Source organism: Elephas maximus, chromosome X (genome assembly GCF_024166365.1).
Source record: "Elephas maximus indicus isolate mEleMax1 chromosome X, mEleMax1 primary haplotype, whole genome shotgun sequence".
NCBI lineage: Eukaryota > Metazoa > Chordata > Mammalia > Proboscidea > Elephantidae > Elephas > Elephas maximus.
Genome location: NC_064846.1, coordinates 45,703,723 through 45,847,901, shown reverse-complemented (window position 1 = coordinate 45,847,901; position 144,179 = coordinate 45,703,723). Strand labels below are relative to the sequence as shown.

The 144,179-nt window shown below is 37.7% G+C and overlaps 1 protein-coding gene and 2 pseudogenes across 3 annotated transcripts; 2 read left to right on the top strand and 1 right to left on the bottom strand.

The window, feature by feature from the left end:
* Nucleotides 1–48,823: 48,823 nt before the first annotated feature.
* Nucleotides 48,824–49,718, bottom strand: LOC126069380 (ADP/ATP translocase 3-like; annotated as a pseudogene).
* A 1-nt stretch (nucleotide 49,719) lies between these two features.
* LOC126068687 (40S ribosomal protein S7-like) lies at nucleotides 49,720–59,253 on the top strand (annotated as a pseudogene).
* A 5,985-nt stretch (nucleotides 59,254–65,238) lies between these two features.
* On the top strand, nucleotides 65,239–136,414 carry ALG13 (ALG13 UDP-N-acetylglucosaminyltransferase subunit). 3 transcript variants are annotated; one of them, XM_049872016.1, is made up of 25 exons: nucleotides 71,274–72,496; nucleotides 85,739–86,098; nucleotides 86,914–86,997; nucleotides 89,038–89,088; nucleotides 89,857–89,903; nucleotides 91,654–91,726; nucleotides 97,951–98,032; nucleotides 98,208–98,370; nucleotides 100,027–100,102; nucleotides 101,361–101,469; nucleotides 102,616–102,680; nucleotides 103,018–103,118; nucleotides 104,193–104,320; nucleotides 105,093–105,339; nucleotides 105,785–105,898; nucleotides 106,090–106,246; nucleotides 106,878–106,998; nucleotides 110,561–110,593; nucleotides 110,696–110,751; nucleotides 114,540–114,611; nucleotides 115,887–116,052; nucleotides 125,039–125,224; nucleotides 129,975–130,015; nucleotides 131,827–132,007; nucleotides 135,507–136,414. In XM_049872016.1, the coding sequence occupies exons 2-25, from the start codon at nucleotides 85,958–85,960 to the stop codon at nucleotides 135,767–135,769; spliced, it is 2,757 nt and encodes a 918-aa protein (XP_049727973.1). In that variant the 5' UTR covers nucleotides 71,274–72,496; nucleotides 85,739–85,957; the 3' UTR covers nucleotides 135,770–136,414. The 3 variants fall into 3 exon arrangements, with proteins under 3 accessions (XP_049727975.1, XP_049727974.1, XP_049727973.1); XM_049872018.1 differs by lacking the exons at nucleotides 71,274–72,496; nucleotides 86,914–86,997; nucleotides 89,038–89,088; ... (19 more) ...; nucleotides 131,827–132,007; nucleotides 135,507–136,414 and adding exons at nucleotides 65,239–65,357; nucleotides 66,204–66,366; nucleotides 68,473–68,611 and having other exon boundaries at nucleotides 85,739–85,955; XM_049872017.1 differs by lacking the exons at nucleotides 85,739–86,098; nucleotides 86,914–86,997; nucleotides 89,038–89,088; ... (19 more) ...; nucleotides 131,827–132,007; nucleotides 135,507–136,414 and adding exons at nucleotides 65,239–65,357; nucleotides 66,204–66,366; nucleotides 68,473–68,611 and having other exon boundaries at nucleotides 71,158–84,374.
* Nucleotides 136,415–144,179: the final 7,765 nt, after the last annotated feature.

The window sequence follows — 144,179 nt, the reverse complement described above, 5'->3', positions numbered from 1 at the left end:
ACATTCTTTGATGGTTACAAGAGTGGGGAGGAAGGGAGAGGGGAATTCACTAACTAGATAGTAGACAAGAATTACCTTAGGTGAAGGGAAGGACAACACAGAATACAGGGGAAGTTAGCAAAACTGGACTAAACCAAAAGCTAAGAAGTTTCCTGAATATAAACAAACACGTCCAGGGACAGAAGAGCAGGGGCGGGGGTCTGGGGACCATGGTTTCAGAGGACTTCTAGGTCAATTGGCATAACAAAATTTATTAAGAAAATATTCTGCAACCCACTTCGGTGAATGGTATCTGGGGTCTTAAAAGCTAGCAAGGGGCCATCTAAGGTGCATCAATTGGTCCTAACCCACCTGGAGCAAAGGAGAATGAAGAACACCAAAGACACAAGGAAAATAAGAACCCAAGAGACAGAAACGGCACATAAACCAGAGACTTCATCAGCCTGAGAAATAGATGGTGCCCAGCTACCAAAAATGACCCCCCTGACAGGGAACACAATAGAGAATCCCTGACGGAGCAGGAGAAAAGTGGGGCACAGAACTCAAATTCTAGTAAAAAACCAGACTTAATGGTCTGACTGAGACTATAGGGACCCCAAAAGACATGGCCCCCATACTTTCTGTTAGCCGAGAACTGAAACCATTCTCGAAGCCAACTCTTCAGACAAAGATTAGACTGGCCTATAAGACATAAAATGATACTTATAAAGACTGTGCCTCTTAGCTCAAATAGATGCATGAAACTGAATGAGCAGCTCCTGTACAGAAGCAAGATGAGAAGGCAAAAAGGGATAGGAACTGGTTGAATAAAAAAAAATGGAAAATCCAGCATAGAAAGGAGGAGTATGCAGACGTATTATAGGGAGAGCAACTAGGGTAACATAACAATGTGTGTATAAATTTTTTATGAGGTTGTTTTAGGTTAACTTGAACTGTAAACTTTCACTTAAAGCACAATAGAAAAAAGAAAGGAAAATACCATGGCTTAGGTCAGGCACGCCTTAGTCTTCAAGGAGACATCTTTGCTTTTGATCACTCTAAGGAGAGATCTCTTGCAGCAGATTTTCCCAATACAATGTGTCTTTTGATTTCTTGACTGCTGCTTCCATGAATGTTGATTGTGGATCCAAGTAAAATGAAATCCTTGACAATGTCAATCTTTTCTCCATTTATCATGATCTGGATAATTGGTCCAGTTGTGAGGATTTTTGTTTACTTTATATTGAGGTGTAATCCGTACTGAAGACTGTGATCTTTGATCTTCATCAGTAAGTGCTTCAAGTTCTCTTCACTTTCAGCAAGCAAGGTTGTGTCATCTGCATAAGGCTGGTTGTTAATGAGTCTTTCTCCAATCCTTAAGCCCCGTTCTTCATAAAGTCCAGCTTCTCAGATAGGTTGCTCAGCATACAGATTGAATAGGTATGGTGAAAGGATACGACCCTGACGCACACCTTTCCTGACTTTAAGCCAATCAGTATCCCCTTGTTCTGTCCGAACAACTGCCTCTTGATCTATGTACAGGTTCCTCATGAACACAATTAAGTGTTCTGGAATTCCCATTCTTCGCAAAGTTATCCATAATTTGTTATGATCCACACAGTCGAATGCCTTTGCATAGCCAATAAAACACAGGTAAACATCCTTCTGGTATTCTCTGCTTTCAGCCAGGATCCATCTGACATCAGCAACGATATCCTTGGTCCTCTTCTGAATCCAGCCTGAATTTCTGGCAGTTCCCTGACGATATACTGCTGCACCCACTTTTGAATGATCTTCAGCAAAATTTTGCTTGCATGTGATGTTCAATAATTTCCTCATTCGGTTGGATCACCTTTCTTGGGAATAGGCATAAAAATTGATATCTTTCAGTAGGTTGGCCAGTAGCTGTCTTCCAAATTTCTTGGCATAGACAAGTGAACACCTCTAGGGCTGCATCCATTTGTTGAAATATCTCAATTGGTATTCTGTCAATTCCTTGAGCCTTGTTTTTCGCCAGTGCCTTCAATGCAGCTTGGACTTCTTTCTTCACTACCATCGATTTCTAATCATATGCTACTTCTTGAAATGGTGGAACGTCAACCAATTTTTCTGGTATAAATGACTCTGTATATTCTTTCCGTCTTCTTTTGATACTTCTTGTGTCATTTAATATTTTCCCATAGAATCCTTCACTACTGGAACTTGAGGCTTGAATTTTTTCTCCAGCTCTTTCAGTTTGAGAAGTGCCAAATGTGTTCTTCCCTTTTGGTTTTCTATCTCCAGCTCTTTGCACATGTCATTATAATATTTACTTGGTCTACTCGAGCTGCCCTTTGAAATCTTCTGTTCAGTTCTTTTACTTCATCAATTCTTCCTTTTGCTTTAGCTACTTGACGTTCAAAAGGAAGTTTCAAAGTGTCTTCTGACATCCATTTTCATCTTGTCTTTCTTTCCTGTCTTTTTCGTGACCTCTTGCTTTCTTCATGTATGATGTCTTTGATGTCATTCCACAACTTGTCTGGTCTTTGGTCATTAGTGTTCAACGGGTCAAACCTATTCTTGAGATAGTCTCTAAATTCAGGTGGGATATACTCAAGGTGATACTTTGGCTCTCATGGACTTGTTCTAATTTTATTCAACCTCAACTTGAACTTGCATATGAGCAATTGATGGTCTGTTCCACAGTCAGCACCTGGCCTTGTTCTGACTGATGAGATTAAGCTTTTCCATCGTCTCTTTTCACAGATGCAGTTGATTTGATTTCTGTGTGTTCCATTTGTGGAGGTCCATGTGTATAGTCGCTGTTTAAATTGGTGAAAAAAAGTATTCGCAATGAAGTCATTGGTCTTGCAAAATTCTATCATGCAATCTCTGGCATCATTTCTGTCACCAAGGCCATATTTTCCAACTACCGATTCTTCTTCTTTGTTTCCAACTTTTGCATTCCAATCATCAGTGATTGTCAATGCATCCGGATTACATGTTTGATCAATTTCAGACTGCAGAAGCTGGTAAACATCTTCAGTTTCTTCATCTTTGGCTTTAGTAGTAGGTGCGTAAATTTGAATAATAGTCGCATTAACTGGTTTTTCTTGTAGGCATATGGACATTATCCTGTCATTGACAGCGTTGTACTTTGGGATAAATCTTGAAATGTTCTTTTCGACAATGAATGCAACATCATTCCTCTTTAATTTGTCATCCCTGGCTCAGTAGATTATATTATTGTCTGACTCGAAATGGCCAATACCAGTCCATTTCACCTCACTAATGCCTAGGACATTGATGTTTATGCATTCCATTTCATTTTTGGCAATTTCCAATTTTCCTAGATTCATACTTCATACATTCCTTATTCAGATTATTAATGGATGTTTGCAGCTATTTCTTCTTATTTTGAGTCATGCCACATCAGCAAATGAAGATCCCGAAAGCTTTACTCCAACCATGTCACTAAGGTAGACTCTTCTTTGAGGATGCAGCTCTTCCCCAGTCATATTTTGAGTGCCTACCATCCTGGGGGGCTCATCTTCTGGCACTGTATCAGAAAATGTTCCGCTGCTATTCATAAGATTTTCACTGTCTAATCCTTTTCAGAAGTAGACTTCGGGGTCCTTTTTCCTAGTCTTGGTCTGGAAGCTCAGCTGAAATCTGTCTACCATAGGTGACCCTGCTGGTATCTGAATTCCAGTGGCATAGCTTCCAGCATCACACCAACACGCAAGCCCCCACAGTACTACAAACTGATAGACATGTAGGGGATGTCAGGTTCTTAGGAATAGGCAAAAGAATCCACTCAAGCTACTTTTAGCAGAAAGGAATTTAATAAGACTTATTAGTCCTCAGAATCATTAGGAGAGCTGAAGGAAGAAACTGTAGACTAAATTTTTAGGAACAACACCCTAAACCTCACTACAGAACTGGCTACTGCTGATGCAGGTCCCAGAACTATGCTACTTCTGCCATGATTAAGAAATAGCTGCTCCACAGCTCATCCCGGAAGAATGAAATGCCTTTGCCAGTGTATTTTTCAGTAGACCTAGTCTTTCTACATGTAGCCACCACCACACATGTTCACTTCCTTCTTCAAGGCCTTATCACATGTAGGATCCTAATTCCAAGGATGAGAAATAAAATCCTAGCAGGAAGTATGTTAGGATGTATGCTGAGTGAGCCATTCATCAGTATCTGCCATATCTAGTCTCTTCCCTCCCTCCTACCTTAGAGGAAGGGGTGCTCCTACTCCTTCTCAAAGAGAGTCTCCTACAAATTTGATCCCACACCTTTTTGACTCTTTCAGGACCTGGTTCCATCAATTATTGCTCAATCTATTTTCAATCTCTCCTTTTCCACAATCTGCTCTTCCTCAGCCTTCAGTTATACATACGTATCAAGATTCTTGTATTCTCTTTCTCCTTCTCTTCATCATTAAAGTTTTAGAAAGGATTATCTATATAAGCTCTTCAGCAGACAGCAATCTAGACAGGCCTACACAGCCAAAATTTTGTCAAAAATATGAATGAAAAGAGAGACTTGATTTTGTCCAGATCACTTCCTTAAGCCTTAGCTCATGGTTTCTGATTTAAAAAGAACAAACAAACAAACAAACTTTCCAGTATACATATTTGGGTACAAAAAAATGCATCACAAATTAAAGTATAAATTTTTAGAAATAAGAAGTACAAATAAATTCGTAAGTATGTGGTCTTATCAACTATCTTCTAATCTCATATTTTTTTTAATTTTGAACATACCCAACCCCTTGCCATCGAGCCTATTCCGACTTGTAGTGATCTTATAGGACAGAGTAGAACTGCCCAATAGAGTTTCCAAGCAGCACCTGGTAGATTCCAACTGCTGACCTTTTGGGTAGCAGCCATAGCTCTTAACCACTATCTACCAGGGTTTCCATTTTAAACATGGAGTAATTAATTTATATAACCCTCAAATATGCAGGAAAACATAAATCTAAATTCTAGACTACTTACCCCTACCCCTCCAAAGTAACATATTTCAAGGATTCCAGAGACACACTGCTCATAAATATTCCGTGCCTAAGAAATCAGAAAGGCCCCCTTTTGTAAGCTGCTGAATACTGCAAGGGCTATGTGAAAGGCTGCTTCTGCAATATAATCACTACTGGCATAGGCCAATAATTGATAGCACAATCAATAATGAATTCGGTAACCTAGTTAATTAGTCTGAATGGAATCACAGCTACAATGATAAACTTTATATTGACTTTGGTTAGAATCAGAAAGGAAGACAAAATCAAGGATAAGCAATCCCAAGGCCAACTAAATGCATATTCATTTACTGAGTAAAACATTTTTCTTGAATTATTTATTCGTTACCACAAATTTTTGCTTTGCTAGTAGAAAATCCATCTGTGGAAAAGCTTGGCTTAACCTCTGAGTAAGAAGTTATAACCCTCCCAGAAGCACACCAAGAAGGTTTTATGACTAAATGGGAAAACAGATTGGAATATGTAAAAAACAGCTTCATAAATAGGGGGAAAATCTGTATTGACATCATGTATTCTTAAAAACAACCCTGTTCTGCTTTCAGGACTAAGTATGTTTTGTTCAATTTAGCTGCATTAATACCATAACCTAAAACATGAAATATTGCAGCTTAAAATTCTTTAAGTTTAAGACCTGTAGTTTTATGTTTAAATTTCTCTAATTTACTGATTCTTCTATATGTTCAGTTATTCCAAGGAAGGGGAAAAATTCCTTTAGCTTGTAAGCAATAGATCATTTTAAAAAAAGATTTTTGTTACTGCAGATGCCGGTAAGGATAGTAAAGATAATCACACTTGTTTTCCTTTTAGCTCAGGGGTGCTTTTTTTTTTCTCAACAGCTTATTGAAGAAAAAAATTATAAAATAAGCTTCACATTGTTAAAGTACACAATTTGTTTTGATGTATGTCTTACATGTGTGAAATCATTTCCACAGTCAGGATGGTGAACATATCCATCACCCCAAAAGTTTCCTCTTGCCCCTTATTAACTCTTCCCCAGGAAACTATCAATCTGCTTTCCATCAATGTAGCTTAGCATGTATTTTTCTCAGGTTTTATATAACTGGAATCGTATAATATGCACCCAGTTTTATCGGGCTTCTTTGACTCAGCAAAATTACTTTGAGATTCATCCATGTTGCTGAGTGCATCAACAGTTCATTCCTTTTTATTGAGGACCATTCCACTGTATGGATGTACCACAGTTTGCTTACCTATTTGCTTATTGATGTACATCTGGGTTGTTACCACTTTTTGGTTACTACAAACAAAATTTCTTATACACATTCATGTACAAGTTTTTGTGTGGATATATGCTTTCTTTTTCCTCGGGTAAATACCAAGAAATGGAATGGATGTAGCATATGGTAGCTGTGTAACTTTTTAGAAACTATCAAAGTTGGTTCCTCAAAAAGTTAAACATAGAACTACCATAATACTCAGAGATTCCAATTCTAGGCATATACCCAAAGGAATTGAAAGCAGGAATGCAAACAGAAACTTTTACATCAGTGTTCATTGCAGCACCATTCGCCATAGCCAAAAGGTAGATAAACGGATAAATAAAATGCAGAGTATCCATACAATGGCATATTATTCAGCCATAGAGAGAAATAAAGTTCTGATACATGCTACAACATGGATGAATCTTGAAATCATTATGCTGAGTGAAATAAGTCAGTCACAAAAGGAAAATACTGTATGACCCACTTGTATGAAATAAGCAAATGTATGAAGACCAAAAGTCATTAGTAGGTACCACGGGTCAAGGACTATTATTCAAATTTATGCACCAACCTCTAAGGCCAAATATGAAGAAATTGAAGATTTTTTACCAACTTCTGCAGTCTGGAATTGATCAAACACTTAGTCAAGATGCATTGATAATTACTGGCGATTGGAACTCAAAAGCTAGAAACAAGAAGAAGAATTGGTAGTTGGAAAATAGGGCCTTGGTAGTAGAAACAATGCCAGAGATCACATGATAGAATTTTGCAAGACCAATGACTTATTCATTGCAAATACTTTTTTTCAACAACATAAATGGGAACTATACATGTGGGCTTCACCAGACGGAATACACAGGAATCAAATCGACTACATCTGTGCAAAAAATGATGGCAAAGCTCATTATCATCAATGAGGACAAGGCCAGGGCCAACTTCAGAACAGACCATCAATTGCTCATATGGAAGTTGAAGTTGAAGAAAATTAGAACAAGTCCATGAGAGCCAAAGTGTGACCTTGAGTATATCCCATCTGAATTTAGAGACCTTATCAAGAATAGATTTGATGCATCAAACACTAATGACTAAAGCCAAGACAAGGTGTGGAATGACATCACTGACGTCATACATGAAGAAAGCAAGAGGTCATTAAACAGACAGGAAAGAAAGAAAAGACCAAAGTGGATGTCAGAAGGGATTCTGAAACTTGTTCTTGAATGTAGAGTAGCTAAAGTGAAAGGAAAAAATAATGAAATAAAAGAGCTGAACAGAAGATTTCAAAGGGCAGCTCAAGAAGATAAAGTATTACAATGAAATGTGCAAAAACCTGGAGTTACAAAATCAAGAGGGAAAAACATGTGTGGCATTTCTCAAGCTGAAAGAACTGAAGTAAAAATTCAAGCCTCGAGTTGCAATATTGAAGAATTCTATGGGGAAAATGCTGAACAACGCAGGAAGCATCAAAAGAAGATGGAAAGAATACACAGAGTCATTGTACCAAAAAGAATTGGTCGACGTTCAACCATTTCAGTAGGTAGCATATGATCAAGAACTGATGGTACTGAAGGAAGAGTCCAAGCTGCACTGAAGGCACTCGTGAAATGCAAGGCTCCAAGAAGTCAGGGAATACCAATTGAGATGTTTCAACAAACAGATGCAGCGCTGGAGGTGCTCACTCGTCTATGCCAAGAAATATGGAAGACGGCTTCCTGGCCAACTGACTGGAAGAGATCCATATTTATGCCTATTCCCAACAAAGGCAATCCAACCGAATGGGAAAGTTATAGAACAATATCATTAATATCACACGCAAGCAAAATTTTGCTGAAGATCATTCAAAAACAGCTGCAGCAGTATATCGACAGGGAACTGCCAGAAATTCAGGTTGGTTTCAGAAGAGGGCGTGGAACAAGGGATATCATTGCTGATGTCAGATGGATCCTGGCTGAAAGCAGAGAATACCAGAAGGATGTTTACCTGTGTTTTATTGTCTATGCAAAGGCATTCAACTGGGTGGATCATAACAAATTATGGATAACATTGCACAGAATGGGAATTCCAGAACACTTAATTGTGTTCATGAGGAACCTTTCCATAGATCAAGTCAAGAGGCAGTTGTTCGGACAGAACAAGGGGATACTGATTGGTTTAAAGTCAGGAAAGGTGTGCGTCAGGGTTGTATTCTTTCACCATACCTATTCAATCTGTATGCTGAGCAACCTATCTGAGAAGTTGGACTATATGAAGAAGAGCGGGGCATTAGGATTGGAGGAAGACTCATTAACAACCTGTGTTACGCAGATGACACAGCCCTGATTGCTGGAAGTGACAAGGACTTGAAGTACTTACTGATGAAGATCAAAAATCACAGCCTTCAGTATGGATTACACCTCAACATAAAGAAAACAAAAGTCCTTACAACTGGACCGATAGGCAACATCATGATAAATAGAGAAAAGATTGACATTGTCAAGGATTTCATTTTACTTGGATCCACAATCAACATCCATGGAAGCAGCAGTCAAGAAATCAAAAGTTGTATTGCATTGGGCAAATCTGTTGTAAAAGATCTCTTTATAGTGTTAAAAAGCAAAGATGTCACTTCAAGGACTAAGGTGTACCTGACCCAAGCCATGGTGTCTTCAATTGTCTAATATGCATGTGAAAGCTGGACAATGAGTAATGAAAACTGAAAAAGAATTGATGCCTTTGAATTATGGTGTTGACGAATAATATTGAAGATACCATGGACTGCCAGAAGAATGAACAAATTCGTCTTGGAAGAAGTACAGCCAGAATGCTCCTTAGAGCAAGAATGTTGAGAGTTTGTGACATGTCATCAGGAGGGACCAGCCCCTGGAGAAAGGCATCATGCTTAGTAGAGGGTCAGCGAAAAAGAAGAAGACCCTCAACTGGATGGATTGACACTGTGGCTGCAACAATGGGCTCAAACATAACAACGATGGTGAGGATGGTGCAGGACCAGGCAGTGTTTCGTTCTGTTGTACATGGGGTCACTATGAGTCAGAACTGACTCGAGAGCACCTAACAACAACCAGGTGTGAGTTGTTAGTTGCCATTGGGTTGACTCCAACTCATGGTGACCTTATGTATTACAGAATAAAATGTGGCCTGGTCCTTTGTCATCTTCATCATGGTTGGTATGTTTACGTTCATTGTTGTAGTAGCCACTGTATCAATCCATCTCATTGAGGATTTCCCTCATTTTCTCTGACCCTCTACTTTACCAAACATGATGTCCTTTTCTAGCAACTGATCTTTGCTGATGATGTGCCCAAATTAAGTGAGTTGAAGTCTCCATTCTCACTTCTAAGGAGCATTCTGGTTATTTGCTCTAAGACTGATTCGGTCATTCTTTTGGCAGTCCACAATATATTCAGTATTCTCCGCTAACACCACAATTCGAATGCGTCAATTTCTTTTTGTGTTCTTTTCTCATTGTCCAGCTTTCAAATGCATATAAGGCAATTGAAAAGATCATGGCTTTGATCAGGAGCACCTTAGTTCTCAAAGTGGCCTCTGTTTTTGCACACTTTAAACCAAAAGGTCTTTTGCAGCAGATTTGCCCAATGCAATACGTCATTTGATTTCTTGCCTGCTACTTTTGTGGACATTAATTGTTGATCCAAGTAGAATGAAATCATTGATAATTTTAGTGGAAGGAACAGAAAGGGAAAGCTTTTGCTTAAGTGGCTATGAATTTCTGTTAGTGATGGTAGAATAATTTGGAAACATATAGTGGTGATAGTTGCACAGCATGATGAAAGTAATCAATGTCACTGAGTTGTGTACATACAAAAAATGTTGAACTGGCAAATGTTTTGTTATATACACACATACATACAAGTATATATATATATATATATATATATATATACATAAACAGAGGATAGAGATGCTTAGGTGTATTGCTATCGAATCATGCGCATATATCCTGAATGAAGGAATGAGTTAGGGACTGAGGTCGACAAAATAATTAAACCCTTTAAAAAAAAAACTGCCAAACTGATTTCCAAAGTGGCTGTATCATTTTGTATTCCCACCAGGAGGGTGTGAGAATTCTTTGCCAACACATGTCACTCTAATAGAAAAATAAATTGTATTTTTAAATACTAGCAACAAACAACTAGGATTGAAAATTTAATAGTAATGCCATTTATAACAGCATCAAAAATACTTAGGGATAAAAAGGGATAAATCTGACAAAAAAATGTGTAAGACCTATACACTGAAAACTACAAAAATACTGCTGAGATAAATAAAGAAGATCTAAATAAATGGAGAGATAAAACTTGCTCATGGGTTGGGAGACTCAATATTGTTAAGAGGTCAGTTTTCCCAAAATCGATCTACAGATTCAATGCCATCTCAATTTAAATCTCAGCTTGCTTTTCCGAAGAAATTGACAAGCTCATTCTAAAAGCCATACTGAAATGCAAAGGACAGTGTGATATATAGGCATCAAGACAGGCAAATGGATCAGTGGAACAGAATAATAGAAAGTCCAAAAATAGACTTGCACATATATGGACAACTGATTTTTGACAGTGGAGAAAGGTTCATCTTTTGAACAAATGAAGCTAAAATAAGTGGCGAGTTGGCGAGCTAAACACAAGCAGGCTATTTTTTTTTTTTTTTTAGCCTGAAAGCTGAAGTGACAAAGGAATACAGGTAATCCCCTATTTACGACGTTTTGGAGTTATGACAAACCACACTTACGACCATCTTTTTTGGGGGGTCCATCTTATTGTTAGCAATATGTACTATACACAGTGTTGCAGCAGGTATTTGTTGATGTTACCACTCTCGGATGTTCCCTCGAAGATCATCGGATTTATAAAGACACTGGCAATAAAAGGCAATAATAATGAAAAAAAAAAGATATTAGACTTACATCAGAAATAACTTAAGACAGATTCATTGGAACAGAATTCTGTCGTAAGTCAGGGACTACCTGTAAATCAAATACAGCCTTTTGAAGATTGAACTTATTATGCTAAGCTGATGTATCCTCACAGAGAAAAAGAGCAAAGCACTTGGAACTAATAGAATAGACTGAACTCTGGGATTTCTAAATGGTCTTGGACCATTTCCTGGCTGACCTCTGCCATAACATAACGTAGCAGTAAATTGGAGTGGCATCTGAGTAGCACAGACTCCCATATCCTTGTCATATACTAGTCACCATCATAACGATTTACATAGTACTTATTATGATTTTACTCAGCCTGAAATGTGCAGAACAAGCATTCACGAATGAAATTTAATATTGGAATACTTTTTCAAAATTGGTCGAGGTAGTAGAGCGTGACTACAATGTTCCCTAGCAACAATAGCAACATTGCCTAATTTATGAACACTGCCCGCAGAGTCAGACAAAGGAGCCTTGAGAAAATTTAAGCTGACGGGAATGCTGTATTGTTAAACACCACCTTATTAGGACCGAGAAAACAAAAGACTCACCCAATCATCCCCTCATCCTAGGCAGTTGTTACATGGGGCATTTTGTTTTGTTTTCCTTCTTCATTAGTACCTTGCAACCTGAAAGTGGGAACTTAATTATCTCTTAGCATTTATCAATTTTCAAAGAAGTTTAGCAATGCTTTGAAAATAGCCATTTATTCTGTTCAGCAAAAGAAATTATTAGTATTCCTATATCTTTAGTTTATCATCGTCAGGAAAAAGTGCCTGGTAAAGTCTTGGCGTGTATTTACAAAGCCAGTTTCATGTCCTGTGGATAGAGATGCTTAGGTGTATTGCTATCAAATCATGCCCATATATCTTGAATGAAGGAATGAGTTAGGGACTGAGGTCAACAAAATAATTAAACCATGATTTCTGCCCTGGAGAAGACTACAGTCTAGCACAGAAGAAAGATATATAACAAATTAATTACCATATAAACATACGATGTAGACATGGACAAAGTGCTTTAGAGAAAACAAGGAAAAGAGTAGCTATGATGAAACAAAGATTCTTAGAATTTTAAGAAAAAGGCAGGCTCACGCAATAGTAATAGATAGCATGTGGCAGTTTGCAGGGCAAGAAGTCATCTCAGAATGGAGTGTGTTCAGACATTAAAAGTAATCACAGGCATTTTGGCTCTGAAGCAGTTAGGCAAACCAGACCAGAGGTGCATACAAATAACCCGGCAAGGCACATTGTGTACTAGATACTAGTGAGAACTGAAGACAGTGTAACTTCCTGTCCCTGTATTAAAAAACTCTGAGGCATACTTTCCTGTCTCTTTGTTAAATAATACTGGGATCAGGCATAAAAAAATGTAGCTGTTTGCGCCAGGAAATAAATGCTCTTGGAAAATAAACCAACTAAAATAGCTTACTCATCAAGATTCACTTCAAGATCTTCATCTTTATTGTGCTCAAGAATCCAAGGCTATTTTGTCCTAAACCCTGTCCAATATTTATCTGGTCCCTGCCTTGTAAGATTTACCTCAAATCACACAGTCCAGGCTCTAACACCGTATAAATACCTTTCCCTGATTTCTCCATTTTGAGACACTACTGGGACAATCATGCTGTCTTCTCTTACCACAGTAAATTAATAAATTTAGCGTTGCTTGATCAACTGGCATTCTGGTGTCAGAAAAATTTGTGAAATACTAATAAATAAATAAAAAGTCAAAAGACTGCTAGGTGCCCTTTCAATGGAATGCTATATGGTATCTAGCGGACCTTTCAGAGTTATCTGGCTCTATTAAGGTCTGTGCTTTTCGTTTTCTTTGATCTCTTTTACAACTATGTAAGTTGTAGAAAACTGTACTGTACTATTAGATATGGGAATGGGAAATGGATTACAAAATGTTTCATTGGAGGATTGCATCAGAGCTGGTGGCACTTGGCAGATGAGCCAAAAATTTTCAGGAGAGGTTGGAGGGAAATAGCATTCTGGAAATAAGAAACAATATGAAGAAAGCTATTAGAGCCTAGGAATAAAGAAGATGGTCTAGAGTTTAAATCTTTAAGAATTATACTTCTGTGACTTCCATCTCACTTACCAATGTGAAATCCTTGCCTCCTTCCTTATGGTTTCTTGCTCCCCTCTTAGATAACTATCTTGTACATGCTCAGTTGTTTATTTTTTGTCTCCGGGTAGAAAAATTCCCGGATAGGTTATTTCATCCCCTTTCCCCACCACCCTTGACTGCACAGGTATACAAACAAAGGCAACTATTTTGAATTAAGAAGTTATGTTTACTTATATCTTTAATTTCTATGTTGCCTTAGGTCATGAATTTAATCTCTTTGAACCACTTTCTTCATTTATACAATAGTGATAAAATCTTCCTCAAATTATTGTCAGTATTAAATAGAATATGTAAGTGAAAATGCCTAGTATTAGTGGATCCTCAATAAATTATTTTGTTCCCCCTTAAAACTATTTATGAGTGGCAGGAATTAGCAGCTTTTGAAAAGCAGATCCTAAAAGGAAGATCTTAGACCCTTCTGAGATTGAGATTATTTAAGGATTAAAAGTATATTTCAGTTAGATTTTCCACACTCTAGCAAAATCAATTTTTTACCCTCTGGAAAAATTACTTATTTGCTTTTATAGTTAGAACTTTAGGGCTTAATTGTAAATAATAAAAAATTAAAATATATTACATGCATCTAAAAATAGTCATAAAAGTAAATGAAATTTTATGTTGTTGTATTTAACCCTTGCAATAAAGTGAGATTGGTATGAGACAGAATTGTAAAATCAACTTTAAGGAAACTGTCCAGGGCCAAAATGCCAGGGGTATATATATGGTATACCAATGTCTCAGTTTATCTGTCCAAATTAAAATTGAGGTATGACCCGGATCCAGGAGATAAGGCTGGGTTTTATAATTCAAGGAAGGCTCATAAACGAAAAAGAAGGAATCTAATAAAGACCCAGGCCCTTAAATGTTGGTCAGGATACAGGTGGGCATGTGTAATTCTCCTGGTCAGCAGCTGTTTTCCTTATGGGTAAAAATCTGGTGTCTGCCATGCATATAATAACACCAATTATTTCTCTGCATAGGCTAAACTGAAATAATTCTCTGTTCAAAGCAAGTATTAATTGTATACATTTTCCTCAAATGAAGTGATGTTTTTAGTGAAACTATGCACTACCAGTGTACAGAATTTGTGTACACTTATGTCATTTTTCATTTCGTTAGTGTTTATAAGAATTTTAAGTGGAAGTTCATAGCATATATCTTCTACAGGCTTTCAGCAATATTACATAAATGTACTTAGACTCATTCAACAATCTGCAATGTACAATTCTCAAAAGAAGCATGTATGAATATGTGGAAATGAGAAGAGTTCAACGTGAAAACAGGGTAGCTGGAATGGACTCAAAGGAAAATTAGCAATAGAGACAGATACCTTCAAAGGATGTTACAATACTATGTTGGCCCTAAGCCAGCCATGCAATTTTAATTTTGATGAGGACAATTGCTAAAAATGATATGCATGTGTCTGCTATATGGGTCAGAGTCATCTTGAAGTCTCCAGATATTTGTGAGAACCAATAAAAAAATCATAAGCAAGATTTTGATCATGGGTTTACTATCCGTTGGGTCACATTCAATACTCTTGTCCAGAATAGTTAAGATGATACCCTTGGTTAAGGAAATTCCCATTTGGGAAAACAGACCAAAGACGGAAAAGAAATGAAGGTCAACCAATGTCTAAATCAGAATATTTTTGTTGATTCTTAAGTTGTTGTTTTGTTTGTTTGTTTGCCTCCTCCAACTATTTACAATTGAGCTTTCAATCATTAAGAGAGAGGATTACATTGTACTTACCTGAAATTTTGGCAACCAGTACAGTGTTATTTTCACAACCCAAAATTGAGGAGGTTCTTTACACTAGAAGTTTCCAAAGTAGATGTGTATACCCCAGGATGTAAACAAGATGATTCATGAGGCACCAGAAGAAATACAGAATTCCTATTTAAATTTGTATTTATCTAGTTATATTTACTTAATCTTCTAAACAGCTTTATTGAGTTATAATTTATACACCATAAAATTCATCCATTTAAAGTGCGCAAGTCAGTAGTTTTTAGTACATTCACAGAGTTGCCGAACCAGCACCGTAATCTAATTTTAGAACCTTTTCATCACCCCAAAAAAAAGCTCGTACCCATTAGCAGTCACTCCCATTCCCCCTTCACCCCATTCCCAGGCAACCACTAATCTAATTTCTGTCTGTGCAGATCTACCTATACTGGACATTTCATATAAATGTAATCATACAATATGTGGCCTTTTATGATGGGTTCTTTTACTTAGCATGTTTTCAAGGTTCATCCATGTAGTAGCATGTATCAGTACTTTGTTTATTCTATTGCTGAAAAATATTTCATTGTATGGATATACCACATTTTGTTTATGCATTCATCACTTCATGAAAATTTGAGTTGTTGCAACTTTTTGGCTATTTTGAATAACGCTGCTATAAACATTCCTGTAGAAGTTTTTACAAGTACATATGTGTTCAATTCTCTTGGGTATATACCTAGAAGTAGAATTGCTGGATCAAATGGTAACTCTACGTTTAACTTTTTGAGAAACCGCCAAGCTGTTTTCCACAGGGGGCGCATCATTATACATTTCCATAAGCGATGTATGAGGGTTCAAATTTTTCAACATCCTTGCCAACACTTGTTATTTTCTCTTTATTTGATTTTAACTATCCTAGTGGGTGTGATGTGGTATCATATTGTGGTTTTGATCTGCAGTTCTCTGATGACTAACAATATTGAGAAACTTTTCAAGTTCTTATTGGCCATTTGTGTGTCTTCTTTGGAGAAATGCTTATTCAAATCCTTTACTCATTTTTTAATTGGGTTATTTATCTTTATATTATTGAGTTGTAAGAATTCTGTATATATTCTGGATACCAGTCCCTTGTATTTAGATTTATTTTCACCTTCTTATACAATTTCTAATTTTTGAATAGGTTTTGTAATGAACATATTAGTAGAATAATAAGCATACATTAAATACAACTAAATTTGGGGGCATGTAGTCAAAGTGTTGGAATCCCTGGTGGTGTAGTGGTTAACAGCTGCAGATGCTAACCAAAAGGTCGGCAGTTTGAATCCACCAGGCGCTCCTCGGAAACCCCACGGGGCAGTTCTACCTTGCCCTATAGGGTCACTATGAGTCGGAATCTACTCAACAGCAGTGGGTTTGGTTTGGTATTCAAAGTGTTTTTACTGTTAGTGGCCTTCAGTTAAAAGTCAATAGACCACTGCTTTAGACTGTCATAGCAAAGCACTAGACTTACACTCTGTTAGAAATAAAAACAAAAAGTTTTATTGCAAGGTTGAAAGAGACTCACAATCTGAGAGACATGCACTTGCATCCAGCAAGATACTGTGGTGTGCTCCAAATTGCAAGAAGAGAGGAGGTTTTTAATCAGGTGAAGCAAACAAAGGTTTTGTGTGCTCGCAGGAATGAGGGGATACATGGTAAAAGTTACAAGGGGTTTGTCAAACTACAAACTTTCTTAACATTATTCTCTAAGCTGACATTAATCTCAAACCTCCTGGGACATGTTTGACCAAGACATTCTTCTTAACACCAGCAAGTCTATTTGTTAACATCCTGGGGAATAATTGAGTCAGCTTTCTTCTTGTTTGCCTCTCCCTTTTCTCTTAAGATAACAAGCTACACTTTTACAGATTTAGAGAGTCAGCAGAAAGGGAGTGAAGATCTCAGTGAGTAAATGAAGTCTGATTTGAGAAAGTAAAATTAGAACTAAGACTTGTTTGTTTGGCATTTACCTCATCTTGAAACAATTGTAGGGCTTCATTTTACTTAATATTATTAATTCTATTTCCTAACCTCTTGGGACAATGTTAACTAAAAGTATTTCCCCTAGGGCAAGCTACGTAAACATTCTTAGCAAACAATCCCTAGAACAAGCTAAAGTTCTTGCTCCTTTCTATGTTACAAACAGCGAAACTTACAAGAGGCTGAATCGTCTTTTCAGCAAAAGCAGACGATTCTAGGTTAGGCTGCAGTTTGATTGAAAATGGAATTTAATTTAGATCCTGGCCAGCTGTTTTATTCATGCCAAGTACCTCAGGTTTTGGGGTCCACATACACCTTTGTATACACGACCAGAAATATTTTTTCTCCCACACCTGTTTGCTGATTCATATTTTTTTCCACCATTAGAAATAAGGTTTAAAAAAGCAGCAACCCCATAACTCATGGGGTAATTTCACAAGAGTTTGAGAGTACTGAGGACCTGAGAGAGGGAGAAAGAGCACCTACTATGTGCCAGGTTGTTTTACATATATTTTATCATTTGCTCGTCAAAATAGACATGTGAGAGACTGGAGGAACCCCTGAAACTATGGCCCCCAGATGCACTGTTAACCCAGAACTGAAAGCATTCCCAAATACACTCTTCAGAGAAAGATTAGGTAGGACTATAAAACAAAAAATAATACATGTGAGGAAAGTGCTTCTTAGTTCATTCAGATATACAAGACCAAATAGGCAGCTCCTGTCCAAAAGCAGGATGAGAAGGCAGGAAGGGACAGGAACTGATTGAATGGACCCAGGGAACTTGGGGTGGAAAGGAGGAGTGCGCTGTTACATGGTAGAAATTGCAACCAATGTCACAAAACAATATGTGTATAAATTTTTGAATGAGAAATTAACTTGAGCTGTAAACTTTCATCTAAAGCACAATAAAAAAAGAAAGAAAAAAGACCTGTAAAGGGGGTATTTTGATCCCCATTTTACATGTGAGGTATCTAAGTGATACACATAGTAAGTGATTATGGCACAGCCTGCTAGTTGCCCACCCTATCATCATTCTCGATTTGCTTATTAAAAACAGAAAACCCATTTCATTTGGGGTGGCGATGCACTCAGATAAAAGATTAAGTTTCCCAGCCTCTCTTTTCTGATAACTGTGGTCACATAACTAGATTCCAGTGAATTACACGTAAGGAGAAGTGCTATGTGGGAAGAAGTCCCTTTTAGTCTCTCTCCACTGATTCTTCCTTTGGCTGGCCCAGAAACTATAGATTATGGCTGAAGTTCTACTAGCCTTTTTGTATCACGAGGTGACCTCAAGGATGAAAGGTGGTGCTGAGGACAGCAGAATAGAAAGATATGACCCTAGGTCTCTGATAACACTATGTAGTATCCATAATTCTGGACAATTCTAGACAATACACCTCCACACTACCTTTTTGTGAGAAATAAAGAAAGTCCAATCTTGTTCACAGCACTGTGAGTTTAGGTTTTTATTTTATATAAGGATTAACCTAATGGTGAAGCAAGATTTTGACTCCAGATTTTTCAATTCCAAAGCTTATTTTGTTTTCGCTACACGTGGGACGGTCACACTTTTTCTGTAAAGAGTCAGATAGTTGATATTTTAGGCTTTGTGGGCTATCTCTGTCACAACTGTTCAGCTCTCCCATTGTAGCATGAAAGCAACTATAGACAATACATAAATAAATGGAACTGGCTGTCTTCCAATAAAACTTTATTCATGGACACTAAAAAATGAATTTCATATAATTTTCACATGTTATGAAACACTACTGTTAATTTGTATTTTCTCAACTGTTTAAAAATATAAACACCACTCTGAGCTCATGAACTGTACAAAAACAAGTAGTAGGCAGATTTGGCTAATGGCTGTAGTTTGCTAATCTCTGTACTACAGCATTATGCAATTTTTAGAGAAAGATGGAGTACCACTAAGAAGAAAAATGAATGCAAGAAGGGGAAGCTGAGTATGCTAAAGATAAACTTCAGCGGTCTTACACTTTTAAGCCACCAGTCCTGCTGAACTGTGCCTGACAAATACAAAGTATTTTAGGTTATCTAGATAGTTAACAAATACAGTTTTTGTTGTTGTTGCTAGGTGACATTGAGTGGACTTTAAAGTCATAGCAAGAGATGAGGAAGGGTAACTAAAATGTGTTAAGTGCTTACAATGCAAAGAACAGTGCCTAGAACATATGCACTGCCCGGTGAATGTTAACCAAGAAATCATCATTATCATCATCATCATTTCTATTCTACAGACTAGGACATGGAGACCAAAAAAAAAAAAAAAAAAACCAAGCCCATTGCTGTTGAGTTGATTCTGACCTATATCACAGAGCAGAACTGCCCCATAGGGTTTCCAAGGCTGTAAATCTTTACAAAAGCAGACTGCCACATCTTTTCTCCAGGGGAGCAACTGGTGGGTTTGAACCACTGACCTTTTGGTTAGTGGCAGCTGAGCGCTTAACCACTACACCACCACGGCTCTTAGGAGATGAAGAGCCATCTTAAATAACAAGGAGAAGGTTAAAGTTACAATTTAAGTTCAGATTTGACTCTAAAACCCATTTTTTTCTACAATGCGACACTGCCTATTAGTCAAATTAGAGGTGAGATTTCTGTATTGAGGGGAAGTTGGACTAGGCAATTTCCCTTCCAATTCTCAGATTTTATGAGGACATTTTTATGTAAAGCAGCATTCAGGATTGTGTCAGTGGTGATTATCATCACTCATAAACATCTAGGGGCAAGAACCATTTCGTTTTACTGCCTTTGAATGATACTCAGTATAGTGTCACATGTAAGTGTGATCAATAACTGTCTGATGGTGATATGCCAAACTTTGACTTAAGGCTAAAAAAAGCAGAGATATAATAATTATTTTGGGAGTTTTCATCATCATTTATATGATACCAAAACCGAAAACAAACCTGCTGCTGTTGAGTTGACTGGGACTCATAGCGACCCTATAGGGCAGAGTAGAAGTGCCCTATAAGGTTTCCAAGGAGCAGTTGGTAGATTTGAACTGCCGACTTTTGGTTAGCAGCCATAGTTCTTAACCACTATGCCATAATCAATACAAATTTTATTCATACTTATTGTATTTATTTAAACAGTTTTCATAAAATAAATGACATGCTTTTAGTCTAATGAAGAACTCATATCCCATGTCTAAGTGAATGAAATAAATGGATTATGGCATGAAGATCAATTCATTTCAGCCAACTAACTAAGTTTTATAAATCATCACACAAATAATAAGGCACTGCAATCAGTATGTATGAAATGGCCTTATTAATGTCTGGTTAAGTCATATCATGTAAGCCTTGCCAATAGTATAGGAGTGATAGATTATATGGCTTCCAAAATTATATCATGAACAATAAATCCATTTCATACAGACAGCAAACTAATGGAGCGTGAATAAGAGCCCATTATTCTCTATGAAATAAAATTCATTTAATTTTACCCAGGAGCAAAAAATAAAATTAAAACATTTCCAAATTTAATGAAGCAAAATCGAGATCATACAAAGTTGAGCCATTGTATATATTCAATGCTGTTACTTTCTTCTAATGTAGTTTATCTTTCTTGTAGCTTCTATCATTTTAATGCACTGACTGCTGCATGCCTCCTTTGGAAAAGGCATTGAAAAATGTATAATAATTGGTGTTCTACAAGTTATAAGATTTCTGTTGGGAATTACTTCTTTACAGATGACGGTTTTTTCAGATTTTAAAGTTGTTGTTTTTTAGCAGAAGGATTTAGCCCTATATCGGATGAGCCAGGGTAAAGATTTGCTAATGGCAGTGAGACTATACTTGAGCTTCTCATTTATAGGATAAAAATAATAGCATTTGCTGCCTAACCATCTCCTAACCCTCTATGAGAGGATAAAAGCATATTTCAAATTAATTCAGATGATATTTACTGAGTACAATTAGCACAACAATCTGGAAATTTTAGGGTAGTCAAGGTGGCATTCAGTTTACTTGTCCTTATAAATCATTCAAATGTCCTGGAAAAGCCAAAATGTCATCATCCAAACTATATCTTCTAGATAACATGTTACACATGAAAGTAACAACAACAACAACAACAAAACTCCTTTGTCACAGCATGTTCTCAAATTTAAAAAATTTGGGATATATTATTGCATAAACATGGTTTTCAACAATTTTGCCACTGTCGATACTGGATAGACTTTCATTGGTCAAATATGTTAATTCCTAGTAAGAAAAAGTACTGATAAAATGCAAGTTATTTATCCTGGGCCTAGGAACATTCCAAGTGGTTAGGTAACTGGCAAATACTATTAATAACAACTATTAATAACAGAAGTAGAGAAATTATCTCATAGATAAATGATTGGGTTCTTGGAGATAATAAATTTAGCAGAATAATTTATAACATTTTGCATTTATACAATTTTTGTATAGTGTTCACATTTCATATTCTACTATTGATTGAATTTGTTTCAACAAAAATTTATTGAATACTATTTGCAAGGCACTGTGCTAAGTGCTGTAGCAGATACAAAAATGAATGAGATGGTCTCAATAAGTTAAATCTAACAGGTCTATAAAGATAATTGTAATACCATAGTATAATTTAGGTAAAAATACAGGAACACAAAAGAGGGAGAAAGCATTTCCACAAAGGCAGAATCAGAACAGTACTACAAGAATTATCCAAAACTTAGCAATAATGCAAAAAGATTGTGGGCACATACTTTCACTATCATATGGGAATGAAGGCCACACAAGAATAGTCTAGGCAATGGTCAGCAAACTTTTTTCTGTAAAGAGCCAGATAGTAAATATTTTTACCTTTGTGGGCCACATGGTCTCTGTTGCAACTACTCAGGTCTGCTGTTGTGGCTTAAAAGCAGCCCTATACCAAATGAGAGTGGCCAGGTTTGGCCAGCGGGCTATAACCTGCTGACTCCTCATCTAGGGGACCCAGGATAATAACTTGTTCAACTCACTATTTACTATTTAAAGTTCTCGATTTAGTGAAGTTGCATATTAACGTGTAGATTTTTGTCTAGTGGAGATGCAAATAGCTTCTGTCTCATCAATAAAAACCCAAAAGGTTTGTGGCCCCATTTTGTATATAACCCAGAAATCTTATCTTCCTATCAGTACCTCGTGTTTTAAAATGGTCTTGGAAGCAGTCTTGACATCTTAATGGTTCCCTTATAAATTAATGAGTTAAATAAAATCTTTGACATCTGTTCATTTCATATTTGCCCAAGAGTTATGATTTTACCTGTCTGAAAATTATACTTTTACAGTTTTGCAGATTCCATGGAGAGGCCCAAATGGATTCATCTGATGGAAACAAATAAGCTACATTACCAGAGAAATGCTCTTTGAAGTCTGTTTAAGCCCAAGCACATTTTTCCTGTCTGTCAGAATGAATCACAAGCAGCAATAGAACTTTAATTTTGCTGATTCTGTTTCTCTAGGTTTTATTTTCTCCTCTCTACTGATTTTTGTGTTTTTGTTTCTTGTTTGCACATGACACAAAAACTTATACTTCCTTGGTGGCAGGAATAATTTGTATTTTATTGTCTGATGATTTGATCTCTATTGGATGGATGGTGGAGATCTATTCTCTGCTGGGAGAGAAAAAGAGAATCTGGTTTGTTTAGGTTTCTTGTTTGTCTATTTGCAAATTCAAATCAATTAAGAATTCTGAATCCATTTCGAAGGAGAACAGCTCTTTCATATCTAGATCTACGAGTTTTTCTGTTTATGTGTTTACTCTTGACCTATGGCAGAACTTGTAGAATTGAAGCTATAAGCTCTCCATATGGCTGTGTTTCTGTATCTGTGGTTCAGAAAGGTCTCTTTTTCTCACTGTATGAGTATGAAATACAGTCAATTCTCTTTATTCTTAAGGAGCCCTGGTGGTGCAGTGGTTAAATGCTCGTCCCCTAACTGAAAGGTCAGCAGTTCGAACTCACCAGCAGCTCCACAGGAAAAAAGACCTGGCAATCTGCTCCTGTAAAGATTACAGCCTTTGAAATCCTATGGGGCAGTTCTACTCTGTCCTATAGGGTCACTATGAGTCAGAATTGGCTCAATGGCACACAACAACTCTTTATTCTTGGTAGATATGTTCCTTAAACTCACTAACTAAAAAAACTAAACCCACTGCCGTCGAGTGAGTTCTGACTCATAGTGACCCTATAGGACAGAGTACAACTACCCCAAAAGGATTTCCAAGAAGTGGCTGGTGGGTTCGAACTGCCAACCTTTGGTTAGCAGCTGTAGCTCTTAGCCACTGAGATACCAGGAATCCATAAAGTCACTGCCAACACTGAATTAGCGAATAATGAGTCGTTGCTCCTAGAAGAAATATACAGGTTCTGCAAGTCTCTGGTCACAACATTTTACCTTCATTTACGTGTGTTTCTGTTTAAAGACACTAATTTAACGTGTATTTCTTACAAATAATTAATTACATCCAGTATTAAAAAGAAAGAAAGAAAGAAACATGTTCAGAAGTGTTTAACATTTTCCTGACCCTTGGTAACATGACTGTAAATTTCTTTGGCTTTCAGCTTCACAACAATGCTGTTCACTGCACCTTTTTTAAAATCAGTTGTCATCTCATGAATTCACAATTCAGCCACTTTTCCATAGTTTCGTTTTGCTCTAGAGATGCTACTTTAGCGCTTTCCAGAGCAGCCTTACATACAGATGATCGGATTTCCTATTTTTTTTTTTCTGTATGTACTACAGTGTAGATTCATTAACATTGACTCATGGCCAACAGTGCTATTACACATGCCTAAATGAAGCTTATCTAACACTTCTTATTTTCTCCGTAAGACATATCGCAGTCTTCTTGCGCTTAGGAACAATACACAACACGTCAGCACTATGCTTTTGGGCCATTTTAAACAGCAAATCACCAACAAAAAGCACACAAATGCAAAAAACATAGCACTAAGTAGACCATGAAAACAACGCTTGTTTACCGCCCAAGAATCCAAATCCGTTGCCGTCCAGTCGATTTCAACTCATAGTGACCCTATAGGACAGAGAAGAACTGCCCCACAGGATTTCCAAGGTGCAGCTGGTGGAATTGAACTGCTGACCTTTTGGTTAGCAACCATACCTCTTAACCACTGCACCACCAGGGCTCCTTTGTTTATAGTATGAGAGCTAAAAAAAAAAAAAGGAAGGCAAAGCAAGGCCATGACGGACCTAAGCTGCGAACTTGCACCTTAAAGAACTCAAATGTTTTGCTGCTTTGCATATGTCTGTAAATGACTGTGAAAGCTCCATGAGTATTGATTTTAGGATTACAAATAAATTTTAAGGAAAGTAGGCAAATTTGCAAATATGGAATCTGTGAGTAATGAGGATAAGTTCTCTTTAAGGAGGTTAGTTTTGATTTTTTTATATAATTTAGCATTTACATAAATCTGATAATGCTATAAATGACAAACTTAGAAAATGAACTTCTAATACAGGTAGTCCCTGACTTAAGACAGGGTTCCATTCTCACCACTCCATTGTAAGTAGGTTCTGACATAAGTCGAATTCCGCATATTTTTTTTCAGTTTTCGTTATTATTGCCTTTTATCATCAATATCTTTATAAATCTGATCTTTATTTGTCTTTGAGGGTCAGAAACATTACATATAAACTTGCAGATATATTTTAATACAGGCATAAAAAAATAAAGGCATACTCCATAGATATTGCAGGTTCGAATATCACAATAAAGCAAATCACGTGAATTTTTTGGTTTCCCAGTGCATATAAAAGTTACGGTTACACCATACTGTAGTCTGTTAAATATGCAATAGTATTATGCCTAAAAAAAAAAACAATGTAAATACCCTATTTAAAAAATACTTTATTGCTAAAAAATGCTAACCATCATCTGAGCCTTCAGCAAGCTATAATCTTTTTTGCTGGTGGAAGGTCTTGCCTTGATGTTGATGGCTGCTGACTGATCAGGGTGGTGGTTGCTGAAGCTTGGGGTGGCTGTGGCAATTTCTTAAAATAAGACAACAATGACGGCTGCCACTTTCACTCTTCCTTCATGAATGGTTTCTCTGTAGCATTTTATCCAGAGCAGAACTTCTTTCAAAATTGGAGTCTATCCTCTCAAACCATGTCGCTGCTTTATCAACTAAGTTTTTATAATATTCTAAATCATTTGTTGTCATTTCAACAATATTCACAGTGTCCTCACCGGGAATGGATTCCATCTCAAGAAACCACATTCTTTGCTCATCCATAAGAAGCAACTCCTCAGCTGTTAAAGTTTTATCATGAGATTGCAGCAATTCAGTCACATCTTCAGGCTCCACTTCTAGTTCTAGTTCTCTTGTTATTTCCACCACATCTACAGTTACTTCCTCCACTGAAGACTTGAACCCCTCAAAGTCATTCAGAAAGCTGGAATCAACTTCTTCCAAACTCATGTTAATGTTGATATTTTGACCTCCTCCCATGAACCACAAATGTTCTTAATGGCATCTAGAATGGTGAATCCCTTCCAGAAGATTTTCCATTTACTCTGCCCAGATCCATCAGAGGAATCACTATGGCAGCTGTAGCCTTATGAAATGTATTTCTTAAATAATAAGACTTGATCTATGGGCTGCAGAGTGGATATTGTGTTAAAAAAAAAGCATGAAAATAATATTAATCTCCTTGTACCTCTCCATCAGAGCTCTTGGGTGACCAGATGCATTGTCAATGAGCAGTAATATTTTAAAAGTAATCTTTTTTTCTGAGCAGTGGTTCTCAATAAAAATCTGTTGCCATCAAGTCAATTCCAACTCATAGTGACCCTGTCGGACAGAGTAGATCTGCCCCACAGAGTTTCCAAGGAGTGCCTGGTGGATTCGAACTGCTGACCTTTTGGTTAGCAGCAGTAGCACTTAACCACTATGCCACCACGGTTTCCAAGGTCTGAATAGTTGGCTTAAAATATTCAGTAAACCATGTTATAAACAGATGTGCTATCATCCAGGCTTTCTTGCTCCATTTATAGAGCGCAGACAGAGTAGACTTCGTAAATGACCATTGGCTTCAACTGAAAGTCACCAGCTACATTAGCCCCTAACAAGAGAGCCTGTCCTTTGAAACTTTGAAGCCAGGCATTGACTTCTCCTCTCTAACTATGAAAGTCCTAGATGGCATCTTCTTCCAACATAAGGAAGAATTTTCACTTTTCTTTGTTGAAAACCTGTTGTTCAGTGCAGCCCCTTCATCAATTATCTCAGCTAGATCTTCTGGAGAACTTGCTGCAGCTTCTACATCAGCACTTTCAGCTTCACCATGCACTTCTATGTTATGGAGACAGATTCTTTCCTTAAACCTCAGGAACCAGCCTCTGCTAGCTTCAAAGTTTTCTTCTGCAGCTTCCTCACCTCTCTCAGCCTTCATAGAATTGAAGAGAGTTAGGGCCTTGCTCTGGATTAGGCTTAAGGGAATGTCGTGACTGATTTGATCTTCTATCCATACCACTAAAACTTTCTTCATATAGCAATCAGGCTGTTTCACTTTCTTATTTATTTGTGTGTTCACTGGAGTAGCACTTTTAATTTCCTTCAAGAACTTTTCCTTTGCATTCACAACTTGGCTAACTGGAGCAAGAGGCCTAGCTTTTGGCCTATCTTGGTTTTCGACATGCCTTCTTCACTAAGCTTAATCATTTCTAGCTTTTGATTTAAAGTGAGAGACATGCGACTCTTCCTTTCACTTGAATACTTACTAGAGGCCATTGTACGGTTATGAACTGGCCTGATTTCAATATTGTTGTGTTCCAGGGAATAGGGAGGCCTGAGGAGAGGGACAGAGATGGAGGTACAGCTGGTCGATGGAGGAGTCAGAACACACACAATATTTATTGATTAAGTTAGCCATATATATGAGCACAGCTCATGGTGCCCCAAAACAATTACAATTGTAACATCAAAGATCACTGATGACAGATCACCATAACAGATAAAACAATGAAAAAGTCTGGACAACACACAATACAGGGGAAGTCAGCACAACTGGACTAAACCAAAAGCTAAGAAGTTTCCTGAATACAACCAAACACTTCGAGGACAGAGTAGCAGGAGCGGGGGTCTGGGGACCATGGTTTCAGGGGACATCTAGGTCAATTTGGCATAACAAAGTTTATTAAGAAAATATTCTGCATCCCACTTTGGTGAATGGCGTCTGGTGTCTTAAAAGCTAGCAAGTGGCTATCTAAGATGCATCATTGGTCCCAGCTCACTTGGAGCAAAGGAGAATGAAGAACACCAAAGACACAAGGAAAGTATTAGCCCAAGAGACAGAAAGGGCCCCATAAACCAGAAAGTCCATCAGCCTGAGACCAGAAGGACTAAATGGTGCCTGGCTACCACCAATGACTGCCCTGACAGGGAACACAGCAGAGAGTCCCTGATGGAGCAGGAGAAAAGTGGGATGCAAAACTCAAATTATAGTAAAAAGACCAGACTTAATGGTCTGACTGAGACTGGAGGGACTTCAGACGACATGGCCCCCAAACTCTCTGTCAGCCCAAAACCAAAACCACTCCTGAAGCCAACACTTCAGACAAAGATTAGACTGGACTAAAAGACATAAAATGGTACTGGTGAGGAGTGTGCTTTTTTGCTCAAGTAGACACATGAGACTATGTGGGCAGCTCCTGTCCGGAGGTGAGATGAGAAGGCCGAGGGGGACAGGAGTTGGTTGAAAGGTCATGGGAAATATAGCATGGAGAGGAGGAGTGTGCTGTCACATTATAGGGAGAGCAACTAGGGTTACATAACAATGTGTGTATGAGTTTTTGTATGAGAAACCGACTTGAATTGTAAACTTTCACTTAAAACACAATAAAAAAAAGTTTGAAATATTGCAAGAATTACCAAAATGTGACACAGAGACACGAAGTGAGCACAGGCTGTTGGAAAAATGGCATCAATAGACATGTTCTACGCAGGATTGCCACAAACCTTCAATTTGTAAAAAACACAATATCTGCAAAGCACAATAAAACAAGATATGCATTTTGTTAGGAGTGGTAATGACTTCACCTGTGGAAGGTTCTGTATTATCCGTATTATCCTTGAGAATAGGATGGCGTTTCTAGTTATAAAATTAGTGAGAGTTGTTCTTATGGTCCTTTGTTGTTTTTCTTTATATATTTCATGGTAACATCTCACTAAGGAGCTCTGGTTGTCAGCTGATAACTGAAAGGTTGGTGGTTCAATCCCATCAGCTGCTCTGTGGGAGAAAGATGTGACAGTCTGCTTCCGTAAAGATTTATAGCCTCGGAAACTGGCTGATGCAGAATGTTTTCTTATAGGCCATTTCTACTCTGTCGTATAGAGTTGCTATGAGTCGGAATCAACTCAAAGGCAAAGGGCTCGGTTTTTGGTTAAGATCTCACTGCTTCCCAAATCTGCCTAGCAACTTTAGCAAAGTGATCAGCACTTGGGTTCATGTTTTCAAGCAACTGAAGCCCCTGATTTAGTTTAGAAAAAAACTCTGGCTTATCCTTTCACTGTAAAATTTTTGACAACTTCTCTCTTCCTCATTATTTCTTTCTTCTTCAGCATTTCTATCCTCTTCAAAATCCATTGAGTCCTGATCTGTCAGTTCCCCTTCTTCATGATCTATGAGCTGTTCCACATCAGCGATATCAAGTTCTAACTTCAGCATTCTTTCCATATGGACCATTTTTTCTCCCATCTTTTCCCTCATATGACCCTGATCAAATGCTTGGAATGTGTTCACATAATTCAGCAATTTTTTCCATGTCCCCTGCGTGCATTTTCCTGTAACTTCCTCCCAGGAAGATGCAATGTTCTGGATACACTGACGGCCATAGGTGAGGTTCATCATAACTCAAATATATTGTAAGTCGGGGACTAACTGTACTTTACATCTATTACACATTTGTAAAATTCTACAAAAGTGGCTATCTCAGAAACATTTTAAGAATCCGTGTTTACATAATCAAGGTGGATCTTTGGACAATTTAGACTGGTTTGACAATTTGGGTTTAAGAAAGAAAAGATAACTCTAGGCCTTTTTCTCAAATGTTTACTAAATATGATAAAGCATACATTTAATTTTATATGATTGTTTTATTTTATAGAGAGACTATTAATGTAAATTTCCCAAACTTCTTATTTTAATTTACTAATCAAACAAGCAACATTACTCCTGGGTAGTCTTGAAGATTATGGAGAATGCAAATCTGTCTTCTACTAAATTGCATCATTATTTTGACAAACTTTTTATATTAAGTGTAATTATGTTTTATAGCTTGAACACAATTTCCAAGATCCTTAGCTAAATTAAACATTTGGATTAATATCAAATCAATTTAATTAATGAACAATCTGATTCCTACATAATTTCCAAGTGAAATGGGATATTGAAAAATGATTATTAAGCATAATTTCAAGCTTGCATACAATTGCTCCTTATTTTTATATGTCATAAGGTGGCTATGTCTTTAGTTATGTTAACATACAAGTTCACTTTTGACACTTTAAGGTGTAGAAGAGATGTATGAGGCTGTAGAAAGTTATGTTTTGTATATTCATAAGCTTTGCTAGTCTCCTTAAATGCCAGTGTACTACAGTTCTCAATTATTTACCTACCATTTTTGTCTGTGAAATGGAAGATAGTTTGGTTAAAGGTTATAATTAATATGAGTAATTCAGGTTGTACTAGGAACAACAATAACAGAGAAATCTCAGTGGATAAAATAATGGTTATGTTTTTGTTTATCAGGGTATAAAGAGTATACTTTTCTGAAAGTATCTGATTGTTCCAGAATGTAAGAAAGGATAGGGAAAGGCAAAGTCTGAACGGTTATAGAAAGTTGTAGAAGGTTTTAAGAATGGGAATTTTCATATGCCTTTGTTTATAGTGCTCATTCTGAAAAGAAGCAATAAAATATGTTAAAGATTTGCCAGAGTAGGTACAGTTTTGATTTTTTTTTAATAAGGAAAAAAGCTTATGAAATTTTACGCCAAATATTATACTAATGCAGAAAAAGAATTTGGTTTTCTCTCTATTAAAATACATAAACTGCAGAACTATAGACACATAGATCAATAGAACAGAATAGAGAACGCAGAAATAGATCCCCATACATATGCCCAATTAATTTTTTACCAAGAAGCAAAAGCAATTCAATGGAGGAAGGATAGCCTTTTCAATAAATGGTGCTGGGGAAACTGGATATCCATCAGCAAAAAAAGAAGAATGAACCTTGACCTAAACTTCACACCTTATATGAAAATTAATTCAAAATAGATAATGGGCATAAGCGTAAAATGTAAAACTTCTAGAAAAGAACATAGGAAAAAATCTTCAGGATCTAGGACATAGCAAAGTTCTTAGACTAGACACCAAATATCACAATCAGTAAAAGAAAACATGCATAAGTTGGACCTCATCAAAATTAAAAACTTTTGCTCTGTGAAAGATTCTGTAAAGATGGAGAAAATAATTGCAAATCACATACCTGATAAAGGCCTTTTATCTAGAATGTATAACCAAAACCCACTGCCGATTCTCATAACAAAAACCCTATAGGACTGGGTAAAACTGCCCCATGGAATTTCCAAGGCTATAAATCTTTACAGAAACGGATTACCACATCTTTCTCCCATGGAGTGGCTAGTGGGCTCAAATCGCCGACCTTTCGGTTAACAGCCAAGTGCTTTAACCACTGTGCCACCAGGGCTCCTCAGAATATATAAAGAACACTCAAATTTCAACTTTAAAAAAATCTAATTAGAAAATGGACAAATAACATGCACAGACATTTCACCCAAGAGGATCTACAGATGGCATATAAACACATGAAAAGATGTTCAACATCATTATATATTAAAGAAATGTAAATTAAAACACAGTGAGATAGTACCGCATGCCTATCAAAATGACTAAAATAAAAAAACAGTGATAACAACAAATGCTGCTGAGGATGCAGAGAAACTTTCACTCATACATTGCTGATGGGAGTCACTCTGGAAAATTGTTTGACAGTTCCGTTCAACTAAACATGGATTTACCATATGATTCAGCAATTGCTGTCTTGGGCATTTATCCCAGAGAAATGAAGACTTATTTTCATGAAGTAACTTATACATGAATGTTCATAGGAGCCTTATTTGTAATAGCAAAAAAAAAAATGAAAACTATCCATAGTTTCAGTGAGTGAATGATTAAACAAATTGTGGAACATCCATACCATGGAATACTACTCAGCAGTAAAAAATAATAAATTGCTGATACACATAGCGACTTGGATGGATCTCAAGCACATTATCTTGAGTAAAGAAAGAAAATCTCAAAAGGCAGCATACTGATGTAACATTCATGTAATAGCACAATTATAGACATGGAGAAAAGATTAGTGGTTGCCAGGTTTAGGGATGGGAGAAGAGGAGATTGGTGTGACTATAAAATTGTAATATGAGGGAGTCTTATGGTCACGGTACAGTTGAGTATTCTGAGTGTGGTGATGGTTACGTAAGACTGTTTGTGATAAAATTACATAGAGCCACACACATACACACACACACAAGTGCATGTATAACAAGTGAAATCTGAATAAACTCTATGGATTGTACCAATATCAATTTTTTTTGTTTTGATATTATACTAGAGTTGTATAAGCTGTTAACACTGGAAAAGGCTGGAAGAAGGGTGCACAGAATTTCTCAGTATATTTCTTTACAGCCTCTTGTGAATCAGTAATTATTTGAAATAAAAGATTAAAAATGAAAAGTTGGTCTTCAAGTTCTTTTCAAGGTGTAACAAAAGATGATTATTTACCTTCTGTATAATCTGCTCAGCTACCAGAAATTTCATATATCATGAGAATAATTTTATCCACATTTTATTGCCTTATCATGTCCTCGATTTAAAATAAACAACATGCATGCAAAGGCACAAAGAACTGAAGTTCCTCAGTTGTGAAAGAACTAAGTTTCTTATAATCATGTTACCTTCCTCTACAGTTATTTTAAAACATTTTATTGTAATTTTGATTAAATAGCTAACCAAGTATTGTTTATCAGGCACCCATGATTCTATCCACACAGTAGAATGCCTTTGCATAGTCAATGAAACACAGGTAAACATCCTTCTGGTATTCTCTGCTTTCAGCCAGTATCCATCTGACATCAGCAATGATATCCCTGGTTCCACGTCCTGTTCTGAAACCGGCCTGAATTTCTGGCAGTTCTCTGTCGATATACTGCTGCAGCCATTTTTGAATGATCTTCAGCAAATTTTGCTTGTGTAAAAAAAAAAAAAAAAAAACGATATTGTTCTATAATTTCTGCATTCAGTTGGATCACCTGTTTTGGGAATAGGCATAAATATGGATCTCTTCCAGTCAGTTGGCCAGGAAACTGTCTTCCATACTTCTTGGCATAGACCAGTGAGCACTTCCAGCCCTGCATCTACTTGTTGAAACATCTCAATTGGTATTCCGTCAATTCCCGGAGCCTTGTTTTTCGCCAATAACTTCAGGGTAGGTTGGACTTCTTCTTTCAGTACCATCAGTTCCTGATCATATGCTACCTCCTGAGATGGTTGAACACCAACCAGTCCTTTTTGGTGCAGTGACTCGGTGTATTCCTTCCATCTTCTTTTAATGCTTCCTGTGTCATTTAATATTTTCCCCACAGAATACTTCAATATTGCAATTCGAGGTTGGAATTTTTTCTTCAGTTCTTTCAGCTTAAGAAACGCTGAGCATGTTCTTCTCTTTTGGTTTTCTAACTCCAGCTCTTTGCATATTGTCATTATAATACTTTACTTTGTCTTCTTGAGCTGCCTTTTGAAATCTTCTGTTCAGCTCTTTTACTTTATCATTTCTCCCATTTTCTTTAGCTACTCGATATTCAAGAGCAAGTTTCAGAGTCTCTTCTGACATCCATTTTGGTCTTTTCTTTCTTTCCTGTCTTTCTAATGACCTCTTGTTTTCTTCATGTATGATGTCTCTGATGTCATTCCACAACTCGTCTGGTCTTGGGTCACTACTGTTCAATGAGTCAAATCTATTCTTGCAATGGTCTCTAAACTCAGGTGGGACATACTCAAGCTCATACTTTTGCTCTCATGGACTTGTTTTAATTTTCTTCAGTTTCAACTTGAACTTGCATATGAGCAATCGATGGTCTGTTCCACAGTCAGCCCCTGATCTTGTTCTGACTGATGATATTGAGCTTTTCCATCGTCTCTTTCTACAGATGTAGTCGATTTGATTCCTGTGTGTTCCATCTGGCGAGGTCCATGTGTATAGTCGTCCTTTATGTTGTTGAAAAAAGGTATTTGCAATGAAGAAGTCGTTGGTCTTGCAAAATTCTATCATGGGATCTCCAGCATCGTTTCTATCACCAAGGCCATATTTTCCAATTATGAATCCTTATTCTTTGTTTCCAACTTTCACGTTCCAATCACCAGTAATTATCAATGCATCCTGATTGCATGTTTGATCAATTTCAGACTGCAGAAGTTGGTAAAAATCTTCAATTTCTTCATCTTTGGCCTAATAGTCATATTAACTGGTCTTTCTTGCGGGCGTATGGATATTATCCTATCGCTGACAGCATTGTACTTTGGGACAAATCTTGAAATGTTCTTTTTGACAACGAATGCAAGGCCTTCCCCCTTCAAGTTGTCAATTTTTTTAGTGTTCATTTACTTATCATATAATTATGTTCAATACTAGGCATTCTAGATAATGTGTTATAGCAACTCTGGATTCTGATTTTGCCTCCTAAAAGTTGCTGTTTTTTGTTGGTTGGTTTACTCTCTTGCCTAGACTAAATTTATGGTGTCTGTCTCCACTGTGGAAATCCTGATGGAGTAGTGGTTAATTGCTAAGGGGGCTAACCAAAGGGTTGGCAGTTTGAATGTGCTAGGCACTCCTTGGAAACTCTACAGGGCAGTTCTCGTCTCTCCTATAGGGTCACTATGAGTCAGAATCGACTCAGTGGCACTGGGTTTGTTTTGGTTTGGTTTTGGTCTCCACTGCAATGTGCAGCTGCTGATACCTCCGTTCAGATTTTTTTCTCTTGCTTTTGTGTGTGTGTGTGTGTGTGTGTGTATGCTTTAGGTGACTGTTTACTGAGCAAATTAGTTTCTCACTAAACAACTAATGTACATATTGTTTTGTGACATTGTTTGCCAACCCCAGGACGTGTCAACACTCTCCCTTCTCGACCTTGGGTTCCCCATTTCCATTTGTCCAGGTTTCTTGTCCCCTCCTGCCTTCTAGTCCTTGCTCCTGGGCTGGTGTGCCCATTTAATCTCCTATACATTGTTGAACTACATATGTCATTGTTTGTTTTATAGGCCTGTCTAATCTTTGGCTGAAGGGTGAACCTCAGGAGTGACTTCAGTACAGAGTTAAAAGGGTGTCCAGCAGCCGTACTCTTGGGGTTTCTCCAGTCTCTGTCAGACCAGTACGTCTGGTCTTTTTTTGTGAGTTTGAATTTTGTTCTACATTTTTCTCCTGCTCTGTCCAGGACCCTCTATTGTGATCCCTGTCAGAGCATTTAGTGGTGGTAACCAGGCACCATCTAATTATGCTGGACTCTAGCAGAGGCTGTGGTAGTTATGGTCCTTGCTTTTGTTTTTTAAGGTTAGTTTCCTAGGGCTTCTCTTGTATCTACATAGCTTAGTGTTTAGGCAAAGGTTGCTCCAAGATTGTGCTCCAACATCTGCAGCCAGTATGCCTCTATTATCTGCTGATGGATCTGTGTGTGGATTGTGAGACACATTAAAACTTCTGACTGCTTTTAAATCTTCTCCAGGTTTTATTTTCTGGGCTCTCTTGAATCTCCTGTGTGCACACACACACACACTGTAGGCAAGGGATGTGTGGGTAACATGGGCCCACTTTGGTCTCCGCTATGCACTTGCATAGCCTCAGGCCAACCCGGGACATGTATTTATCAAGTCCTTTACAGCTGTCTCACTTCCTGGAATTCTGTGTTATATCCTCAGCTAGTCTGCTAGTCCATTGCCTGCCCCAAACAATTCTGCAACCCCAGGCTAGAAGACCTACGTGTTTGCTTGCTGTGGAGATTGTCACATTAACTGACAATGCTGCAAATCAAATGAGTTCCTTTCAGCAGCAGCAGCAAGTTGAGGGTTTATACAGGCCCACCTTGCCCTGGTGAAACGACTGTGCCAAAAGAGCTGCAGAGGTGGGTTGGCAGTTTGGGCAGCTCCAGGCAAGGACACACAGATTTGCTTGGTTCTTACCCACAGCTCAGAATTTCTCAGTTTATTATATCATTGGATCAATTTCCAGAGTGCTAAAATGGGTGTGTTTGACATTTTTTTTCATCTTTTTACTTAACATGCACATAGGTATAAACTCCTTCAACTACCAGACTGATATTAAATACAAGGAATCTATTCACCCAAATACAGAAAGATTTCCTTCATCAAGCTCCAAGAAACTGTTTCATCTGAGGGAGACTTCAATCCTTGACCACCATCAGCGCAAGAACCAATAGTAACACTGACCAGGAGATTTTTCTGTTTTACCATATAGCCTTTGGCCCAAACATATGCCCCTTCTTGCATCAGTTTTGATGTACACTCTGCTGATGTGATTTGAACTTGTGGCCATGGGGGGAAGCCTAGGTGGCAGAACAAGAGAACAGAAGGCAGTATGTCTGGGGAATAGAAAAGAGAACTTAGGAAAGAAATGGATAAAGGAAGATGTGAATGGAGTCTAATGACCTTTCTACATGCATCTTTATAACTAGATCAATTTTTCAATTACTTTGTAAATTCTTCGAGAGCAAGAACAGTCTTTTATGTGTTTCAAAATGCTTAATGTAATGTCAGTACTGTACATGTGCTAAATTAACTTAATAGTCCAGGTAGTACTGAGATTTAGATTTGATAGTATTTCCCAAAAACGAAGACTAAATTCTAACTCGTAATGTGATGTGTGTCCCCCAATCTAGAAGATAGGGCACTGAGATGCTGACACTATCAAAATTGCAGATACGCAAGAGTCAGATTTTCTGGCCTTCATTTATGTAAAGAATATCTAAAAGCAAGCATGTTAGGAACCAAAAGTAGATGAGCTGCCAGATTGTAGAGTGCTTGTCATGTGATGAGGAACAGTACAGCTATACCATTTAAAAAATACCCAAGACTTAAATTTGCCAAAAATCAATGAATTGTATACTTGAAATTGGTGAATTATATAATATGTAAAACATGCCTCAATAAAGTTACTTAAAAAAAAATACCCAGGAGTCCGAGGGAACAAAAAAAAAAACCAAACAAACACATTTTTCAAGTTATCACATGCATTTTGGAAAACATACAGATACAAAAAAAAGTCAATTACAGTCATAAAAAAACAGGCAATCTGTTAGGTATTACAGATATTTAACTTGAAAAGATGTCAAACTGCTGTACTTTACTAGGTGAAACATCCCACTTTGGAAACAGATTTATTAATGAAATATCAGGTGCAATTAGAATTCTAGCAATTCAGGAATGAAAATTTCAACAAGTTCATTTTTTTCCTTTCCCAGAACATTTATTATAATGCATACTTTCAGAAATTTGCAGCTCACGTAACCAACCATCAACGACTTTCACCTTGACCACAGATTTATTTGTATGGAAAAACACAACAGCATTTACTAAGTATATGCAATATCTTCCACCTAATTAGTACCTCAGGGCAGGCTGTTTATAAACAGAAAACAATAGGGACATGTAAAATATCCCCAGCAGTACTCTCTGCATATTATCAGCTTTAGAAATAAGGAAGAAAGTTTGCATTTTAAGCAATAAGCCAGCTAGCTACCAGACTGCTATTAAGTACAAGGAATTCAACTAGAACAACTTGTGTTCCGTGAAGAAATAATACTGTGTAGCATCATACCCTGGAGAAATGAATGTGGCTCCCTTTACCTTCAAATCAGAAATATGTTTCGAGGGCAAAATGGAAACAAATACTATTATTTTTCCTTTCAATATTAATAAAAAAAAAGAATGTTCCTAAAATTTTTCACACTTGTTTCTAAATACAGTCTCCCCTGTGCACATCGCCCACCCTCCAACAATCACTTCCAAGTGACTACTTAGTATGCATTTACTGGGATCACTATAGAAATCAGCTTCTAGGCAGGAGCATTTGGCCCCCGGGGTCTGTAATGGGTTGCAGAGGACTGCACATCATCTGTCACGTGTAGATGAGGCTGCCATCTGGCGGATTTTCTCCCACTAAAAGCTAATAACATCAGTATTAGGTAAGTAAATGCTGCCACTTTTAGAAAGCATATACTTTTTAAACTTTTATTAAGTTCGTCTTATGATTTGTACTCAATGAGTGTCTGTTTCTTGTAATTGAAATATGGAAATCAAGTATACTAAACCTTCAGATTTAAAAGATAAAATATGTGACTTTTTCTTAGCAAATTTTCACTGAACAAGACTTTGTTCTGTTAATAATAAAAAGTTTAGGAGAGAATGAGGGTTTAACATCTAGAATATATCAAGAGTTCCCACAACTTAACAGAAAGACAAACGACCCCATCAAAAAACAGGCAAAGGATTTGAATAAACATTTCACCAAAGAAGAAATACAAATGGCCAACAAGAACACGAAAAGATGCCCAACATATTTAGCCATTAAAAAAAAAAGTTGCCATCAAATAGATTCCAACTCTTGGCGACCATATAAAACTGCCCCATAGGGTTTCCAAGGCTGTAATCTTTGCGGAAGCAGACTGCCACATCTTTCTCCTGTGGAGCAGCTGGTGGGTTAAAACTGCCAAGCTTTCGGTTAGGAGCCTCATTAGCCATTCAAAAAAAAAAAAAAAAACCTAAACTTGTTGCCAGCAGTCAATTCCGACTCATAGTGACCCTACAGGACAGAGTAGAACTGCCCCATAGGGTTTCCAAGGAGTGGCTGGTGGATTCGAACTGCTGACCTCTTGGTTACCAGCCGAGCTTTTCACTACTGTGCCACCACGGCTCCCTTTAGCCATTAACCCCCCCCGCAAAAAAATCAAACCCATTACTGTCTGGCCGATTCCGACTCATAGTAACCCTACAGGGGAAGAACTGCCCCACAGGGTTTCCAAGGAGCAGCTGTTAGATTCGAACTGCTCCCATTAGCCCTTAGGGTGATGCATATCAAAACCACAATGAGATGCCATTTCACTCTCACTAGGATGGCACTGGAGCCCTGGTGGTGCAGTGGGTAAGAGCTATGGCTGCTAACCAAAAGGTCAGCAGTTGGAATCCACTAGCCACTCCTTGGAAACCATATGGGGCAGTTCTACTCTGTCCTATAGGGTTGCTGTGAGTCAGAATCAACTCGATGACAACGGGTTTGGTGGTTTAGGATGGCATTAGAATCCTTATCCATTTCTGGTGGGAATGCAAAGTGGTACAGCCACTGTGGAAAACAGTTTGGCAATTCCTCAAAAAGTTAAACATAGAACTACAATATGATCGAGCAATTCCACTCCTAGGTATATGCCCAAGAGACTTGAAAGCAGTGACTCAGGCACTCGTACACCAATGTTCATTGCAGCACTATTCACAATTGCCAACAGGTGAATACAATCTAAGTGCTCACCAACAAATGAGTGGGTAAACAATGGAATATTACTCAGCCTTAAAGAGAAACGAAGTCCTGATAAATGCTACGAATGGATGAACCTTGAAAACATTATGCTGAATGAAGTAAGTCAACCACAAAAGGACAAATGCTGTATGATTTTACTCATATGGAATATCTATAATAGGCAAATGTATAGAGAGCAAAGTTTATTAGTGGTTACAAGGGATGGGAAGGAGAGAAAAGGGGGAACCACTGTTTAAGAAGCATTGAGTTTCTGTTCATGATAATAGAAAATTTGGCAACAGATATTGGTGATGGTTGCACAACATGACTAACGTAATTGATGTCACTAATTGCACATGTGAAAAACACTAAATTGGCAAATGTGTTATATATATATTATATATATATATTTATAACAATTTTTTTTTTAAGTCTGGAAGTAAGACCTACACCATAGCATGGATTCTGTTTTAAATGTTAAAATGACTTCTGGTGTCATATCCACCTTTACTTCATAGCCTTACCATGGGATTTAGGGTCAAGTACATGCCAGAAGGAAACCCTGGTGGCATACTGGTTAAGTGCTAAGGCTGCTAACCAAGAGGTCGGCAGTTCGAATCCACCAGGCACTCCTTGGAAACTCTGTCGGGGAGTTCTACTCTGTCGTATAGGGTCACTATGAGTCGGAATTGACTTGACGGCAGTGGGTTTGTTGTTGTTGTTTTTGACGTGCCAGAATTGTAAATGGCTCAATCTCTACTCTCATACAGAATGATTGTTGATTCAGATATCGCCACCCAACTTTTCCAGTTTTCTTTCCTTCCTTTTTCTAATGGAATTCTCTAAAAGTAATCTCCCACATACTGAAATATGACATCTCTCCATTACAAGGCATTATTACTGATTAAAATAGTGCACTGTGAAATAGTCACTTGTTCTATTTTACACATAGGCCAGTGCACTGAACTCTGTCCCATGGTGCACTGTCAGGGTCCACTATAGCGAATCCTGCTGACTATACCAATTGTGTAGACCAGTCCAGGGAGACTAAGATCACCCACCTCTGATGCCAAATTGTGTATGGATAACAAATCTCACTCCACGTGCCAGATGCATCCTATGGAAATCTCAGCTTCCCTTCCTTGTTTAGTTCAGGCCCCAGCTACCCAATGCAGTCCTTCTCATCCCTAGCTACTCGGGGCTAGGTCAGTGGGCACCAGCTGCAGGCTCGGGAGTCCAACACGACTCCCTCCACTTCGGATCAGCCGGCCCCAAATTTGGGGTTTTTGCTACTTCCTCAGAGTACCAGCTGCAAGACTCCCTCCACTTCAGGCCCGTCAGCCCCTTCTAATCCTTTAGATCCTATAATTCACTACAGCAACTCATAGAATTCAAAGAAAGTATCTCTTACTTGTTATAATAGTTTTAATATAACAAAAAAGAACACAAATGGTGAGACACATAGGGTGAGATCCTGAGGGGGTCACAGCATAGCGCTTCCATAATCCAAGGGGACATGCTACCCTCCAGAGGGCAGATATTTGCTCTTACCGACCAGAAAGCTCCCTAAGCCTTCTATTCAAAAGTCTTTATTGGCCTACCACGTGGCCATGATAGGTTACATAATGCCATGTGAAGCTTAGTTAGCATTGAGCCCCCAGGTGGTCCTTCTTGGGCTGGTGAGCCCCTTGTTCATTACCCTCAATGCTGGTCAAGCTCTCAGGAACCAAGACTAAAGGCCAAATGGCTTTCTGAAAGGTGATTCCACACCTTGCTCATGGTCGTTATCCAGCCATCTCACAACTATATATTATTTGTTTATCATAAGAGGAAACAGGTTTAAAAAAAATGGGCTTTGGAGTTATATTTGGATTCAAATCCTATCTCTGCCATTTTTGAGTTATTTCTCCTTCATGAATTAGTTTCTGAGGCTTATTCCTCAGCTGTGAGAAAAAAAGTGGAAGGAATGATACTGTAAGGATGGCACTGGGTCGCTGTAGTGATGAAAACACCTATCGAATGTTTTAAAGCATCTCGGTTAAATATGAGAGGGAGAGACTTCTTTTAGAAAAGTATGAACTTGGCCTTTATGTAGTCACCGTGCCAATCTGATTGAAAACAGTATCGAGCACAGCGCTACTCTGAAACACATGGGTTCACCATGAGCCATAATTGGGTTTGTTTTGTTTTTTGGTATCTACTTTTCCACTCCCAAGGTTTCGATTAACACTACCATGTGTGCATGAAACAACTTACACCAAAGCTAGTTAAAAATAAATTTTTTAAAAAAGCAAGCAAATATGCATGCATACATTAAAAATACCAATTTAATACAAATGTAGTGATTATTCCTAGGGGTATGATATCACAACTGCAAACTTAATGTTACGTGAACAGGTATTTGTGAATGGGGACAAAATTTCTTTAACAGTGAAATGATGCAAATAGTTCAGTATTTCAAACAACTCAGAAGTGAGGACAATGAGCTCTGGAAAGCTGTTAGATGACAAAAATAGGCTCTAGTGATGACAAAGATACTGATGTTGAAAATGCATGTGAAGAACTAAAATCATTTCATGAAATATTAGGGGCAAAAGCAATATAGCTAAATTAATATATTTATATAATGTAGCTTTAAATACTTATATTACTAAATTAAATTTTTAAATCCCATAAGGATGTATTTCACTTCCTTCATCTATATCCCTAAGAGTTTATGTAATCCAGTTGACAAGAAAGACTTTCGGTATCTTCTTATTGAGGTCTCTTTATGTTTAAGGATATGTAACACATGGCTGATAACTCTGAAATCTGTATCTCTAACCTAACACTTTCTCTTGAACTACAAACTCAGGTACCTAAATGCCTCCGAGATATCCATACTAGCATGTTCCACAAGAGGGCAGTGGCGGTCCAGTGGTAGAATTCTTAACCTTCCATCCTGCAGACTGGAAACCCTGGTGGCTTCAAGTGCTAAGGCTGCTAACCAAAAGGTCGGCAGTTAGAATACACCAGGTGCTCCTTGGAAACTCTATGAGAGAGTTCTACTCTGTCCTACAGGGTCGCTATTAGTCAGAATCGACTTGACGGCAATGGGTTATCCTGGAGACCAGAGTTTGATTCTCAGACAATGCACCTCAAACGCAGCCACCACTCATCTGTCAGTGGAGGCTTGCATGATGCTTTTGTGTTGCTGTGATGCTGAACAGATTTCAGCAGAGTGACCAGACTAAGACAGACTAGGAAGAAAGGCCTGGTAACCTACTTCTGAAAATCAGGCAGTGAAAACCCTATGGATCACAACAGTCTGATCTCGTTGTGCATGGAGTCCCCATGAGTTGGGGGCTGACCTGATTGCAGCTAACAACAACAACATATTCCACAATAAAATAGTAGAGCCAAATGTTAAGATGGCAAACAAAAGGTTAAACAGACTGAGTTCAATGCCTGACTCCATCATTTACCAGCTGTGTAACTTTGGGCAACTTACTTTTACTTTGTCCAAGCTTAAGTTTCCTCCTCTGTCAAATGGGGATAATAATAATGCTAACCTCTAAGAGTTATTGTGAAAATTAAATGAGATACATATCTAACACACTTGGCTGAAAGGGATCTAGTAAACGTTTAATTATTAAACAATATCTCATTGAAACCTGTAGTTTTCTCCCTAGTGTGGCATAGCTGGTAGCCCTTTTCTAGACTTGCCATACCTGAACTGGTTTTAACGTCTTAGCTACTGTAGATTAGCATGTCTGAATAGGGTACAATGAAACATATATTTGGAATGTTACATAATTTGGAATGTTACATAGTGTTACATAATTCATTCTATTTATATGGCAAATCGCCATAATGGAATGGAAAAATCAAAATACTTTGTGCCATTCATGTGGTATTTGTTGCATGTTACTCGATTAGGGTCCGTGCCCTGGAGCAGTCCAGCCAATGAAACATGCTCTAAGTCAGAAAGAGTGAGAGAGTTTATGAAGGGGATGTATCTATCCATCCCCAGGGACCCAGCAGCAACACAGGCTGTCTCTATGGAGTCCCAAAGAGCAATTTTACATTAGAGCTTATATAGACATTTACAAGGGTTAGAAGTGTCTTCCGTAGTTACTTGGTCAGAGGTACGCTCAAGAAGAGTTATTCGTTACAGGATAGTGACAAAAGATACCTGTGAGACATCTCTTTATTAGGCTAAAGATATAAGATACCTGGGCCCCAATTTTCCTGTGGGGGTTTTATGCCACACGTGGTCAGACATAAGAAAAGGTAATTTGTATCAGTTTAAAACAAAGAACAAAGTCATTGACGTTTGGATAAAACAAAGTCATTAACAGAGGTATGTGAAGGAAGCAGGCAGGGAAAGAACAACTTATAGGTTTATCATGGCCTTAGTTATGTCAAGCTCTCAGTTGCCCATTTTGAAAAAGGAGAAAACATGCTGGGGAGTATTGGAGTCACATCGCATAATACCACATAGCATGTGGTAGTTATTTTGCATATGTCATATCTTCCATAATAGATTATGAGCTTCTTGATAAAACAAACAACGCCTGAGACATTTTTATATCCCCTCCCCATAATGCGTATCACAATGCTTTGCACAGAGCAGGTATTCAGTAGATAGAAATCTACTTTGTTCTTTTACAATAAAAAAGAATAAATGCAAGCTTTCAGGCTTAAATATCCTACAGGTTGGGTATATTTTACTAGTCTTTTGGGTAATTAATTATGGTGAAATCTTATTGGAATTCTCATTTCCTCTCCATGTTATTTTCTTTAATCCTAGACCAATTTGATACATGTTCCAAACCTATGCATTTACACTAATTTATATAACTTGAATATGTACAAAATCATCACAGGCTGATATTATCTAGGAGTTTTGTAAATGTTTAGTAGCTTGGAAACACCAGGCATAAAAAACAGGTTTTAAAATTAGAGTAATGCTTTGGCAGGTTTCTCTTTCTCCTCCTTTTATCCCATCTTTTCTCTTACGAAGCATCTGATGGTGTATTTTGCAAAAGAAGTGGGCTATTGTGATTTGAAAATTTGTTACAAATGCTAAATCAAAACGCTTTCTTGAGGTTCCAAATCATTAACCTTCAAATTCAAGTACCTGACATAAGCTATTTAATATTAACATACTGACAGGACAAGAAGAAGCACGGATAGTGTTCAAAATTATATTACGAATATAAATAAGTCTAGAGCAGTATTTGAGGAGGCAAGGGGTAGGGGAGACAAAGAAAGTGAGAACATTAGGATACATTAGTGCCACTATTTCCCCTCTCCTCCTTACTGATTTGTTCTTCCTTTTTAACATTCGATTCATTTGTCAAATAAGCATTAACCCTCTGTTGTTGTTGTTAGGTGCCATCGAGTCGGTTCCGACTCATAGTGACCCTATGCACAACAGAATGAAACACTGCCACGTCCCGCGTCATCCTTATAATCATTGTTATGTTTGAGCCCATTGGTGCAGCCACTGTGTCAGTCCAACTCCTTGAGGGCCTTCCTCTCTTTCTCTGACCCTCTACTTTACCAAGCTTGATGTCCTTCTCCAGGGACTGGCCCCTCCTGATAACATGTCCAAAGTATGTGAGACATAGTCTCACCATCCTTGCTTCTAATGAGCATTCTGGTTGTATTTCTTCCAAGACAGATTTGTTCATTCTTCTGGCAGTCCATGGTATATTCAATATTCTTCGCCAACACCACAATTCATAGGCATCAATTATTCCGTCTTCCATTTTCATTGTCCGCATTTCGCATGCCTATGAGGCTGTTGAAAACACCATGGCTTGGGTCAGGCACATCTTAGTCTTCAAGGTGAAATCTTTGCTTTTTTAACACTTTTAAGAGGTCTTTGGCAGCAGATTTGCCCAGTGCAAATTGATTTCTTGACTGCTGCTCCCATGGGTGTTGATTATGAATCCAAGTAAAATGAAATCCTTGACAACCTCAAAATTTTCTCTCTTTATCATGGATTGCTTATTGGTCCAGTTGTGAGGATTTTTGTTTTCTTTATATTGAGGTCTAACCCATACTGAAGGCTGTGGTCTTTGATCTTCATCTGTAAGTGCTTCAAATTCTCTTCACTTTCAGCAAGCAAGGTTGTGCCATCTGCATGACACAGGTCATTAATGAGTCTTCCTCCAATACTGACGCTGTTTTTCTTCATGTAGTCCAGCTTCTCGGATTATTTGCTCAGTATACACATTGACTAAGTATGGTAAAAGGATACAACCCTGACGCACACCTTCCCTGACTTTAAACCATGTAGTATCCCCTTGTTCTGTTGGAACGACTGCCTCTCATTCTATGCACAGGTTCCTCATGAGCACAATTAAGTGTTCTGGAATTCTCATTCTTTGCAATGTTATCCACAATTTGTTATGATCCACACAGTCGAATGCCTTTGCATAGTCAATAAAACACAGATAAACATCTTTCTGGTATTCTCTGCTTTCAGCCAGGATCCACCTGACATCAGCGTTGATATCCCTGGTTCCACGTCCTCTTCTGAATCCAACCTGAACTTCTGGCATTCCCTGTCAATGCACTGCTACAACTGCTTTTGAATGATCTTCAGCAAAATTTTACTTGCATGTGATATCAATGATATTGTTTGAAAATTTCCCCATTCGGTTGGATCACCTTTCTTGGGAATAGGCATAAATATGGATCTCTTCCAGTTGGTTGGCTAGGTAGCCATCTTCCAGATTTCTTGGCATAGACAAGTAAGCACTTCCAGTGCTGCATACATTTGTTGAAACATCTCAATTGGTATTCTGTCAATTCCTGGAGCCTAGTTTTTCACCAATTCCTTAAGTGATCCTGGGTGACCCTGCTGGTATTTCAATACTGGTGGCATAGCTTCCAGCATCACAGCAACACGCAAGCCCCCACAGTACAACAAACTGACAGACTTGTGGGGGGAGGGAAGCAGACAGTCAAGGAAATGGGACCTTAGACAAAAGACAGGCAAAGGAAATTTTTTTAGGAAAAGGGACATCCCAGGAGGACAGCTATTCAGAGGGACTAAAGCCATTCAGATATGAGCAGAAGGACAAAAAGCAACCCATCTCAGATATCTTCAATTAAAAAAATGAAAGTTATAAATAACCTAATGTGTTTGAACATACAGAGGGGAAATCTATAGGTGTCTCGGGGAGACCTATTTAGGGATGAGTTAGTGACAGACTCATTAAAATAAACCTAAGCAAATGAAAATTATATAAAATGTGTGAAAACAATACTTTCATAGAAAAGGAGTAATGGTAATAATATACTCAATACATGGTTAAACTGTGAACAACTGTTGCCCAATTAGGGTCTGTGCCCTAGAGCAGTCAAGCCAACGAAACTTACTCCAAGTCAGAAAGAGAGATAAAGTTTATTTAGAAGGTGACACCAGTGGGAAGTCGGGCAGCAACGCAGACTGTCTTTATGGAGTCCCTAAAGATAATTTTACATTAGAGCTTATATATGGCTGTTGCAAGGGTTAGAAGTGTCTTTTTGGCATGTAGCCTGCAGAAGGCATGGCTGGATGAGTTATTTATTACAAAATAATTACAAGAGACTCATTATCAGACTAAAGAGATACATGCAGAACATCTCCTTATCAGGCTAAAGATATACATGCCAGATATCTGGACTCTAATCTTCATGTGGGGGTGTCATAAGTCACAGGTGGCCAGGCGGCCAGACAGAACAAAACAAAGTCATTAACAAAAGTATGCAGAAAGGAGAAGGCAGGCAGAAAGAAATTTATAGGTTAGTCATGGCGTTAGTTATGTCAAGCTCTCAATTGCCCATCTGAAAAAGAGAAAACATGTTGCGGAGTAATAGGATTGTACAATGTTTACATAGTCATATGATGGACTCAAACATACCAATGATCATGAAGATGGCAGAGGCCGGGGCAATGTTTTGTTTCTTTATACCTAAGGCCGCCATGAATTGGGGCCATCTCAAGGGCAACTAACAACAACGGTGATATGATTAATATGATTAGTAAATATTAATTTCATGAAAACTGTGATGTAAATACTTGGGGAAGAGAAAAACTGTGTGTATGTTGTTGTTGTTAGGTGCCATCTAGTCAGTTCCGACTCATAGCAACCCTATGCACAACAGAACGAAACACTGCCTGGTCCTCCACCATCCTCAGTGTTGTTGTTACACTTGAGCTCATTGTTGCAGCCACTGTGTCAATCCATCTTATTGAGGGTCTTCCTCTTTTTCGCTGACCCTCAACTTTACCAAGTATGATGTCCTTCTCCAGGGACTGATCCCTCTTGATAACATGTCCAAAGTATGTGAGACATAGTCTTGCCATCCATCCTTCTAAGGAGCATTCTGGTTGTACTTCCTCCAAGACAGATTGGTTCGTTCTTTTGGCAGTCCGTGGTGTATTCAGTATTCTTCACCAACACCACGATTCAAAGGTGTCCGTTCTTCTTCAGCCTTCCTTATTCATCGTATTCATCTTATGTGTTCATAAGAGAGCTAAATTTTCACCTTTTATAATAGAAAGTTAATAGATAATATCAAGGCATAGCAATATAAGCACATTATATAAAAACATGGTGGCAAATACCATAGGGAACAGCTAAAATTGTTCAAAGTCATTGCCTTTCAGGGGTGAGAATCAGGAATGGAGAGGGATATGGTAGAGAACTTGTTTTTCATTGTACTATCTTTTAAAAATCTATGCACATTGTATTAAGTCTACAAATGAATTTTTTCATGAATCATAAATTTTTGTACTTAGCTTAATTCTTCCCAGGTGCATTGTATGTGTGTTCTAATTTAGAAATCACAACTTTAAAAACAAGTAAAAATACTTTTGCCATTTTCTTAATTGTTGAAGAATAAAAATAAAAATCATTCCCATGACTTGTATCACTTGTCAAGTTCTCTAATTTCATTGCTCCCTTTGCTTATCATGGTCTACATACACTGCTGTTTTCCATTTCTGTGTTCAAACAAGTGAAACACTTTACCTGATGACCTGCCCACGATATACAATTTGCTTTGCTTGAAAGCCTACTCCTTCAGTCTTCTCCTGGTTGACTCCTTGTCTTTCAAGCCTCAGCTTAAATGTCACTTCTGCAAAGAAGCTCTCCCTGACCGTGCAATCTAAAATAGGTCCCCACCTCTTGCTGCTATTCCCTCTTGCATCATCCTGTTCTTCACTGCACTTTATCACAGTTTGTAAAAATACATTTGAGTACTTGTTTGTATGTTCCCACTAGATTGTAAGCTCTATGAGGGCAGAAAGCAGAGCAGTCAAGTGTTATCTGTGAACAGCAGGCCTTGCACATAACCAAAACCAAACCCATTGCTGTCGAGTCCATTCCAACTCATAGCGACCCTACAGGAAGAAGTAGAACTGTCCTACATGGTTTCTAAGGCCGTAAATCTTTTCAGGAGCAGACTGACACATCTCTCTCCCCAGTGGGTTTCAACCACTGACTTTTTGGTTAGCAGCGAAGCACATAACCACTGCATCACCAGGGCTCCTGACCCGCACATAGTAAGTGCTTAACGAATACTTTTTTAATGCATTTGTTTTTAAATGATATATCTGACAGTTATGAACAATGTTATAATCTGTAGTGTTTGCTGTAAGCAAAAATTAGATAAGGAGAACTGAAGGTAGTACAATTCAAAGCTTATTGAAAACTTGAATTTTTTTTAATAGAGTCCTGTTTTTATTGCACTGCAGTAGAATGCCCAGCGTAAAACGTCATCGCAGGGTTCCAGCTGTGTAAAAGAGGAGCTAGTGCTGACGTATATATGGGAGACATGATTCTGTAAATAAATGCTCGACATGACAGGGGAAGAAGGGTGACAGGCTAGTCTGGATTTGGGGTCTTCGGGTACCCCACTGTGGACCCACGATATTGGTCATGATCCCCCTACCCCAAGATAATACGTGAATCAGTGGTGCCAATGGTCAGACGTGGTTACATTGAGTCCCTTATGGCACATTCCCTAGCTCTCTAAGGATGTGATCTAGACTAGACAGGGACAAGGGGAGTTTCCCGAAGGTAAGTGGTCCGTATTGGCTGGGTGTGGGTTCTACGTGGTTCTCTGGCCCCTCTTATGTCCAGGCAGCGGCGCCAGCTAGATGACCTTTTTGAGCTCCTTGTAGAGGACCAGTACGAATGCCCCGCACATGCCCCTCAGCACGTTGGACCAGCCCGTGAAGAAGGCCTTGTAGCCCTCGTCCTTGAAGATCTTCCGTCAGCAGTACATGGTCCCAGTGTACATGATGTTGGCTCTTTTGCGCCCCGACTGCATTATCGTGCGTCACCGCACAGTGTTGAAGGGGTAGGAGACGACGCCGGCCACGGCTGTCACGGTCTGGGTGATCATCCAGCTGACCAAGATGTGTGTGTCCTTGGGGTCGGGGAGCATGCCTTTGGCCATGTCGTAGACGCCGAAGTAGGCTGCCTGGTAGATGATAATCCTCTCTACATGGACACGTTGAAGCCCTTTACTGGCCACGGATGCCGTCCGACTTGGTGACCTTCACCGAACAGTTTCCCGGGCCCTTGAATTCCCGTTCGGTGCTGGACTTGTTGATGTCGGCTGCCAGGCGTGTTCTGGCAAAATCCAGCGGGTAGACTAAGCAGAGGGAGGCGGCGCCGGCCACCGCTCCAGAGGCCAGTTTGCCAGCAAAGTACCGCTAGAACGGCGTGTGCTTGTCCACACTGCCCGAGAAGACCTGCTTGTACTTGTCCTTGAAGGTGAAGTTGAGGGCCTGGATGAGGAAGTAGCGGATGACGTTGGCCAGGTTGCCCCGCCGGAAGGACAGCACACCTTCCTCCTTGGGGATGCACATGGTGCAGTCCACGATGTCCTTGTACGGCTTGTCTGCCGCCATCTGCTTGCTGGTGTGCTGCACCTGCAGCAACAGCTTGACCCGCTCGATTGGGGCCATGGTAGTCTTGGAGATGGCGGCTGTGATGCCGCTCACCAGTAAGACCTTGGCGAGGGAGATGGCCTGTTCCGTCATGATGGCGGAGCGTGCTGCGGAGCGGGCAGAGAGCCAGCGGGGATGCACGAGGGCCGGGAGGGTGGGCGCCGCTGCTTGTGCCGCCGCTGCAGAGACCAAAAGGCGAAAATTTGAATTCTTGAAAAGCTTTTAAGTCATAATACCTTTAGTCTCATCTAAGCACTATCCCTCTATTATACACTATCTTCAGAGCAATGGCTGGAAATATGTTTTAATTGGTATTTTAAAAAAAAGTTGCCATGGCGTCGATTCTGACTACCCTATAGGCAGAGTAGAACTGCTCCATACGGTTTCCAAGGAGCACTGGATGCATTCGAACTGCTGACCTTTTGGTTACCCGTCGTAGCTCTTAAGCACTACGCCACCAGGGTTTCTTTAATCAGTCTAGTCACCTTTAATGAAACATTTTATCATTTGTAATTTAACTGATTATGATAATTTTACACAAAAGGAGTTGAAGTAACAACATCACTGATCCATCCAGGAGGCATACAATCAGGTTCATGTAAATGTCTTTTCCCTTTTCCCAAAATACTTGGTAATGAGATGCACAACTTAGCCTTGTACTGCCTGTAACAGAATTAAATGTTTGATTGAAGTGACTTATTACATACGCAAATGGTTTGTACTTAATGAAAGCATTTTATGGTTTCCAATCTTTGTCTATGTGTCCTGGGAAAGAAAATGAAGTAAAAATCAGAAAGGCTTACTTTAATTCTTTCAGTAACATTGTAGCTTCAGTATGATTTGTAGTGTAGTTTTCTGTAAACAGCAACTTCATGTATAGACAGGATTTGTGAAAATCTTAAAAGATAAGTTTTTTTTTTTTAAATGAAATGAGATCAGAGATGTAATGCATCTACCACAGCGCCTGGCACATTAGGAGTATTCTATAAAAATCTGTTTCTTTTCCTGCCTCTGAGGACCTAAACAGCGGTACCACAAAAAGCCAAACCCATGGAATCCAACTCACAGCGACCCTACTGGACAGAGCAGAACTGCCCCATAGGGTTTCCAAAGTGCAGCTGGATTTGAATTTGCAGACCTCTGGATTAGCAGCTGAGCTCTTAACCACTGCACCACCAGGGTTCCAACCAACTCTAATTCATTAAAGTCCATTAAAGCCCCAATTCTGTACTCGTACAGTTGATTTTCTTAACCAAAGTCTAACATTTTGATCTGATTTATTTTAACTCATTGTTTCTGCTCTTTCATATGTTCTTTATTTTTCTTCATATTTTTTGTAGCTTTTTAAATCTTTATTTTATTATCTCCCTTGCACCCTTAGGTTAATGAAGACTTTCATTTTACTCCCTGGGATCTTGAAGAAACTAGGCAACCTATACTGAACATTTAAAACATCATTGAAATAAAAAAAAATCAACCAATAAATTAAACCTTTTTCTTTATGGCACCCCCAAAATTGACTCTACTGTAGTATTTTTTTTGATGCAGGATTTGAGCAGACAGGAAAAAATTATTTCGGTGTCCCTAAAAGTAAGAATTACCATTAATAATATCTTGGATGGAGGAATAAAAGGGAGGGACAGCTTTTTACAACTTTTCAAGAACACAAAGTATCCACAAAGCAGAGATTAAAAACAAATGTTTTATAAGATGCAACTTCTCCACTTTGATATAAGACATTCACTATATAATAAAAAATACATATAAAAAGCTGTGATGCATGGAAAAAAAGAAACAGGATTCTTGCCTCACACAAGACACAAAAACAAATTCAAAATGAATTAAAGATCTAAATGTGAAAACTAAAACCATAAAATTCTTAGAAAAAAATGCAGGGGCAATGTTGTTGGACCTAGCTTTTAACAAGAGATTAATATAACAAAAGTACAAATAGTAAAAGACGAAATAAATAAATGGGAACTCATAAAAATTAAAAACTTCTGTTTATCAAAAGACTTTACAAAAAAAGTGGAAAGACAAGCTACCAACTTGGAGAATATATTTGGAAATCATGTATCCAATAAGAATCTAATAACTAAACTGTATATAAAACTTAGACACTAAACTACAAAAAGACAAATAACCCAATCATAAAATGGTCAAAGGATTTGAATAGACATTTCTCCAAAGAGGACATTCAAATGGCCTCCAAACACATGAAAAGATGCTCAATGTGATTAGCTATCAGAGATGTAAATCATAACCACAATGAGATACCATTTCATGCCCACTAGGAAGGAGCCCTGGTGGCACAGTAGTTAAGAGCTTGGCTATTAACCAAAAGGTCAGCAGTTCAAATCCACCAGCTGCTCCTTGGAACCTCTAAGGGGCAGTTCTACTCTGTCCTATAGGGTCGCTATGAGTCAGAATTGACTGGACAGCAACAGGTTTAACAGGATAACTAAGATAAATAATTAAAAAAAAAAGAAAACAACAAATGTTGGTGAGGATGTGGAGAAATTGGAACCCTTATTGATTGTTGGTGGGAATGCAAAATGGTATGGCCACTTGGAAAACAGTGTGGCAGTTCCTCAAAAAACTAAAAATAGAACTACCATAAAACCCAGCAATTCCAATCCTAGGTATATACCCAAAAGACTTTAATGCAGAGACCCAAACAGATACTTGTACACCAGTGTTCATTGCAGCACTATTTACTATAGCCAAAAGATGGAAATAATCTATATGCCCATCAACAGATGAATGGATAAGGAAAATGTGGTACACACACATACAATGGAATACTACTCAACCAGTAAGAGAAATGAAGTTTTGGTATATGCTACAATATGGATGGAGCTATTCTGAGTGAAATAAATAAGTAAAAGAATAAATAGTGTATTATCTCACTTCTATAAAAAGACAAGAATTGGCAAATATATAGAGACCAAAGTGGTTACCAAAGGTGGGAGGGAGGGGGCAAGGAGGGGTCACTGCTTATGGAGTACTGAGTTTTAGTTTATGGTTATGGAAAAATCACATTGACTAAGTGTAGGGTTGCACAGTCAATTAATATAATTGCTGTCAGTAAGTTATTCACCTATAAAAAGTTGAATTGGCAAAAGTTGTGTGATACCACTGGACTAAATCAAAAGCTAAGAAGTTTACCAAATACAACCAAACACTTTGAGGGACAGTGTAGCAGGGGCAGGGGTCTGGGGACCATGGTTTCAGGGAACATCTAGGTCAATTGGCATAACAAACTTTATTGAGAAAATGTTCTGCATCCCACTTTGGTGAGTAGCGTCTGCAGTCTTAAAAGCTGGCGAGCAGCCATCTTAGATGCATCAGTTGGTCCCAACCCACCTGGAGCAAAAAAGAATGAAGAACACCAAAGACACAAGGAAAATATTAGCCCAAGAGACAAAAGGAGCCACATAAACCAGAGACTGCATCAGCCTGAACCAGAAAAACTAGATGGTACCCAACTACCACCAACGACCTCCCTCACAGGGAACACAATAGAGAGGCCCTGGCAGTGCAGGAGAAAAGTGGGGTGCAGAACTCAAATTCTAGTAAAGACCAGACTTAATGGTTTGACTGAGACTGGAAGGACCCGAGAAGGCATGGCCCCCGAACTCTCTGTTAGCCCAAAACTAAAAACATTCCCAAAGCCAGCTCTTCAGACAAATATTAGACTGGACTATAAGACATAAAATGATACTCATAAAGAGTGTGCTTCTTAGTTCAGGTAGATACAAGAGACTAGACGGGCAGGTCAGGTCATGTCTGGAGGCAAGATGAGAAGGCAGAGGGGGCCAGGAGCTGGTTGAACGGATACAGGAAATACAGAGTGGAAAGGAGGAGTGTGCTGTCACATTACAGGGAGAGCACCAAGGGTCCTATAACAATGTGTGTGTGCGTTTTTGTATGAGAAACTAACTTGAGCTGTATGCTTTCACCTAAAGCACACAAAAAAGTGTAATAGATATATTCAAAATGACAAAAAAAAAAGAGTAACTGCTGAGGCTGCTTATGTACAACCAAAAACCTTACGGGATTTGGTTCTTTGGTTTGGAGGTTTAGGGTCATGGCTTGATGGGACATCCCAGTTAATTGGCCTAGTACCATGTTTAGTGCTTCTGTTCTACCCCTTAGTTTATTGTGTAGTGCCTGAGGTGTTTAAATCTTGCAAGAGGACATCCAATGTACAACAGTTGATCTCTATTCACCAGGAGCAAAAGAGAAAGAAGGACAGTTAGGAACAGGAGGAGGAAATGGAATGTGTGGCTAATTGCCTCCATGAACAACTGCCTCCCTTGCCAGGAGACCAAAAGAACTGGACGGTGCCTGCCTATCATTACTGAACATTTTGATCAACGATTCTATGGAAGAATGCTGATTAAAAGCAGGAAAAATGCAAAACAGAATTTTAAAGTCTCATGAAATCCAGATTTTCTGGAGACATGGAGACTAGATGAACCCCCAAAACTATTGCCCTGATATAATCTTTCAACCTTAAACCTTAAACATATCACCTGAAGTCTTCTTAAAACTGAACAATAGTTTAGCTTAACTAGTAAAAAGTGTCTGCCTTGAGTGTTGTGCTCTTTTAAGAACTGTGTATACGGGATCAAATTCACAACAGCAATTCGAAAGATTAGATAGGAAACTTAGGGGACAGTGAGTTATGATAATGGGGAGGAACAACTAGTAAAAGGAGGGTAAGAATGGTTGTACAACTCAAAGAATGTAATCAATGTCACTGAATTGTACATATAGAAACTGTTGAATTGTTGTATGCTCTTCTATGCATATTCTCAAAAACAAAAATAAATTATTTAGAAAAAGTCTGTGATAATGATAGAAAAATTAAAGAAATAAAACTGAACACAACAGTAGGCACCTAAAGGATTCCAAAAGTGTGCTCTGTTTAGAAGATTAAGAAGAAACATTCTGGTTTATCATTTTTTAAAATTATATTGCTTTACAAAGAAGTTTCTTGAATAAACTGAATCCATCGAAGGCCAGTGTAGCAGGGGCAGGGGTCTGGGGACCATGGTTTCAGGGGACATCTAAGTCAATTGGCATAATAAAATCTATTAAGAAAACATTCTGCATCCCACTTTGGAGAGTGGCATCTGGGGTCTTAAACGCTAGCAAGCAGCCATCTAAGACGCTTCAATTGGTCTCAACCCACCTGAATCAAAGGAGAATGAAGAACACCAAGGATACAAGGCGATTACAAGCCCAAGAGACAGAAAGGGCCACATGAACCAGAAGCTACATCATCCTGAGACCAGAAGAACTAAATGGTGCCCGGCTACAACCGATGACTGCCCTGACAGGGAACACAACAGAGAACCCCTGAGGGAGCAGGAGAGTAGTGGGATGTAGAACCCAAATTCTCATAAAAAGACCAGACTTAATGGTCTGACTGAGACTGGAAGGACCCTGGTGGTCATGGCCCCCAGACCTTCTGTTGGCCCAGGTCAGGAACCATTCCCGAAGCCAACTCTTCAGACATGGATTAGACTAGACAATGAGTTGGAGAGGGATGCTGGCGAGGAGTGAGGTTCTTGGATCAGGTGGACACTTGAGAGTATGTTGGCATCTCCTGCCTGGAGGGGAGATGAGAGGGTGGAGGGCCTTAGAAGCTGGTGAAATGGACAAGAAAAGAGAAAACGGAGGGAGAGAGCCGGCTGTCTCATTAGGGGGAGAGTAATTGGGAGTATGTAGCAAGGTGTGTATATGGGTTTTTGTGTGAGAGACTGACTTGATTTGTAAACTTTCACTTAAAGCACAATAAAAATTACTTTTTAAAAAATATATTGCTTTATATTATAATGCTGATGCCATCATTGTAGGTTCATTGTCAAAGTGAGACAGGGACAGAAGGCTGGAGAGCCTCAAGGCCGGAGTAACAGGCCCGTTGATCTGGGACTCTATCCTGTAGGGGATGTTGTAAGAGAACCGATACATGCAGCCCGTGATGCACAAAGTCTTACATATCTTTCTCAAGTTGTTTTTCAGGACCCCATTATGGGGATGGCGTCCTGCATATCTCTCTTGTAAGTTGTTTTTCAGGACCCCACCATAGGGGGTGGTGTGGCAAGATAACCCACATCCTGGACTCTGACGCATGAAGTTCCACATGTCTTCCCTACAAGCTGTTTTCCAAAGATGAACAGAATCAGCCGATCCCCGGGGCATGCGCAGTGATAACGGGTGCGACCTTAAAGTCTTGTCAAGTGGCCACTGAGACTGCGCAGCGGTGACGTGACATTGTCCAAACTGACTCCACCTTGGATTCCAGATGTGCGAGCACCTAATGTCTTAACCCCTTTATTTCTCAGAAGCCCCACCTTTTTCCCCAGAAAGCAATGAATAAAACATGAGATCCTTCTCGCCTAAAACCTCATAAACTACAGGAAAACTTCCATTCAGGGAGAGACTGGAGGCTAGCATAGGCATAAGCCCCTCTCCATACCTCCCTCATGAGACTTTGTTTTTTTTCTTCTTTTTTTCTCTGTCACTAATAAACCTTTGTTCATGTGGAACTTGTGAGCCTCTCCTGGTCATTCTTGGTCAATAGACAGCAAGAACCTAAACAGGACTTGGTCCCAAGCTGGGGAGCCTTTTCCTGCAACAGAATGATGAATCAGCGTAGTGCAGAGGAGCACTGGACAGGTATCAGAAATATCGAATTCAATCCTTAGCTCTGCTATTATCAGTATAATCCTGGGAAAATCACAATCTACTTGAATCTCTGTTTCCTGTTCATAAAATGAAAGAGTGGTTCACATAGTTTCTTAAATATAAATGTCCACAACCCATTGGTCAGCCTGTGAATAAAAAAAATAATCTACCGTTGGGAAAAGCATAGGAACTATGTTGTATTAATATTCATATTCCCCACAAGGCCTAGCATGATACTTAATAATTTAATTCTCTGAGTTGAGTTTAGTTCAAAAAACATTTACTGAATATTGACTAGTTGTCATGAACCGTACTAGATGCTGAGAATTCAGAGAAGATTTGGAGATAGTCTCTATCTTTTAGGATTTTACAGTTTTGAGGTGGAGGAAAACATATACGTGATTTTGACATCAATAGTTATGACAGAGGTAGGCAAAGAATGTTATAGGCACATAACGGGCACACCTTAGGACGGTCAGAGAAGACTTCCTGGAGGAAATTGTTGCCCTACTGAATTTTGAAGGACTTTTTAACCACATTGACGAGGAGGCAGAGGAACTACCAAGAGTAAAAGCAAAAAAATGTAAGAGTATGAATAAGTTAAAATGTCATGCATGCCTTACAACTTCCTTCTGAATGAGTTTAGAAATAAAATAGATCCTTAGCTATATAAAATGAATATGAGTGTGTACATTTTCACCACAATAAAAAAATGAATATGAAACAGCCCTGGTCATAAGAATAATTAATGCTGCTTTATTTTCCATATTTCCTTTAGATTCTCAGCAATAGCTCCATGTTTATTTTACCTGGGCAAATATGTATGATATTTCTTCTAAAATGCATGCCAGAAAACCTGGGTCTCATACGTAATAAAAAAAACTGTGAAAGATTTAAAAAGGGGGAAAAAAGATTACTGGGTATCTTATGGAAAGCTAGACATTATCTAGCATACCTTTCTGGGTTATCTGATTCCATAACAGCCTGTGTCTTTCATTGGACTAAAAAGAGCCCTGAGAATCCTGACTCAGTCCACTGGTACAGTCTAAAAGTTATCTAAGCAATATCTGGTCAGAAACCTCGATTCTACTCTCTGAACTGGCAATTGTGTGAGGTATCTGGTATAGTCCTTTTCCTTGAGATTGTTCTTTGTTGAAGACTCAAATTCTGGCCTTTAGTTTACAGTAGAACCTTCAGGCAAGCTTTAGAGTAAAACAAGAACATTAAGTGATTTAATAGGTGTGGCTAATTTATTACTGTAACCTATGCTATCATAAAGGAGAGGATTAAAATTCAGTAAGGAGTACAGTATGTAACTATTTCATAAGAGTTTTGATCAGGGTTATCCCTGAGGGTAAAATAATATTATTGACAGGGAGGGCATTGACAAATCAACAGGGACTTCCCAAAAAGCATATAATTTCTGAAATATTTATAACCAGTAAAATCAGTTACAGTCAAGCTGATCCCGAGTCACGGCAGCCCCAAGTGTGCCAGAGAAGAACTGTGCTCATAGCGTTTTCAATGGCTGATTTTTCAGAAGTAGATTACCAGGCCACTCTTCCAAGGTGCTCCTGAGTGGTTAGCAGCAGAGCGTGTTAACAGTTTGTACCACCTAACCAAAAAACAAAACAAAACACAAACTCATTGTAGTCGAGTCAATTCCAACTCATAGAGATGCTGAAATATTTATATTAGTAAAATTTTACCAAAATAAACTTAACCTAGGGAAAGCTGGGTGTCTCTTCTGATCTGACAACTCTTCCTATGCAACTTCTACAATAATAACACATTAAACAAACCCAATTATTTCCGCCATCTCATTTCCTTAGGTGAAAGAACAAATCTTTGTGATTTGTCAGGGGCCTTCTGAGAAATCTCAGTGGTTTTAGGAATAAAAGTTTTAGTTTGAGGTATAATAGATATCCTGAAGTTTTTATTTTATTTATTCTAAATTTAGGAATCAATTTTGAGAGGACGAAACTAAGTTGTTAGAGGAGACTTGTGCACTAATTAAGATAGGATCGTGAGCGCCTGAGACGTAATACCTCCTTACCTATTTAACCAAAGTAAAAATAAGGCATTTAAAACTAAATACAGGCTCTTCTATGTCTGCTCTTTTCTGTCGACATAGGGAAAAGTACCTTTTGGAGTCAAAGTGAGAGCAGAGAGCTTTCCTCACTGGAAAAACGCCAGTTCAGTTCAAGTGAGAGGATTGTAAAGCCAACGGCGAAAAACCAAAAAACCAAACCCATTGCCATGGAGTCGATTCCGACTCATAGCGCCCCTATAGGACAGGGTGGAACTAAGGAGTGCCTGGTAGATTCGAACTGCCGACCCTTATGGTTAGCAGCTGTAGCACTTAACCACTACATGACCAGGATTTTAAGGGCAAAAAGCTGGATGAATTTGAGTCTGGCATATCTCAGGCTCTTCTTGAGCTGGAGGTGAACTTGGATCTCAAGGCTCAGTTAAGAGAGCTGAATGTAACAGAAGTCAAGGAAATTGAACTTGATGGTGGTTGGAAAGCTCTTTAATCTTTTTTTCTGTTCCTCAACTGAAATTTTTCCAGAAAATCCAAGTCCAAACTAGTGAACTGGAGAAAAAGCTCAGTGGAAAGCATGTGTCTTCTTTGCTCAGAAAATTCTGCCTAAACCAACTTGAAAAACCTGTACAAAATATAAGCAAAAGTGTTCCAGGAGCCATACTCTGACAACCCTGCACAGTGCAATCCTTGATGACTTGATCTTCCCAGGTGAAATTGTGGGCAACAGCATCTGTGTAAAACTGGATGGCAACAGGCTTATAAAGGTTCATTTGGATAAAGCTCAGCAGAACAATGTACAACACAAGGTTGAAACTTTCTGGTGTGTATATGAAGCTCACCGGGAAAGATGTTAGTTTTGAATTCCCAGAGTTTCAATTGTAAACAAAAATGACTAAAGTATCATTCACAATTAAAAAATAAATAAATAAAAGCACACACACACACAGAAGGTAACATTATTGTAAAATGTTAGCTATTTCATAAGTGAAAAGCATTTGCTCTATGTTTTTTTTTTTAACTTGACCAAAAAAAATAATCAAATCAATTTAAATCATAGAAAATTGTTCTTGTAAACCACGTAATTTCTGCTATCTAGGCAGATTACACAGAAGGTAAAGAGTGACCTTTCATATTGTAGGTATAGGCATTAATTAATAAATAAAGACAGCAAGACCATCTAAACTGAGGGAACATTGTAAACATTTTAACATATTTCATAGCTTCTTTTAAGACTCAGTATAAAACAAGGCAAACAAAATTCACTTTTCAAGTTCTGTCCTTCTTTATGGTATTTTAAAATCTCTTAGAGGGTCTTCGAGGTCAAAGCAGTTTTCGTAATACAGTCTTTTTTATTCTCATCCTCTCACGAATACACACTGCAGTTTTGCACAGGCTATTGCAACATTAAATGAAGAAGCAGATACAAGGATCCAGCTGTCTTCTATTACCCAGATACTAAAGTTGTCATCGGGTACTACCATCTAGTCGATTCCAACTCATAGTGAACCCATGTGACAGAACAGAACTGCCCCACAGGGTTTTCTTATTTACTTATTTATTGTATTTTAGATGAAAATTTATAGAACAAGTTAGTTTCTCATTAAGCAATTAATACACACATTGTTTTGTGACATTGGCTGCCAACTCCATGACGTATCAACACTCTCCCTTCTCGACCTTGGGTTCCGCATTACCAGATTTCTTGTCCCTTCTTGTCCTTCTTGCCCCTGAGCTGGTGTGCCCATTTAGTCTCAATTTGTTTTATGGTCCTGTCTAATCTTTGGCTGAAGGGTGAACCCCAGGAGTGACTTCAGTACTGAGTCAAAAGGGTGTTAAAAGTTTTTCTCAGTCTCTGTCAGACCAGTAAGTCTGTTCTCTTTTTGTGAGTTAGAATTTTGTTCTACATTTTTCTCCAGCTCTGTCCAGGACCCTCTATTGTAATCCCTGTCAGAGCAGTCTGTGGTGGTAGCCAGGCACCATCTAGTTGTGCTGGACTCAGTCTGGTGGAGGCCGTGGTAGATGTGGTCCATTATTCCTTTGGACTACTCTTTTCCTTGTATCTTTAGTTTTCTTCATTCTTCCTTGCTCCCGGAGGGGTGAGACCAATGGAGTATCTTAGATAGCTGCTCGCCATAGGGGTTTCTTGTCAATAATCTTTATGCTTAACCTTTGCACCATCAGGGATCCTTAGAAATTAAAATAAAATTTTTGTTTTGAAAAAGTTATTTTTCATTAAAAAAATAGGTTAGTCATGTTAACATATGTTGAAAGTTACTAAAAATAAAATCTACTCCCAACCCAGAAAACCTTTCCATAAAAACAGAACAGAAGAAGAAGGTTTTATTATTGAATAAGCATTAAACTAGAAAGTGATGCATCCCAAAGGAACCCTGGTGGTGCAATGGTTAAAGTACTCTGTTGCTAACCAAAGTCGGAGGTTCAAGCTCACAGCCGCTCTGCGGGAGCACAATGTAGCAGTCTGCCACCATAAAGATTCACCAATTCCGACTCATACCCACTGCCCTCGAGTGGATTCTGACTCATAGCGACCTTATAGGACAGAGTAGAACTGCCCCATAGAGTTTCCAAGGAGTGGCTGGTGGATTCAAACCGCTGACCTTTTGGTTAGCAGCCTGGCTTTTAACCACTGCACCACAGGGCTCCATAACCCAAATTGTAGCCTACATAAACAAAAGGTCTTTGGGGTTCTCAATAATTTTTAAGAATGTAACCAAAAATCAAACCAAACCCGTTGCCATCGAGTCAAGTCCGACTCATAGTGACCCTATACGACAGAGTAGAACTGCCCCATGGGGTTTCCAAGAAGCGCCTGGTATATTTGAACTGCCTGCTTTTTGGTTAGCAGCTGTAGCTCTTAACCACTATGCCACCAGCGTTTCCGAAGAATGTAAAGGGGTCTGGAAACTAAAAAGATGCTTTAGGGAAAAAAAAAAAAAAACTAAGCACATACACTGTTGTAATGCTATGTAACTTATTCATTGAAAAGTCTCAACCACCTATATTAATTATAACTCAATTAAAGTAATCCTTTTCTATTTTAAAGAGAAAAATGCAGGGTGGATAATTGGGAATTGTCTGGCAGACACAAGCATCTTAATAGACTAGCATAGCTCAAGAATAAACAGGACAGAACTTTCTATCTAGGGTCACTCTGAGTCGGAATTGATTTGCCAGCAACAAGTTTGGTTTTTAAAGTGGCAAACATTAACACATTCATTAATATGACTCTAAGATACAGCTTCTCCATAGCACTTAAAAAGAAGCAAATGCACAAAAAATTGAAAGTATGTAGTTTAAATTAAAAAAAATGTTTTAATATTCTATTTTACTTAGAAAGTATCTAGCTGTCCAATGATTACTTATTAACTCAATTTAGTGTCAGTCCAAGATTCAAGTTCCTTAAAGATCTTGGAAATTATCTTCAAGCTGATAAACTTACCAGAAAACATTAAAAAAAAAAAGTTGCCATTGAGTTGATTCCAACTCATAGTGACCCTATAGGACAGAGTAGAACTGCCCCACAGGGTTTCCAAGGAGCAGCTGGTGGACTTGAACTGCCGACCTTTTTGGTTAGCGGCAGAGCTCTTAGCTGGGCTCCAAAACATAACATAGTTGCTGTTAAAATTAAAAGTTTATTTATCAGAAACAAAATAATAATGATGAAAAAAAGTAGAAAGAAAAAAACTTTAGAAACAATGTCAGCAAAGTTACAGTTCATTTGTCTTTGGGATTCACCTTCTGGGAGCCAAGGAAAAACCTCCCCAGGCTTAAACAGCCCTATTAGTTGCACACCTCCAGAAAGTTGCTTCCCAGCCATGTGATCTTGAGCATACAGCTTAACTTCCCCAGTCTGTTATCCCATCGGGATGGTGTATAATTAAACAGGATAATGAATATGAAAACTCTTAGTAAAACTGTGAAGTGCTATACAAATATTAGTTATAAATATAAGAATCAATATGATTAGTAGAGAATATAGCATCAATATTAAATATAATTTTAAGTTACGTATTAAAAAAAGTCAAACCCCTTGCCATTGAGTCTATTCTGACTCATAGTGACCCTACAGGACACAGTAGAACTGTGCCATAGGGTTTCTAAGGAGTGATTGGTGAATTTGAACTGCAGACCTTTTGGTTAGCAGCCGAGTTCTTAACTACTACACCAGAACTTTAATCTTTCCTGCTTTGTTATCAAATGACAGAATATTTGCTCTTAAGAGTTATAGAGTGTGGACCTAAGAGAAGGGAAGTTCCAAGATCTTCTAATCTGAATTTATTATTTTCATTATAAATGAGGAAACTGAGACTCTCAGAAGTGATTTCTTTGAGGTCATATAGGTAGTTCCTGGCAGGATGGTGTGATGTGCAGGATATGTTCATCTATTTATTGTATTTCTAAAGTAATCTATCAGCTAGAGGTTGTTTTGTAAAATACTTTTAGGATTATATTTTAATAGTTAATGTATGTCTTTATCAATCCACATTTAAGATATAGTTTCCACAGCATATTGTGCTTTATGCTATAATTCAGAGCAATTGAGGCATTGTAGATTTATTCATACGTAGAAGCCATAAATCCTGCATTTTATTAGAACAGGTAAAATTTTGAATATTTTTGTCTTTGTGTTTCAATAAACATTCATGCGTTATTCCTGTTGTTAGACAGAAATTACGATTATGCTCATGTTTTATTATTCATCCATGATCCTTCTACATTTATTATTAAACTGTGGCTTCAGTGTATCATTAATTCATGAAATTGGGATAGCAGCATATCACTCCTCAAAGACACTTTTATCTGTGTCTTAGTCATCTAGTGCTGCTATAACAGAAATATCACAAGTGGATGGCTTTAACAAAGAGAAACTTATTCTCTCACAGTCTAGTAGGGTAGAAGTCTGAATTCCGGCATCAGCTCCAGTGGAAGGCTTTCTCTCTCCTGGCTCTGGAAAAAGGTCCTTGTCATCAATCTTCCCTTGGTCTAGGAGTTTCTCAGGTGAAGGGACCCAGGGTCCAAAGGACGGGCTCTCCTCCTGGGTGCTGCTTTCTTGCTGGTATGAGGTCCCTTTCATCTCTCATAAGAGAAAAGGTGATGCAGGCCAAACTCCAGGGAAACTCCCTTTACATTGGATCAGGGATGTGAACTGAGCAAGGGTGTTACATTTCACCCTAATCCTCTTTAACATAATCTAATCTTGCCTCATTAACCACAGGTGGAGATTAAGATTTGCAATACATAGGAAAAATTACATCGATCACAAAATGGAGGACAACCACACAATACTGGGAATCATGGCCTAACCAAGTTGACACATATTTTTAGGAGACACAGTTCAATCCATGACACTAAGCTACACACTTTAAAAAAAGTGTGTAGAGATAATCCTAAAAGCTCTTCTCAGCCTAAATTGTAGGCCTAACTCATCTTCAATTCTTTTCTTCTTTACAAGAATTTCTCCTTACAGCATCTCTTCTGTATGTATTCACAGGGCAAAGAACAAATGAACACTAAAGTGAGATTTTAAGGAGGAAATACAGAGAACTGTGTAAGGAAATAGAGTGGACAATGATTTTAATAATGATGCGGTGGTGGTAGGAAGAAGAGTACTCTCCAGAAACTACCTCCTCTTGTACTTCCTTAAATGTAATTTATCTGTGGCATTTTATCATGGCTGCAACAATGGGCCTAAACATAGCAATGATTGTGAGGATGGCGCAGGACCAGGCAGTTTTGTTCTGTTGTACATAGGGCCGCTGTGAGTCAGAAGCTACTGGATGGTACGTAACAACAATTTTATCAAGCTGATAAGTAATTTTACATTACAAATATGGAAGGGGTCAATGAATTGCAGATCTAAGACTCTGAATACATCTTATGAGGTAACCACCCTTTTTCACCTCTATTTTACACACAATGACTGGTACCAAAAACCAAACCAAACCTAGTGCTGTAGAGTCGATTCCGACTCATAGGGACCCTGTAGGACAGAGTAAAACTGCCCCATAGTTTCCAAGGAGTGCCTGGCAGATTCGAACTGCTGACCCTTTGATTGGAAGCCGTAGTACTTAACCACTACACCACCAGGGTTGCTAGTGGAGGTTACTGTCTCTCTGCAGCTTCCAAGAGACACTAAAGGGCTTCTTGAGAATCCTATCTGCAAGAAAAACCAGGGCTAAAGAGTGATTAAAGAAACACGCACTTTTTTTTCATATTCTCTCGACAGACCTGAAGTAAAACAGTTGTTCAAATTATATTGGCAAAACATGATACCAAATAAAGAATTCCAAACTTCACTATCATTTAAAGCTTTTTGGCACTCAATGCTTAGGATTAAAAAAAAAAACTAGTTGCCATCATCCACTCCAACTCAGGGAGACCCCCTGTGTGTCAGAGTAGACTGTGTTCCATATGGTTTTCAATGGCTAATTTTCTGAAGTAGATCACCAAGCCTTTTTTCAGAGGTGCCTCTCTCTGGGTGGACTGGAATCTCCAACCTTTGGCTGGTGGTTGATCACTTAACTTGCACCACCCAGGGGCTTTATGCTTAGGATAAGGTGTTAGTTTTTCTGTTGTTTTAACCGCATTAAAAAAAAAGTTAATTGAAATTGGCAATTCCCCACCCCGTTCTTGTGAGGGTTCCATGAGCTCCTATGCGCAAAAGGCTTAGAACAGTCCTGGCACACAGCAAAAGCTCAGTGATCTAGTGAAAATGCCCGTAGTAGTCCTTGGTCCCACCACACCAGTGACACAGACCAAGGTCTCGCCGCCCTCTAGTGGCCATGGCGGGCTTTCGCCTCCACCTCAGAGCCGGTGGCGGCAGCTCGCGTGGCCTCCTGACGTCACATCCGGCCCTTGTGATGCAGGGCTGTGAAACCCGCGCGATGAAGTGCCTGTTCGTTACTGTCGGGACCACCAGCTTTGACGACCTCATTGCGTGTGTTTCGGCGCAGGACACTCTCCAAGTGAGTGAGGAAGGCGGGCCAGCGGCGGCTTCGCAAGCTTCGCTTTGCTGGCCTCTCGCTTTCACAAGCCTTACTTGTAGCCTCGCTAACCTTCCCAGCTAGCAGCGCTGCTAGAGAAAAAGCTTCACCTCAGGTGCCGCTGCCCGTTTTTTGGCCCCCCTCCGCCTCCCTCTTCCCGCTTCCCCGCCCAGCTTCTCAGAGCCCTTCCCCCGCGCCTTCTTTCTCAGGCTCCTCCCCTCCTGTCACAAGCTTCCCCCCTCCGATTCTCCGGCCCCGCCCCTTCTGCCCACGGCTCCGCCCCTCGGACTTGAGGCGCTCGCCTGCCCGCCCCCTCGCCGCTCCCCCTGTGCCTCCCAGACCTAGCGGTGGGCGCCAGCTCCTCGTTCCCCCCCTCGCCGCCTTCCTGGCGCCTGTCTGGCCTCGCCCCGCCCTCGCCCCTGCCGGAGCCGAGCTTTTCCCGCTCCTCAGAGGACGACCGGCTCCTGAGCGGGTCCTCTCCTCAGGCGGCCGCTTCTCTCAGCCAACCAAGTCTGTGAGGCGAACGAACTGGTTGCTTAATTCCCGCCCCACTTGACGCTTTTTCCTAAGTCTTTGCCTGCTGTCGTATCTCTCCGGGACCGGTTTATTTCACCACTTGGTGAGCTGGGTCGCGTGCATTCATTAGGGCTACTGAAGCACCTTGTCAGGTCCAGGTCAAAGGATTCTTGAGGAAAACCACCTGAATCCCGTTAGAATATTTGGCAGCTCGTGCTCAAGTCTGCACACTGACTTTAGGGTTTGCGGTTGTTACTGTTGTTTTCACAGTAGCCTGATTAAAGGGTCGCTTTTTTTCCTCCCCCGTTTTAGATAATCAAGAGTCTTGGGTACAGCCGACTTGTCCTACAGATTGGTAGAGGCACCGTGGTACCTGAACCATTCAGTACTGAGTCATTTACTCTGGATGTTTACAACTACAAGGATTCATTAAAAGAAGACCTTCAGAAAGCAGATCTTGTTGTTAGTCACGCAGGTAAAGTGCCTTGGAATCTCGGTTCGATTTTTGATAGGCAATAAAGAATTTGAACCTTGAGGTAAAAATCACTGCACTAACTTAACTGTAGCCCCTTTGAATCTAATGATTATTTGAGTTATTTAAATATAACAATTGGGAACTTTATTGGAGAAAATTTACTTTTTCTGAGTGAGAGAAGATAAGTCGGAATGGACTCAACGCAACTGGGTTTTTTTTTTTTTTTTTTTTGTTAACCCAGCCTTAGAAACCCTAAACACAGGCAGAAGGATTTATCCAATAACAGTCTTGAGATTAGTATTCGGCTTTATATCTGCTGGGGTCCAATTGAAGAAATGTGTTGGATTGATCTGAGAAATTGGTTTTGAAAGATTTTTTACATTTCTACTAAATGTGAGTGTGAAATGAATGCGGTCAAGAACATTCTTTAATAACCATCATTGTCTGCTCTTCAGAAAACAATGCGGGTTGTCTAGTAATCAGACTGTCAGTACCTTAAGAAGTTTTTGGCGGGTATTGTGATTGTGACTGCTGGATACATGAGTGAGGAGTTTATTTATTCTTAAAAAGTCTAAATGGTTTGAGGAGAGAAAAGCCATTAGAAATAGACATTACAGACAGATTGGCCATTAAAAATGTGTAGGATAATAGCTAACAGCTTTTGGTACCGTTCTTTGAGCTTTGTGTGAATTAACTCCTTTCATCCTCCCAAACAATCCTATGAATTTAAGTACTATTAGTATCTATTTTTCAAATGAAGACGCTGAGGCAGAGAGGTTAAATAACTTGTCCAGCCAGTAAGTGATGGACAGACTTTTAACAGTCTGGTGTTGGAGTCTGTGTTCTTAACTACTACCCTTGTATACTGTCTAAAATAGTCTGTCTAAAAAGGATTTATCTACTTATCAGTCTGCTCTCTCCCATTTGAGATATCTAAAGAATTTAGGAAACCCTGGTGGTATAGTGGTTAAGAGCTACAGTTGCTAACCAAAAGGTTGGCAGTTTAAATCCACCAGGCACTCCTTGGAAACCCTATGGGGCAGTTCTACTCTGTCTTATAGGGTCACTATGAGTTGAATCAACTTGACAGCAACGGGTTTATTTATTTATTTAAAGGATTTTGGATTTCAAAGTTGGATTGTCCTAATGTTGTATATGTGCACATTCATTGAGATCTGTTCTCCACTATTTTGGGGATGCTACTTAACAGGGTCACTATGAGTTGGAATTGATTTAATGGCAATGGGTTTGTTTGGTATTTTTTTTTCTGGTTGACCTAACAGACTCAAGGAGTAGTCAGGGTTTTTCTTTATTGGTGCGAGTGGCACCAGTGGTTACTGTTCTACAGGGCTCTAGGTCTCTACTAAACTAAAGGTTGGCGATTCAAAAGACCCCACCGAGTGGTGCACGGGGGAAGCCTGGCAATCTGCTTCTATAAAGATTAGAGCCAAAAAAACTTTGTGGAGCAGTTCTACTATATAATCCATGGGGTCACCATGACTTGGAATCCGCTTGAGGACAAGGGTCCTCCCCTCCCACTACTGAAGGCTCGATTTGATGGCAATGGGTTTGGGTTTTTTTTGTTGTTGTTTGTTTTGAGTGGAAACGTCACTTAAAGTATGTTGAACCTGGATCTTAACTGGATTCAAGGCTATTCCCAGGGCATTTGACTAGAGGGCAAGTGACAAAGCACTGAATCATAGGCCATAATATTGTCGGAGATGATAAAGTAATGTATTTTTAAAGTCGCTTCTTAGAGAGCAATTGATAACTACTTTTCTCATTTTAAATAGGTAATTGAAAGGCCTGATTTGTGGTTCTGCCAATTAACTTTTGAGTTGTAGCTATAAAGAATGGTGGAGCACCTTAAAGGAACACTGGTGGCACAGTGGTTAAAGCCTTCGGCTGCCAACCAAAAGATCAGAGGTTCGAACCCACCAGCTGCTCCATGGAGAAAGATGTGACAATCTGCTTCTGTAAAGATTTGCACCCTTGGAAGCCCTGTGGGGACACTGTGAATCAGAATCAACTCAGTGGTAGTGGGGGTTTAGTTTGGAGTGCCTTTTTTTTAAAACTATATTAACAAATTTTGATATATTTTTGTAGGTGCAGGAAGCTGTTTGGAGACTCTGGAAAAGGGAAAGCCACTTGTAGTTGTCATAAATGAAAAGTTGATGAACAATCATCAGCTGGAATTGGCAAAGCAGCTACACAAAGAGGGGCATCTCTTCTACTGTACCTGCAGGTATACTATAGACTGATTGTTTAACTGACCTTGTCTTAATTCTTTCCTAGCTGTTTTTATAGCCTTACTCACTTGCCTGCCTGTCTCTTCTGCCTCTTACCTTCTTCCACCTATCAAACGTACTTTGATTTTCTCACCTATAAAACCCTCTCATTTATTTTCTACTTTGACTGGTTTGTGTGTTGTACTTCTTTGTGTATCTGTGGCTCTTTCTTTGTATATGATAATCCGAATGTGTGTGTGTGTGTGTGCATAGGTGCATGTTCATCTGGGTGCATAAATCTCTGGGAATACAACTTTTTTGTTCTTTATTTAGACTTTTTTTTCAAGGAAAGCATTTATTTTTAATGAGGATTTTGCCTTCAGCACATCCACTGGAATCCCTACACATTTATTTATTCAGTTACACTTAAGTATGTACCAGGCACTGTTTTAGGTGCTGAGGGTGCAGTGGGAAACAAGAGACAAAGTTCCTGATCACATTCTAATGATGGGAGATAAACAGTGAACAAGTTCACAAGTAATAAATGATCAAGAGGATTTCATATGATGAAATGTGCTATGAAGAAAGTAAGGATGATATGATAGCTGAGGTGAAGACTAGATAGGATGATCAGGGAAGGCATGACTAGGTACATGACATTTGAGCGAGACCTGAATGACAAGGAAGAGTCAGTCATGTGATGCTCTGGAAGCAAAGGGAACAGCAGTTAAAAAGGCCCTGAGGTAGGAATGAGTTTGAAGTGTTTGAGGAATAGAGGGAAGGTTCATGTGATAGGTTCATAGTGAGCAAGGGAGAGTGTAGTACCAGATGATGCTGGGCGGGGGTAGCTTATATAAGAGTTCTGATTTTATTCTATGTTCAGTGAGAAGCCATTGGAGCATTTTAAGCAGAGGAATTACTTTATGGTAAGGAGTACTATTTTCTAGAAGTATACTAAAATTCAAGAAGAACTGATCAACATCACAGTAGAAGGATGAAGAAAACTGCTGGCTTGTTTTCTAGTAGGCTTCCCTTAAGACACCAGAAGCTTGCAAAAAGGTCAGGTCAGTAATTCCCAGTTGTTTGACTTTAAAACCTATCCTAATTTCATATTTCAAAAAATAAATACTTTATGAAAGTATTAGAAAAAAATATATTTTATGTTATAACCCAAAACCCAGTGCCGTTGAGTCGATTCTGACTCATAGTGACCCTATAGGACAGGGTAGAACTGCCCCACGTTTTATGTTATAGTAAATTGAAATTAATTTTAAAATATAAAATAAACTAGAAGAAACTGGCTAGAATGTAAGAAGCTTTTTTAATTTTACTGCTTCTATCTCAGGCACTCAGTAAATTATTTATTAAATATGTGTCAGGTACTGTTGTAGGCACTTGGTATGCATCAGTGAACAAACCAAAAGACCCCCATTCTCATTGATGGGAGACAGACTCATTGATTGTTTCAAGAATAATTGTTGGTCCTCATCCTGGTAGTGATGAAGGAGAAGGAATGTCAGGGTGGCTTTGTAATATAGAAGCCAGCCTTAAAGTATTGTGAGTCGGAAGGAACTTAGTTAAAATTATTTAGGCTTCCAATAGTGGGCATATCTGTCTGCCCTTAGGTAGTTGAGATTGTTAGGGGTTAACATTATTTTTTAAAGGAATACACTCTCATCTTCTTAATTGGTTTATGCAGATCAATTTTTCCCGAGACTTTTGATGAGTATTTTCATTCTAGATGTTAAATTAGCTTTGATTTTATGTCAGTACATTAAAAACAGTAAAACAGTGATTTCATAAACACATCCTGACATTTTACTCAGGCTGAAAAGGAAGCTAGCTGTACAAGTCTCCAATTTATTCTATTTTTGCAGTTTAAAAGTCTTATATTCAAGAAAGTCACATACATGAAAGCAGTAAGAATTTCAATAATTGGTTGTGTTTTCCTTTCAGGTAAATCATTTTCCCAAAATCTAGGCTGGGTGGTTGTATGTCTGTACTAATTTAAGTGACTGGCTTAATGAAATTTCTGATGTGTTAGTTTTATGTTGCAGTTTAGAACCTTTCCAACATGCATGGTGATCACGTATTGCTTAATTATATATGGATTTATGATAGTAAATTACCAGCAGAAAAAGTTATTTCACAATTGTCAGGGATGACCTAATAGTCTCCCCAGCTTATCTTTCTTACCTGGCTGCTATTACTTTTGGCTTCATTTATTCCTTTTTCATAAATTAATTGTGCTTCAATTTTTTTGTGCCTAGTCCTAAGTAGTATTACAAAGCCATGTGAATACATCTTTCATGAAATAACATTTCTGAAATAGTTGATACAAAAGATAAATTATTGAATTAATATTGGCATTATGTACTATTTTGCTTTAGTAATCTTTTCTAAGTGTGAATACTTATATTATTAAAATACATTTAAAATTCATTTGTACAGTTTGGAAAGCAGCGCTGTATTCTTGGAAGTTAGAGTCAGTCATCAAGTGGGCAGCAGGTGAATTATGGAATTTTCTCCCATGTTACTTAATATTTTTCTTCTTTTGTTTTAGCACGCTTCCTGGGCTGTTACAGTCAATGGACTTATCAACACTGAAATGTTTTCCTCCTGGCCAGCCAGAAAAATTTTCTGCATTTTTGGATAAAGTTGTTGGATTACAAAAATAAACACTAAACTCTCAACGCTTTAAAAACACCCCCAAATCCAACGTATGGGATGTGATTAAATCAAATATATAATACGTATTTGCAGAGTAATATCAGTTAATAAACTACATCTATAGAATGCTTAGAAAACTTTATGGTATGAACATTTGCATTTGGGTCCAAATCCTATTTGCAATTTAGTAAACTTGCTAGATTTTCCCTAATCTTCATTCATATTTTAGTAAAACACGTAGTGGGCATTCACAATTTTTATCCTAGAATCACACATGCGTTTGGAATCATTAAAAAAAACATGAGATTTGAAAACTTCTTAAGATGAAGTGTTTTGGCAAGAACTATACATGTAGTCAGTTTGCTGTCTCTTAGACTAGAAAATGAAACAGTAACACTTTTAAAAAATATCTTTGTATGAGGGTCAGCATTTTTAGATTCATAATCCAAGGAACCAAATTCCAAAAAAAAAAAAAGACAAGCAAAAATGATACATTGTACTCTGTGAAATAAAAAGCTCAATAATTGCCTAAAAAAAGATTAACTATGAAGGCAGTTTTTCTGTTGTACTTGGAGAAACTACTTTCATCCCAAAGAATAGAGTGGAGTGGATATGTTCACTTTTTTTCTCTGAAATAGCAAAATAATCTTGCCCAATGTCAACGCTTTACTACTTTGAGAAGAAATCAAAAAGGACTTCTACCAGTAGGGTTTACTGTTACTTTTTAAGGACTGCCCCCCACATTGGTACTGGAACATTACTGTAACATATAGAAATTTACAATTTATATGCTCTTTGAATTAGTTACAAATAAGAAATGATCTGATGTGGATAATGACTTAAAGATGTGGTTTTAAAGTTTACAGGATAACTTGAGATAGGTACATTATGGAATTCTTTCTAATTAAAGTAAGTGGTCTCAAGACCTTTAAAATACACGAGATTACTCCTAAGTGTCCATAGTTCTCTGGTAGAAAGTTTATCTGAAAAAACAGAACATTTATGAGGAGGACCTACATTCCATTATATTATCCCAATATGTTGAATGTTTGAAACATTTTAACTTGGGATGCTTTATATAAGGTTTGTAGATTTATTTTCCCAATTGTGTTTTACTTAGGCTAATATTAAAATACGTTCTTACTAAGCGTAGAAGGTGGTGGCTAAGAAGTGCTCTGGGTAGCAAGAGGAAGCCAACTTGGATTAAAATTTTGCTGAGAATAATCTAAAAAGTGAGTAATCTATACATAGTTGAGAATTCACAGTGCCATAATCATTGCATATTAACCTAGATTTCATTATTTCATTTCGTGGAGAGTTAAGCCAATGGTGTCAATTGTGTAACATTTCTGACTACACCTTTGTGAAATTTTATATCACTTGTGGGGTTCTAAATCAAAGGATACTTTAGAATCATTTTGAGTTGGCAGGGATCCTCAAGATTATGTAGTCCAATTCCATTGTTTTTAAATGAGGAAAGAGGCCAGAAGTTATGACTTGCCCAAAATAACAGCTTTTGGCAGAGATGGCATTAGAAACAATTCCTTTACTCCTAGTCCTGTGCTCTTTTTACCATACTATAATATACATACATTTTTTGGTTCTTTATAATTGTTTGCCTAATATTTGGTTACACTGATCCCTTCCAAGGATGGTTTTGTTTATTTTCAGAAGTTGTTCAATTCACTTCACTTACTTTGTTTTCCTTTGGTTTATGACGACCCATTCTCTACCTTACCTAGGACATAGAGTCAGACTTAGAAATCTGTGATTCCTTAGTTGTTTGGAGTCTGTCACAATGCTGTGGGTTGATACTTAGATTGAACGAATAAAGACTAAGACAAGGAATTGTAGAATTTTGGAGCTGGAAGAAAATTTAAAGAACATCTAGGCCGAACCACTCAGATGAGGAAACAGGCTAAGAAATTAATGGCCAATTTCACATCTAATTTAGTCCTTATGAGAAAAAAATGGTAATCAAAATTCTGTTTAAAAGATTTGCTCAATAAAGTTAAATGTTTGGTTTTATTACATGGCTGATAACAGCTTCAAACCAAACCAAACCCAGTGCCGTTGAGTCGATTCTGACTCAGCAACCCTATAGGACAGAGTAGAACTGTCCTGTAGAGTTTCCAAGGAGCACCTGGCAGATTTGAACTGCTGACCCTTTGGTTAGCAGCTGTAGCACTTAACCACTATGCCACCACAGCTTCAGGTTCTTTTAAATCAGTAAGTGGAATGCAGTTTATTTAGCAGTTTTCTATTAGAGGATAAGGAAGCAAAAGAGGGTTTAGTATTTTGGGAAATTCACATTGTGGATAGGTTCAGGGATGGACAGATAATAAGGTAATAATAGTAGAAAGTTTATAGTGGTGGAGTAGGTGAAAAGTGAGGTCGTAGGATGACCTTGTGAGGTGAGCATTTTGGATGACAGCGTGCTTATAATTTGAAAGGGAAGACAATAAGAGCTGGAAGGAATTGATGGTAAAATAGCATATCCAATAAACTTGATGTGAGGCTTGGGAACATTTAAAAGTAGTCATGTCTAAAAGTATTGTCAAGTATGATTTATAGACACTTTAGAATGCTAATTTGTATGCTTTTAAAGGCAGATTATACAGAGGACAATAAAAAATGTTCTGTACCACTTTCTTGATTGATAGTTTTAGGAAGAGTTTTCCAAGACTAAAAAGTCACAAGTGACTAGCAGTAATACCGGTAACTTTTCTTGGCCTTTTATTATGCTTTGTGGGAGAAAGATGTGGCAGTCTGCTTCCGTAATGATATACAGCCTTGGAACCCCTATGGGGCAGTTCTGCTTTGTCCTGTAAGGTTGCTGTGAGTCTGAATCCACTTGACAGCAATGGGTTTGGTTGGGGTTATTATGGTATAAGCACCTATGTAATCCCTGTTATTTATTCATAATATTAAATTTCCAGAGATGATAAAAAATCTACATATAGTTTGAGAAGTGAAATATCTGGACAGATTATTTGAAGTCAGTTTTTGGAGAAAATTCAAATGGGTGGTCATGATAGCCATGTGGTGATCAGTTTTCTGCTCTACAACTAGTACCGCTAATTTCACAAGGTGGAGGGAATGAAAAATAACAATTGCAGTTCACACTTGAGCACTTAGTATGTATCAGGTACCAGTCAAAGCATTTTACATGAATTAATCTCTATGAAATAGTCTTGTCCAATTTCGCAATTGAGGAAAGTCAACTCAGGACATCATCTGAAAAAGGACTTTTATGTCACTTAAAGATCCAAGGTATGGTCTGGGAGTTGTAATTGGAACACTGAAATCTAGGATATTTTAATCATTTATGGAACAGTAGGATAGAATATTTGAAGTAGGACTATCCCAAGAAATTCAGATTGTATGACAGCCACAGGTACATAATCCATTTTAGCTTTTACATTGCTATTTAAAAGCAAACTGGTTGCTACTCAAAGAATCCATGTGGAAAAACTGCCAGTTGCAAGTTATTTATTGGCTCTTGTTTTCTTCTTGAATATTTGTGTTCTACGGTTCTCTTTTTGATCCTTTTTATATATTATTTCTTGGTATTTTCATTTCCAGAGCTGCTACTACTGATGGCTCCCCTGCCTGTATCTCTTAACTCTGATTTGAGGTGACTGGTATTTCCAGTTGCCTCTTGGTCATGTTGGAGCTCTGGTGGTGCAGTGATTAAGAACTACAGCAGCTAATCAAATAGTCAGCAGTTTGAATCCACCAGCTGCTCCTTGGAAACCCTATGGGGCAGTTCTGCTCTGTCCTATAGGGTTGCTATGAGTTGAAATCGACTTGACGGCAACAGTTTTTTTGGTCATGTATGTCTGTGTATTCTGTAAGCACCTCAAACTTAATGTGCCTCAAACCTAAATCATATTTTTCCTTTTCATCCTTTTTTAATTCCAATTTCAATTAATGGTGTCACCATCTAGTCAGTCCTCCAGGCTTTAACTCTTATATCTCTTACCCTTTTTATCTATCTGATCAATCACCAGATGCTGTCATGTTTACTTCCTAAATTTCTGAAGCCCATTTATTTAGTCATTCATTTAATCTTCCAACATAAATGCATAATGAAAATCTACTTTTGTATCAGAAGAACTCAAGACATGTTCCTGCCTTGGAGGATCTCTTACAGTCTAGATGGGGAGGAACTACGTCTTACTCATTCTTGAGTCCTCTACTGAAACAGTAGGTTTTCCATAAATGATGAATACACTTTTATAACTGATGTATCTTTTCTAATGATCTTGATTAGGATTAGGATTAGACACACAGTCTCATGTGTCTACTTGATCCAAGAAGCCCGTTCTTCACCAGTATCGTTTTCCATCCCATATTCCAGTCCAATCCCTATCTGAAGAGTTGGCCCTGGGAGTGGTTCCTGTCTTGGGATAACAGAGGGTCTGGGGACAATGATGTCTGGGGTACCTCTAGACTCAGACCATTAAGTCTGGTCTTTTTACGAGAATTTGAGGTCTGCATCCCACTGCTCTCCTGCTCCCTCAGGGGTTCTCTGTTGTGTTCCCTGTCAGGGCAGTCATCGGTTGTACCCGGGCACCATCTAGTTCCGGTCTCAGGCTGATGTAGTCTGGTTTATGTGGTCCCTTCTGTCTCTTAGGCTCATAATTACCTTCTGTCTTTGGCGTTCTTCATTCTCCCTTGCTCCAGTGGGTTGAGACCAATTGATTCTAGGCAGTATCTTAATGGTATTGAAGGGGTTTGTGGTAAAAGTTACATGATACTAAAAATCAAAGGTACAGAAAAAGCAGCAGCTATAGTATTTTCCAATAAAAGATTACACGGAGAAAGGCTTAGGATAACCACCAAATGACAATTGATTTAGTTATTTATTACATGGTTAATTCCACATTTGAATACTCTAGCATAACCTCTTATATTGTATAGTTCTTTTTAGTTTTTATAAGTGACTAGACAAAAGGTGGACAAATTAGCTTCAAACAGAAATGTACAATACATGCTTCTTGAATTTGACACTCTTAATATTTGTTTATGATTTCTTTTACCACATTCTGGCTAGAATTGTTTATTTTGATTGACATTCTATAATAGCTTTGAACATGATTTCGTTCTGATAGTGGTGCTCGTGCCCTCTAAGTCAAAGGTTCTTAAACCACTTTGGGTCATGGAACACTTTAGAATATTCAAAACTATCAACGTCTCTCCCTACTCGCACGTGTATACAATTTTGCAAGGAATGATAGGTTTAGTAACTCCCAGTTTTCATAACAAATTAAAACTTTTCCCATCAAGTTTAAAACATAACACATTTTTTCATCAAGTTTAAAACAAACCAAACAACCTTAATACTCATACTATTAACTTGGTGTCTATAATGTGTATCTCATAGCACTGTTTCTAATTGGCAAAAAGGACTAACAGGAATATTTTTCATTCATAGTAATTATTTTCAGATATACTCTTAGGCTGTTTGGTGGTAACTAGTGAGGCAGTACCAAAAAAAAAAACCTCGAGTCTATTCTGACTTACAGCGACCCTATAGGACAGCGTAGAACTGCCCCATAGAGTTTCCAAGGAGCAGCTGGTGGGTTGGAACTGCCAACCTTTTGGTTAGCAGCCGAGTTCTTAACCACTGTGCCATGCCGCCAGGGCTCGGTATTGTAATTTATTCATTTACTGTCAGGTGTGCTTCCTGAGTACTTTTTTGTTAAACTTGGATAGTCACTGTTGGAATGATGTCTGCTAGATAATACAAAGTGAGAGGGCATGCACTTTTTCTATCGCTCATCTCCCGTTTATTCAGAAGAACACACTGGTTCTCCACAGCCAGTGTGAAGTAGGTGGATAATAACATTCCCCACATTTAGGAGTGAAAACATTCCTAAATCCTTGGCCAGAATCAGTAATTTTCTGAATCTCAGTTTTTCCATTTGTGAATTAATAAAATTAACTTCCTCGTAGATGATTTCTAAGACAAAACCAATAGTGTGACATGTTTGAAAAAAATGTTGAAGTAATTTTCTCTTGGTTAGAATTTTTAAGAAGTAGGACTAGGCTTAGAGATGTTTCCCTGGAATTCACAATATACTGTCCTAAATGATACAGAAAGCAGAATTTCATACTTAAATTCATAATTTAGTCTCTAGCTGGGGTTATAGCTAAAATTAGAGAATTAAAGTTTACTTTTTTTTTTTTTTTTTTAGAGGTTTAAATCCACCAGGCGCTCCTTGGAAACTATGGGGCAGTTCTACTCTGTCGTATAGGGTCACTATGAGTTGGAATCTACTCGAGGGCACTGGGGCTTTTAGAGGTTTAAATGAATAGATTTTTCCACTGCTTTAAAACAAAGAAAAGAACATTCTGGTCTCCTCCCCACCCCCCGCCTTAATCCCCTGTCTCTAGACTGACCAGACACTGCAAGTATCTTAAGTCAAAAACAGACAACAAAAGAAAACAACCCTTAGTATTCCTGTGCCAGTATGATACATCTTTTTAAAAATACTACTTCCTTTTTCATTTTGTCTTCTAATACTCATACAATGCCTCAGATGGAAGTGAGGAGAGAAGGAAATGAAGTGGTTCTTGGTAGTTTTTATTGTGCATTGCATTTGAACTAGGTCACTGCTCTGGGAAATCTATCCCTTTTTTTCTGTTTATTTTCTGCTTCCCAAACATGAGGAGGAGGTTAAACAGGGCTGTGTTGCCAAGTTTTGTTTTAGAACCATTGTGTTCTCTTCCTTTATAAATCCTGTTCTGTGTGAATGTCCACCAGGAAAAGGAGTGATGGGTTCTGGTTCTAGGGTGCTGTTTGTTAAAAAACATTTTAAAAGTTTACTATTATATTTTTCAGTAACGAAAGACTTTAAAAACAGATTACATAGAGTTGAAGCGTCATTTCTCCCATTTGGTCCCAAGTTATTTGGTACTAAAAATCATTGAAATAAATGATTTAGTACAGAGCGTTTTAACAGATTGCTCTTTCATTAGGTTCCGTCACATGTTGCATATACATGTGTTTGTTTAAAAATCTAGGACCATTTATTTTAATTGGGAAGGTCAGATATATCATTAACTTTTATGTGGGTTAGTCAACCCCTTTTTGTCAGGGTAATAGGCTAATCACCCTAAAGCTATTTTTTACACATAATGTTGATCACAAATTTGACCATGTGAAAGGAGGGCAAATCTGTTATCCACTGCTGAGTCATGGCATCGCATATCCTTAGACCTGGAAGAGAGCTTAAAGATCATGCAGCCCATCTCCTTCATTTTACAGGTGGGGAAACTGAGACTTAGAGATATTAAAGTAGCATAACAAAGTTTATATAATATTATTTTTATGATACCGTATTGCCTCAGAAATCAGAAAATTTACAAGCAGCATGTCATGTACATATACAACTATAACTTGTATGTAAAAATGTATGCTTTAAAAAAAACTATTCCAGGCATGTACCTCATTTAGTTGGTTAAAACGTGAAGGTTTGTTATCTTAGAATTAAAACTATCAGTATTCATACGTTGTGCTACAAAGAGTTTCCCCATTTGATTAGTGAAAGAAGACTAGTTCTATCAAGTAAAATTAAAAAGTCACAGTTTCAAGCTAAATTTCAATATAAAAAGTAGTATAATGTGCTATATATTGCATTGGAAACCCTGGTGGCATAGCGGTTAAGTGTTAAACAGCTGCCAGCCAAAGGGTCGGCAGTTTGAATCCGCCAGGCTCTCCTTGGAAACTCTATGGGGCAGTTCTACTCTGTCCTGTAGGGTCGCTATGAGTCGGAATTGACTCGACAGCACTGGGTTTGGTTTGGTTTTGGGTATATATTGCATTGTTTTATATATATATACTTACAATTAAAAATTTCATGACAAGTCAAATAATATGTTATTTTGTTATTTTGTTTTAACTTATACTCAGAGGTACAGTGCCCAAAAAGTCTTCAGTCTTTTTTGTTCCCATTATTTCCAGATGTCAAAGGGAGAGATCTCATTAGGGGTAGGGAAACCTCTGACTGGGGGCCATATTTGAACTTTGGCCTAAATTCAAGTAGAATTTAGGTAAATGGTTCTTTATTTTGACCAGAGAATAATTTCTTCATGAAACTATTTGTCACGTAGCAGCTAACAAAAAAACAGCAGTCAATATTTAAGCACATACTTGTGCTAAGCAGTAAACATGCAGTATCTTATGTAATTCAACAGCCTTAGGTTTGGATCACAGAAATTTCTAGAGTAACATTTCTCAAACTTTGAAACATTAATAAATGATCTGTGTGTGTGGTGGGGGGAGGTTTGGGAAAAATCAGGTCAAACAGAGTTTGATATTTTGGCCTTGGGATTCTCTTTTGAGGAGCACTTATTAATAACTTGTAGTACACATTGTTCTAGAGCAGTGGTTTTTAAAGTGTTGTCCCTGGACCAGCAGCATTAGCATCAGCTGGGAACTTGTTAGACATGCAGGTTTTCAGGACCTACATCAGACCCATTGAATCAGAATCTCTGGGCATGGAGCTCAGCAGTCTTACTTTAACAAGCCCTCTGCTTCAGAACCACTGTTGCAGAGGTTTCAGGTTTGTTGTGGAAGAATGATTAGTCAGCCAATGGAAATTTCAAGTGCAGTAGATATTTCAAAGGACAATATTAAGTGACTTGAAATGACTTTCTATTTATAGGATGAAATCTAACAATGTCCCACGTGTCTTTTATAAAAAAGATCTGATTCAGGAAACATAATCTGTAATTTTACTACCTCTGAGCCTTTGCTCATATCTTTTCCTCTTTGATATGCCATTTTTTTTTATAATAATGGCAGAAGAATCAAGAGACTGTAGCCTAGTCTCAGTATTATTACTGATTGAATGTGAAAACTTTGACAAGTCTTGTAATTGTCTAAACCTGTTACTTCATCTGTAAAATTCTTATTTGTTTTCCCAGTTTATTATGCTATTCTGTTTTTTGCTCACCACTGAGTAACATTTTTATTAAGGTAACATGTAAAAAACTTAAAATATGAATTAGTTCTCCAAGGTTTACAGCGAGAAACAGCAGTCCTATGTCCCATTCCTCCCCATCTGTGATCCTGCTTCCTATAAAAAAAAACACTATAGGTGACCATATTACATTATTTTATATGTTTTTAAATAATATGTTCAACCTGGTGGTTGTTTTTTTTTTGCTTAAAAAAATTGGATATCTATAGTCTTCCCATCATCCTAATTTATTTTTATCAGTGTTTGTGAGATCAGTTTTCAGTGTTGACATTAGTATGATTACATAAGTACAGTGTTGTTCACATCTGAACCGTGTAGCAAGTGCTCACTGATTATATTTCCTTTCCAGTAAAACTATATTTCCCTCATTTTATTTTTTTCATTTGCTAAGTTTTCTATAGAAACATCCCCAGACTCTCCAACCGAAGTGTATAACTTCTGTTATTTTTTTTCCCAAGATGTGCTGGAATTCTCCCTCCTCTAATCTGAACTGATTGTTCTCTAGTTCTGTTGAATAGCTGTCCTCCTGTTACTTACCTTTTATCCTGAAAATTCCATTTGCTTCTTTCTTGTGCTGATTCCCCTGTTTCCTGGACTGCATGCCTGTTTTTGTTTTTTTAATTTTGTTGTTCAAACATCCTCCAATAGCATCCTGAGACTGTTGTTAGGTGCCATCAAGTTGGATCCAGCTCATAGCAACCCTATGCATAACAGTTTAAAACACTGCCTGGTCCTGAGCCATCCTCATAATTGTTATGCTTGAGCCCATTGTTGCAGCCGCTGTGTCAGTCCATCTTGTTGAGGGACTTCCACTTTTTCGCTAGCCCTCTCACTTTACCAACTGTGATATTCTTCTCCAGGGCTGGTCCCTCTTGATAACATGTCCAAAATACGTGAGAGGAAGTCTCGCTGTCCTTGCTTTTAAGGAGCATTCTGGCTGTACTTCTTCCAAGACAGATTCGTTTGTTCTTATGGCAGCATGTGATATAGTCAATATTCTTCGCCAACACCACAGTTCAAAGGCATCCACTGTTATTTGGTCTTCCTTATTCATTGTTCAACTTTTGCATGTATATGAAAAAAAATAGGCTATTGAAAATACCGTGGCTTGGGTCAGGCACACCTTGGTCCTCAGCATCCAAAGAAAGGGCAGTACTTTTTTTTTTTGAGATCTTGCATGTCTGAAAATGCCTCCTTCGACTCATCAGACTGACAGACTGGTTTAAAACACCAGGTTGGAAATAATTTGCCCTCAGTTCTTGAAATCTATTGTTTTCTAGCTTCTACTTCTTTTCTTTTTGAGAAGTTTATTGTTATTTATATTTGTGATTTTTATATATGACCTGTTTTTCCTCTCTCAGAGCTTTAGCATCATCTCTTTATCCTTACTAAAGAAATTTCATTGTTAGGGGCATTGCTGCTGATCTTTTTTGCTTTTATTCTAGCTACTTCATGGACCCTTTAAATCTCGATTTGAACATTTGTATCCTACAATACTAGCATTTTCCTTATATGATCATGAAAATTATTTCTTTCTCTCCATTTTCTTCATTCTCGTTTTTGGGCCTCTTGGTTAGAGTTGGCATTACTGGATTGAGCCTCTAATTGTCTTATTTTTTTCTCTCCAGTCTTCTTGTGTGTTCTGTGAGCACCACAACTCTAAATTCTTATTCTATTCTCCTTTTTTGGTTTTATTTATTTTTTAATTTACATATAGTAAAATTGGTGTTTTTTCTTGTACAGTTCTATAAATTTTGACAAATACGTGGTTGTGTAACTACTACCACAATCAAGATAACAGAACAATTTCATGACCTGCATACACTTCTTCCTGCGATCCCTCTGTAGTCAGCCCTTTAAGACAAGCCTAACCATTGGCAACAACTGATTTGTTTTCCCTTTCTGTAGCTTTGCCTTTTCCAGAACATCGTATAAATGCATTCATACACTATACAGCCTTTTGAATCTGTCTTTCATTTAGCACGATGGATTTCAGATTTATACATGTTTTTGTATATATCAGTAGTTCATCTTTTTTATTGCTGAGTAGTGTTGTATGGTTGTACTGCAGTTTGTCCATTATTATTTGAAGGATGTTTGGTTTGTTCTTGGTTTGGGGGGATCATGATTATAAATAAAGCTGCTGTAAACATTTACATGCAGGGTTTTGCGTGAAGGTAAATTTTCTTTTCTCTTGGGTAGATTACTGGGTCATATGGTAACTCTATGTTAACATTACAAGAAACTGCTTAACTATTTGCCAGAGTGGCTGTACCATTTTACATCCCCTCCTACAATGTATAAGAGTTCCAGTAACTATTACCTTGTTAGTACTTGGTACTGCCAGTTTTTTAAGTTTTTAAAATTTTAGTTGTTCTAAGAATTATAGTATCTCATTTATTTTTTTGTTTCTCATTGTGGTTTTAATTTACATTTCTCCAATGCCAAATGGGGGCCCAGGTGGCGCAGCAGTTAAGTATTTGGCTGATAACCAAAAGGTCTGCAGTTTGAATCCATCAGCCGTTCCTTGGAAATCCTCTGGGGCAATTCTGCTGTCCTATTTTAGTTTTATAGGGTCACTGTGTGTTGGAATCGATGCAGCAGATTTGGTTTGGGTTTGGGATGCCTAATGATATTGAGCAATTTTTCATGTGTTTATTTTCCATCCGTATATCTTCTTTGTTGATAAGTGTCCAATTTTTTTTACCTTTTTGAATAGCTTTTTTGAGGTATAATTTACATGTTATAAAATTCATCAGTTTTAAATTAAAAATGTCTGTGTTTCAAATGTTTTCACCGTTGAGAAAGTGAAAAGACAACTCTTAGAATGGGGGAAAATTTTTGCAAATCATGTATCTGAGAAAGGACTTATATGGAATATAAAAATACAATGTATTACAACTCAGTAATAAAAAGATAAGTAACCCAATTCAAAATGGATAAAGGCTCTAAATAGGCATTTCTCCAAAGAAATGGATAATGAGCACATGAAAAACTGTTCAATATTAGCCATTGGGGGAAAAAAAATTGGGAAAGAGCAAATCAAAACCACAATGAGATACTACCTCACACCTACAAGGATGGCTGATGTTGTGTGTTGTCTAGTTGATTTCAGCTCATAGGAAACCCTATGGGACAATATACTGCCCCATAGGGTTTCCTAGGCTATAATCATTACAAGGTTCAAATAACCAGGTTTTTTGTCCTATGGAACCACTAGTGAGTTTGAACAGTTTCTCCACATCCTTGTTAACGCTTGTTATTATCTGTGTTTTTTTATTATAAAAAATTTTTTTTTTTTTTATATAGCTATCCTAAAATCCTAGAGGGCGTGAAGGGGTATCTCACTGTGGTCTTTAGGTGTGTTTTCTTAAGGGCTAATGATGAGCATCTTTTTATGTGTATTAGTCATTCCTATATTTTTTGTGAAATGTTTTTCAAATATTCTGCTTAATTTTTATCTGGGTTGTTATTGGTGAGTTTTAAGAATTATGTATCTTATATACAAGAGTTTTGGTTTTTTTTTTGGTCAGATATGTGATATGCAAGTATTTTCTCCCAGTCTGTGCATTATATTTTCATTCTCTTAAATATCTTTTGCAGAGCAAAAGTTCTTAATTTTGACAAAGTACAATTTATCAATATTTTTATTTTATAGTGTCGTAGCTAAGAACTTTTTACCTAACTTAAGGTCTTGAAGATTTTTGTTTTACGTTTAGGTCTACAATCCACTTTTAGTTAATTATTGTACAAAGCACGAGGTATAGGTTGAGGATCTTTTTTTTAAGCATGGATGTCCAATTGTTCCAGCACCATTTGATGAAAACACTCTTTCCTGCATTGAACTGCTTTTGCATCTTCGTCAAAATCAATTAACTGTAGTCCTGTGGGTCTATTTTTGTGTCCGTCCTCTATGTTACTTTCCTTTTCCTCTTACCTGTTTTTGTTTTCATGTCTCTAATTTTTTTCTCTTTGGTTCCAGCTTTTTCTCCTATTATTTTTTGATTATCTTTCTCCCGATTTTCCCTTCCCCCTCAAAGTGAAGTATATGGTTTAGTGTTAATTGAAGTTTTATATACCTGATTTTTAGTTTAAAATGCAGTAGTATGAAGAATTTGTATTTTAATCGTATTTCTACAAGTAAAAAAAACAAAAAAAATTAAACTTTTAATTGTAACAATTCATTTTGTCTTGGTGAATTAGTGGCCTTAAAGAAAGATGGTGATCCCTCTTCTTAAGAACTTTTGCAGTCACTTTCCCAGCGTTATGATTTCTTTAATAAAGAAATTAGTTAAGGTAATTTGAAATTGGCAAGTTAAGGATAATGAGAATTTTATTCCTTTTTCTACTAGTCCTACCTTTTATTTATTTCATTCTTAAATTATAAAATTGATTATTGATGCTTTTCCTATAGAAGGCATTCATAAAAAAAAAGTGGATCTACAGATACAAGAAAAATACTTTTGAAACCAACCTAAATTTGCAACTTCTCCAAAGCCAGCTTTTTTCAACACTTCAAAAATACTCAGAAAGGAATTGGATTGGGGCATTTAAATAAAAATAAGAACATACGTAATAGTGGAATCAAGTAATACAAGTGGACCCTATTTTTGAGTGGATTTTAAAAAGTATGGGCCATGTTTGACTGGTTTTCACAGAGTGCAGACTAGTTTTTCTGGATAGGTACCCTAACAAGGCATTGAAACACACTTCTTATGTCCAGTGCCTCTTATATTGTGCTACAACCGTTTTAAATGTCTCCTATTAGAAAGTTTGTGGGCACGATACTCTTTAAATGCAGCTTCAATCTAAATTTTCATTTTCTTCCATTTTTAAGAAACCTTTTTCGCATTTCCCCTTTTTGTTAATGCTTTACAGTACTTTGGGAGCTTTAGTCAAGAATGCTGTCAGAGTTTCCTAACAATAGATTTAGTTTTTGTGATCCTAGCAAAGAGTCGTTATCTAGGAGAACAAAATAAGATTACTTAAACCCCACACCTGAAATATCCACACAATTGCTTTGGCATTTGACTTCGCTGGAACTGTGACTTCTGCCCCTAGGTCAAGGGAGGTTCCCCACCCCCCCCTTCTTTGTTAAGATTTTTTTAATGCGAAAGCTTACTAGTTAATTAGATTCAGATGTTTTTACCATGAAACTATGAAGGGAGTCAGGGAATTTGGGCAAAGACAGTAGGTGAAAATTTGGGCAGAGATCTAGTAATGTATTATGGGCCAGGCTGCCTCATACACACCTGAACCTTATTTCAGTCCTTTTTGCAGTCCTCGTGCAGCAGTTGCCATGAGTTAAACTGCAAACTCAGCTTCCTCCTGATTTCCAAAGCTCAGCTGCTTGTACATCTCTCACCCTTGGGCTGATTGAGTTAATCCCACCCTTCCCCAAGAAGATAGCTCTGCAAGCAAGTTCTCCCTCCCTTGTCTCAAGTTCTCTACTTCTAGGAACATCGGCTCTTCTTTTCACAGGGTTCCGACTTGACCTGGGCAAGCCAGCCCTTTGTTTCTCCTGCTCCTGAGAAGTGCCAAGATTCTGTGGTGTCGACTCCAACTGCCTGCTAGACTTTAGGCTGCTTTCAGGATACCTGCATAAGCAAGCCCTCTTCGCTGCTAGCCATTCCGACCTGCAGCCTGCTTTTTTCCATCTTCCTGCACTTCTGTTCCTTTCCCTCCCTCCCTCTGTGCACAATGCAGAAAGGATGGAAAAAGTACTGCAGCCAGAAGTCTCTGAACGAGGCGTCAATGGATGAATACTTAGGCAGCTTAGGGCTGTTTCGAAAACTGACTGCCAAGGATGCCTCTTGCCTCTTTCGGGCTATTTCGGAGCAGGTAAAAAGAAAAATATATCTTCCCCATACTGTGTTTTTGGAGCCCTCGTGGTGCAGTAGTTAAGAGCTCAGGCTGCTAACCAAAAGGTCAGCGGTTTGAATCCACCAGCCGCTCCTTGGAAACCCTATGGGGCAGTTCTACTCTGTTCTGTAGGGTTGCTATGAGTCGGAATCGACTTGACGGCAGTGGGTTTGGTTTTGGGATACTGAGTTTTCAGAGTGTGAAACTTGGCATAGTCCTTTAGCTAAAAGACCTATAACCCACCTAAGGGTTTCCCAACTGTTAAATAAACAAACAAAATGCCTCTTTCTATTTCCTGGTGAAAACATCTAGGCTTCTCAGGTCCTGGAAGGAGGCTGTCGGCTCCTTATTGGAAATAATAGGTGCATGCTTTTACTGATTAGTTCGAATATATAGCTGTATCTTTTCTGTTCTCTAAATGCTAGTTTGGATTGCAGGAGCAATAAGAAAATTGGGTTAAAGAAAACTTTCGAAATGTAACTTGATCCTATAAATAAGCAACCCTTACCTCCTCTAAGTTTTACACCTAAGGAAAATTTTACAGGCTGTGCATGTAATGCGTAGAAAGGGAGGTGGGGAGGGAGAGCTGGGGAGGGGGAGGACATGACAGAATTGTTTCTGCCCAATCTTACTAAAGATAATAAAAAAAAAATTAGTAAGATCTGGACTTAATGTTCCAATTTCCTGCATATGTTCTGAATAAGAGGGACTTAAGTGTCCAGTCATAGTCTTAATTTAGAAGCTTCTATTTCCAGTGACTGCTGACAGTGAGCTGGTCTTTGTCTTCTTTTTAGTTGTTTTGCAGCCAGGTCCATCATTTGGATGTCAGGAAGGCTTGTGTCGCATATATGAGGGAAAATCAACAAACTTTTGAGTCTGTAAGTAGAATACATACCCGGGGAGAGTCGTCGGTAGAGGATGTGTAGCAGGTGGGAAATGAATTTTGAGCACTTACATGATGAAAACTAAATTTTATCGTGCAATCTCCCCCCTCAATAAAAAAAAAAGCAAATATTAATTCCCAGCTGGTTGTTTTGTACTCATTAAAAAGTAAGAAAAAGGTTAATCTGTGTCCTCCTCACTACTTCCTTCTCAATACACACACACAAACCTAAAAAGTTACTTTTTGTCTGCTGTTTTGTATTTCCATACCATTGTTTTCTTGAACAATTAATAGTTAATGAAATTGAAAAGGTTTGCTTATGTTTTAAAATACACGTGAAAATATCTAACAATGGGAACCCCCTCTAATTCTCTTGCTTAATCCTGTGCACAGTAACCTTCAACCAGTCAATTTGAGGAAGCTCGTGAAACTTAATAGTAAGGGAACGATTAGTTCTAAACATCTAGTCTTAATGGAATAAATTGTGGTAATTGGAGTTCTGCCAGTAAAGATTGACTTTAAGTAAAACAACTTCTAGAGGACATCTTAGTATACATCCAAGTATTTTAATTCTTATTAACAAAACTGGCGGTTTTATCACGCTCTGGCTTCAAGTGTGCGCTTTCATCTGGCTGTTTTTTTTTTTTTTTAATACTCCTAGCTCTTCCAGTACTGTTTTTTTCTAAGTGTATGTTGTGGGCATTTGCCTTCCATTCAAGGTTTACTCTTTTTATTTTCTCAATAGGTATCAGTGAATTTAAAAACTATGAAGGCTTTTCACTTTAAAACTTATTACCTTGAAGTTCTCTATAGTACCACATCTGGGGAAAAGATTACTCATGAAGCGACTCCAGATACAAGACCATGGTGTAAAGCAGTGCATCTCAAGTATTTTTGTGCAAATAGATCACTTGGGGAGCTTGTTGAAATACAGATTCTCATTCAGTAGGTCTGGGGCGCAGTCCCAGGATTTCTGCATTTTTAACAGACTCCCAAGTGATGCTGTTGGTTCCTGAACTACCTTTTGAGTAGCAAAGACACGTGTAAAATTTTAAAACTACATGAATGAATCTCAAAATAATTAAGCTGAGTGAAAAAAGCCAGACAAAAAAGAGTATATACTGTATGATTTCCTTTATATAAAACTCTAAAACATGCAGCCTGCTCTATAGTGACAAAGCAGATCAGTGGTTGCTTGGAGGGGTGGGCATGCAGGGTTATGAGGGGTACAAGGAAACTTTTGAGGGTGATGGATATGTTCAGTATCTTGATTCTGGTGATAAGTTCATGGTTACATAAGTCAAAACTTATTTCTCTTGTGCATTTTAAATATGTGAAGTTTATGTCTGTTATACCTCAACAAATCTGTTTAAAAATAGTGATTTTGACAAAAATTAAAATTGATTTTGTAAGTATAGTGATAGGTATGTATGGAGCTAGAGCTAAATCTTTTATATTCCCTGAGTTTAATTTTATTGAGATATATTTTACATACAATAAAATTCAGCATTTTAAGTTTTTAGTTTGGCAATTTATAGTCATGTAACCACCACCACTGTGAAGCTGTAGAACACTTCCAGCGCCCCAAAAAGTTCCTTTGGGTCCTGGACTTTTTTGAAACTAATGAAATTCTCTTTAAAATTCCTCAGTTTAACTTTGTAAATACACGCCTCCTATCAGATTTTAAATTCTTACAATTATTGGGTTTGCTTGATTTATGAAACTTGTCAGGTTACTTAAGTTGTTGTTAAAAGAAACTCAAAGGTGTACCATTTAGTGAAATGTACTGGTATTTGGTAGATAAGCCAGGACCAATTCCTAAGATACTTTTATTGTCCAGCTCCCCCCACCCCCCTTGCAACTTTTTTGTATGTACAAATCTTGAGGTGCTGTGCAAAGCAGTAATTTAATACTTACATACTTGTTGAGCTGAGCAAAAAAATAACCCACTGGAGGATAATATTGCATAATATAATCAGATTTCAGTAATTCTGTGTATTTGGTTAAGGTTTTTTTTTTTTTTTTTTTTTTTAAGTATGTGGAGGGATCTTACGAAAAATACCTGCAACGGTTGGGAGATCCCAAGGTAAGGTCAAATATGGGGGCTTAATCTTTTGAGAGTATCTGGATTGGTGACCTGAATTTTCCTTCAGCTGTGTCACTTTAGTCAGAGCCAATTTATTAAGTAGCCAGCTGTGTTGAATTAATAGTTCTCGCAAAGGTTTATAGGCTGGCAGTTGACTTACTGTTTTGTGTTGAGTAGTGAGAATTGTGTATTAACAGTCTTATCCATAGCCTTCAGGAAAGAGCACCAGAGCATTGCAAGCATTTCTGTTTGGGAACTGGATAATAAGCCTCAGCCTATTTACTTTAATAGGGGAGGGGGTATGCTGGTGAATCTTACCAAGAAGTCATTTTTATTTGTTTACTAAACAATTTCCCTGATTTTTAGTTACCTTTCCTTTGTGTGAGAGTGAGATCCATAAACACATACTTTAATAATTTTTATGTGATAAAATTAATTCCATAGTTCTAGTCTTTAAACATATTTACTGAATAACCCTGCTACCTTTATATTTTCAGACTAGCTACATTTTTGTTGTGCCTTTTAAATATCTTAAATTTACTGTCTTTGTTACTTAATGGCTAACTAAGGGTTCTTTTTTAAAGTGTAAGTTTATGTTAATAAGTAGCTATCACAATATTCCAAGCCCCAAAGCAAGTTAGTGTGTTCTACATACTCTTCACCAAAAACGGTGCTAAGCAGCTAAAAAACAATTGTTGAACTTGCAAAAACTTCTCTCCTAGCTACAGAATGTTTTTTTTTTTAAACTTATGCACTATTTATATTTAGGAAAGTGCTGGCCAGCTGGAAATAAGAGCTCTTTCTCTAATTTATAAGTAAGTTGTATCCCCTTTTCTTTAAGAGAGTGTGTATGTGTGTGTATAATGCTTCTATTAAAGTCACTTTAGGATTGGGGGAATTTGAGATTGATTTATCCATATGTTTTTTTTTTTTGAATGAAGAGGTCTAAGCAAAGTCAAATTTAGTGTTGTTTTCGGGTGGAGAACCTTATTACAAAGGCCTTCCTTACCTTTGCACCATTTGGATAGAACAATAAAGGACTTTTAAAGTCTGCTGGTGTTATTCCTGTGGGAAATCGGAATATTAATCTTTTAGGAGGATTCTTGTCTATTTAACTCTATGTCTCTATTGTATGCATTCTAAATGGGGACAGTATAGCTTCCATTAGGGTGAAAACTGGTTCTTTGCGGGGGTGGGTAAAAATAATCTTAAATATTAAAATGGTTTTTGGTCCTTCAGATGGCCACAGTATATAAACAGTTAAGTATAGGGTCGCTGAGTCGGAATCGACTCGATGGCAGTGGGTTTGGTCTGGTGAGTGTATCTGTGGTATTAAAATTTCATGGGGGGATTTTAAAAAAGTCTTAAAAACCTTTTGGGGTTAATAATAGGGGAAAAAGTTGAGAAACACTGCTTTATTTGTAAGTTATGTTTTGGTCTTTAAAATTGCAAAACTGACGTTCTAAAAACCATGGTTGTAAAAACTATAGCTGTATAAGGTAGGTTAGAGGTAGTGGGTATCGCTTCTTCATTTGAGAAGTCTGATCTGTATGAGAATGCTTCACGATTCTTAGGATGTTGACATGGTGTATACCTTGGTAGAGTCAGAATCCTCTTGTTAAGGGAACTTGCCCAAGTCTGTTTTGTAGTCTGCTCATTTCTCAGTAAATCCAGTGAAAAGTAGTAGAGAAGAGGCAATGGGCAGGTGGCTAATCAGTTGTTTTTAAATCAGGGGTGGCTTTTAAATCAGTCTGCTTCCTGGTTTTGTATGCCCTTCAAGCTAAGAATGATTTTTATATTTTTGTATAAATTTAGAATAGGCAAATGTACATAGGGTCGCTATGAGTCGGAATTGACTCAACGGCAATGGTTTTTTTTTTTTTTTTTTTAAAGAGCCCAAACTTTTATTAGTGGTTAGTGACCCTGAGAGGGAGGAAGAATGAGGGAGTCATTGCTTAAGGGGCACTGAACTATCGTGAAGGGTGATGGAAAAATTTAGAAACAGGTGATGATTGAACAACATGAGACATTATTAATATCACTGAATTGTACTTGTAAAAGATGTTGAAATAGCAAATGTTTTGTGGGTTTTTTAATTTATCATAATAAAAAAGTCGAAAGAATGTTTCATGACCTGTGAAAATTATTTGAAATTCAGATTTCAGTGTGCGTAAATAAAGTCTTATCGTAACAAAGTAACACTTATTTGCTTATGTATTGTCTGACTGCTTTTACACTACAAAGGCAGAGTTAAATAGTTGCTACAGAAGCCACAAGGCCTACAGAACCTAAAATATTTATTATCTGGCCTTTTATCAAAAATATTTGTGACCCCAGCTTTAAGTAAAGGAGAGCCTCCAAAACTCCAAATGTAAAATTGGTGATCTTCTTTTTGGGGGCAGTCAGCTGTCTACCAAGAGTTGATGTGATTTAGCCTCTTAAACATTTGGATTATATTATATGAATAAGGTAGGCAGTTTAAAAGCACAAATACTTGTTCTTTAACTGTCTCTTACATATACCAAATTGTCTTTCTTCACCCACCTTTGTTTTCTATCCATATAGTCGAGATTTCATTCTTTATCGCTTTCCCGGAAAGCCTCCAACTTCTGTCACAGATAATGGCTATGAAGACAAGGTAAGAAGATGAGTGAATATTTGTTTACTAAAATTAAAAAAAAATTGAATAATGTTTCTGGCTTACCAGAATATTAAGAAATAATCTTTTTAAAACTTAATGGAAAAATAAGCACAGTCTAAATGCCAAGGTTCTCTGCCACCAGGCTTTTTCTCTCTATTCAGTCATCCCCAGATATGATCTAGTCACTCCTCTGTAATAAACAGAAACACCCCAAGGGTTAACATTGTCTCCTCTTTGTCTAGGGGATAATGTTAAAACTTGCCAGCTAGACATTCAGTGCCCTGAATGGTCCCAAACACTCATTGTCTTCCTTAGTTATTTCATGATTCCTGATAGTCCAGCTTTCATCCTTTATCTTTTTGTTGCTTTGTATCACAGCAAATGTCAGTTCCTGTGAAACATTCCCAACTCCCCTGGAGTTACTTCCTCTCTTTGTGCTCCCCTAACAGCTCTCAAGTAGTTATAGTATTTATCACATTGTATTTGTTTTACATGTCTATTTCTGCCATTAGTCTGAAAGTTTCTTGAGGGCAGAGGCAACGTCCTATTAACTGCCTAGTTTTAAAGTGCTTGGAAAATTGTAGGAGGTGGTTTTGTTGGTTGAGAACACTTACCAAATAAAATTGTTCTTTAGCTTACAGCTTTTCTTCCAAAAAGTATTTAAGAAAAGCTTTTATCCTGCTTATTTATTAGTAAATACTTAGTGAATATACAATATTTGAATTTTATATAAGTCTTATTTCATACCATGGAGCAAAACTCAGGCAACATTTTAATGAAGGTGAGACAAGACTAGGCACTGGGAGAACTGTTAGGATGCTGTTAATAGTAATCTAGGCAAAAGGCCTGAACTAGGGGAAGTGGCAGCAGGAGTGAAGATGACTGACTAGGATGCAAGAGATACTTAGAAGATAAGTATAAATTGGGGCACATTAGTTGTTTTGCCAGTGGTACCACCATCTAATATGTTAAGCAAACATTAAGCCCCTATAGTGTACCAGGTGCACTGTACTTGGTTTGGGGGATACCAAAATCAATACAGCAAAATCCTTACCTTCCAAGGGCTTAAAGGGCTGTGGAGACAGATGTGTAATTAGTTAATTACATACATAAAAGTGATAAATTTAATAATAGTATATACAAAGAGCATAAAAGAAGAAGCCCTAAACTCTGCTTGACGGGGTTTAGAAAGCTTCATGGTGGTAGTGACGTTTAAGTGGAATATCAAAAGAGGAGTCCATCAGTTATGAAGGGCAGCATATTTAGAGAAAATACTATATGCGAAGGTATGAAAGTGAGAGAGCCTTGGCACTCAAGTAGTTGGATGTGGGGAGGGCAATGTTAAAAATATAGGCTTATTACCAGTTGCCAGCTAATCAGTTCCAACTCCTGGCAACCCCACGTATATCAGAGTAAAACTGCTCCAGAGGGATTTTTAGTAGCTGATTTTTTGGAGGTAACATCACAGGCCTTTCTTCCAAGGTGCCTCTGAGTGGACTCAAACTTTCAGCCTTTCAGTTAACAGCCAAGTGTGTTGACTGTTTGTACCACCCAGGTACTCAGAAAAGATGGGCTAGGGTTATATAATGAGGGGTGTACTATGCCACGCCAAAGAATTTGGCTTTTCATTGTACAGAATAGTCATTTGAAATGTTTTCATAACATTTTATTGTGAAAGTTTTCAAACGTACAGAAAAGTTAAAAGAATTGTATAGAGAACATTTATATACTCACCACTTAGATTCTACTGTTAACCTTTTCGTGTATTTGTTTCATCATGTATCTATCTGTTCATTCATCAATCCGTCTTACTTCTTGATGTATTTCAGGGTAAATTTCAGGCATCAATATACTTGCCCTTAAGTACTCATTGAAAGTTTTTACACAATGGTGTGACATCATCAGAATTTTTCGAATAAGAGGAGCATAGCATTTGTATTTTAGCAATGATGGACAGTATTGCCTGAGATGAGATTTAAACAGTTAAATCTTTACCTGGGGATCTTTAAACCTACAGTTCAGGTTTTTTTCCCCAGCATTTTATTCTGAACATTTTCATGCAGAGAGAAGTTGAAATACACGGTGAACACCCATATACCCACCACCTTGCTCCTGCGGTTACAAAGTTCCACTTTTAAATGAGTCCTGTACATCTTACAGAGATATTATTGAGTTAATTAAGGGGAAAGCATCACCCATTCTGAACCATAAGAATACAAAAACATAAGACCTTTTGAACATATACAACCATAAGAATATCATGCATAAGTCTCATTCATACATGTATACAAAGCCGATGCTCATCAGCAGTTCGGTATCTGCATGCACAGGGTTATACACGTGTACGTGTTTGATCTGAGAATTTATAAAGTCAGTGTGTTTGTTCATAGTGAAATTTAAGTATTAAAAAGGCAGGTGGCAGCAGGGTACTTTTGTTGTGTGACATCTTGTTTTACCTCAAACTTAGTTCCTGTATCTTAGTTCATGCTCCTAAGATTTAGAGTTGAATTGTCTGGGCTTTTAAAAATGACTTCATTAAAAGCAATGAACATCATTAATGAGCCTTAAATAAAATATGTTTTAGAGCAAACTTTCAAAGAAATGCCTAATGTTCATCTTGGTACCTTCCCTTTCTATGTTGACTTAACTCTGAATTCTACGTATATTTATCTTGAGCTTCGTGTCAAAGTGAATGCTGACGAAGCTAGTCATCTTCATTGCAGCTCATTTGCTCTATATAGAAAGACTAGAAGTACATACTTAACATTAAAAAAATAAAACTTGAATTTGGAAATAGAGTAAAAAGTAAAGTCTTCATTCTCTTTAATCCCAGGACCTTCCCCAAGGTAAAAACTATTAAGTTTGGGTAGGTATCTATCCTTCTATATCATTTTCTTTGCATTGATCGATGTCGATGGACTCATACTTAACATTCTGTGTCTTGTTCTTTTCACATATTCGATGGCAGTGGGTTGAGGATCCTCATGAGTAACATAGATCTACCCCATTTTTTTTTTTACTAGTTTATTGCCAGTAAATCCCGCCTACCCTTTCCACCACCACCGAGTATATGTTAGAGAATTATTATTTTATGTTGGAATACCACCAAAAACATAAAAGCCATCATGCCTAGTTTTATCTCTTCCAGTAAAAACAAAACTTCTTGTCACTTGAATAGAGAAATTATACATTCTGCTCTTTATTTGTCAACTTTGGTTAGCTGGATTCCTTTACTCCTTAACAACTGCTTCCAATTATTAGCTTTTCTTAGTTGCAGTTCCCAGTTCTTGTAGCCCAAAGCACAAAGGATTTCTCTGTCCAAAATCTGCATATTGTTCTTTTCGGTTAATAAACTCTTAAATGCAAATACCCTTGTGGCAGGTGAAGCTTATCTCTTAACATTACTGTGAGTTACTTTAGTTGATACTTGCCTTCAGTACTTAGAAATGGATTATACTGATAGAGGTGGAATTGTGATTTTGAAAAAAGAGAAGAATGACAGACCTGGGCTCAGAAAATTTGATTATTGGGAGATGTTAGTCCAGGGTAGCAAAGGAAGGTAGAAAGAGGAGTGCTTAACATAATTTTCTGCCAAAGAAGCCTGTTGGCAACATCTTCCCATAAACCACAGAAAATTGACTATCTTTGGTGCCTCAGGTTGCTGATAGTAGAGATGGCTTCAAAACAAACCTAAAATCACTATAGATTTCCATCATTGTTATTCATAGTAGTCATTTTCTATAAAGTCACTGCAAGCACTGAATTAGTCAAATAATTTATTCAAAAGGTTGTCAATTTTACTGAATTAGTAAATACTAAACCATTGTTCCTAGGGCAAATAGTTTCCTGCAAGATTCTGGTGACATTTTCATCAACTAATATAAAAAACCCAACAAAATAGTCAGCCTAGTTTTATCTATGTTTTTAGATACCTTATTTAATATACAGTGTTGATTCATTAACATTGAATTCATGGCCAACAGCACTATAACTCATGTCTGAACAAAGTTTATCTAACACATGTATTTTCTCCATCAGATATGTCACAGCTTTCTTGCACTTAAGAACACTAGACTTAAGCACTGTACTTTGGGGGACCATTTTAAACAGTGAAATTACCAACAGAAAGCACAAAAAATACAAAAAACATGGAACTTAAATAGACTGAAAAGGATACATGTTTATAGCAGACAAGAAAGCAGAGCATTACGTTGTTTGACTTCAGCTGGGAATGTGTGCATTGAGCGACTCAAACATTTTGCCACTCTGCATGAGTGACCAAGGAAGGTACTGGGAGTGTTGATTTGAGACTTAAAAATAAATTTTGCAAGTAGGCAAATTTGCAAATAGGGAATCCACAAAAATGAGGATTGACTGTATCCCTTACACAAGACAAAGGTTTTTGAACAAAAATTCAAAAATATTTTGGAGTAGTCATATAAGCAAATTTCATCACATGGAACCAGGGAGAATTTTTACTAAAATTTAGTTACAAAGAGAGAAAGCCTCCCTCTAGAGTTGACGCCCTGAATTTGGACTTTTAGCCTACTAGACTATAAGAAAATAAATTTCTCTTTGTTAAAGCCATCCACTTTGGTATTTCTGTTATAGCAGCACTAGGTGACTAAGACAGATTTTAACTAAACTCTTGAATTATTTCTCCCTTCAATTCAGTGAGTATTTGCTTCATGTTGTTAGGTGATGTCTTAGTTATCTAATGCTGCTGTAACAGAAATACCACAAGTGGATGGCTTTAACAAACAAATTTATTCTCTCACAGTCAAGGAGTCTAGAAGTCCTAATTCAGTGCATAGCTCCAGGGGAAGGCTTTCTTTATTTCTCTCTATTATTCTGGGGGAAGGTCCTTGTCATCAATCTTCCTCTGGTCTAGGAGCTTCTCAGTGCAGGGATCCCTAGTCCAAGGGACATGCTCCCCTCCCCGTTCTTCATTCTTGGTGGCATGAGGTCCCCTTCCTCTCTCCTTGATTTTCTCTTTTATATCTGAAAAGACATTGACTCAAGATACAGCTTAATCCTGTATATTGAGTCCTACCTCATTAACATAACTGCCTCTAATCCTGCCTCATTAACATCATAGAGACTAGGATTTAATAACACATAGAATAATTAGATCACAAAATGTTGGACAGCCACGTAATACTGGGAATCATGGCCTAGCCAAGTTGATGGACATTTTCGGGGGACGCAATTCAGCCTATAATACTGACTAAATTGTTTTTGAAGAAACTGAGGGTTGAAGGAAATCAGCTAAGAAGCTAACCTCTGATTTTTATAGCCATTTTGATGCTTTAATTCGTGGAGGAAGTCTCTTCTTCAGTATTGTTCTTATATAACTCCCCCCCCCAAAAAAAAACAGGCCCACGGCTGTCGAGTAGATTCCGACTCATAGCGACCCTATAGGACAGAGTAGAACTGCCCCATAGAGTTTCCAAGGAGCGCCTGGCGGATTCGAACTGCCGACCTCCTCTTGGTTAGCAGCCGTAGCACTTAACCACTACGCCACCAGGGTTTCCATTGTTCTTATATAACATAACAATATATTGCTATTCAGTAAAATTGACAACCATTTGAATAAATTGAAGTCTCCCTGCCCCGCTCCCACCCCCACGCTTCACAGTCTGAGTCTATTTGACCTAATTTCTCTAGTCATTTTTTAATAGAATCTTTTGACTAATGTGGAAACCCTGGTGGCATAGTGGTTAAGTGCTATGGCTGCTAACCAAGAGGTCGGCAGTTCAAATCCACGAGGCGCTCCTTGGAAACTCCATGGGGCAGTTCTACTCTGTCCTATAGGGTAGCTATGAGTCGGAATCTACCCGACAGCAGTGAGTTTGATTTTTTTTGGTTTTTTGACTTCTGCTGTCAGTCTTCGTTATATTCACTCAGTTGATTTGTAAAAGTTCTCATTTTTGCAGATTTATAAATCAGGACTTGTATATTAATAGGAGTGTGATTGAGGTTCACAGTGTAGCCTTAATAGTGATTTTAATCTTGGCATTTAAAAGTTACTGTCAAGAAAACTTCTTTATGTGGTACAGTTTGTGTCTACCTATATTTAGATTTTAAAAAGCACTTTCTAAAAAGCAGGAAATTCATTTAGTTTATCAGTTTCTGTTAAACAGGGCAATTTCAAGTGCTTTCACGGATCTAAGATGTATAAAAATAACATTCACTTAATTTTTCTATGTGTTTCTCTTCAGATTCTACTCTGCTATTCAAGTAATGGTCATTATGATTCCGTGTACTCAAAACAATTTCAGTCAAGTGCAGCTGTTTGTCAGGGTATGTGAAGGCTTTGTAAATGTTTGCGTGTGATTTCAGTGAATTTGTTGCCAGCCTTTAAAGTGAGGAAACTACATTAAATAAAATAGTTCTTTTAAAACTTTGTTGTTACCTACTGGGTTGTGGCTGTTTTCAAACTGTTACAAAAGAAAACATTGGCTGTTTTTTTCTTTAGCCGTATTATATGAAATTCTCTATAAAGATGTGTTTGTTGTGGATGAAGAAGAGTTGAGAACTGCAGTTGAATTGTTTCGAAGTGGTTCCAAGAAGAACAGAAATAATGCTCTGACTGGAAGTGAGGATGCCCATGTTGACTATAAGAGCTCAACTCAGGAAAGGTAATAAATGGGATGGGGGATGTCAACTATGTAATAATCACGTTCCACATTTTTGTGCATCATCATTTGAAAGTGGAAGGGGCCTGGCAAGTTTACGACTTAGATTACACACATACACGTATGTATAGGGATATGTATTTTTTAATTGGGGGAAGAGAAGCTTTTCCGAAAAGGTATGTTTTATTGTGAGGGGCTCAGACTTTGGGAGGTATGTTCAAATTAGAATCTTTTTTTTTTTTTTTATTGCTAGAAGAGACCTTAGAACCATCTAATCCCGGTGATTCTTGAATTTTAGTTGTATGTGAATTACTCAAGGTGCTTGTTAGAAAGGCAAGTTCTTGAACCCACCTTCACAAAATTTGAGGTCAGGGTGGGGCCAGGAATCTGCCTTTTTAACAAGCACACCCAAGTATTCCGAAGTTGGTAGGCCATGGACCACACTTTGAGAAAAATCTGACTCTAAACCAGCACCATTAATTTGTAGATGGTAACCGAGGTTCAGAGTGGTTACTTGACACATAATCTAGCTAGCAGGAAAGAATCTTCCAGGCTAAGGGAAGTTTTAGGAGCTTCTGAGTGTCTGTCTTTGGCATACATAAGGAGTATAGATTGTGTACCTCTACAGAAGCAGTGATTATTGAGCATATCTAGTCAAAAACTTTGGTTTTAGATATAAAGTGGTCACTGTCTTATATTCTTTCTGATACCAAGTTTTTTCTGGGAACTCATATAGGCTTGATGTTGCTCAAGTGTTACCTTGTCTTTTTGTCTTGCATTTCTAATTTTTGGATGTTTAATGCTTGCAACTTTTTTGGTAAAAGCATTCTTTTTTTTAAGCTTATTTGAGGATGCAGGAATTGGCAACCGTATATCAAGGTAACAGTCGTTTCATTCTTCACTGGTTACTTGTCTTAAGGACTTCAGGATAATGGAAACTATTAACAGGAAGACAAGGTGTATTAGTTATCTAGTGCTACATAACAATATTACCACAAACAGTGGTTTAAAACAATATAATTATCACACAATTTCTTAGGAATTAGAGCATCAACTTAGCTGGATCTCACAAGTCTATAGTAAGGGTTGTTGGCCAGGACTGGGTCCTCATCTGGAGGTTTGACTGGGGAAAGATCCACTTTGCCGTTCACTTGATTCTTGCAACTGGAGGACTGAGTGCTCCCATTTTTTGACGACTGTTGGCCAGAGTCCTCCCTCACTCCTAGAGGCTGTTTATGGGGTTTATAAACATGGCTGCTTGCTTCCTCACAGTCAGCGGGGAGAGAGAGACAGGCAAGGGGGTCTAAATTCTTATGTAATGTAATCATGCACATCCTGTTGGTTTTTGTCATACTCTGTTGGTTAGAAGCAACCTCAGAGAAGCACCAGGGCATGAACACCAGGAGGGGGAGGTGGGGGGTCATAGGAACCATCTTAAGAGTTTGACTGCACAGGAGCTATGAAATATGGGAGATAACGTGCCAAGCGAATTATTGTACACACTTGTAAAAAGGAAGCATAAATCACAATACTGGGATAAAAAAGTATTTGCCTCACTTTTAGAGCTGAAGCTACTTTACCACTAGATGGTGGTATAGTTGTTAGACTTTAGCTACTGGATTTATATAAACCTCTTTGCTCTAAATTCTTTCAAATTAGGGCTGAAGAGGGGGGTGCCTGCTGCAATGCTGAAAATATACCAGAGGGGTACAGTCAAGGAACAGAAGAAGCAAAGGTTTGAGTTTTTTTTTTTAAGAAAAAGATTTTTCATACTCTTGGATTGCAGCTTCATAACTTAAACTAGTTAAGGTTAGATGGTCCATTCTAATTATATGGGGGAAGTTTTTCATGTTTTCCTTTGTGGAAGGCTTTACCTGTCTGAAAATGTAAAATGTGTGTTTAATTTTCTCTGGATTCTTATTTAAATGGAATTGTAGGTCTTTCAAAGTAAACTTTAAACACTTGAGAAATTTCAGAAGCTCTTGTTTTTGAGTTAAAGTAATATTCCAACCGCAATAGATATTTAATTTATAATTGTCTTCTGAAGCTAAGACTTTTAATTTAAGACTGATTTTTACTCTTAAATTATATAACACTTATCTCTGTTCTGTTCAAAGAAACTAGGTGGTAATTGGTCTATTAAAATTGGAGAAACGAGAGAAATTTTACTGTCTGTATAGACCAAAAGCAAGTAGGTCAATATACAGACTTGCAGTTTGAGGCCGGAGTCCTGGTAACACAATGGTTAAGTGCTTGGCTGCTAACTGAGAGTTCAGCAGTGCAAGTCCTTCAGTGGCTCTGTGGAATAAAAGACCTGGCAGCCTGTTCCTGAAAAGATTAAAGCCTAGGAAAAACCCTATGGGGCAGTTCTGCTCTGTCGTATAGGGTCACTATGAGTCGGAGTTGATTCAACCACACAACAACAGTTTGAGGCTAGCTAATTAGGGTAAATACTATTATAGCAGTATCTATGTAATAAAATGCCCCAAATGTTGGTAATTTTGGAGAACGATATTGAATATAGTGAAATCTTAGGAAACCAGAAGAAACCTTTAGAAATCGTAACAAAATCTGACCAAAATGAAGTAAACTTTTCATATTTTTCCAGGCAATTTTAGGGCACAGGAGTACTTGGGTCTTCTTCTGCATATTAAGGTGGCACTTGTTGAATAGCACTGACTTGTCAGTCCTACTTTGTGTTGACGTTGGTTTATTAAAGATGTGTTCTGAGTTGTTAACTGGTCTAGACAGTATTTATCTTCTTGCTATCCAAAACCCTTTGGGTTATCTGCATTTTGCTTCTTTAGTCTCCTTGTTTTTAAGATACATAGTATAATTTATTGTGCCATTCATTTCTTGTTTTAACAGAAAAGGGAAAGGAGGCATATGTGTAGTTAAAAAAAAAAAGGAAGAGGAGAACCATAATTCTTTCTTCTTTGGAAGGAAGACTTAAACAGGGTGGTGAGGTTGTGGCATGATTATTTTTGTTTTAGTCTCCAGAAAATCCATCAAAGATGCTCTTCCCATATAAGGTGCTCAAAGCCCTGGACCCAGAAATCTATCGTAATGTAGAATTTGATGTTTGGTTGGACAGCAGAAAAGGTAACGAACTATCAAAAGAATACTTAGAATCCTGACAGATCCAGGAGAGTAATTTTGAAAAATGTTTCTTACAAGAGAAATTTCCAATGTACTATTATAAAGGACAGCTTGGTACTTTTCATCTTAGTCCACATATGATTTAAATCCAGAAAAAGAAAGAAATAGGTTTATGAGTGGGGAGGAATCTTTTATAGTCTGATGTTTGGAATTTTAGCTTTGCAAAGATCATATGCAGATAGCACTTAGGTAAAACCTTAAGAGTACCAGAAACTTTTAATGACTTAAATTTTAAAAGTTAAGACAGCCCTCATTGATTAAATGAATAGGTCAGGTGTGGGCAAACTATGGCCCTTGGACTAAATCTTTCCCATTACCTGTGTCAGAATGATCTGAGCGTTTTTAAGTGGCTGGAAAAACAGAATAGTGTATCATGACACATAAAAATTATATGAAATTAAAATTTCATTGTCTATAAATAAAGCTTTATTGGAACATAGCCACACTCATTTATATATCATAGTTGTGAAAGATTTCCGTGGCCCACAAAGACTCTAAAATATTTACTATCTAGCCCTTTATAGAACAAGTTTGTTAACCCCTAAAATAATTGCTTCTCTCTCATTATAACTAAATTGATCAAAAAAAAAAATCAAAGTCAGCCTTAAAGTACTGTGTTCAAAATAACCGTAATGTTTCATATTCAACCCTTTGAATGTAGGTTAATCCGGGTATAAGTTAGAAATTGTGAACGAGGTTAAGACCTCGTGTACGGCATTAACTTGTTAAAAATAATTGGCTGCTTTGAAGAAACTGCATAGTGTTGCTTTCAAATTGTACCTTATTGATGTTTGACCAGTTCTAAGATTTCAACCTCATAAAAAAAAACAAAAAACCTCATAGTACCCAAATATTTGTGTTTCGAAGCACAGAGCTCTTCTGGCAGATATCCTTGAATTGATCACGGAAATAACCCATTGAGAGTGATGGAACAGTCCTTTGGGACTTCCCCTTCACCCCCCCAAATATTAGTGTACAGTGATAGCATCTTCAAAGGCACTGTGGTAAAAATAAATTAGGAAGTTAAATGATGTAAAATAGGAAATGAACCAGTTCAGTTGAGCTTGAATCTTAATTTCTTTTTAATAGAACTTCAAAAATCTGATTATATGGAGTATGCTGGAAGACAGTACTATTTGGGAGACAAGTGTCAGGTTAGTTTCTTCTTTATAGAATCAGTAATTTGTTTCTCCAAGATTGTGGTTTTAGTCATATGAGTTCATCAATACTTATTGTAAAATGCTAGAAGAATTAAAAAAAAAATTTGTGTTAAATTTTAATTTCAAAGTTTTATGGTTAGATTTAAGGCAGGCAGTTTCAGTGTGTGCTGCCTCCATTGAACCAGGTTGGCAGTTTAGATATCAACTACTTTAAAAAGTAGACATTGAACTCCACTTGGGAAAAGTGGTATTTTTGTTGGGCAAAAGCCAGATCTGCTAGTAGACTTGAGACTAGATGTATTCATCCTTACTGTCTTTTCCCTGCTTTCAGGTTCGCTTGGAATCTGGTGGAAGATATTATAATGCTCACATTCAGGAAGTTGGAAGTGAAAACAATTCATTAACGGTCTTCATTGAAGAATTGGCAGAAAAGTAAGAATATAATAAATTGTTGAATTGCTATAATCTTTGACTTCTGATGCCTTTTCATAATATGAAATTGAGAATTACCAGGATGTAATAAGCAGACCAGAGGTATATCCTGGTATTGGCCTAAGTTGTAAGTTGACTTTTCTTGAATTGTAAATGCATGTGTTGAAGTGTCAAATCTCAATACAGGTATCACTTATGTATAGAAGTTCTTATAATAGGTTAGCTAGAACCTAGGATTTAAGTATTAAATCAAGTACAGCAGAATCGTGGTACAAAACTTTAATTGGAAAGCTGGTTTGCTGAGCATCTACCATTATCAGCATAAACTATAGTTCAGTGGTTTTCAAACTTTAGCATGCACCAGAATTACCTTGAAGGCTTGTTAAAATACAGCTTGATGAACCCCATCCCCAGAGTTTCTTATTCAGTAAGTCTGAGATGGGGTCCAAGAACTTGCATTTCCAGTTTCCAGGTGATAACTGCTGCTGGTTCCCTTTGAGAACCACTAAACTATGCTGCTGTTGTAACAAACGACCCCAAAATACAAGCAGCTTTAACACAGAGTTCATTTGTCACTCATTTAGCAAGCACATCCATAGTGGATCAACAGTGGGGGATTCAGGCTGACAGAGGCTCTCTGTCTTGACACACGTTTCCACGCTCACAGGCAGGGGAAAAATTAGAACATGACAGACCATGTACTGGTTCTTAAGGCACATGTTCACATTTTATTGACCAAAATGGGTTACATAGCCAAGCCTGATGCCAGTGGGGTTCAAAAATAAAATCCTCTTCCAAGGAGGGGCAGCAAATATTTATGAACTAATATAGCTTATCACAGTGTTTCCCCTGAATGTGATACATGCTACAAACAACTGTGAAAGTAAACTGCTCTCTACAATCTGTACAAAAAAAAAAAAAAAACCTGAGTTTTCAAACCTAAAAACCTAAACAAGGAAGCTAGTATCCACAGATTAAATAGAATGCACTTACAAATGAAGCAAGAGGGTTGGGGGCATGTGTATCACATGAGAATTAAGTCTGTTACAGTGGCTTCATGTTGGTCCCTTTAAGGCATGTTGTTCCACTGGCTAACTTAAAGCCAGTTACTCAAGTGACACCTGTTCCAGCCTGGAATGTTATGTCCAATCGGAAAGGAAGAAGCTACCCAAAAATGCCCGGGGGCTATGTCCCAGAAGTAGGTTCGTATGCTGAAACTCTTTATTTATTTTTCTCTTCTCGTACTCCCTTTTACTTAAGTATGTTGTGCCTTTTTTTTTTTTTTTAGAGGTATGACGTAAGTCTTGTTCTACAGTGGAATTTCTCAACTTTAATACTATTGACATTTTGGGCTGCATAATTCTTATTGAGGGAGCTGACCTGTGCATTGTGGGAACTGATAATACGGAAATTCTTGCTAAATGAGTTTATCGGAAGTTTTGTATTCTCTGCTCACTAGGTGCCAGTAGAGTCCTCCAAGTTGTGACAACCAGAAATGTTTCCAGACATTGCCAAATGTGAACTGGGGATGGGGAATTGTCCCTGGTTAAGAATGATGTTTCTAGGGGACTTTGTGTAAACTTAAGCTGGAGCAAATTTTAGACTATAAAACTTGAGGGGAAAAATTTTCTCAAAGAATAGGAAAACACCTCACAGAAGCTGCCAGAGACATTAACAGGCATAATTTCTCAAAGGATAGTAACATAGGCAACTAGATGACTCTGGATGTTTTGATGACTAACACTGCCTATACTAAAGAGAGTTCTGCAGTATCTGTTGATGACAGAAATTACCTGCTGGTTTTGCCCTTCCGTATGGAAGATCTAGTACATCCTTTAAAAAAAAAAATCACCTCCTTGTATTTGATTTGTTCCTAAGAAGGAAATCTGAGAGGTTTAGGCAATTGTGGGGTTGGGGGCAGTGGACCTTTTGCTTTGGTTGTAAAGCTTACTTACTACTTCCCTTTCCTGAAAGGTATGTCAGAGATGGACATGAAGCAGCGGAAGAAGATGTTCAAGAAAGTTAGAGGGAAAGAGGTTTATATGACTATGGCTTACAGCAAGGGAGACCCTTTGCTCCCACCCAGGCTTCAGCACAATATGCATTATGGGCATGACTCTCCAATGAACTACTCACAGACAGCTGGCAATTTTATGCCAAATGAACATTTTCATCCTCAACATTCATCTCAGAGACAAGGTCGGGGATATGGGATGCCCAGGTAAGACTTAACTGACATTCAAGATAATCATGTCTCTGTTCAGACCTTAATAATTCCTGGACAGAATTATGGTAAAATTGAGAATTATCTCAGTAGTTTATTATTTTTTTTGTAATCTCTGCTTGGAACTGATATATACTGAAATTCTTGTTACGTGAATTTATTTGTAGTTTTGTATTCACATAGTCTAGGGAAGTATGAAGTAGTTGGAGAGATACTAGAAGGTAGAATGCTATCAAGTATGAATGTCCATGTGATGTGTGGCACTGTTTCTATGCCTAATGGATATGCCTAATGCCAATATTGGGGAGAACAATGCTCTTTCTACCGATAAGGTATCTGGAAGTTGTTAGAAGGGTATGTCAATTCTATTTAACTGCAGAGACTGACTACTCAGGCACTAGTGAGTAAACAGGTGTTTTTTGTTTTTGTTTTGTATTCTTAGGGATGCAGCTCGCTTCATGAACAGGTGCAACATGATGGGCCCTAAAGTTGGTTTCTACCCTGGCCCAGGTAAAAGGTGCTGTCAGAGCTATGATAACTTCTCTTATAGATCTCGGTAAGTGAATTTTAAGTGTTGACAGTCAGAGAAAAATGGTGAATCTGGTTTTATTGCTTAGCAACAAATATATGGGCTGATTTAAAAGAGAGGTCATTTTTGGTATGTTTGAACTGTTATTTAATAATTAGAAACAAGTTACTTCCATCTTTTATCATTTTTTCCTCTTGTAATTCTCTAAACTACTTAAGTTCTTTTAGACGAAGTCATCGTCAGATGCATAGCATGAATAAGGAATGCCAGTATGGCTTTACCCCAGAGAATGGACAGATGCCCAGGGGCTTGGAAGAAACTGTTACTTTCTATGCACTTGAAGAAGGAGATGAGACTGCTTATCCAACTTTACCTGTAAGTGGGTCAAAGCTTTATTCAAAAAGCTACCTACTTTTATTTTTTTTTAAAGTAAAAGCAATGTGGATAAATTTTATTTTATTTATTTTTTTAGCAACCAACCAAAAAAAGCCCCTTCTGGAAAACACGAGTTTTTATTTTTGAGCTTTTAAAGAACAGGAGAAGTTTTGTTTTAGTTTTTGTTAGGTAAGAGGGTGGAGGTAGACAAACCAAACCCATTGCCGTTGAGTTGAGCCCAACTCATGGTGACCCCCCGTGTTACGGAGTAGAACTACTTCATAGGGTTTTTTTTTGGCTGTAATCTTACTGAAGCAGCTACCAAGCCTTTCCTTCACGGTACCACAGCATGGTTTTGAACTGCCAACCTTTAGGTTACTAGCGAAGTGCAAACCATTTGCTCTACCCAGGGTCCTATATAGAGTAGATTAATATTTTCTGTTTTCTTGTTACTTATTCACCTATTATTTAGATTCAAAAATTTACTATGTAAACTTAAAGAATTCTCTTAAAACAGCAGCTTACATTCTTAGTCACTAGTCTCTTCAGTCAGCTTTCAAAATATTCCTCTAGCTTGTTTTTCTGGCTGTATAGGGAGAACTGCATGCGTAAGTTTGTTTCTTTGGTACAGAATCACGGAGGCCCCACTACGATGGTTCCTGCTGTTTCAGGATACTGTGTCACAAGGCGGGGACATAGCTCAGACAAACAAACTTTGAATTCAGAGGAAGGCGATGGCCAGAGTGACAATGGTGAGTCAACTACAGTTAAATATTTTTTTTAAAGATGATTCTTGTGGCATTAGTACATCAGATTGTGAAGTAAACCAAAGTCTTGGTTTGGGGTTCTCACTCTGTTCCGGTAGCTTGTGTTGAAAAAGTTAATCAGTTCTTTGAGACTAAAAGGACCCTGGTGGTCATGGCCCCCAGACCTTCTGTTGGCCCAGGACAGGAACCATTCCCAAAGCCAACTCTTCAGACAGGGATTGGACTGGACAATGGGATGGAGAGGGATGCTGGTGAGGAGTGAGCTTCTTGGATCAGGTGGACACTTGAGACTATGTTGGCATCTCCTCCCTGGAGGGGAGATGAGAGGGTAGATGGGGTTAGAAGCTGGCAAAATGGACATGAAAAGAGAGTGGAGGGAGGGAGGGGGCTGTCTCATTAGGGGGAGAGCATCTAGGAGTATATAGCAAGGTGTGTGTAAATTTTTATGAGAGACTGAGTTGATTTGTAAACTTGCATTTAAAGCACAATAAAAGTTAAAAAAAAAAAAAAAGAAAGAAAATACATAGAAACCAAAGATTATTAATGGTTACCAGAGGTAGGAGGGAGGGGAAAGGGGGAAGTTTTAGTTTTGGGGGCGCTGAGTGTACGTTAATGGTGGTGGAATGTTTTGGATGAGGATAGCAGTAATGGTGACATAATATGAAAAATGTAATCAGTGTCATTGAGTTGTAAATATTGCAGTTATTGTGTTGGCAGATGTTTTGGTATGTATGTTTTCACCACAATTGAAAAAAAGGTTATCAGTTCTTGTCTCAGTGTTTGCTAGGTTTTTGAGGATGTCTTGGTATTTCAGGAGGGAAGACTCCTATTTTGGTAGGCCACTACATTGTTATAACTTATTTTCAGCTCTCTACATAGGTCTTTAAGGAGCCCTGGTTGCACAATGGTTAAGCACCCGGCTGCTAACTGAAAAGGTCAATGGTTCAAACCCACTAGCAGCTCTGTAGGAGAAAAGATTTGGTGATTACAGCTTAGGAAACCCTGTTGGGCATTTCTACTCTCCTGCAGGGTCATACTACAGTCAGAATCAACTTGGCGGCATGTAAGAACAACAACATAGGTCTTTAATGACAAACATTTTCTATCATATGAAAGTGATTTTTTGGTTTGGTAAGATTTCAGTATGAAGACTCTATTCCTTATTCCACAAAAAACCAAACCCATTGTCTGCCTTGGGCATTGTGCTCTTTTAAGAACTATCAGATGGACAACAGCAACTTGGAACGATTAGATTGGAAACTTTTAGAGGGTGGCGAGTTTATGTTAATGAGGGAGGAACAACTCAGAAAAGGAGGGTGAGAATGGTTGCACAACTTGAAGAATGTAATCCTGTGTCACTGAATTGTGCATGTAGAAACTGTTGAATTGGTGTATGTTCTATGTATATTCTCAATGCCAACAACAGCAGCAATAACAAAACCAAACCCATTGCCATTGAATTAGTTTCTTCTAACTCATAGCCACCTTATACAAAAACAACCCAAAAAACCAAACCCGTAGCTGTCGAGTTGATTCCAACTCATAGCAACCCTATAGGACAGAGTAGAACTGCCACATCCGTGGAGTGGCCCGTGGGTTTGAGCCACCACTCTTTTGGTTAGCAGCTGAGGGCTTAACCACTGCGCCACCAGTTGTCTTCACCATTTTTGTGACTATTTTAGGCTTTTTATTTGACTAAGCTATTATTTTACAATATTTCTATAAGTTCTTTTCCCAAAGAACCTACTTGGCCTATAAATGTTGCTAGTTATTGAATTCTGTGTGCCAGTCACTGAACTAGGTACTTAAAATTTAATATAATCCTTACAATGTACCTCTGAGGAATGTAGTATGACTATTTTATATATGAGAAAATTGAGGTTCAGTGTCCAAGGGCATACCCTTGATAAGAGGCAGAGAGAGAATTTTTTTTATAATAGCTTTATTGAGATATAATTCACATACCATTTAATTCACCCGTTTAAAATGTACAGTTCAGTGGCTTTTAATATATTCACGGAGTTCTGCAATTGTCACCACAGTCAATTTAGAATATATTCTCATCACACCAAAAAGAAACCCTATGCCCATTAGCAGTCACTCCCCATTTTCCCCCAACCCCTCTCACCTCCAGCCCTAGGCAACCACTAATATACTTTCTGTCTCTGACAATTTTACTATTTTGTACATTTCCTATAAATGGAATCATATAGTATCTGTTCCTTTATGACTGGCAGAGATAGAATTTGAACCCAGCTTGTCTGACTCTGAAGCATATATATATATATATATGTCCTTGAGACTTGTATTGCTTCCCACCTTGGGGTGGGTGGGTGGGTGGATGGGTGTGTGTGTGTTTTACCATTTTACTGTAAAATGATATACGTAATCTAAAACAATTGTGGAGGAATTGGGTGTCTTAAGGTGACTTTTGTGATCTGTTCGATTTACCTGTCAGGTTCCTTATTTCCTCGTGATACTCTTTCTGCTGCTTATGTAGAAGAAAATGAGTATTTCTGTGAACTTAAGACAAAAAAAATCTAGCACAAGAATGATCTGTGAAGACTATATATGCATGTGTGCATGCATGTACTTAAGGAAGCTTACTCTGTTCTTTTATTTACCATAACCCTTTTGTCTTTTAGAAGGAAAAGCTATCCTATGGATAGCTGCAGATGTGCTGCTCACCTGTAGGGGCATATTTGAAGCAGCCACATCTTTGTTCTCACTTTTAATCCTATTGTCTAGAGGGATTGCATGCATGTGTGTTTAAGAATCTAATCCAGTTTTGACCTGTGGGGTTTTATTTTGTGGAAAATTGTCCAACTGAGAGTTGAGTTTCTCTGCATTTTCAATGATACATAAGTCTTAAAGTTGCTACAGTCCACTGAGCCATCCTTCAAGGACAAACATTGATTTAAAATGTATTACTTACCTGAAACAGGCTGAAAAACAGATGAGGCATGACATATCCCTTTACTGTCCACCTAAGCAAACTACGGGTTATACTCAGATTACTTTATGGTTACCATTTGAGTGTTTACTATGTGTCAGGCACTGTTCTAAGTGCTTTTCACATATATTAACTCCTTTAATCCCCTTCAGAAATCCTTGTGAGCTAGCTACTGTTATCCCCATGTTACAGTGAAGAAATTGAGGCACAACGATTAAATAACCTGCTTAAAATCATATAATCAGGATTCATACCTAGGCAGTTCTACCTCCAGAGCCTGCATGTCTTTCGTCACTATACTGCCTCGCTGGAAAGATTGAACACAGCTGGGTTTGTCACCTCTGCCTGTATCACCTCTGCCTGAGCTAGTAAGAAGTAAGGGAATTTTCAGGGGAGTAATTTGTTATTTTTATAGACAATCTCTGACTTCAATATTTGATGATCAGTGTGAAAGCCCAAATCACTTGTTTCAAGGATGTATACATTTTAGTTTTGAATGCATAGCCATAAAACTTGAGAACAAGCAGGTGCTGGCCATTTCCATCTGCTGAGCTGGAAAGACTTATATAAACAAACTTCTGTCTTTTTTCCTAGGGGGATACCGTGAAGAATATATTTATCCTTCAGGTCAGTGAGATCTAGTTATAATCTGACATTCACCATTATTTATAGAATTCCAAACTATAAAATAATGCTCATTTTTTACTTTACTTTGGCTTTATCCTCTAGAGTCAGACTATGAAACGTCAGGTGTTTATAGCACAACTGAATCTACAGCAAACTTGGTAGGTATTTAATAATAATAGCAAACGTACCTCCTACTATGTACTAGGGCACTGTTCTAAGAGCTATACATATAAAAAAATTTTTTTAAACATATTTAAATCACAACAACACTTTGAGGCAATTAGTATCATCATTTTGTAAGATGAAGAAATTGAGGCACAGAAATAAAGTGATTCATCCAAGATCACACCCCTATTCTGAAATTAAGCTGTTTTTAGAGATAGTCCTAATATGTATACTGTCTCTTATGCCTCTAAGAGAAGATTCTGACTTTGGCAGCGATGACTTTTTAGAGGATTTTTGTTACAACTTTTCTGTCTGTCAGTAAAAGAAAAGCCGGTAAATATAACAAAAGCTTACTGCTCACGTATACTACATGTCCAGTGGAGGTTTGCAGGAGGGCTCTCCTCAGGGATTCGGGCTGATGGAAGCTCCATCCATGATTGCCAAGGCAGGAAATAAAAGGTGGTGAATGGTGCACTGCCCTTAAAGCTTCTACCAGCAGATGACACATGTCACTTCCACTTCATTGGCCAGAGTAGATACCACCAAAGAGTCTAAGTTGGAAATATTTGAATAACACTAATGACTCCACTCACTCTCCTTCCCACAGGCAAAATATTTGCTTCCTCCCTAAGGGAGGTAGTCCAGAAGTCTCATTCAGTATAATCAACTGAAAGCCCAGGATTTCTGGGTGATATATAGTACTCCCTGTATTGGGTACAGCTGTGGCTTTTCTTCATCTGGATTCCTAAAACCAAAAATTACAAAGTTATCTCCCCCCGCCCCATTTGCAGTGTGCAGCAAGGATTTAAAAACCAGTAAAAATTCTTACTCGGAAAGAGGGAAAATGGGAGAATCACAGTTACTGGCCTGTATCAGTTCCGAAATCACGATGGAGTGGACGTTGGGAGGGCCACCAGCCTAGGCATGGGGGCTGTTTCTTGATTATGCTTAAATCCTTTTCCTTGGAGGGGCTTTTAGGAGGGGCTCCCCAGTTCATTGTTTTCTGGGGCTCTTGATTATTCCAAGGCCCTTTCTTCTTTGTCCATATCTGAACTGTAAGCATTGGAGGATAATCCTTCCTTGACAGCTGAGGACCTTTTTCAGCCTGCTTCCTGCTCAGAAAAGACTGGGGGCCTGAGGGTCATTTTATCTCAGGGATGCTTTTAGTTCTGACTCATAGTTTCTTTGTATGACTGACTAATTTATGCTTCCTCTGTTTGATTCCTATTAGTTCCATGTATCAATAGCCATAACAATTTTTTATAGATACACTACTTAGATTTGCTATAATTCTTTGCGTTTTTATCCCTTTGTCTCTCTCTACATGATTGCCAGTAACTTGAGCTTTTCAGACATTGAGGGGAGAGCCATACCTTTGGATGCTTTTCCATGAGCCAGTTTATCCAAGTGAAAGGGTTTACTGGATGTTATATCCTTAGTTGGACTCTTGCTTTGAGACATCCTAATATATTCAGAGATTTTAGCAGTGATTTGATTCTTGTTGCAAGACTGCATTTTAACTGGTCTTTGTTGGTCAAAGCATTTATTAATTTAATCTTTTATAGTATGGGGTTGAAGCAGTTGCCTCTTCAATCCTGCAAGTTACTGTGTTCATGAACTCTCTTTATATCCTTTTATTCCTGCCTGCAGACTGCTAATTTTCTACACATATGTCTTTTCTTAAAATACATTGCTAAACTCTGCCAACAGTAATCAGCATACACGGAATTAGCACTCTTTTTCCAGACCTTTTCTCCTAAGAGCTACAAGTTCATAATCTCCTTCCCAAGTTAGGTTTTTGTAGCACCCTATTTCTAGTTGCCAATTTGTTTTAGTTAAGCTAAGCTATGCTGCAGTAATACCCCCCCATCCCAATAGTCTCAGCAGTTTAACACAGGAAAAGTTTTTGCTAGCGTTTTATGTTCAATGTAGGTTGGTAGGGGGCTTTTTTTCATTGTAGTCTCTCAGGGACCCAGGCTGATGGACACGTGCTTTCATAATCACCTTGGCATGGATATTGATAGCAGGGAAGTTGAACACTACCTCTTTAACATTTCTGCTCATATTTCATTGGCCAACACAAGTCACATGGCTATATCTATCTTTAAATGGGACCCAAAAAAAAAAAAAAAAAACCAAACCCGTTGCCTTTGAGTCGATTCCGACTCATAGCGACCTTATAGGACAGAGTAGAACTGCCCCGTAGAGTTTTCGAGGAGCGCCTGGTGGATTCGAACCGCTGACCTTTTGCTAAGCAGCCATTGCACTAAACTACTACACCACCAGGGTTTCCTTAAATGGGACAGGGAAGGGCAGTCCTACCATCTGTTCAGAAAGAGAACTGGAATATTTGTGAAGAGGTTGAATAACTACCCTTATTCTCTGATTATGTTTAATCTTAACTTTGGCAGCTTTGTGTACTAAATTTTTGCTTTTACATTTTAGGTGTAACATTTTAGGAAGGAAAACAAAGCTGGAATATCAAATTCTCTTCTCCTCCTTTCACCCTCTCTTACTTTGACCCATTTTTTCTATTTTCTCTCTCATCTCACCATTAATGTTCTCATATCACATTTTTTTTTTTGCAATATCTGCTGAAGTAAAAAGCAAGTAAGAATCTCGCCAGTACGGATGACAGAAATAGACACTTTGTTTCCTTTTGTCCCTGTAATCTCACTTATCACTTGCCAATGCAAGGCTTTAGGATTTCTAGGCACAAAGCCTTCTAAGAAACCATATACATATGTCCATACTTCTTACCTCAGTGGCCAAATCTCAACCTAATCATCCTCTAGAACTGTTTAGCATTCCCACTGGGCCTTAGCCAGGGAAAATGTTTCCTTTTAGGCAGGTGCTTTGGCTGTACTTGAACAGAAACTTTTGAAACGTGTCATCTTAAATCCATGTTGAGTGGGGCTCATCTTTGTTACAATTTGGTTCCTCTTGCTGTCGCCTGTGATTACTTTCTGATTCTGTGTTCTTTTCAATATTACCAATTTCTGTTAAGAGTTTTTGCTACCATGACAGTCTGTCATGCATAAGTCTCAGACTTTTGGAATAGTTTTTATTTAGGCAAGTCTGAGTTTTTCAGAATCATTTTTACTTTCATAAAGACAAGGTCATGAGCCAGAGGGGAATACTATTTAGATCTCACTACTTACAATACTTCCTGCTTTAGATAGGTTACATCATGAATAATAGGCAGCTGAACAACCAGTTTATCAGGCCTGGTTCCAAGCTACATCCTTGGTTGAAATGCTTTGTTTTCACAAAACTATTGTTGGTCCAACTGCTTGTGAAGATTTTAAGACAAGAAAGGCCACTGAGAAAGTGTTTAAATTATAGCCTTCGGTTACATTTTAGTATCTGCATTAGGTCTAGAATTGGATGTGATAAGGATCTGTGTAGATAGGTACAGTGAAACCTGTGAGCCAGAACTCAGTGGGACGGCCTTGTTTGTCCAGGTCTCACCAGGTTTCTACCTTTGACAGAGTGCAGTCTTAACACTTTTCTGTCACTCGTTTTAGTGGGAAATATTTGAGTTTTCCTTCTCCGGGAGGTTTTTGCCTTACACAGGTTCCAGCTTTCACAGGTTTTACTGTAATAGAGCAGTCACCTACATCAGGCACAGAGTGATACTTTAGTGTTATCTTAGTCACTTCCAGACTTGAATACTTCCATTTACTTTTAGGAGATGTTGAAACAAAACAGATCTTATTGATGTGTTGTTTGGTTTCTTGATTTCCCCTTGTTTATAACTATATTTCTGTGTTCACTAAAGTCTCTTCAGGACAGAAGACTATGTTCTATGTCTCCTCAAGACACAGTTACCACATACAACTACCCACAGAAGGTAATCTTCGTAGTGCTATCAAGGAGTCAGTTGGAATGGTCCAAACAGGGGAAAATGAATTTTCTTTCTCTTCTCTTTGCCCTTCATCATACTTCAAAGTAGCTGCTTATGTTCCTTTTTTGTGGTGCCTGACACAGTGATTAATAAATTTACTCAACAAATTGATTGAGCACCTATTGTGTTCCAGACACTGTTGTACGTGCTGGTGGTGTTAGACTACTTATAGTCAGTCTACTCTGAACCTCTTGTATAATAAGTGAATTAATATAAATGACCTGTCAATTCTGTCTCATTTACTGAAACTTGAATATAAAGCTCTTTTGTAGATGGGAGAGTTGGTATAAAAAGGAACCTGAAATCATAGAAGTAATTAAGATCACCCTAAGAAAAGGAAGAGATTGGAGAGCATTTAGAATAGAGCCTGTGGATCACCAAATTTTAGAAAAATGGGTATAGAAGGAGCAGCCAAGGAGGGAAGAAAAGCAGGAGTGTGTAATATTGTGGAAACCCCCAGAAGAAAATGTTTCAAGTAGCAGTAAAGTGTCACTTGTTGCCAAGAGGTCAAGCAATGTTAGGATTAATAAGAGTCTTCTAGAATTTGTTGCCCTGGAGATCATTGGTCACTTTGAATGTAGTTTCAGAGGACCAGAGAAGATAGCAGCTACACTGCAGTGGTTGGTAAGGAAATGGAGACAGTCAGTGAGGACAATGTGTTTGAGAAGAAGAGTTTTACTATTGAAGATCTCTCTCTGCACAGCCCTGATTGGATGCTGTGGGGGACGTAGTTGGTTCTGTAGCCTAATCAGAAAAACAAACTCTACTCTCATGAGGTTCAAAAAAGCAAATCACCTTTTCTGGTTTTTTTTTTTTTTTTAAGTGTGCGTGTGTGAAAATGTATGTGTGTATTAAAATGAATATATGTTACAACTCTCTGGAAGAATATACAAGAAATCTGGAGGTACTTGTTTGGGTAGGCAGGGATCTAGGCAGATGGACAGGGGTTGTGGAGGGAGATTTTGCACTGTATACAATTTTACACTTGATTTTTAAAGCATATTAACATATTACCTATTCAGAATAATAAAGTAAATCTCTCAAAATAATCTGGGATCTTCTAAAAGACATAACCTCCCTATATAGGGTTTACATAAAGCTTGACTTCTCAGTATTTTAGTTATGAAAACACTATTTTCTGAAATCTAGGATCAGATAAGAAACTTAATATTGTTTGAGGAACCAAACTTAGTGTTTTTTAAACTTTCTTCACACTTACAGGTGATGGTAAATTCTGCAGCAATTGCAGCTTCCTGTGCCAATAATGTTCCAGTTCCAGTCTTATCTAACTGTGCAGCAGCTAATCAAGCTAGTAGTACCACTTCAGTTTCCTCACAGAATGCTATACAGCCTTTATTTGTATCTCCACCTATACAAGGCAGGCCAGGTAGGTTATTAGTGGTTGCTTACTTTGGAAGCCTCTTTTCCTATCCATGAACATGCACATAAAATTATTCTAGCAATTAGATAGTACTATTTTAATTTCCAGAGTTATATTTGTCTAATCTACTTAGTATGTTCTATAGTTGAAGAATTCATTAAATTTGAGAGCCAAGGTTGCAATTCTTGCTAGCACATTTGACTCGAGTAAAAGATGTTGTAGCTATCATTTTGTTACCTCATTGAATATTTAAAGTACTTTTTGTGCTAGTTTCTCAAACCCTGAGTTAAGTAGGAATTAAGGAAGGAGGTGTTTGGCACATTATAGAATAAATTCCTGAAAAATTGGCTTTAAAAGAAGTTTTCTGTAATGAATAAATTTTACCTGAGTATCATAATAAAGAATATAGGCTCTAGAATTTAAGGTTAGAATCCCGGTTTTACAGTTTACTAGCTGTGTAATTTTGGAATCTTTACCGTTAAGCTTGGGAGTGCTAATAGTACCAATTCATGAAGTGTTTGTAGGACTTCAGTGAGTTAGTATAATTTAAAATTTTCAGCCAAATTCTGGGAAAGGTGGTGATGACAACAACATAGCTTTTCAGTATGAGTCCCCAAATAAAAGTAGAACAGATAACAAAACCAAAAACTCATGGATAATACAACATAACTGCATGACAAGGTATAACCACAAACCCCGAAATTTAAGCCATTGCCATCAAGTTGATTCCAACTCATAGTGACCCTATAGGACAGAGCAGAACTGCCCCCATAGGTTTTCCAAGGAGTGGCTGGTGAATTTGAACTGCCGACCTTTTGGTTAGCAGACTTTTTGGTTAGCAGCCGTAGCTCTTAACCACTGTGCCACCAGGGCTCCAAATTTAAGCAGGTAGGGAAAAATCACCAGTCACAAGACCTGCATGCTTCAAGAAGAAGGAAGCATCGAGGATGTTTTCTGACGACCTGAAAACAGAAACCCCCCAAAATAGCTAATCAAGAATTGTGACTGGAAAGCTGGACACCAATTTGGGAGCAGCAGCCAAAACTGGGAAGGGGTTTGACCCCTCCAATACTAGGTGAGTGTAGGGGGCACATGGTGAGAAAGAATGAATCCTCTAAGAACTCTCAAAACTGATTTGCCAGGGTTCCCTTTTAGGATAGGATTCTTCACCGGGGAGACATTGCTGGGAGCAGAATCAGAGTTGATCAGGATGGAGAAAAGAGCAGGTCCAGACTAAAGTCTCAAGAGGACAGAGCCAGGGAATCCCAGAAAGCAAGCTGTCGTGTTTTTGAACACTAGACAAAAACTATAGGAGAGAGTGATGTGAACTTAGAAAAGCTTTTCCTGTATTCCATCCTATACGATTGATGAAAATTAATTTCACATTAAAATGAACAAAAGAAAAGCATTGAGGTCGAATCCTATACCAAGATGTTTTAAGAAGCAGCAGCAGCAGAATAATACCCTTACAGACAGTGGAAGCATGCCAGAAATATGCCCACTAAACAGATAAAAACTAACATACTATTTCAAAATGAGCTAAAACACATTAATAAAATATAAAACATTAAAGAATAACAAATCAGAAAAACTCAGATAAGGCAACTGAATTAAGAAAGAATTAGTCGTTTCAGAAATGAAAGACTAAAGCATAAGTCACACAAGTGAATATATACAACAGGTGATGCTTTAAGAATTAAAGATATAAGAAGGGGGGTGAAATGTAAAAAAATGAATTAAGATAAAGATTTAAAAGTGATATATTGAAGTTACACAAAGGAGATTTAAACATTGATTAATAAAAGTCCCTGAAGAAAACCAAAGAACAACAAGTACTAAAAAGTATAATTAAAAAAACTTTTCCTGGGGAAAAAAAAAAAGATCTAAAACTATATGCTGAAAGAGTACCCTGCATATCTGAGAATATTAACCCATAAGAACCAACACCAGAATATTAAAATTAGTGGAACTTTCAAGAAAAAGTCCTGTGGAGTTTAAGAGAAATAAAATGATAATGATCAAAATTTGACAGCAATGCTTTATGCTAGAAGAAAATGAAGTAACATTTAAAATGTTCAAGGAAAGAATGTGTGAACCAAGGCTTTTATATTCAGCTGAACTGATTGTCAAGCATAAATGGCAATATGCCCAAATTTGAAAGTAGTATTCCCACGAGCCCTTCCTGAAAAATCTAATAGAACTATGCTATCTAGTAAGACAGTCACTAGTCACATGTGGTAATTTAAATTAATTACTGTTAAATAAAGGAATCCTGGTGGTGTAGTGGTTAAGCACTGGGCTGCTGATGGCAAGATCAGTGGTTCAAACCTACTAGTTCTTTGGGAGAAAGATGTGGTAGTTGGTTTTGGTAAAGATTACAGCCTTGGAGAACCCATGGGGGCAGTTCTACTCTCTTCTATAGGGTAGCTATGAATGGGAATCAACAACAGTGGGTTTTAGTGAAATAAAAATTCTGTTCCTTAGTAACATTAACCACATGCCAAGTGCTCAAAGCCACATGTGACTAATGCGAAACCAAACCCGTGGTTGTTGAGTGGATTCCTACTCGTAGAAACACCATAGGGCAGAGTAGAACTGCTCCATAGGGTTTCTAAGGCTGTAAATCTTTAGGGAAACAGGCTGCCATATATTTCTCCCACGAAGCCTGGTGGTTTGAACTGCTGACTTTTTTGGATAGCAGTGTAATGTTTAACCACTGTGCCATCAGGTTTCCTTTCCATGTGACTAGTGGCCACTGTATTGAATAGCACAGATATAGAATATTTGATTACAGAAGTTTGTATTGAACAGCAGTATACCAGAGAATGAATTTTGCATTTTAGATTACAAAAGAAATTAGAAACATCAATGTAAGATTTGGTGGTATTAAAAAGTTCCTGTAAAATTAAGACAAAATGAGGACTGAGAAGGAAAGAATATACTATATAAAATATAGTGTAGCTGTTTGAAAAATGGGAGAATTGATCGTACGAAGAGTATTTTTTTAATGGTCAGATTTTTTTATCTGGATACTTATTCTGAGACTATGATGTGGGATAAAACAAATGAGTGATGGGATATTCTAATTTTATCATCCCGTGTGTCTTTATGGAGTCCTGGTGGCACAGTGGTTGAGAGCATAGCTGCTAATGAAGAGTTTGGCAGTTTGAATCCACCAGGTGCTCCTTGGAAACCCTATGGGGTAGTTCTGCTCTGTCCTATAAGGTTGCTGTGAGTTGGAATCAACTAGACAGCAACGGGTTTTTTGGGTTTGTGTCGTGAACCAAGATTCCCACAGAGGCTAAATAAAAGCTTTTATAGTCTCAATTTTCAATTGGAAGTATAATCAGTATGAACTTGAGATATTTTATCTGTATATTTATGTATATTATATATATTTTGTAGCTTTGTTAAATGAAATGACCTAGAAACAATGACCAACCCAGCAGCAATGATCATTCCTAGCACCTGATTTGTGGTCTTAAAATACTATTTCTCTCTTAAAAAACAAAACAAAACAAAACACAGGGCTCTGTGGAGAAATGGCTGATTCAAAGGTCTGGGCAGGAAATGTTCAAGATGAGCCTGGAACATATTGTCGTATCAGGTAGTAAGGAAGCTATCAAAGACTACTCAAATCATGTGAAAAAGACTCAGGAGCCATCTTGAAGAGGTTGAGCTTCTTCAGTGATAATTGCAGTAGATTGGAACACATGAAATATGTTAAATTCACAAGTTTCTAATGATATTTTTTAAATGACCATCTTAAGAGGGTGATATTAAACAGTTCGTTTTCTTAAAAACTGGTAAAGGGAAAGGATCAAGCATTTATCCTGCCTTTCTTATGTGAACTGTAGTACCATTGGGTAACGAAATAGTAGATGAGGGGAAGTGTTTCTTTATAGTAGTGTTCTAATTAATCAATGAAAAGAAGTGCCAAAATAAAAACCATTTTGTAATCCTCAATGAATGGATGGCCATTAAACATCAATAGCTGCTAAGATCACAATCAAATGTTACCTATTGACCTGCCAAAGGAATCTATCCAGAGTCTGATCCAGTCTCCCGGATCTAGCTGCCTATTTTCCAGAAATACAGAAGAACATGTTGAAATGCATCATGAGTAAGTAATCAGCAAAATTCCAGACTGTTGGGAAACTTGATAGGTCAAAGGGCCTAGGCTCTTCAACAGACAAAAATTTAAGGAAATGAAAGGGAAGGAAAGACCTATAGGTTAAGAAAGATTCAAGACATAAATTTTTTTTTTAAATGAGCAAGACTAAAATTATACTGCGTTGGGGGGGATGCACATTTGAGTGACAAAACTATATAAAGAAAACCACAAGGAAGTGGTTACTATGGAAGTCAGGATAATGGTTAATTATGATGTGAGAGGGAGGTGGTGATTAGGATGGTGTGGCTGGCAAAGTTTTATTTCTTGACCTTATAGTAATTCATTACGTCATGTATTTGTTTTCTGTATCTGTTTCATATAGAAAAATAAGCGCTTAGCACAGTGTCTGGAACAAAAACGCAATATATTTTAATTAAAACAATAGAAAACTTTTCACTGAAAATGTTAATATAGACCTTGGTTTTACTATGTTGGAGCCTTGATGGCACAGTGATTAAGAGCTTGTCTGCTAACCGAAAGGTCAGCAGTTTGTATCTATAAGCTGCTTCTTTGAAACCCTGTGGGGCAGTTCTATTCTGTCCTATAGGGTCACTGTGAGTCAGGATCCATTCGATGGCATTGGGTTTTTACTACGTTGTGGTAATGGTAGGGGAGAGCATTGGCTATCTACTTCTAGCAGAAGTTTGGGCTTAAAAAATCAAGTGACAGGTGAATCAAGCATTGTAATAGCTCATCTATGTGGAATCACTGAAAGCTTAATCCTTTTATTAGGTGCCATCGAGTCGGTTCTGACTCATAATGACCCTATGTACAACAGAACCCAACACTGCCTTGTCCTGTGCCATCCTCACAATCATTGTTAGGCTTGAGCCCATTGTTGCAGCCACTGTATCAATTCATCTCGTTGAGGGTCTTCCTCTTTATAATGCCAGATTTATGTTCTTTGTAAACATTTCTAAAAATATGCTGCCTGCATTTATTTTACTTTTTGTTCTTTGATTCACTTATGAATCTCAACTCTAACTCTACTTTAATAGTTCTGTGGCTGCTTTTTAGTTGGTCTGTCTCATTTTTGTCAGTCCTCTAGATGAAACATCTAATATTTCCCACTTGGTTATTTCTCTCTTCCATCCTCTGTAAGTTACTTCTAATCTCCCAGGTAACTATATGGGATGTGTAAAAATGGCGTGGGGCAGTGTCTGACCTCCTCCAACCCCACAAGGGGGAAGAAGAACCAAAATCAACAGCACAAGGCTGATTCCTATGAGGTAGGGGGTCAGACATGCCTCCCCTCCACCATCTTTACCAATTCTGACACCAACCATCCTTCCCACAGCACTCTCTCACCCCACCATCTTTACCAATTCAACACCAGCTGTCTCCCACAGCGCACTCGATTGGGTTCCATAATTCCTTGCAGTGGCCACACACAACTCACAGACCGTACTCACAATTATGGGGTTTGTTAGGGAAGTAACAGTTATAATTCAGGCTCAGGAAACTCAGGATACAGTTCTTCCATCAGGATAGCCTCTTTCCAGCTGTGCTTGAAGGCACACCTTTCCCTAGCCTTTAGTCTCTGCCCGAAGGCACTCAGCTTTCTCACTCTGTGGGCCAGGAACCCCACTGCACTGTCTCCTGCTGCCAGGTCTCTGCTGCTGCCACCACTTCTCACCATCTTCAGGGTTAGAGCTTGCCCTCTTACCCCACCCTCCCTTAGTATCCTGCTTCCAGGAGCTTTTCAGTGCAGGGAACCCAAGTGTAAAGGATGTGTTGTCCAGCTCCTGACTGTTCTTCCTTGGAGGTGGTGGGCTCCTCCTCTCTGTTCTGGAATTGGCTCTCTTTTAAGGCAAAACTAACCAATCCCCTTGTAGGCCACAATTAACCTATCACACAGTCACCTGGGTGGGAGTTACAAGATCATGGCTGGAAAGGCCACACACAAAAGTAATTAATCTCACTATAGGATGACTGCTTTTAATATTTATCTCATCATAGGGATTAAATCCTGTTAACTTCATACTCTGAGTTTGGGCACCAATTTCTGAGGCTTTTGCCAGGACAAGGACTAGTGCCTTACCTGGGGTGCAGAATTTGAGAGGTTACCGAAATAACAGTAATCAAGATAAACAATACCTTAATGCATTATTTTAAAAGATCAAGATTAATAGCAAAAAAAAAAAAATGCATGATGAACAAACCCAAACCTGTTGTTGAGCCGATTCCGACTCAGAGCAACTCTGTAGGACAGAGTAAAACTGCCCCATAGGGTTTCTGAGGCTATAAATCTTTACAGAAGCAGACTGCTACATTTTCTCCTGTGGAGCTGCTGGTGGGTTCAAACTGCGAACCTTTTAAGTTAGCAGCCAAGCGCTTAACCACTGCTCCACCAAGGCTCCTTATGATGAACAAAGTATCAAAATTTTAAATCAAGACAGGACCTGTGGGCCAAGCTTAGGATGAGTGGAGTGAGGCAGAGTCACGCAAGTACAGGGTTGGATTCAGTCTTTATTTAAAATTTTGGTATTTTGCTCATCTTGGATTTTTTTATATTAATTTTGGTATCCCCTTAAATTTTGCATGCGAGTGCCTCGCCTCACCTTAGTCCAGGCCCTGGCCTATGATCTCTAGAGAAGTGTGGTCTTACTATATATATTCATATTCTGTTCTGAAATGTCGTGAAGAAAATATAGCTAAACAGGGGAACACAAGCATTTTGAATGCATTGCTTTGATTTGCATTAATATTTTAGAAAATTCTGCTTCCATTTTTCTGGAGCCATCGATCAATGATATTTGTTAAGCCTGTTAGAGCCCTTGTTAAGTCTGATCATGAGTATGCTCATACATCTCTAGAACAACTAGAATTATAAAAGTTTTCCTTAGGGGCTTCATTGCAATATGCATTTACTAGGAAGGTGAGTTCAAACAAAGCAAATTCCAAATTTTTTCTACCCTTGATTCTCTCAGGCCCATGATAATTCATTTAGCTCTCTCTCTCTCTGTCTAATGAAGGTCTTTGGGTGGTGCCAGTGGTTTGCGATCAAATGCTAACCTAAAGGTTGGCAGTTTGAACCCACCCAACAGTGCTACGAAAGAAAGGTTTGGCAATCTGCTTCTGTAAACATTAGCCAAGAAAACCCTATGGAGCAGTTTGTGGGTTCACCACGAATCAGAATGGACTCAACGGCAGTTTGGGTTTTTTTTTTTTTTCCGTCTATGTGTTTTGTCTATGTCTATATGTGTGACTCATAGGGTCGCTATGGGTCGGAATCGACTCAAAGGTTACTGGGACTGGGTATGTGTGATAATTGGTTTTTAGTTAGTGATCACAGTTGCATTTTACTGTTTTCAGCTAATTGACTTAACACCACTTGCTTTTTAAAAAAAATGGTGTGATTTGCGTCCTAGTTTAAAAGGAATGAGTGGGAACTTTGTTGGAAAAGGCATTATTTTATAGAAAACAAATCCAGAAGGCCTGTAGAAAATTTGGAGATGTTCTAAAAAATAAATTCCTCTTCCAGAATTATAAAAGTAGAAATTTCTGAATGTATGCAAAGCGCCAAAGAGCATGTTCAGGTTTTTAAAAGTTATTGTTTAATTTAGATACAGTAAAACTCAATTTCTGGTGCTTGATCCTATGAGTTTTGACAATTGCATAGAGAAATGTAACTACCACTACAATCAAGAGACAAAACAGTTTCATTACCCTCAAAGAACTGTTTATCAAGTTTTAAATTACCCTGAGACACAGATCTCTTATTAACCTGCAATTCTGTAAAGGATATAGATGAATGTGTTGTGTTAGTATTTATGTCAGTGAAATAAAACAATGTGGATCACATCTAATTCTTGACCTTAAATTCCTCTTGCTGAATTACTAGAATAACAGATTCAGCTTGTGTGGACTGCTGCTATACTAAATTCAGTGTTCGAAAACTGATTTTAAACCTTTTTTGAATGACGAGATAAACATTCTATACTTTTCAGGGTAGAAATGATAGTACAGGTAACACCAATGAAATTTAGGACTTGAATTTCTAACTTAGCTAAAATGTTTCATTTAAACATGATGAGTAAACTTGATGGCTTGTATCATTTATCTTTTGAAAAATTTAATTTCAGCTGGCATACTATGTATATATGAAGGCATTTGTTTCTACTAGGTTGGAACCACATTGTTTCCTTTATCATCTTAGAGGAATGTATTAATATTTGAACAAAATTGTATTTGAATTTCTTATGTCAAAAACAGTGAAACTTGTAAATGAGTATTGTATTTAAACTATATTAACAGGTACAGAAGAGTTAAAGGAATAAGATATTTCATCTAACCAATCTTTGTTTTAGATTCCGTACTACCTTAAAAATGAAATGATTTCGAGATCCATGTATTCCTCAGATGCTACCAATAGAAACTTTCAAGAATTCCTTAGATCTGTAACCTGTGCGGTTCAGTCTGTCTCTTGTTAGCACCTGCATCTTTTGATTTGACTGAGATTATCATATTGTTGAAAACCTCCCTAAGGTTGCATTAGGTGTTAATCTAAGTAAGATATTTGCTTTAATGACATTTTTTATTTAAAATGTTCAACGTCTGATGGTCAGAGCTCTACCACTTCTATTTTTTCCTATCCAAGTAATTTCTTGAACTCAAAATGATCTCTAATGAACTCCTAGTTTTCAACTAGCATGTCTAAGAGAATGTGGGTAATTACCTTCCAAGTTTTTGTTTTTAGGTCAAAGCATAAGAATTAGAGTTGTTTGACCATATTGAGGAGACGAGAGAAGTAGTAGATGAGCTACTGCTTATAAGGTGTTACAGTTGTGCATTTCTGCTTTGTGTTTTCTTTGTTAGTGATTGCTTCACCATCCTATACATACCACTCTGCTCCTATTCCTGCTGCTGCTGCTGCCTCTCTGCCACCACCACCACCGCCACCACTTCCTCCTCCTCCTCCTCTTGAGATGGGAGAGGCTTCTAACTTACCGCCGCCACCTCCACCTTATTCCTGTGATCCTAGTGGCAGTGATCTGCCTCAAGGTAAGTAGATACTGAGATTTCAGTGAAGGTTACTTAAATCTGAGGCTTTTTTTTTTAAGTGCATATCCCTTTCTAGTTGACCTGTGGGGGTGGGGTGGAAGACCAAATGTGAATTGACTTGAACATAGTGCTAGGTAAGTGACTAAGGAAAAGTTCATGAAACTTGAAAGCATAATCAAGTGGATAGGTGAGTTGACTTGTGCTGCTTTTTTTGTTGACTACATGTCTGCCTTGAAGAAGATTCTGAAATGGATATATTTGCTTTTCTCAACTATTTCTCTGGAAAAGTAGGAGTCAGGATCAAAATTTTCTCGATGTCTTTCCTTCAGTTCTTTGCACACATGTATGGAATTGTACTCTTTAATAATTAGAGTTCTAACTAAATTTTGAAAACTTTTGAGTTTTTTTTTTTGGGGGGTGGATTGAGGGTTTGTTTACCTTGGTCTTCAGCCATATGCTCTTGTTTCCTTAAACAACTAAGGAAATAAGAGCTTTTTACCAGAAGTTTTGTTCCCTCTCAGTTTGGCAGTATTTCTCAAAAAAGAATGGTAGTCGAAAGTTATTTGTGTGTGTGTGTATGTGTGTGTTTTGCCGTTATAATATCTCAATTTTTCTAGCTGCTTCCCTTACTATTATATTTTTTCCCCTAGCCCCTAAGGTAGTCACCAAGCCCCAATCTGTTACTTTTTTCTACCTCAGAAGTTCATTATCACTCTTATGTAGATGATATCTTAAATGTATTTATTTCTAGCCCTGGCCTCAGAGGTTTCAGTTACTTGTCTCCAGCTTACTTGTTAGACATTTTTACTTGGCTTTCTTAACTTTCATTTCAAACTTAATATGTGTATAATTCCTTATCTTTTTATCTCCCTTGATTCTTCTTCCCAGCACCAACAAAACATTGATTCTTCCCCTTGGTTCCCTATGTCATTAATAGTGCTGTCCACCAATCTAAACCCACTGCCATCAAGTCTCTTCTGACTCATAGCGGCCCCCTAGGGTTTCCAAGGCTGTAAATCTCTACGGAAGCAAATTGCCGCATCTTTCTCCCACGGAGCCTCTGGTGGTTTCAAACCACCAACTTTTCAGTTAGAAATCAATCGCTTTAATCACTGTACCACTAGGGATCCTTAATGGTGCTATCATTTCCACCAAATTTATCCAGTATCTGAACTCTGATCCCTTGACTCTTCTCCCATCAATTTCCTGCCCAAGATCCACTCTAAAAAAAAAAATTGCCATCGAATAGATTCTGACTCAAAGCAACCCTATAGGACAGAGTAGAACTGCCCCATAGGGTTTCCAAGGAGCACCTGGGGGATTTCAACTGCCGACCTTTTGGTTAGCTGTCATAGCTTTTAACCACTATGCCACCAGGGTTTCCAGGATCCCCTCAGTCACCACATAATGCTGATTTTGCATTTTCGTAATATTTTATTTTGATAATGTTCAAATATTCATCAATTGAGTTTTAAAGTGAATATCCATTTACTCATTACCTAGATTCTACAATTAACACCTTAACTAGATTTATCACGTCTCTCCATCTATTCCTCTATCAATTAATCCATCTTACTCGTGTTGCATTTCGATGTAAGCTGTAGGCATCAATATACTTCCTATGAAAACTTCAGCATGTATATCATTAACTAGAGTTCAATACTTATTTAGTTTTTTCTTTTGATGTAATGTTACATAAAATGAAATGATCAAATCTTAAGTGTATATTGGCAGAGTTTGGACAAATGTGTGCATGCACTTGTGTAGCTCTAATCCGTATCAAGGTATAAAATACTACCATTAACCCACAAAGTTCCCTCATGCCCTTCCAGCCTTTCTCACCCCACCCCCTACTCCCCCCAGAGGGAACCACTGTTCTGATTTTTTTAAGCGTAGATTAGTTTTACCTATTTTAGAATTTCAGATAAATGTAATCATACAGTTTTATGGAAGGCTTCTTAAACTCAGCATAATGTTTTTGAGATTCATCCATGGTGTTGCATATATCAGTAGTTCATTTGCTTTTCTTGTTGACTAATATATCACTATATGAATATTCTACAGTTTGTCCATTCTTCTGTTGATGGAGAGCTGAGCTGCTTTCCAGTTTGGAGCTGTTAATGAACATCTTTCTAAAAGTTTTTGTGAATGCAGGTTTTAATTTCCCTTGGGTAAATACTAAAAGTAGAATTGTTGGGTCATAGATAGGTGTATGATTGGTTTTATAAGAAACTGCTGGGCATTTTTGCAGAGTTGTTATACCATTTTACAGATCCAGCAGCAGTGCATAAAGAGTTCCAGTTGCTTCTCATTGTCGCCAGCATTTAGTGTTGTCACTGTCTTTTATTTTAGCAGTTCTAATGACTGATGATGAACACTTTTTGTGTGTGCTTATTGATCATTTGTATATCTTTTGTGAAGTGTCTGTTCACATCTTTTGATTATTTTTATTTTTTGGGGGGTTGCGTTGTCCGGTCTTTTTACGAGAATTTGAGGTCTGCGTCCCACTGCTCTCCTGCTCCCTCAGGGGTTCTCTGTTGTGTTCCCTGTCAGAGCAGTTATCGGGTGTAGCTGGGCACCATCTAGTTCTTCTGGTCTCAGGCTGATGTAGTCTCTGGTTTATGTGGCCCTTACTGTCTCTTGGGCTCATAATTACCTTGTGTCCTTGGTATTCTTCATTCTCCTTTGCTCCAGGTGTGTCGAGACCAATTGATGCATCTTAGATGGCCACTTGCTAGCGTTTAAGACCCCAGACGCCACTCTCCAAAGTGGGATGCAGAATGTTTTCTTAATAGATTTTATTATTCCAGTTGACTTAGATGTCCTCTGAAACCATGACCCCCAAACCTCTGCCCCTGCTTTCCTGGCCTTCGAAGCATTCAGTTTATTCACGACACGTCTTTGCTTTTGGTTTAGCCCAGTTGTGCTGACCTCTCCTGTGTTGTGTGTTGTCTTTCCCTTCACCTAAAGTAGTTCTTATCTAATTAGTGAGTACCCCTCTACCTCTCTCCCTCCCTTACCCACTCTTGTAACCATCAAAGAATATTTTCTTCTCTGTTTAAACTATTTTTTAAAGTTCTTCCAAGATAGATTTGTTTGTTCTTTTGGCAGTCCATGATATATATATTCAATATTCTTCGCCAACACCATGATTCAAAGGCATCAATTTTTCGTCTTCCTTATTCATTGTCCAGCTTTCACATGCATGTGAGGCAATTGAAAATATGGCTTGGGTCATGTGCACTTTAGTCCTCAAAGTGACACCTTTACTTTTTAATACTTTAAAGAGGTCTTTTGTAGCAGATTTGCCCAATGCAATACATTGTTTGATTTCTCGACTGCTGCTTCCATGGGTGTTGATTGTGGATCCAAGTAAAGTGAAATCCTTGACAACTTCAACCTTTTCTCCGTTTATGATGATGTTGCTCATTGGTCCAGTTGTGAGGATTTTTGTTTTCTTTATGTTGAGGTGTAATCCATACTGAAAGCTGTGGTCTTTGATCTTCATCAGTAAGGATCAGAACATTTATTATCTGTTCGTCAGTTGATGGACATTTGATTTGTTTCCACTCTATTATGAATAATACTTCTATGGACATTGAGGTACAAGTTTTTGTGTAAATGTGTGTGTTCATTTCTCTTGAATTTATACCTAGGAGTGGAATTCCTTGCCACTTGTGAATTTACTTCTTGCTATTTTCGTATTTGTTAGCTTGAGTATCAGGCTTTATACTATACTCTCACATAATGGTCAAAATACAAGCTGATTATTTTAACAGTGATCGTAGATGTATTTGTATATATAGGGATTCTGCAACTTGAGGAATTTTCTGAGAGTTCATTTGCAAACAGTGAAGCTCAGATTGTGTTTATCTTATAAATAAGAATATACGTGACTCCCAGGTTAGTCAGTAAAAATAGTAATGATTGAAATGCTAGGAACATTTCCTCTTCTTCTATTAGTTTTTGTTCATTTTTGAAATATATTAAGTCCTGTACTGTCAGGAGAAATTTTATTCCCTCAGGATCTAACAAGTTTTGGGTTCTTAATCTTGCTCATTACTTCTTCTGTTTATAGTATTAACGATGGCATTTTGTTAGGTTAAATAAAAAAAAAGTGAATTGTTTCATATTGTACTAGTTGTCTCAAAAAAAAAAAAAAAAAAAAACCAGTGCCATCAAGTCAATTCCGACTGATAGCAGCCCTATAGGAGAGAGTAGAACTGCCCCTTAGAGTTTCTAAGGAGCGCCTGGCAGATTCGAACTGCTGAACCTTTGGTTAGCAGCTGTAGCACTTAACTACTACGCCACCAGGGTTTCCTAGTTGTCTCAGCAGGCATCAATAATCTCAGTATTAGTAGAGAATTAGTTTGTACTGTGTATTAGCTCAATTAACTGAACATCAATATGATTGCTTATGTAAGATTTGCATTAAACTTAGGCTTGAGACAAGAAAATGTCTTTACTGGACTCTTCCTAAATATTAGAGTGGCATTTATGTACCATCTGGCTGATATTAAGAGTAGAAATAAAAGAAATATTTGGCAATTAAACCTTGAATTAGAAAACCATCTTACTTATAATGGTACATAAATGGTCATATACTGTAAGGTAGAATTGAGGGTGGTGGTGATTTGAGAAGACTGCTTTAAAATGTACCTTAATATAATGCTCAAAGAGAAAAGCTTTTAAGTGACAGTTTCTAATTGTTTATATCACCTAGTCACTAAATTTTTAATTTTCATTTTAGATACAAAAGTTTTGCAGTACTATTTCAATCTGGGATTGCAGGTATGAATCAAGTTAAAATTGCTTTGATAAGCTCTACATTAAAAAATGTAAGCTGTTATGATGATCAGATTCTTGAACTTATAAGCCAAGAAAATCTTGTTTGAGGATCCTAGTTCTGAGTTGAACACCATAAGGAACCTAGAAATTTTATTTCTGTCTTTGTAAGAACTTTCTGAAGATAATAATAGGTCAGTTTTCTACTTCAGCCTCTGAGTGCTTTAGTTTCTCTTATAAAATAGCTTGTTATTTTTTTTTTTAAGTTGTGTGGGGCCTGGGGTCTAAGCAGCGCAACTTCAGCATATCTCATATTTTTACTCAAATATCAAATATTGAGTTCCTTCTAGATTTGTTTGCCAACTGCTCCCTCCCCCTGGAGGTATTTTCATAAGCACTTCTATGTCAATTTGTTTTTACACGTTGCTGTAAAAAAATCAGCATGGTACACTTACAAAAATACCTCAGGTGGGGGTGGGAGTGGTTGACAAACAAATGTAGAAGGCACATGTTTATTTGCGTAAATATCTGGTGTGAGCCTGCATGTTTATCATATTCCACCTCTTCCCTATGTTTTTCCGTCTCAAAATAAAAAATGAAGTATTTATCTTGCTTTCTTAAATATTTTTTATGGCTGTTTCTGCATTTTATGTGAAAAGTAGTCAGACTAATTGAAAGCTATTTAAAGAGATGTATTGTTTCTAAAGCACTCGCGTGTTCATAATCTGCTAAATAAACACTGGTTTTCACCATTGCTCTGAGTCATCACTGACAAATGTCTTGATATCATTGAAAGGTGTCTCTGATTTGAGATGAGAGCACTTTTATTCTTTCAGGTATCATTTTCCTTGTGAAATACACTTCTGATACAACAAGATGGCATATTTACCGAAAAGGAATGACACAGTTTAGATTTGGCAGATGATAGTAGATTAGTCTCCTAGATAATGCTCAGTTTATATTCTCATAGACACTGATATCCCTAAAGCTGTGGACATATCATTGCCCAAATACTGTCTTCCCCTATTGACACACATCTATAAATTAAGAGTAGTGAGGTGGGTTTTTGTTCCTTGAAAATATTTTTCCTAAATACAGTTTTAAGAAATGAGAAACTAAACTACTTGCCCCTTCAGTTATGTTAGTTTATTATACTCACATATAGAAACTGCAGTTTGTTCCACAAGGCTGAGTCATTTTAGGTATTCTCCTGCCTTTTACATCATGAGAATACCAGGAAATGAAGAATAGATACTTTAATACTTTTTCATATTGGAAATAGAAGTGTTCCTTGTAGAATATTTGGGAAATACTAAAGTATAAAGAAAACCAAAATCATGTATATAACCACTGTACACTTTGATGTATTTTCTTATAGCTTTCTTATTTTTATTTTTTATAAAATATGGACTGTTCTATATAATTTCGTAAACTTTTAACAATATGCACATGATTTTTATTGCCTTTTTAGTGTTCCATCATGGATATATCATTCAGTCAGTTTTCTGTTGTTGAACACTTACTTTTTTTTTCTAGAGTAATGCTACAAAAGACATGTTTGTATTTAAGTCTTCGTGTACATTTCTAATTTCCTTAGAATGCTTTCCTAAAAGAATACTACGTCCGAATATGAGAAACAGACGCTGCCAAAGATCTTAAAAGTTAGAGAACAGACTTTTTAAATGTCAGTGTTTAGGTAAAAAAAGTCATTCCTACCACACCTGAAAATCGTGGCTCAGTTTTTTTAGTGAGAAACTGTAGTCTTTTAAGAATAGTACAGTAAAGTTGTTTTTTGTTTTTGCCCTTTCTTGCCTAAGTGCTATCACCACAGTTGCTGGCATTCCATGGTCTATGTGCCACAGATGCAGCACCAGCAGTTTCCTGTAGAAAATTATCCAGTCTATACTGAGCCGCCACCTCTGGTAGATCAATCCATTCCTCAGTTGTATAGTGAGGCGGGGAGAGCAGATGGCACACAGGCGGAAGCATCAGCACATGGTGAGTATATAATAAGATTGCCTGCAAGAAAGTCAATTGGATTTTGTTGTGTGTAATTTAGTAAGAACCTTCAGATGTTTCATTAGGTCCATATACTAGACCTGAAGTTCTCAAAGCATGGTATGTGGACCTCTTGGGATCTTTGAGACCCTTTCAAGGAGTTCATAAGCCCAACAGTATTCTAAATAACAGTAAGATTTTACTTGCTCCTTTCACTGTGTTGACATTTACATTGGTGGTGCAAAAATCAGTGGTGGGTAAGACTTCTGGTACTAGTCACAAATCAAGGCAGTGGCACCGAACTGCGAGTAGTCAGTCTTCCTCACTGCCATACACTTGTGATACAAAAATGCCAATTTTGTTTGTTCACCAAAGACGTTCTTAATTTTTACTGATCTTTATCCTTGAATAATTATCTTCAATATTCTATGTGACAAAGTGGGAAATATACATAAAGCACTTCTGCTGCAGCCTGAAAAGAACAGTGTGATTGAGTTACAATCTGAACTAGCTGACTTTTTCATGGAACACCATTTTTATTTGAAAGAATGGTAGACAAAGTATGATTATTCAGACTTGGACATCTGGAAGACATTTTCTCAAATGAACAAAGTGATCACTTCAAGGAAAACTACTGACAGTATTTGTTGTCAAAAATAAAATTCAAGCTTTCAGGTAATTAGAATTTAGGAAAACTTGTATTCACAACTGTGGGCTTAACAGCTTCCCAAACTTAAAACTTTAGTAGTAAGATAGGAGATATTAATAAATGTGATTTTTTTTACATTGTATAATGAATTTTGTCAGTATTTGGAACATCTGCATAACTCAATGAAACAATATTTTCCCAATTACCAACACATGGTATTACCCATGTATGATTTTGTAAAAGACAGTCCAAAGTACAAGCTGGAAGACTGGATTTGAATTGTAAACAGAATGTGAAAAGTTCACATTGCTTACTGACCTTTAAGAAACTACCATTTATCTAGTTTTGGTATAGTATCTTAGAAGGCTATTTATTAAAAGATTTCTCTCTTTTCCAACTATATATCTGTGTGAGGCCAGATTTTCCTCATACACTTTACCCAAAACAACATATCCTAATAGATAAACGCAGAAGCACACGAAAATCCAGCTGTCTTCTGTTAAGCCAGACATTAGAGATTTGCACAAGTGGAAAACATTGCTATTCTTCTCACACTTTTTTTTTAATTTGGAAAATTTTTCATAAAAATTTTGTGTTCACTTAATATGCTAATCTTTAAATGAATTAATAATTTAAAATTTCTGTTTCGTTTCTTATCTGGTAAATGTTTTTAGATATAACCCACATAAGCAAATGCTCTTTGGAGTCCTTAATATTTTTTTTTTATTGTACTTTAGATGAAAGTTTACAGAACAAACTAGTTTCTCATTGAACAGTTAGTATACATACTGTTTTATGACATTGGTTTACAACCCCATGACAACACTTTCCCTTCTCGACCTTGGGTTCCCTTTTACCAGCTTTCCTATTCCTTCCTGCCTTCTAGTCCTTGCCCCTGGGCTGGTGTGCCCCTTTAGTCTCATTTTGTTTTATGGGCCTAATTTTTGGCTGAAGGGTGAACCTCAGGAGTGGCTCCATTACTGAGCTAAAAGGGTGTCTGGGGGCCATACTCAGGGTTTCTTCAGTCTCAGACCAGTAAGCCTGGAATTTTTTGTGAGTTAGAATTTTGTTCTATATTTTCCTCCAGCTCTGTCCGGAACCCTCTGTTGTGATCCCTGTCAGAGCAGTTAGTGGTGGTAGCCAGGCACCATCTAGTTGTACTGGACTCAGTGTGGTGGAGGCCATGGTAGATGTGGTCCATTAGTCCTTTGGACTGATCTTTCCCCTGTGTCTTTAGTTTTCTTCATTCTCCCTTGTGGAGTCCTTAATTTTTAAGATTGTAGAAAGATCCTGAGACCAAAAGTTTGAGTACCACTGTGCTAGACCATAGGATGGTTGTTCTATGAGTTTTATAGTATAAAACAGATCAAGAGGTATTTGGGGGGATTTAGAATAGGATACTTGGACTGCCCTTCTTAGAATCAGCATGAGGTAGAAGAAATGATCTGGACTAACCTAACCAAATGTGGTTTACATTCCAGCACTGCTACTTGATGGTTATGATATTGGCTAAGTTACTTAACCTCTCTAAGCCTGAATTTCTATAAAATGGGGAAATATCTGACTTCCCAGGGTTCTTATAAGACTAAATGAGATCAAATGTATAAATACACAGTGCCTGATGCATATTAGAGCCCTGGTGACATAGTGGTTAGGAGCTTGGCCAGTAACCAAAAGGTCGGCAGTTGCAATCCACCAGCTGTTCCTTGGAAACCCTCTGGGGCAGTTCTCCTATAGGGTTGCTATGAGTCGGAATTGACTCCACAGCAACAGGTTTGGGTTTTTTTTTTTGGATGCGTATCTCTCCCCTTCCCTTCTTTAAACATATTAGTGGTTTTGAAATGTTAGCACTGTAGAATCTTATCCCTAGTGTGGTGGTATGATGTGGCCCATGGTAGTAAAAATTAAAATATCAACCTTTACTGAATTTTTGTACTTTTATAGAGCTATTTTTAATTATAGTAAACCATCCGGCAGTGGCAATTTTAATTTTACAGATTGAGTTGATCTGAGTTATCCCAAATAATGACATATTCTTTTCCATGTAATGTTTATAGTCACTGTAGGAAGCAAGGAGCCCTGGTGGTGCAGTGGTTAAGAGCTCAGCTACTAACAAAAAGGTCAGCTGTTAGGATTCACCAGCCACTCCTTGGAAACCATATAGAGCAGTTCTCCTCTGTCCTGTAGGGTTGCTATGAGTCGGAATCAACTCCATGGCAGTGGGTATAGTGAAGCAGGATCAGAAGAGTATTTGTTGTCACTGAAACTGACTGGTGATAGCAAAAGTGCTATAAAGTTAAAATACTAGAATCTTAAGGACATTAGGTAGAGGACACTTTTGTTCTTTCAGAATATTCTTCAGGATAGACCAGACTGTATAGACATCTGGATTTTTAATTGCTACGTTGGTACAAAATGGTTATTTGGATGATAAGTGTTATACTGGAAAGCTATTGGATAACTTAATTGTGATCAGTTCTTTTAAAAGTTTGAGAATGACTCCAGACATTCTAGAGAATGTTTCTTTATGCATTTACCACATTGGTACCTAAATCATCCCAGAAAGATAGCTGTCTGTAGGTAGAATACATATGACATATAATATCTATATTTAAATGTATTTTTTTAATTTGGAATTTTTCATATCTTTTGGTAACCTGTTTTCCGTTACTGTTGTTCATATCTAAAGTGCTCCCGCAGTTGCTGTGATCTTTTCTATAGTCAGTGATTAATTTCATTTTCACCTGTAAGAATATCCATTTATGTTGCATAGCGTTCTGTTTCAGTGAATTTTTATATATTAAAGTGCATACTATATTTAAATTGTTCGTTATGGATTCTTTGTTTCAGGTACTTTTCCTACTGCTGACCCTGCGTCTGTTCCTCATGGAGCAGTATACTATCCAGTAATGTCGGATCCCTACGGGCAGCCACCTGTGCTGGGTTTTGATTCCTGCCTGCCTTTTGTGCCAGATTATTCCTACGTTGCCCCCTGGCATCCAGTTGGTGCAGCATATGGTGGTTCTCAAATTCATGGTGCTATGAATCCTGGGCCAGTTGGCTATATTGCTTCACCTCCTTCAACTTCTCATTACATACCTCAGAATATGTAAGATGCAGCGGTATAGAGTATTCTTACACTACCATTTTTCTTGCTGTTTTGGTTTTTAAAGTGTTTTATGTTAGTGTTTAAGTGAATTTAGGTAGTTAGAGTGGTTACTGTTGTATCTGCCTTTAAGATTGTTTTATCTTTTGATTTAAATTAGTACTTTAAAATACAGGAATATTACTTTTCATTGTGAAAAAGGAAATTGAGATGGATGTACAATTCACCCTGTATTGAGCCTATTTCATTCTATTCAGCTGTTTATCTGTCAGCCAGCTTGTCAGCTTTGTATTAGCTGATGGTACCATTTGATAAAAGGAATAAATCATACAAACTATTTTCTTGGCTCAGAAATCACACATCATAAACCATGCAAAATTGGAATAACTTTATTGTTTTCTAGAAAATAAAACAACAAAACCGAGAACCTTTGGTTCTGGATGACTAACAACATTAAACGAGAGCACTCTTTAGGTTTCCTAAGAATTGTCTAAACTGAGTTGTATTCTATGATATCAGTCAGTTTGAAGGGTACGTGGTGCTCTGCTTTAGATTTATCCCATATGCTGTTGTTTAATACTGGATTTATGTAACTGTTTTACTGCACAGTGTTGAATTGGTATCCTTTGCACAGTTAGCAGTAAATAAAAATTAGCATTTAAAATTAGTAAAACGACTGAGATTTTCTTTTTTACTTTTTCATGGCAACAAAGTATACCAGACATTTGATTCAATATTTTTTTATTCCTTAGCACTTTGGTTGTGAAAGAATGTAAATTTATAACACGAACTGGTGGGGAGTAGTTGCAGAGCCACTTGAAATTTTCTCTCATCATTGCAATGTATACTACTGTATCTAGTTCTTTTCTTTTGAGTATGATCATTTCTAAGTTGTGTATCTGTTATTTAAAAAAACTGTAAATCCCCTTTTGGAACGTTATTCTTACTTTCTCGTTGTTTTATACTTCAAATAGCTATCACATCTGCCTGCAACTTGCGATTTCAGTCTTACCTTTTATCTCTCAAGGTCTGATTTGTCAGTGACTTTCTGTAATATATATTTCATCAGCCTTTTTGCCTTCTCCCTTTCACCTACCCGAAGAACACAAGATCTTATGTATTCATCAGCTCTCATCTACGGGGTTATTCGTTATGAATGCTTTGCTGTACCTCACTTGACAAGCAGCTGTTTAAAAGTGGTTGTCACAAAACCATACTACAGTGAATTCCGTGACAGCTGGAACTCAATGGGACTGCCTTGTTTTTCCGGGTCTTGCAAGTTTTCCACCTTTGGCAGGGTATAGTCTTAACCACTTTTCTACTGCTTGTTTTAGTGGAAAATATTTGTTTTCCTTCTCTGACAGGTTTCTGCCTCACACAGGTTCCAGCTTTTGCAGGTTTTAGTGTATTTATATCATCTTCTTTAAAGATTATTTATGCTTATGACTCAAGTCTGTATTTTCCCATCTTTGACTATACATACCACAGGTCAAGAGAACAATTTTGAGACATCAGGGCTTCAGTTGCTTGAACAGTTGAAAGTAGTGGAGTGGAATCCATTATAAAGAAGATAGATTATCTTCAGTGTACTATTCTAAAGATGATTGATAACTAGTGTAATAGTTAAGGTTTCTTTATAATAGGCATGGAACAATTTTTTTTTCATCCCTAATCTTGAGACGTCCTTGCTCTTACAAGTTGGCATCTGACAGCTTTAGTAAAGATGGATGACAGTGTACTGATTTTCATAACAACCTAACTGCAATAATGTTTTAACTTTTCTGCTAACCTTCTGTGTTCTCAATTTGTGGGGCATACAAATTATCTCGTATTCTGAATAAAGCTTTATTTTAATCAAGCTTAAAACATTACAGCAGCCCCTCCCCAACATTTTTCAAATGCGTTGATGTCTCTAAAGTATATATGTTGTTAGTTGTCAATTCTGATTCGTAATGATCCCACATGTGCAGAGTAGAAGTGTTCCATAGGGTTTTCAAGGCTGTGACCTTTCAGAAGCAGATCACCAGGCCTGTCTTTCAAGGAACCTTTGGGTGGATTCGAACTGCCAGTTGTTCAGCTAGTAGTCAAGGGCTTAACTGTTTGTGCTACCTGTAGCCAATGACTGTCCTGTATCATCAACTATCATTGGTTCATTAATTAACCTCTAAGGGATACTTTAGAGGGTTGTAGGGTATCTTAAGAATACAGGTCTGGAATTTGGCTGATTTTCAAACAAGCATCTCTTTCTTAGGTTTCTAGTTAATTTGTTTGTATTCCAAACTTGTAGGCTGTTGCCTTGCCTTGGATTCCATTACCAATTAACAGAATTTAATGAGATAGTTGGTATTAACTTAAAAACCAGAAATCAAAGACGTGTAGTAGATTGACCTAATTATTGTTACTGTCACCAGTGTTGAAATCAGCAGTATTTATGGTCTGTTCAAATCATAGCACTAGTTAATGTATTACAATCAATCTTCCCTAAGAAATCATCAAGGAAAGTGACTTGACCCTCCTATATTTTGGGAGGTGAGGGTGACCTTTACTATTGCATAAGTTGGCTTCAGTCATTCTTAAGAGGCAGCTACAGATGAAAAGGAAGTGTTTGTTTTTTTTTATAATTAAAAAAAACCCCTACGATTTATCATATCTAATCTGCCTGGAAACCATGGTGGTGTAGTGGTTAAGTGCTACGGCTGCTAACCAAAAGGTTGGCAGTTGGAATCCACCAGGCGTTCCTTGGAAACTGTATGGGACAGTTCTACTCTGACTTATATAAAAAAAAAAATTTTTTTCTGACTTATAGGGTTGGTCTAAGTCGGAATTGACTCAAAGGCAATGGGTTTTTTTTTTTAATCTGCCTATGGAGCCCTGGTGGCACAGTGGTTAAGAGCTTGGCTGCTAATCAAAAGGTCAGTAGTTCAAAACCACCAGCTGCTCCTGGAAACCCTGTGGAGCTGTTCTACTCTGTCCTGTAGGGTTGCTATGAGTCAGAATCGATTAGACGGCAATGGAGTAATCTGCCTATAGCATAAAGTTCTAAGTGGTAGACTTCTTTTTTTTTTTTTTTTTACATATTTCTTTGTAGTTCCCCTTGATATTGCAAAAGATATCCTATCTTTCCTCTGCTCTTAACTGAATTTTCATCCATTTAGAATTGTTGGGGAAACCCAAAACACCAAACCCACTGTTCTTGATTCTGACAAGAGTAGATTCCGAAAGAGTAGAACTGCTGCATAGTGTTTTCAAGGCTGTAAATCTTTACAGAAGCAGACTGATACATCTTTCTCCTGCAGAACGGGTTATTGGGGAAGGGTTTATAAAAGGCAGAGTAGAACTGCTCAGTAGGGTATTTTAAGGCTGTGACCTATTAGAAGCAGATTGCCAGGCCTTACTCCTGAGGTCCCTCTGGGTGGGTTTGAAAGGTAAGAAGGCTGGATAAGTTCCATAGCAAGGAAAAACAAAATTTATTTTTATGCTGTGTATATTTATTCTCAAAACTAATTGTGGCTTTCTGCCTTGATTAAAAGCAGATGAAAATATTGAGTCTGTTTTACTGTTGTAATTCAAGACTTGTGAATTTAAACGTTTTTCATTTCCTTAGAGTGTATAATCAAAGCATAATCTTTAAATTAGCTTTGGAAATGAAAGTATAAACAAACAAATCATGATATTTTTATGGTGAACACCAGACATTCAGAACTTTATTCAGATATAAATTACCATGAATAATGAAATAGTCCACTGGGGATGGTGCAGCATGAGCTTAATCTAGACTTTATAAATCTGGGATAAATTTAGTCCCTTTTACATGAAACCTCTTTGAAGCCTTTTATATTTGCATTAAGTATGAGAGCTTAGAATTCAGGAGAACTCAAACTCTTGTTTCCCCATATCCTATCTAGAATGTTAAATTTCAGTAGGAGCAACTTGATTCAGATCCACCTGTCTTTTAACGTGTTATCCAAGACAATTTCCCTTTTGCAGTACTTTTCAGGGACGAATGCAGTGCCTATGTGTGGGGGGAGATGTAGCTTCAAGGAAGTATGGACCTGAGTTTAGGTAACTACCTACTGTGTCACTAAAACTACTTCAGAGTGAGAAATCTGGCAGTTGTTTCAAAATAATCCTGGGGCAGAGGGTAATGTATAGATAAAGAAGATTTGCTGCATGTTAATAGCTTTGGAGTAATAACTGTTGGAGCTTGGGTTTATTGTGCTCTTCTATTTTCGTTTGTGTTTGAAATTTTTCATAATAGTTAAGGGAAAACTGCTGGGTAACTGGCCATCTGAAAAGGAGATAACTTGCTTATGAAGTTAAGAGTATGGGTTTTTAAAAAAGTTTGCCTTGAATTCTGAAAAGAATGAAATGCGTAATATTTTAGAGAGGCTGTAGCGTAAAGGGAAACCCTGGTGGTGTAGTAGTTAAGTGCTACCACTGCTAACCAAAAGGTCGGCAGTTCACATCTGCACAGGCGCTCCTTGGAAAGGGGCAGTTCTACTCTGTCCTATAGGTTAGTCATGAATCAGAATGGACTCAATGGCGCAGTGGGTTTAGTTTGGGTTACATAAAGTTCATAGATAACCTTGTTAATACATGGGGTGGGGAGCATACAGTATAGGAAATTGATTCTTGAAATTCTGTAATTTTCAAGAATATTTGTTAGCTACATGTAAAACTAATTTTATTAAACAGATGATATTTGTAGTTGAAACTAATCGAGGTGAGTGAGCCATTTCATGCCTTACTGCTTCAGAAACTATTTCCCCTAATAACCACCACCACTTTTGAGTTTCCCTTTTTTTTTTTCTTTTCCCTTACAGCTGTCAGACTAGAGCTTGGAAACGAGGGAATTTCTGCCCATTGAATAGCTGTTGTTTTAATTTTTTCCTCGTAGGTGGCTCTTGCCATTAGTTAGACCTTTTGTGAAATGGGGGAGGGGGGACAGTCAGCCATATTGAGATTAAACAGAATTCTTATGAATTTAGACCAGTCAATAAATAAAAATGTTAAGTTCTACTCTAGCCAGATATTATTGGTCAATAGTATTGATTTATTGGTATTATATGAGTGCTCAGCCCCATCACCTAATAAGTAACAAATCCTTTTCTTGCAGACTTTATGACTTTTCCCAAACTATATAATACAGGTTCTTCAAATCATTTGCAGAGTTGTAGAAAAAAAAAATTCTATACTCCCGTAGCCAAGCCTAGTAAGTTGCTGTTGGGTTGATTCCAGTTCATGACAAACCTATGTGTTTCAGAGTAGAACTGTGCTCCCTAGGGGTTTCAACGGATGTGACCTTTCAGCAGTAGATCGCCAGGCCTAATGTACTAGACTAAATAAATTAATGTTTTATTTCTTTGCTGGGATATTAGCTAGCTCACAGTGAAAATTTTTATTTTAAAAAAGCCATTTTATATTCAGTTATTTTGCTAGCTTCAGCATTTCACTTTGTTTTAATTGTCTTACATTTCCTTTAGCTCTGCAGAAATAGATTCCACTACCGAAGAAGTCCTCCCCCCCCATTCCTGGTTGTTTTGAAGCAAGCATAACATAGATTTGGCTTTCGTTAGTTCCTCTACTCACTGCCTATTTTTTCCAACATTTAATTATGAACCCTTTTAACATACAAGAAAGTTGAAAGAATTGTACAGTGAGCATCCATTTGCCCATCACCTAGATTGTACAATTGATATTTTCTATACTTTATCTCACGGAAACCCTGGAGGGGTAGTGGTTAAGTGCTACAGCTGCTAACCAAGAGGTTGGCAGTTCAAATCTGCCAGGCGCTCCTTGGACACCCTATGGGGCAATTCTACTCTGTTCTATAGGGTGCTATGAGTCGGAATTGACTCAACAGCAGTGCATTTGGTTTTTTGATACTTTATCACATATCTATCAATTCTTAATTTTTGATGTATTTCTAAGAAAATTATAGACTTCAGTACACTTTATTCCTAAACACTTAAGCATGCATATGTTAACTAGAGTTCAGTATTAAGGGTTCTTTTGTGGTAAAGTTTACAGGCAATGAAATGCACAAATCTTGTGTCTGATGCAACGAATTTTGACAAATGCATACACCTAGAAAAACTTTTTATCAAGATAACGTCATTCACCACAGAAAATCCCTCATGCTCTTTTCCAGTGAATCCCTACTTCTACCCCTGTCCTCTGATTTTTTTTTCCCATCAGAGATTTGTCTTGCCTGTTTTCGAACTATATAAATTAATCAAAGTATGTGCCCTTTTGTGTAAGGCTTCTTTCAGCATAATGTCCACGTCTGTAACATCCATGTTGTGTGTGTCAATCGTTCGTTCCTTTTTATTGCTGAGTGATATTGTATGACTAGGCCATAGTTGATGGACACCAGGGCCATTTCCAGTTTTTAGATAATTATGAATAAAGCTGCTATGAACATTTTTGTGAACGTCTTTTTGTGAGCATTTGTTTCATCCCTTTTGGAATGGAATTGCTGGGGCATAGGTTAGGTGTATGTTTAGTTTTTAAGAAACTGCCAGACATTTTTCTTAAAGTGGTTGTACCATGTTACACTCTCACCGGCAACATGTTGGTTGTTTTTCATCCTCATCGACATTTGGTGGTATTAGTCTTTTTTATTTTAACCATTCTGGTGGATGTGTAATATTTCATTGTGGTTTTAATTTGCATTTCCCTGCTGATGATGAGCACGGTTTATGTTTTTATTTGCCAGCTGTATGTATTCATTTGTGAAGCGTGTTCATATAATTTGTATTTTTACTATTGAGTTACAGGATGCAGTTTTTATTATATATCCTAATTGCACATTTTTGTCCAATATAGTGTTTCTTCTTGCCCTTATCTAACCAACGTGTAAATGTCATGTACCCATTTATGCTTAAAATAATTAGGCCAGGACTTGCAGGTGAGTTATTTGGCTGAGAGTTAAGTTGTAGTTATTTAGCTGAAAGTTAAGTTGTTCTGGTAGCCTAAAAGTTAATGTTAACTAGTAAAATAAAAGACAGTAAAACTTGAAGAATCTGGATTAGTTGAGGTAAAGGTAATAATTGCTGAAAAATCTTACTAAAAAAAAATCTTAAAAATGTAAATTGATACCTGAGGAAATGTGGCCTCAATGTACTCAGGTTACACTAGTTCAATAATAACCAGCTTAACCTCAGTTTGTGTCTTCTCACCGACCAACAGATTTAAACTGTACAATATGTATCATACTTTGGGTATGTGATAAAGAATAATAAATTTCCAGAATCAAGCCTGTAAGATTTCCCAATGTTGCAAGCTATAGCTTTATAGCTGTTTTGGTCCCTTCATTTCATCTTAAAGTTCTTTATGAATGCTTATTAAATTTTTCAATACTTAATTTTTTTTAATAGTTATGGCTTTGTTTTAATGGGAAACAGAATGATACTAATTTTTATTTTCAATCTACTTTTCAAAATATATCAGACTATGGTGGTCTCAAGCATTTCTACTGGCCAAATTATAGTGAAATCCATTATTCTTCATAAATTTTTATTAATAATATGTGGCTATAAATGACTACATTGGAAAAGGGAAAAACAAAACACCTTAAATCTGAGTAACCATACATTTTGGGGGAAAAACGTAAATACTTTATTTTTTATACTGAAGATAAAAATACACAAAATTATTTCATTGTACAAGATCCTTTTTAACACAGTTAAGGATGACACTATGCTCTGTTCACAGAAGATATTTAAATAAAAGTAATAGTTAATCAAGGAGGGTTTAGCTTTTTAAATGGTAGTCTGTAAAGCCAAAATGCCATTTATACAAACACTTAAATTTTCCCTTCTCATGGTTAAGCTCAGGAGATACAATTTTAACCTTAAAGTTGATGCAAACATTTTTCTGTATAGTGATGTGTGATTGCGGCCACCAACTAACGTAAGGAAGTGAATTATTAGATAAATGTAGTCTGTATTTTCTAATATTCTTTCTTCCCTGCTATCGAACATTAGTCTGTAACTCCAAACTACATTGATTGTTTTGAGTAGGAAGAAACTCTCCATCCTCAATTCCAACCCCTTTTTTGAGAAATACAGAAGTTGAATCCTCTGCAGTTTAAATGTTGCTATCTTCTTGAATACTACCATCAGTGTGCATTCCTATGTTACAAGAAACAAAAGCAAATTTAAATGTTTTAGCTTGAGAAGGATGTGTTTATCATTAACTGAACCGTCCTAGAGAAGTCTGTGTCTTTATAGTTGAAAAAGAGAACATATGGATTTACTTTACGTTAAAAGTAATTTGAACAGAGTTACTGTGTTAACCATTTGGATTTAGAGGTTTCCTTGTGAGCTCATACGGTATTCATTTTAGTACCGTTAGTCCAATGATCGTATTAAACAACCAAAAAAACAGTTGCCATCAAGCCAATTCCAACGCAT

What these genes read in the sequence shown, in the direction of transcription:
- ALG13 (XM_049872016.1), top strand. Translation starts at nt 85,958, where the DNA reads ATGCAGAAAGGATGGAAAAAGTACTGCAGCCAGAAGTCTCTGAACGAG. An exon ending in ATAATGGCTATGAAGACAAG is followed by an intron (nt 91,727 to 97,950) that starts GTAAGAAGATGA and finishes GTTTCTCTTCAG; the next exon opens with ATTCTACTCTGCTATTCAAG. An exon ending in TGGCAGTGATCTGCCTCAAG is followed by an intron (nt 125,225 to 129,974) that starts GTAAGTAGATAC and finishes TTTTCATTTTAG; the next exon opens with ATACAAAAGTTTTGCAGTAC.